We start from the raw sequence: 143,124 nt of genomic DNA on the forward strand, positions 1-143,124 counted from the left end.
GCAATTTTAAATCTTTAATGTTCTTACCAAAAAAAAAGTTGTAGTTGTGTGCATCTGAAATTTATGCAATTTTATTTAATGTTCTTATAAAGTCAGACAAACCTGAGTTCACCTTCTGATTCCTCCACTGACAGGCTTGCTCTTCTCTATAAAACAGGAATAATGCTCCCTGCCTGGCCTGGCTGTGGTGGACGTAAACAAGAAGGCACCAAGAACTCTCTAATTAAAAAGTTAGCTCCGGGGCCGGCCCCAGGGCCGAGTGGTAAGTTCACGTGCTCCGCTGCGGCAGCCCAAGGTTTCGCCGGTTTGAATCCTGGGCGCAGACATGGCACCACTCATCAAGCCACACTGAGGTGGCACCCCACATGCCACAACTAGAAGGATCCACAAATAGGAATACACAGCTATGTACCGGGGGGCTTTGGGGAGAAAAAGGAAAAAAGTAAAATCTTAAAAAGAAAAAAGTTAGCTCCTTCAATCCCTTACTAGAGAATTTAACTATCTTGAATTCCACCTAAGAATTCCAGACAGGAAAGGTTTCCAATTTCTTGCTACGCTATCCTCCAACTTTCAGGATATATAAATTTGGTGAAATCTCTTAGCAACTTTCATTAATTTAGAACAGTGCTGTCCAACAGAACTCTCTCTGATGATGGAAAGAAAAGTTCTCTATCTGCACTGTTCAACACAGTACCCCCTGGCCACAAGCGTGCGTGTGGCTACTGAGCACTTGAAACATGGCTACTGTGACTGAAGAACTAAATTTTTAATTTTATTTCACTTAATTCAAACAAAAATAGCCACATCTGGCTAACAGCTACCATATCAGACAACAGAAATTTAGAATAAGAGGCTAGAACAAGTAACTAACAACTATATATTATTAAAATATTGGACTTTAGCTATTACTTTCAAATATCAGCCCCCCCCACCAAATACACACACACCTTTGCAAAATTATGTTGTTTCACATTATTAAATGATTTAATTTTGCCTCCTAAAAATCCTTCTCATATTTTTGTAAAATGTGCTAATGAGAAGAAAGTCAGGGATAATCAACCTACTAATAATCCACCCACCAAAAATAGTCACTATTGTTAAGGGATGGCTAACATCTTTTTGTTTATAGAGTATACATATATTTGATATGATCACTGGCAATAGGGTTTATTCAGGCACACCTTACATTCTACAAATTATATTTTTCGGAAAAATTAATAGATTTCCTGAATTTATAACTCAATCATTTTATTTTATTATTTTTTTTTTAGATTTTTTTTTTAATTTTTTCCTTTTTCTCCCCAAAGCCCCCCAGTACATAGTTGTATATTCTTCGTTGTGGGTCCTTCTAGTTGTGGCATGTGGGACGCTGCCTCAGCGTGGTTTGATGAGCAGTGCCATGTTTGCGCCCAGGATTCGAACCAACGAAACACTGGGCCGCATGCAGCAGAGCGCGCGAAGTTAACCACTCGGCCACGGGGCCAGCCCCTCAATCATTTTATAAATATACCAAAGTATCCTACTATTTTAAGTAATTGTCCTTTACATATGCAAATGAAATTTTTGTGACAAAAGACATTATTTCCTGGTTTGGTGTACATATTAGAAGAATTACATTTTGGATTTTCTCCAGGTAAGCCATTGCTAGAAATCAAATATATGTGTACTATGCAAGCAAAAATATGATGGCCATCCCTGAACAATATCTACAATTTTAAAATCATCTTGCCAGAAATAACCAATTTGATTACGATTTCTCACCTACACTCTCAGTGTCTCGCATACTTCTGCTATGTGCTGGGGCTACACTGGAGAGCAGAACAAAGCGCCTGCCTTGCGGGACCTCACAGCCTAGCGGTTCGTATGGCTGGTGGGCAGGGGGCATGCAGATGGAGTGGGGTGTATTTCCCAAACTTATTTTAGTATCTCAGAAAACAGTAGTGTGCTAAGCAACAGACTGGGAAGCACTTCATCCCAGAGCACTGCCACGACACTGAGTGCTCGCTGTCCAGACCACAGTGGCATCCCCAAAGCAGTCAAGAACACTTCAGGGATTTAAGACTGTTAACGTTTTCATGGTAATAAGTTACTCGTGGCTATTACAGAAAATCAAAGTTGAAATTTTCTTACACCACCTAAGTGAAAGTCTTTAATTTTAAGCTTCTAAGAATTTCTCTTCACCCTCAAATACTTCTCATATGAACGGGGGACATTTTACTTAGGCAGAGTTCAGAAAATCAAATGAAAATATCCCTTTCCCAACAGCATAAACAAAGCTGAGTGAAAATCATGTCTGGAAAGTGGAGGGCTACACTTCCTGACCCTTCTCTTTCCTCTTTGGTTCCTTTGCTTCTCCCTTGGAGGTTCCTCTTCCTCCTTCTACCCTCAGCACTCTGTGAGCATGCCAAGAATCAGCCCTAAACTCTGTTTCTTAGCCTCCTTTTCAGTATTAAGAGAGAAAGTCTTTATCTGTTCTAACGCTGTTCAAGGCTCTGTGCTAAGCATGGGAGAAAAAACCTTCACTTCGCACATTTACATTTGCAAAGCATTTTATATCAATGATTCATTTCATTCCCTCAACAACCTATGAACTAGGCAGGAGTGGTTATTATGAGTCCCCCTTTTACCAACAAGGAAACAAGATCCAGAGACTTGTGTAAGGTCACATGGTTATTCACCTTTAGATTCGGAATTAGAACTCAGATTTTCTGACTCTTGGTCCAGTGCTCTTTCCACTGCACTATACTGCATCCCTCAATTTATCTCTAGAATTTGCAGCAATAATTAAGTTTTCTCACTTCCACAAAACCCTGTCACTATTAGGTTTTATTTATTCTTTCACTTATTCATTTAACAAATGTTAGTGCCTACTCTGTTACTAGGTACTGAAGTCAATGGAGAATACACTAGATCTGATTCCCATGCCACTACATTATAAAAATATAATCACTTGCTAAATACATTACCCAGTTCAACCACTTAGCACCCCAATGTAAGGGATTGAGCATTCCCACATGTATAATCTCATTTAAATAACTTAACAATGTGTCCTCTGAAATGGAAACCAAAAACACAAAAGGGTTAGGATAACATGAATTGGGCCCAAATGTCCATTAGTAACAACAATTAGGGACTGCAAAATTGATGAAAAATAAGAATATCAATCAGAAATATGAGGAAAGAATACGATCATACTGAAAATGAACAAAATTGAGCCCTCAGACCCAGATTTTTATAACTTTTAATACTATATTACCAATTATCTCAACAAGTAATATCAACTTTAAAACAAAAATACTATAAATTCCCCAGATATAGACTGCTAGCATTTAGTAATTTTTTCTGGGTGAATTTCAATATTTTGTCATAAAATTCAGCCAATATATTCCCAAAAAAGTTGGAAGTTAAAACAGTGATTCCTTTCATTTAAAGTTCATAAATTTCCACTGCAAGCATTAACTACCACTGGCTCAGTAAGTACCTTAAAGAGCCTTTTGCTATAGAGAATTCTATCACAAAATCATCTTGAAAACTACCACCTCGAAGCAGTGCTTCATAAACCATGCTGCACGGAATACCAGTATTCTTCAAAATCAGTGCTCTCAAAGGAAGGGCTTAATGATCAATTCAGTTTACTTTTGTTTAAAAAAACTTTCTTACGGCAGAATTTCTCAAAGTCTTTAATACATTACCATGCCTAGTAAATCTCCAAAAGGAAGATATGTAGTATTTCCCAAGACAATCTATCCACTCAACTACTTCTTTTTTTCCTATCTTGTTTATTATTATTTTATGTATTTAGTGCAACACCTCCCAAAATTTGGAAAACAGCTGAGAAATGCTTCTGCAGTGCTTGTAGTCCATCTGCCTTTGTTGATGCCAACAGCAAATTCTGAATTTAGGAAAACAAATAAGGGCTCACAGTGAAGGTAACTATCTGTTACTGTGCTAAAAAATTAACTCCCGTCCTTCATTGGCTCATCACAACAGCCCTGCCTGGTAGGATGAGCTCTCCAAGGCCCAAGAGCAGACAGTACAGACGAACACTCATCCTCATCATACACTCAGGACAGGCAGGACGGGATCTCACAACTCCCTGATTCCAAACAAAATGCTCTTTCCAGGATAGAACTAAATCGGCCCTCCAAGAGATGAAAATCCCAAGCATGCGAGTCACGTTCCCCATGCCTGTTAGGTAAACCCATTCTGTCTTTTACAAAGAAATTAAGTCAACCAAAACGTAGAAGTTGAAGCACCACTGTGGGAGAATGGAAAGAATTATGCAGGGGTTTGCATACTGGCCCTGACACTAGCCACGAACTGCTTTTTCGCCAGTTCAGTAATAAACCAAAGAAAAAGCAACCTTCAAATGAGCCCTCTTTAATGTTTAAAACAAAGACCAGATGTGGCTTGGCCTAACTCAGGCCCATAATAATCAACAGATCATACTGTCACTAGATCCTCTATATGCTTTCTAGGGAGCTGACTTGTTTTATCTACTTCTTAACGAACATTACCAAGTCTCCTTACAAGTCAAGTCAAAAGCACTCTTTTATCTAATTACTATTATAATAATGATTTGAAATTATCCTTTTGACTGAGAAGAACTGTCTTCTCTATAAGAGTAAGAGATAGTCACCAGAAAACAAAACTACAAAAATTATTCAAATCTAACTATTAGATTTCCTAAATAAAAATGATCACAAAATAACTCCCGTTAGAAACAAACAGAAATAAGTTAAACACATAGTTTAAGAAGGTATTTTTTTGACCAATTTATGTGTCGAGTCTTCTGATGGCTACTTCACTATTGGTGTTCAGCTGCTAGTTTAGGGTAATAGCAGCAGGGTTAAGAAGATAAAGTCCAAGAGTAACATAGATTTTTCAAAAATTAAATGTCAAGATACAAGTAATCAAACATGAAAAAAAAGGAAAAGAAAAGGAGGGGCAGGCCCACTCTTCATTTCTCAAAGATACGACTCTCCAAATGTAGGACGGGTACAACAGGATATACAAAAATGGAAGGCTGAGCTATACTGAACATTTCCCATCATGGGGGTTAGGTAAACCGAATGGCACATTCATCAACATAATGCATGCAATCCTGACTTTCAGACATTTGACTTTCATAAAATCTGCACTTTCGTATAAATATACTGACACCTTTAAACTGCATTTCATACACACACAAAAACAACTCTGGCAAGAAGAGCAGGTACCTCAAAGCACCCAAAGCACACGGGCAGGCGTTCCCTTACCCAGCTGAAGCTCCCTCCCACCCCATCACCTGCATCGCAGCTCCTCTCTCCCTCTTTTCCCTGCAGAGCTGCAGGTGTCACTGGCTGGCAGGAGTATTTGGGCTGGTTATCACCCACCAGCCAGGTAGTCTGGACCCGAGAGACAGCACCTGCACAAACCATAATTAGACATTTTACATTTTTTAGTTCTCTGGAGTGGAAGAACTCCAACATAAGATAGATAAGCCAATGGGAAAAATTTCAGACGTTCAACTTTCTAACAAGTTTTGACAAAAGCAGTATGTTGAAAGTAAGGAATTGCTGCTTTCTACATTATTAAAATCTGAAAGTTTCAAGAGAGAATAAAGAAACTACAACAAGTTACCTCTATGTACTCAACAAACATTTGCTTTCTCACTTAAACTTGTTTTTCTCACTTAAATTTTACCAATTATATGGTACCACTCTAAGGTAAACTATTTCCCATTCAAAGTTCAAGGAGAATCAAAATTCTCAATGTTAAAGAAAGTTTGCAATTTAACATAAAATCTTAATATCTGAGCATACAAGTTGTCAATAAACAAAAAACAGGAATTTTTAAAAATCCACTTACTAAATTTTTGGTACACAACATAGTTTTCTACTTAACAATATTAAGAATCAAAAACAAAGGGTAGAATAAAACAGACTCTGGAAAAAACTGAACAACTTGAGAGTCATGATTTTTCAAAGATTTTAAGCATAATTACATTTTACAACAAACTCATCTCCCTCTCTACCCCCATAATTACTTCATTTGCTGAAAATATCTCCAAATTAAGCCAAAACCAATATTTCTTCATGAAATCTACACAGAGCTACTGTTTTAACAACTGAACACTAATAATTCTCACTGCTTTAACACTGGGCATTTGTAATAATGAAAGAGGTTAAGGGTTTAAAATTTAGTAGGCTCTTTTATTTCTTTAAAGTAACTCAAATTATTACTTGAAATGTTTATGAATATGCATTACTTTCAAAATAAAAAGCTAACTAAACTAAAAATTAAAACATGCTGCCACCCAAATACAAAAACTCCACAGTGACTATCATACTTAAGGGTAAAAGACTAAATGCCTTTTTCCTAAGATCATGAACAAAGCAAGGGTGTCCAGTCTCACCACTTTTATGCAATATTGCACTGTAAGTCTTAGCTAGTGCAACAGGCAAGAAAAGGAAATAAAAGACATGCAGATTGGAAAGAAGAAATAAAGCTATCCCTTATGCCAGACAACATGGACTGCCTATGTAGGAAAAAATAAGGACTCTACGAAAACTCCTAGAATTAATAAGTCACTGTGGAAAGGTCACAGAATGTAAGGTCAACACAAAAATGAACCAAATCTCTTTATACTAACAATAAAAAGCTGAAAACTGAATTTTTTTAAAAAAATACTTACAATAGCTACAAAAAGATGAAATGCTGAATTTTTTTAAAAAAATACTACTTACAATAGCTACAAAAAGATGAAATGCTGAAGAATAAATCTAACAAAGCATGTACAAAATCTGTATGCTGAAAACTATAAAATGCTGATGAAAGAAATCAAAGAACACCTACATTAATGGCAAGGCAAACTATGTTCATGTATTCGAAGATTCAACATAGTAAAGATGTCAATCCTCCCCCAACTGATCTACAAATTTAACCCAATTCTAATCAAAATCCCATCAGGATTTCTTGTAGATAGAGACAAGCTGATTCTAAAATTTACATGGAAAAGCAAAGGAATTAGAATTTTCAAAACAATTTTGAAACAGGAGAATAAAGTTGGAGAAATCATACTACCTAATTTTAAGACTTAGTATAAACCTACTATAATCAAGACAATGTTATATGGAACAAAACAGACCCACACACATATGGCTAATTGATTTTTGACAGAGGTGCAAAGGCAATTCAATGAAGAAAGGCTAGTTTCTTGAACAAACGGCGTTTTGTTGCAATTGGATATCTACATGCAATTGGATATCTACATGAACCTCCACCTTGGTGGGAATGCAAACTGGTGCAGCCACTATGGAAAACAGTATGGAGATTCCTCAAAAAGTTAAGAACAGAAATATCTTATGACCCAGCCATCCCACTACTGGGTATCTATCCTAAGAACCTGAAATCAGCAATTCCAAAAGTCCCATGCACCCCTATGTTCATCGCAGCATTATTCACAATAGCCAAGACATGGAACCAACCTAAGTGCCCAGCAACTGATGATTAGATAAAGAAGATGTGGTATATATATACAATGGAATACTACTCAGCCATAAAAAAGGACAAATTCACAAGAACATGGATAGACCTTGAGGGTATTATGTTGAGTGAAATAAGCCAGACAGAGAAAGACGAACTCTGTATGACTCCACTCATAGGTGGTAGTTAACATATAGACAAAGAGAACTGATCAGTGGTTGCCAGGGGAAAGGGGGGTGGGGGGAGGGCACTAGGGGTGAAGTGGTGTACCTACAACATGACCAATAATGATGTACAACTGTAATTTCACAAGGATGTTAACCTTCATAACCTTAATAAAAAAAAAAATGAAGCTCCATCTAAACCTCACACCTCATACAAAAATAAACTCAAAATGATCATAGAGCTAAATGTAGAAGGCAAAACAATAAAACTTCCAGAAGAAAACATTGGGGAAAAATATTTGTGACATGGGGTTAGTAGAGAGTTTTTAGACATGACACTAAAAGCATACTCCATAAAAGAAAGAAAATGATAAAGTGGACTTCACCAAAACTTAAATTTTTGCTTCGTAAAAGAAACTGTTAAGAGAATGAAAAGACATGCTAAACAATGGGAGAAAATATTTGCAAATCACGTATCTGACAAAAAACTTACATATAGAACAAATAAACAACTCCCAAAACTCAACAGTAAGAAAACAAACAACCCAACGAAAAAAAACGGGCAAAAAATAATCTCAAAAGGTTAAACACCATATGATTCTATTTATATGACACTCTAAAAGAGACAAAAGTAGAGGGGTGGAGAGTAGGTGAGTGGTTGCCAGAGGGTAAGAGGTGGGGAAAAGAGTGTGAAAAAGGGAGAGCAGGAGGGAGTTTTGGGGATGATGGAACTGTTGCTGGCTGATTATGGTGAGTGGACGAACGAATTTACATGTGCCGAGGTTCACTGAATTACATAACAAAAAAAATCAATTTTACTGTATGCTAACTTACAAAAGAAAAGCATTGCCTATTTCTAGCCCTATCTCAAGTCTCTACTATAGTCCAGGCTCTGTGCGAGGCACCAAGAATCCAAAGTTAAAAAGACAGAGTCTGCCCTCAGAGGAGGGGGCAGACAAGTACACTATGATAAAGGCTTTAATGCAGGAGTATAAAAGACACACGGAGTCCTGCAGGTAAGAATGGCTTCTAGGAGAACACACTTGAGACGGACAGGGATTGCCAAGACAACAGGGAAGAGCATTCCAAACAGAGGAAACAGCATCTAACAGAGCGGTATGGGAAAACACAGTATACTAGCACACCTGGGAAACTACAAATAATTCCCTTCCCAAGCTCAAGCAGGCCACGTAAGATTACGGTCAGGAACTGAAAGCAGGTTCCCTCCAAGCAATACAAACAGAGTTTCTATTTGCATCTTTGGAAATGTCCGTTTTCAGACTTAAGTCAAGCTGAGCACTTGTTCCATTCATTCCCTTGCTCCCCTTTGTTCACGTCATCATGATCACTGTATTATCCATGTATCCATCACTCTTGCCAAATTACAGTAAGGGCCCTGAGGGGACAAACAGGAGTCCTCATATGTACACCTACAGAATCTAATGAAATGTGTTTTATAATATAGGTATTCAGCAGCACAGGACTGGGATCAAAAGCACACACTGTGACTGGGGCCAGTTTACCTGGCTTCAAATCTAGATTCTACCACTAGCTAGCTGTGTGACCCTGGGCAAGTTACTTAATCTCTCTGTGCCTCAATTTCCTCATTGACAACGTGAGGATAATCATAGCATCTACTCACTGGGCTGCCGTGAAAAATATGCTAATTTATATAAAGTACTTAGAACAGTGCTTGACTTATAGTAAGCACCATATAAGTGTTTGCAATTATTACTCAACAAATATTAGCTATGTAAAATGAGGACTTACGTATTCTCACATTTTGAAAACAAACCCAAATTACTTTAAGCATGTGCAAGACCTGCACGTTGAAACTAGAAAACATTGCTCAGACAAACTAAAGAGCTAAATAAATGGAAGATATATGTTCATGGATCAGAAGACTCAATATCGTTAAGACATCAATTCTTTTGAAATTGATCTACATTCTCAATGTAATCTCAGTCAAAATCTGGGTAGGCATGTTTGTAGAACCTACAAGCTAATTGTAAACTTTATATGAAAACGCAAACAATCTAAAATAGCCAAAACAATTTTGAGAAAGAAAGTTAGAGGACTTAGATGACCTGATTTCAAGACTTAGCATAAAGCTATAGTAAACAAGGCTGTGAGCTATCAAGGGAAATGAAAGCACATGTCTACACAAAGACTTGCATACAAATGTTCATAATAGCCAAAAACTGGAAACAACTCAAAATGTCCATCAACAGGTAAATGGACCGATGGTAGGGTAACCATACAATGGAATACTGATCAGCAATAAAAGAGAATAAAAACACACAACAACATAGATGAATCTCAAATAATCATGTTGAGTTAAAAAAAGTCAGACCCAGAAAAGTACAGACCGTATAATTCCATTTATATAAAATTCTAGAAAATACAACCTAATCTATAATGAGAGAAAGCTGACCAGTGGTTGCCTAGCAACAGGGGGTGGGGAGAAGGGACTGACTGCAAAGGAACATGAGGGAATTTCTGCAGTGATGACTGTGGTGGTGGTTACAGAGCTATATACATTTGCCAAAACTCATCGAACTGTACTCTTAAAATTGGTGAATTTTATTGTATATAAAATTATGCCTCGATATAAACAAAATAAAGTCATAAGGTGGCACTGTCTTTTAGGAATAAAAGTCTGTCTTTTGCTTCCCATTTTCATTGAAAGAATACAGGCAAGAATTACCATGCACTTAACATTGCTGGGAAATCCAGATTACAATATGAGAATTTTGTAAACTTAGCATGATGAAACAACCAAAAACACCGCTAATGGTTCTTTTATATCTATGTTTCCTTCAACTAAAGAATCAAAAGAAATCTACAGAATTTCCCAATTCTGAATAGAGGTACTTATTCTAGGTAAAAATTAAGAAGCGAAACAGAATTAAACTAAGAAATCTGTCAGCAAGTTTGCTCACTGACCACAAGGTTCTCTAAGCCTGCCAGGTTCCACAGAAGTGAAAAAAAGTACAAAGGAAATTTAAGACAAAAGAGTTGTTATGCTCCCCAAAATTTAGCATTGGTACTTCCAAGGCTTCTAATTCTCCTGCTAAAGAAAGAAGCCTGCAAGGATCAAGAATAAAGAGATTTGTTCCTTAAAGCTAGAAGTAAATCAGCAGTGGGAAACATACAGAAGACATTCCTAATTTTTATCTCATCAGTTTCTCTCAGGGGACCACTACTTACCTGGTTAATTCTCCTAAGGAAAGATGTTTTTCTCCTTAAGCCTCAAAAAACAATAAATATTTTACTTGTTTTATAATATTAAGCACAGTTATTTTTAAAGTATTTCTCAATGTTGACGCTTAAACCTCAAAATCAAAAAATAAAATCTGTAACATTAGCAATAAATGAGGACATAAACATTTACAAGGAGAAAAAAGGCAGTGTAAGCAATTTTCAAGTTCAAATAACCACAGCAATATGTGGCATGCATATTACAAGGATTTGGTTGGTTCTAGGGCAATATGCTACTTTATCTTCTAATTTATGTAGTCAGAATAGTTCTGTAAACAGTTCACAGCTTAAGAAAAGATATTTAAGACGTAAATTGGGTTAACCTTTCCTTTCGTAAAGTAAGAATACAAGTAATCATCATACTCAGTGTTTCCTATTCAATTTCCACACTCACACTGCTTTCTTTAGGCCTTTCCGGGCTCGATCCCTCCTACCCACAATGCCCTCTCCTTCTATCCACCTGTTGGATTCTTCCCATCTTTCACTCCCTGTCTTAATTGGTACATGTTCCTTGATCCCTGGAGCCAGAAGCAACCTCTCTGTCTGCTGAAATCCCATAGCTCTTTTCTGTAGTCTCTTAGGACATTTAACCCTTTCTATCTTGTACTATACTTCCTCAAGTCCAGTAGGCTCTCTTCTACTAGGAGTATCCTTGAAAGGGAGGGCCATTATTCAGCCTTGTATCCCTCACAGCACTTAGTGTCTGGAACTAAACATTTATTGGGTGTGCTGCCTAGAATGGAGAGGAAAACACTCAACCATAGTTTTTCAGGCACTATGTGCCATCCACTGCCTTAAGTGATGTAAAAGGAAACAAATAACCATGATAGAGACCTGCTCTAAATCTACTAGAGACAGACATGTAAACAGATTGATACAATATAACTGTGGTAAGTGCTATAACAAGGGATGAACAGGTGCTGTGAGGGGAACATATGTATGTTAAAATTTGTTCTAATTCCATAAACTATATTAGGAAACTAAGTCTAGATTTTTTGAAGGACCCAATGACTAGAAAGGTCTCAAGAGTAGTATTATAAGGGCCCCTTAATCTTAAGAAATTTCTTACATAACCTGAAACTAACATTCCACTTATACAACAACCTTACTGGCAAACAGGGAGTAGTGAATTTCTCTCTATTCTCAGGACAGCCCTCTGCAATGATCAGGCCTAGTCTTAGTATCTTTAAACAAACTTGCTTATCCCATTGACAAATAGAAATGACAAGCAATAGGACATATTGGAGTATATGAGGAAACCACTGGGTGTAAACCTAATTCGGCCTGACTTCTTCCAAAAGGGCCTGACCTGGCTGTGGCGCATGCATTGAAAATGCCCTTAAGATAAAGGTGCAACTTCCCCCGACACTGGCATTTCCTTAAGGATAAGCATCTTTCCCTAGGCTAGGAACTGATTGCTGCGCTCATCTGTGACCACCCAGCTGGAGACAACAGACCTGCTCCCTGCTGTGTCCATCAGTCATTGTGCCCAGTCTTGTGACTACTGTAAAAGGGACATTTCAATCATGTGAAACATGCTCTTTGGGGGTATATAACCACTCTGTGCACCCCACTTCTTTGCTGCCCTTCCTTCCTTGGGGCAGGCAGTCCTCACACGTGGGCTATGTGGTCCTGACATTTTGGCTCAGAATAAATTCACCCACATTTTCATTTATAGTCTGGTTATGGGTTATTTGCATCAACACCATCTTCTCACATATGTCTGAATTGTGTACCATTTCCATAAATTATGTGCCACTTCTATGCCCCACTGTGCTTATCTAAATCTACTTAACTTTTAAGGTTCTTCTCAAGGCCTACTTCCTGAGCTCTCTATCACATATGATTACTACATCCTCCAAATGTATATTATACTATTACTACTATCTGTACCTCTCTTTTTTTAACAATTAATGATAATGATAGAGTTAATTCTTAACTTTTTATATAACTTGGAGTTAAGGAGAACTGGGCTCAAACCCCACGTGTGCCAAGTTAACGAAACTTCCTTGAATCTCAGTTTCCTCATCATTAAAATTAGGATTGAGTGACATGTACAAAACGTCTAACATACACACCTACTCATACATACAGTACATACATACTTATTTGATTTTATTAGTCGCATTTTCTAAGAAGAGATGACAACTTTCTTTGAAAAGCGCAAGAGCAGTGAAACATAAAGTGGGTATTTAAAAATGGATCGGTCAGTTGATGCAAAGGAGGCTCGCAACTTCTAAGTGAGCCCTCAAGACAACTCACACAAGACACCTTCAGTACAATTTCTCACGTTTCCTTCTGTAAACCGTGAAAAACTCGGAGGCAAAAAGACACAGCCAGACCGAGGTCCCAGGCTGATGGCCCTAACACTGACATCCTTCCCAAGAAGTCTTGTCTGCCTCAGTGCAACCCTGACGCTGTATAAACAGTCAAGAGAAGAAATACCTTCCATTACACATACCAAATAATATAAAAATTAATGTTTTAAATTTGCATTTTCCCTGGGAAACAAGCAAAACCACTTCTGCAAATTTCAGCCTCAGAAGAGAAAGCTAAATGGAATGGGGGCTGAGTCATCAATTTAAAACCATCAACCTCTGCCCCACCCAGGAATGGGGACACGACCGCGACCTTTTCCAGCAGAGTCCTGGGCATCCCGCACTCAGCGCCTACCCCAGCCTTCCTGAAATCCCCACCTCCGACGCCTGTCTCGGCACTAGGTGCACCCAGACCCACCCTCGGCTCTGACCCGGGGTCAGGTAAACCTACACCAGGGTCCCCACCCCAGTCACGCATGTCTCAATTCAGGCTCCTACCCCCGCCCGACACTGGCACTCACCCGGGCGGTGACCTTATACACCGTGTAGCCCCTCGGGTGTCGCTGGGGATCGGTGACAGTGTAGAAACGGGCGAGGTCGGCACCCCGCTCCCGAGGAGAGGTCATCCTTCCGCCGCCTCTGCCGCCGCCGCCGCCTGCCGGGGATCATCAGGGCAACCCGGCGCCGCCGCGGTCCCGGATCCCCAAGCAGCGGCGAAGCGGCCAAGAGGCGGTGGCTCCACCGCGGCGCCTCCGCCGCACGGCTTTGCTTCCGGGTCGGCAGAGAAGCTTCCGGGCCAGGCAGCGTCCCGCTGACCCCCATCCCAGAGTGGATCTGGCAAGCGGGCGGTGACCAGGTTGCTCATGCCGCCGCTCTCGTCACTGCGGCGAGCCCAGACATCTCTACTAAGTCTCCTTGTGCCCCTGCTCCGTCCCCTCTTAGATTCTGCGAGAGCTGTGATGGCCGCGACACACTGGCGAGAGCTTGGTCCTCCGCACCCCCGCCCAGCCCGTGTACAAAATTATTTGAGGTCGTAAAGGGATGGAGGGATATCCTAGCTGAGCATCTTCTTTCCTTCCTTACTCACGGCCTATCATTTTAAATACCCACAACAACATCTGAACTCTCGCAGACATAACGCTTCCTTCTTTCTAAGACAAATCCCACGCACCTGTGCACCCGTCTTTCTACCTCCACAACAAGCCCCCAACCCTATATCAATCTTAAAATTCACCCCTCAGATTCTACAAGCTGGAGCCTGCGTCTAGCTGGGGGCGAAAAAAAATCACACCACCTCTCAAAACTACTACGAAGATAATTTCCCATTTCAATTGGTTGCTATGTACTGCTTGGCAATTCCTTTACCTTTCCTTGATCAAGATTCTTTCTCATTCCCCGTAACATTCATTCCAAGTCTTTGCCATTCTCCTCACCTCTCCTCCTCCTCGTCTTGCCTTCTTACCCTTTTCTCCCCGTCCCCGACTTCTTTACAGAGGAAAAAAAGGAGCCTTTAGTAACAATGCTTCAATCTTCTCACATTTCTATTCCCATGTGAGCTGTAGATATATCCCTTCCCCATTTTTAAGACTAATCAGTCCACCTGTGCGCTGAAACGGGTACTCTTCGCAGACCTAAAGACACTATTCCATCAGTGGCATGCCGCTTCTGCTTTTTGTATCTTTAATCTCTTTCTTACCACTGGCTCCTTCTTCTTAGCCTACATATGCCTAAATCTATCTATTACTCATTCATTAAACCTGAATTCACCTCCCTCTCTGCACCAGGAGGAAGGGGGGATGGCCTTATCTCTGGAAACTCTTAATGGGGAAGGCAAGAACTTAAGTTGTTTACTGTCTGGCAACCTCATGTAACTGACCCCCCACCCCAAAATCCTCCTTTGTCTTTAGTTGAAGATAATATTTGAGCGGTGACTTCTGCCATTTACTCAATCCGGTTTGATTCTTATCCAAAAGTTGTGGGACCGCCCAATGGCCAGACCCTACCGGCACTGGTACCATTTTAACTTTTTTCTTTGTCTCGTAAAGAGATAACTCACATACCTACGCCTTAAATTTAGCCTTACTCTCCACCCAACTTTGCAGCAGAAGTGGCAGCAGCAACAGCAACATGCTGGCAGCAGCTCTGCCTGCCCATGGGTCCTGTCCCCATGCCAGCGGGGGCAGCAGCAGGAGCTCTGACTGCCCGTTGGCCCTGTCCCCTCGCAGCAGCTCTGACTGCCCATGGGTCCTGTCCCCATGCTATTCTATACTATTCTCTAAATAAAAGAGCACTACTGCCAGACCTTGAGAGTCCAAGAAATCTTTCTTTCGACTCCTCGGCTCACTGACCCCGCATCATTCACTTTTTCAAAACTCCTCTACGTCTTTAGCATATGAATCAGCATTCTCTTTTTCTTTCTTTTACACTGTAAGTCATTCACTCCTTTTCAGTCTCCTTTGCTGATTTTTCCTCTTTCCAGGAACCCTTTACTCTTCCTGTTCCTCAGGATTTTGGCTTTGATCCTTTGTTCTTTATTCCCATTGATTTACAAATCTCTAAATTCAGGCATGTCTCTCTTCTGGAATTTGACTCAAGTTACCTACATCTTTACCTTTATATCCAATTACCACTGAAACAGGACAGATTAACATCTGAACTTTTGACTTACAACTAGGATATGCAACTATGTCCTGGAGCTTGGGGGAGAAAATATGAATATATAAATAAAAGAAAATCTGAACTTTTATTTTCCTCATAAGGCTATCCCTGCCTTCATGACTGATTTTACTCTCTTTTCCATTACGTTAGCCAGGTATCTGGGAATCATCTTTAGCAACTTTCTCTCCCACTTTCTCCAAATTTGATTTGGCAAATGCCATTGGTTAAAATTTAAAGAATAGGAAAACAATATACCCTGAAAACTGTACGCAGAAGAGTTAAGAAAGAAGATGAATCGCCAGGAATAAAGAAGGACAAAACTTAATGATAAAGCATTCAACTCATCAAGAAGGCATAACAATTTTAAATGTGCATGTGCCTAATAATAAGACTTAAAAATGTATAAAGTAAAAACCATTTGAACTAAAAGAAGAAAAAGACAACTTCACAATTTTAGTTAAGACTTTTAACACTCCTCTCTCCATAGTTGATAAAACAAGTAGAAAAATAAATCAGTAAGGATATAGAAGACCTGAAAAGCTCTATCAACCAACTCCACCTGATTGACATTTACAGAGCACTCCACTCAAGATCAGCAGAAAATATATTTGTTTCAAGTGCACACAAAGCATTCACCAAGTCAGACCATACCTTGGGCCATAAAATAAATGTCAGCAAATTTAAAAAGACTACTATAAATAGTATGTGCTCTGTGACCTCAGGGAATTAAACACAAGTTAATAACAGAAAGTTACCTGTAAAATTCATGAATACTTGGAAAGTAAATAACATAATCCTAAAAATTCATGAGTTGGGGTCAGCTCAGTGGAGTAGTAATTAAGTTTGCGAGCCCCACGTCTGCAGCCTGGGGTTTGTGGGTTCAGATCCCGGGCACAGACCTATGCAACATTCACCAAGCCATGGTGTGGTGCCATCCCACATACAAAATACAGGAAGACTGGCACAGATGTTAGTTCAGAGACAATCTTCCTCAAGCAAAAAGAGGAAGAGTGGCAACAGATGTTAGCTCAGGGTCAATCTTCACAAAAAAAAAATTGAATTAAAATTGAAACATAATGTATCAAAAATGTGTGGGACTCAGCTAAAGCAGTGCTTAGAGGGAAATTTATAGCCTTAAAGGCCTATAGTAGAAAAGAAGAAAGGGCGTGAATCAACAATCTAAGCTTCTTCCTTAAGACACTAGAGAAAGAAGATTGAATTAAACCCACAAGAAGCATAAGGAAGAAAAAAATAAAGAGAAGAGCAAGAACTTGATGAAATGGAAAAGAGAATAAGCAATAGACAAGCAATAGAGAAAATAAAAATAGAAAAAGCACTAGTGAAAAATCAATGAAACCAAAAGCTGATTCTTTGGGGAAAAGTTTACAAAATGTATAAACTTCTAGCCAAAGGGCTAAAGAAAAAAGAGAAAAAACAAACTGTAGATATCAGGAATGAAAGAAGACACATCACTACCAATCCAATAGTTATTAAAAGGAAAATAAGAGACTTATGCGAACAACTATATGTTAATAAATTTGATGACTAAGGTGAAATGGATAAATTTATTGAAAGACATAAACTACCAAAGCTCATTCAAGAATAGAGAACTTGAATAGCCCTATATCTGTTAAAGAATTTGAAATCTTCATTCAAAACAGAGAAAACTTGAAGCCAATATGACTTCAGGGGTGAATTCTGCCAAGCTTTTAAGGAAGAAAGGATACCCATTCTACAAAAATTCATCAAAAATAGAACAGGGAACACCTACCACTTATTTTGTGAAGTCAACTTTACCTTAAAACAAAGACATTTCAAGGAAAGAAAACTACAGACCAATATCCCTCATGAACATAAAAGGAAAAAGCCTTAAGAAATATTAACAAATCAAATTCAGCAAAATATAAAAAGGATTATACATCATGACCAAGTGAGTTTTACCCCAGGAATTCAAGGTTGGATCAACATTCAAATATATATATATACATACACACATATATTTATTCAAATACATACATAGTTTTTATATATTGAGATGATTTTATATATAAAAATATTTAATATGTTAAATATAATATAAATGTTATATATATAATCATCTCAATAGACACAGAAAAAGCATTTGAAAAACAATCCAGCATCCGTTCATGATTAAAATGCTTACCAAACTAGAAACAGAGGAAACTTCCTTAACCTTATGAAAGGCATCTACACCAAAAACTAAACTAACGTTATACTTAATGGTGAAAGACTGAATGCTTTCCTGCTAATATCAGAAATGAGGCCAGGATGTTTGCTCCTATGACTTCTATTCAACAGTGTGTACCAGAGAGTCTGTAGAGTGCAAAAATAATAATAATAATAATAATAATAATAATAATAATAATGTATATAGATTGGGAAAGAAGAAATAAATGTGCCTTTATTTGCAAAGGACACGATCATTTACATAGAAAATCCTGAGGAATCTACAAAAAACTAATAGAGCTAATAAGTAAATTTAGCAAAATCACAGGACTCAAAGTAAATACACAAAAAGTAATTTACTTCTATACACTAGCAACAAAAATAGAAAGCTAATTTAAAAATACCATTTACAATAAGTTTAGCAAAATGTGTGTAAGACCTGCACACAGAAAATAGAAAACATTGCTAAATGAAATTAAAGAAGAGGAAAATAAATGAAGAGATATATTATGTTCATGGATTGGAAGGTTCAGTGTTGTTCATACGTCAAACCTCCTAAAAATTGATCTAAAGCTTCACTACAATTCCAATTAAAATCCAAGCAATCTTTCTTACAGAAATTGAAAAAGCTGCTCTAAAATTTATTTGGAAAAACAAAAGACCTAGAATATCAACAATTTTGAAAAAGAAAATAGTTGGAAAACTCACACTACCTGATCTCAAGACTTACTATAAAGCTACAGTAAACAAGATAGTGTGATATTGGCATAAAGATAAACATACAGATCAGTGGAACACAACAGAGGGTTCAAAGATCCACACACAAATGACTATTTGACTTTTGATAACACGCCAACGTAATTCCATGGGGGTAAGGATAGTTTTTTCAAGAAAAGATGCTGGGACATTTGGACAACCATATGCAAAATGAGAAAAAGAGAAAAAAGGAAAGGAAGAAAGGACCTCAATCCTTAGCTTGCATCATTTACAAATAGCAACATGAAGTGGATCATAGCCATAAATGTAAAACCTAGAACTATAAAAGTTCTAGAAGGAAACATAGGAAAGAATCTTTATAATTTTGGATTAGGCAAATAATTTTTAGGAAACAAAAAGTATGAATTTAAAAAAAAAATTGATAAATTAGACTTCATCAAAATTAAATTTTTCTGCACCCTGAAAGATAGCATTAAGGAATGAAAAAGAAGCCACAGACTGGGAAAAACTATTTGTAAAACATCTAATTGATAAAGGATTTATATCCAAAATATATAAAGAGCTCTATGATTCAGTCATTAAAAAAAGACAACCAGGGGCCAGTGGTGTAGTGGTGAAGTTCACAAACTCCACTTCAGGGGCCCAGGGTTTGCAGGTTCCAATGCTGGGTGTGCACCTACACAGCGCTCATCAAGTCATGCTGTGGCAGCACCCCACATACAAAATAGGGAGAGATTGGCACAGATCTTAGCTCAGGGACAATCTTCCTCAAGCAAAAACCGAAAGATTGGTAATGGATGTTAGTTCAGGGCCAATCTTCCTCACCAAAAAACAAACAAACAAACAAACAAAAGACAACCAATCCAATTTTTTTAATATGCAAAAGAACTAAATGTACATTTCACCACTAAACAAATACAGAGGGCAAATAAGCACACAGAAAGATGTTTTACACCATTCATCTTTAAGGAAATAACTATTAAACCACAATGAGGGAAAATAGTGGAGTAGAGAACTCCAAAAGTTCACTGCTCCATGCAAGCAATGAAAAAAATCTGTCAGAATCAGCTTTTTCAGAACTGTGAAAACTAACAAAAGCTTGCAGCAACCCAGGGAGCACTTATTCAAGAAAAACAGCTGAATCTCTAAGAACAGCAAGCTTTCTAGTATCTTAACTTACCCTACTCTCATCCCCTACTCCTCAACTCAGGGGTATCCTGGAAAATAACAGCCTATATTTCTAGTACCAGTACTGGAGAGAGCACAAAAGACCTGATTCTTACAGAATAATAGTTATTTGTTTTGACCTGTCCAGCAGCTCCCTGGAAGGCTCCCTGAAAGGCTCACAAGGCTCGTCTTTATCTCATTGAACTTGGCCCATGCTAAAGCCACTAACCAAGGGACATTTGTCAAAAACTTTTAAAGGCAAATGTTTTAGTCATTGTCACCTGAGGCAACAGATAGCAGTTGAGCAAACAACAGACTGCCCAAGAAGCTTGAGAGGAAAGGATGGAGAATGACAAGCTTTGGGGAATAAGGGCCTTGAAAAGCTCCAGTATACTCCTGGGATTCTAGAAAATCATGCACATAACCAGAACAATGCATATGCTTAAGAAGATCCTGAGCTCTTGTGTCTGGCTGACTTTGACATTCTTCAAAAGCAAGAAAAGAAGGCTAAGGCAGAGTTATAAACTCCCCGAGTGTTGATGTGTCCCCAACATACAAACAGAGCCCCTTTGCAAGACTGGGAGATTTTTATATTTCCAAGCATTTAAGAAAATCTCTAGGGCCAGCCCCGTGGCTGAGTGGTTAAGTTCGCGCGCTCCGCTGCAGGCGGCCCAGTGTTTCGTCGGTTCAAATCCTGGGCGCGGACATGGCACCGCTCATCGAGCCACGCTGAGGCGGCGTCCCACATGCCACAACTAGAAGGACCCACAACTAAAATATACAACTATGTACCAGGGGGCTTTGGGGAGAAAAAGGAAAAAAATAAAATCTTGAAAAAAAAAAAGAAAATCTCTGTCCAATTGTTAGCTGACCACTAAACTAACGGAATGGCAACACACAACAAATAAGAGACTTTACAAAATTAGCTAAGAAAATTTACTAAACAAACAACCACCACAAGCAGTAACAATGAACTCTGGGGAGGGAAAAGAATCTGATTTCCAGAGTGGCCATATTATAATATTCAAAATGTCCAGTTTTCAACAAAAAATTATGAGGCATCCTAAAAAACAAGAAAGTATGGCCCATACACAGGAGGAAAGCATTCAATAAAAACCATGTCCTGAGGCAGCCCAGATGTTGGTCTTACTAGACAAAGATTTTAAATAAGCTATTTTAAATATGTTGAAAGGGCTAAAGAAAACCATGCATAAACTGACCAAAGCCAAAACCAAAACTAGCTCAAGAAGAAACAGAAAATCTGAATAGACCTATAAGGTAAAAATCTTGAATCAGTCATTTAAAAACTTCAACAAAGAAAAAGCCCCAGATCAGATGGCTTCAGTGGTGAATTCCACCAAATGTTTAAAGAAGGATTAACACCAATCTTTCTCAAATTCTTCCTAAAAATAGAAGATGAGAGAACTCATTTTATGAGCCCAGTATTATTTGGATACCAAAACCAGACAAAGATGTCAAGAAAAGAAAATTGCAGACCAAGATCCCTTATGAATAGTGCAAATATCTTCACCTAAATACTATCAAACTGAATCACACAGCATATTAAAAGGATAAAAAACCAGGGCCGGCCCCTAGCCAAGTGGTTAAGTTCGTACGCTCTGCTTCAGCAGCCTAGGGTTGGATCCTGGGCACAGACATGGCTCCGCTCATCAGGCCATGTGGAGGTAGCATCCCACATGCCACAACTAGAAGGACCCACAACTAGAATACACAACTATGTACTAGGGGACTTTAGGGAGAAAAAGGAAAAATAAAATAAATAAAATAAAAGGATTAAAAACCATGACCAAGTGGGATTTATCCCAAAAATGCAAGGTTGGTTCAACATATGGAAATAAATCATTGTAATACATCATACTAATGGACTAAAGAAGAAAAACATGTGATTATCTCAATAGATGCAGAAAAAGCATTTGACAAAATCCAACACCATTTCATGATAAAAACACAAAACAAACTAGAAATAGAAGGGAACTTCCTCAACCCAATAAAGGACATTGATGAAAAGCTCCCAGTTAACATCATACTCAGTGGTGAAAGGCTGAAAGCTTTATCCCTAAGATCAGCAACAAGACAAAGATGTACACTCTTTCCACATCTATTCAACATTGTACTGGAAGTTCTAGCCAGGGCAATTAGACCAGAACAAGAAATAAAAAGCATCCAGAGTGGAAAGGCAGAAGTAAAACTCTTATTTGCAGATGACATGATCTCATACATAGAAAACTCTAATGAATCCACACACAGACACACACACAAAACAGAGCTAATAAACAAGCTCAGCAAAATTGCAAGATAAAGATCAATATACAAAAATCAATTCTATTTCTATACACTAGCAATGAACAATCTGAAAACAAAATTAAGGAAATAATTCCTTTTACAATACCATCAAAAATAATAAAATATTTGAGAATAAATTTAACCCAAGAAATGCAAGACTATATACTGAAAACTCCAAAACATCCTTGAGAGAAATTAAAGAAGACCTAAAAAAATAGAAAGCTATCCCCTGTTCATGGATTGGAATATTGTTAACAGAGCAATACTCCCCAAATTGATCTGCAGATTCAATATAATCCCTATCAAAATTCCAACTGTTTTTTTTTTTTCCAAAAATAGACAAGCTGATCCTAAAATTCATGTCAAAATGCAAAGGACTCTGAATAGCCAACAATCTTGAAAAAGAACAAAGTTGAAGGATTCACATTTTTTTATTTCAAAACTTACTACTAAGGTACAATAATCAAGGCAGTGTGACAGTGGCATAAAGATAAATATATAGATAAATGGCATAGGGTTGAGAGTTCAGAAATACACCCATACATTTAGAGTCGAGTGATTTTCAACAAGGATCCCAAAACCATTCAATGGCTGGGAAGGGTGGAGAGGAATGGGAGATGGGGGGGCGGGATGGGGACAGATCCTCTTTTCAACAGGTGGTGCTGGAAAAGCTGGATATTCACGTGCAAAAGAATGAATTTGGACACCTAACCAACATCATATACTAAAACTAACTTGAAATGAATCAAAGGCTTAAATGCAAGAGCTAAAACTATAAAACTCTTAGAAGGAAACATAAGTGTATATCTTTGTGATCTTGGATTAGGAAATGGTTTCTTAGCCATGACGCCAAAAGCACAAGCAACCAAATTAAAAATAAATAAAGTGGATTTCATCAAAATTAAAAATTTTCGTGCAGCAAAGGACACTATAAAAAGAGTGAAAAGAGAACTCACAGAATATGGTGAAGTCCTTATCTCTATTACCTCAGAATATGACTGCATTTGACGATAGGGCCTATAGAGGGCAATTAAGGTAAAATGAGGTCATATGGGTGGGCCCTAATCCAGTGTGACAGGTGTTCTTACAAGAAGAGATTAGGACACACACACACACACACACGGAGGAAAGATCATGTGAAGACACAGAGAGAAGACAGCTATCTACAAGCCAAGGAGAGAAGTCCTTGGAAGAAACAAACCCTACCAACTCCTTGATCTTGGACTCCTGGCCTCTAGAATTGTGAGAAAATAAATTTCTGTTGTTTAAGCCACCAGTCTGTGGGACTTTGTTCTGGTAGCCCCAGCAAAATGACACAAATTGCTATTTTAAAAAATAGGCAATAACAAATGTTAATAAGGATGTGGAGAAGTTGGACCCTCATACATTGCTGGCGGGAATTTAAAATGATGCAGCTCCTGTGGAAACAGCTTGCAATTCCTCAAAATCTTAAACATAGAGTTCCAACATAGCAATTCCACTGCTAACTATATACTCGAGAGAATTGAAAACATGTCCACGCAAAATCTTGTGTGTGAATGTTTATAGCAATATTATATGTAATTGCCAAAAAGTGGAAACCACCCAAATGTCCATTCACTGATGAAAAGATAAACAAAACATGACATGTCCAAACAATGGAATATTATTCAGCCATAAAAAAGAATGAAGTACTGATACATGCTACAACATGGATGAATCTTGGAAACACAATGTTATGTGAAAGAAGCCGGACACAAAAGTCTACATATTGTATAATTTCATTAATATGAAATGTCCAGACAAGAGACTAGTGAATGGTTGACAGGGGATGGGGGGAGAGGGTGACAAGGGAATTGGGAGGTACAGAGTTTCTTTTGGGGGTGACAGAAATGTTCTGGAGTTAGATGGGGTGATGACTGCACAATTTTGTGAATATACTAACAACTATTCAATTGCATACTTTAGATTTTTTTATTTTTCCTTTTTCTCCCTAAAGCCCGCTGGTACATAGCTGTGTATTTTTAGTTGTGGGTCCTTCCAGTTGTGGCAGGTGGGATGCCACCTCAGCATGGCTTGATGAGCTGTGCCATATCTGAGCCCAGGATTCGAACTGGCAAAACCCTGTGCCGCCGAAGTGGAGTGCGCGAATTTAACCACTCGGCCACGGGGCCGGTCCCTGAAGTGTATACTTTAAAATGGTGAATTATGTTACATGAATTTTATCTCAATTTTTTGAAAAATTTACAAGAGTTGCCTTACAACTACAACAATGGCTAAAATTTATAAAACCGACACTACCCGATGTTGAAAAGGACAGGAGCAACTGGAACTTTCATAGATTGCCAGTGTGAATTCAAAATGATACAGCCATATTGACAAACAGTTCAGCAATTTCTTATAAACATACACTTACCACATATCCCATATTTTACCCAAGAGAAGTGAAAATATACATCCATATAAAGACCTATGTGTGAATATTTATAGCAGCTTTATTCATAATGACCTCAAAACGGAAATAACCCAAGTGTCCACCTATCAGACTGTGGTACCAGAATGCCTAAAGGTAAAAGTACTGACAATAATAGCAATTTCACTCCTGGATATATACCTAAGAAAAGTCTGTGGGTATATCTATTAAAAAAGACAAACATAAGAAAGTTGATAGCACTATTACTCATAATATCCAAACATTCGACGCAACCAAGTGTGAATCAGCAGTAAAATGAACAAGTTAAATTTGGTATAAAATCATACAATGGAATTTACACAGCAATTAAAAAGAATGAACTCTTGCCACATGCATCAACAACGATGAATCTTATACACATAATGTTGAGCATAAGAGCCAGATATAAGTACATACTCTATGATTCCATTTATATAAAGTTCAAGAACAATTAAAACTAACCCATGACGATACAAGTCAGAGTAGTGGCTACCCACAGAGAGCAGGGATGTGGGGTGGAAGGTACAATGGGTATTGCCTGGGAAGCATGAGAGAGACTCTTCTGGGATGCAGAAAAGTTCATAATCTGGTTAGTGGTCACATAAGTGTATACATATGAAAACACTTAAGCTAAACATTTAAGTTTTGTGCACTTTACTGTGTGTATGTTGTATCCCAATTAATAAGTTAAAACAATTTTTTTAAGGCAATAAAAACTACCCTGGTCTCCCTAGCCCCCTCCAATCCATCCTTCATTTCCCATTAAAATTATTCATTTTAAAAGCATATGTCATTATGTAACAATTCTGCAAAACTCTTTAGTGGGTCCTGTTGCCATGATTTCTCTGTCATAGTTTTTAGGATCCATCCTGTCTGGTCCTTCCTCAACTGTCACTCATTTCTCTGGGTTTCATCCAAACCCTTTGCAATTTCACACCTTCAGATCTTCAAACCATCTGTTTCCTTTGAAATCACCACCTCACACCGCCCCCCAACCAGCCTTCAGGAATCAGCTCACTCAGGGACTAATTTCTCTCTGAAACCTTCTTTCACAGCCCCCATCTTCCTTTTCAATGAAAATTAGGTGCCCCTTCCTCTCTGCTACCACATCTCTATTCCACATCTCTACTATGGGAGCCAGCTATTACAAGGCAGTGATATGTTGCATAGGCTAATTTAGGGATGACGTTTTTTTTTTTTGTTTTTTTTTTTGCTGAGGAAGATTAGCCCTGAGCTAACATCTGTGCCAATCTTCCTCTATTTTATACGTGGAACCTGTCACAGCCTGTCACAGCATGGCTGATGAGTGGCGTAGGTCCACACCAGGGTTCAGGGCCTATGAACCTCATGAACCCCGGCTGCCAAAGCAGAGCACACAGAACTTAACCACTGCGCCAGAGGGCTGGCCCCTAGGGATGCCATACTTTTATCTCACTACACTGTGAGCTCCTTAAAGGGAGGGGCTGTTCTTCCTTTGCATTTGCACCCCAGTATCTGCCACAGGGGCTGAAAGGTAAGAGGGATTTGCTGAATGCATGAACTCCATGGCTCTAAGGATTTTTTCCTGCCAACCCAACTAAATGTATTGTTATAATTATTTGTTTTATCTTCTTTGCCAAAGTCAGAGACATATAACTACTGAGCTGAGCTTCTGACCAGAATGAAATAACACATATAGCCATACTAAACTCATACAATATCAGTGAAAAGCAAAGAAACTTGAGATTTTGGTAAACATTTGCTACCTTGTTGAGGACTTTTCTTCAATTTCTACTAGATTTTTCAAAATATTATGATAGGTCAAAGATTCCCTTAAATCTTTTTTGACCTCTAGGATCCCAGACTTCCCAGGTTGAGATAAGTATTTATGACCAAAAGATTCATTAAAGAGAAGAAAGTGATGCATACCTTACACCTTAATGTTAGCCTTCACAAAGGACATATACTGCTTCTAGCTAAATGTCTAGTTTTGGCATGGGCAGAGTGAAAATACTCGGTAAAGGTACCATCAAATAGCCATTTATTTATTCATTATTTAGACAAATAGAAGACATGGTTTCTCTCTTCAAATAGGTATTAGACAACCATAAAAAGCATTTTTGCTCTTTCTTACATGCAGCTTTCTCATGCTCTCCTCTGCCATTCCATCTCTCAGCTTCTTCATTCTCCTCTCTGTCCAATGACCCCCTGCTGAGGTCTGCCCTTGCTCTTTAATACTCTCCTGGAAAGATAACTCTAGGAGCCCTAAAACAGACCAAGCAAGATCATTTGCCAGAGGGGAGCTCAATTCCATAACATCCACAAGCCTCTGCACTATAGGGATTCACAAATCTGCAAAGCCCCCATGCTGGGACTGAGAGAGGGGAATAAGAAAGGGTGAAGGGGTGGAGGGAAGACAAAGGCTTACCTGAATTTTATATCCTGACTACCAAATTCAGATCAGTGTACCTCTGTGTTAAAAGCCTGGACACCAAGAGTTCTTAATTTAATCAGCCCATACAGGTTCAGAAAGAAATGAGAAATTCTAGCAAGGGCTGGGTGCTGCAATGTTTTCATCAAGGACCACTGCAGAACATATACTCAGGGAGGATGCCATCAGCTTTCCAGACCAACTTACCGACTACTGTGAGACCATTACTTAAGTCTGCCCTGCTCCAAAATATATCTTTGATTTGCCACCACTCTAGCAGACTCAGATGTAATATTAGGCTGAAAAAAAATGAGAAACAGTATGAAAAAAAAGAAAGGAAAGATTCTCCAACAATAAGGAATCAGAAAACCACTGCACCAGACTACAAGGTTCTAGAGGGGTAAGAACCACAGTCACCATGACAACCTGGGATATTTTTAATGAGAGAGTCGGTAGGTTATACAGAAACATTTTCTGGAATTTGGAAGTTGAGAGTGAAGTATAAGAACATGTGTGGGAGTTGAGAGACACTTCAAATTTGGATTTTCATCTTTATTTTTCAGCTTTTCCTTGCAATTCACATGTTGCCAAATCCTGTTTTTTTAGAGCAAAAGGGCAAAAATAATTTTTGTACTCCATAGTTATATATAAATGTTATGTACATCTATATATGATTATATAACTTTGCTAATTGGGAGGTTTTCATTAGCAAAGGATACAAGGTTTCTTGAAGAATAGGAGAAATTTATATGAATCCATAGTTCAAAATAGGTTATTATACATTAGCATACCCATCCTTGGCTAAAAAACCTGAAAATATCAGATGGATACCTTATGTATTGAATCTATACTATATCACTTTTCATTTGATTTTATAACATTTTTGTATTCTGTTTTTAATTTCTTCAGTACTGTTTTCCAGGGTCTGCATCAAGTTCTGTTCTATGTGTATTATCTACTCAGTGTGTGCTAGTTTATTTAACCAAGTCTATGTGTTCAAGTTTGTTTTGCATAGTAAGTTGACACAAAATAGAACAAAACATTTCTGCCTCTCTGTGCCTTATAATAGATACTTCACTGCTATCAATTTATTTAATCCTCACAATATTTCATAAGTATTATTACCCCATTTTAGAGATGAAATAACTGTAATCAAAGAGGTAATATATTTGCCAATGCCACAGCTGGGAAGTGTCAGGGTCTATGTTAAAACACACGTCTATTTGACTCTTAAGAGTCTTCCCATTTCCTGTGCTACACTGAATCTCTATGTCCTCGTGATTTTTGAGGCACAGACTTTGAGCTTATAAAAAATTGTTTCTGGACATTACATAATACAATATATCTGTACTTCCAGGTAAGATACCTTATAAGTTCTTGTACTGAAGATGTCCTCTGCTCCAAACACATAGCAATGAGAGATAAAATATAAAATGAGAAATTAAGAAATAAAACAAAACAAGAAAATGCTATCAAGTTCAGAACCAATATAAACTTCTCTGAGGCCCAGAAACACCAAAGCTGGACCCCGCTGGGTTCCCCATTTAGGAATTTTGCTCCTGCTGGGTAACAGGAGCCAAAAGTCCTCCCAAGAAAGGGAAGAGATGGATTCAGGTTCACTGCTGAAACTAGGGGCTTCTTCACCCATGAAAAAAAGGCTGACAAGAGCTGCAAGGCCTGCTTCCAGAGCCATGGCCTAGGGGGGCAGGAGAAAGGTGACACAGAGTCACATCCAGGACGTGGGTCAACGTGTCCACTACCTCAGAGACTGGATCTGAAATATCTCTTAGCACAGCTAGAGAGGCCTAAGCCACCAATATAAGACCTGATTCTAGTCTGACAGCCCCTTGGGGGAAAATGGGGGCAACTAAAACAGACAGGGTTAACAGAGAGAGAGAAAAGAAAAACAAATCTCCTAGTCAGGATGTCTGCGCATCAAAATTCCAAAACACATGAGGGAATGTATACTTAGAAGAGTGACCAACAGAATCAAAAAAGAGGAGATAAATTCATTACTGACGAAATGGACGTAGCAGAATGATCTGAAAATGAGTTTTTAAATAAGCATGTTTTGTATTCTCTGAGAGAGTTAGAAAAAAAAGAACAAGGAATTATAAAAGCAAGTAGAAATAAAACAAAAAAGTTGATTAGAGGGGGCTGGCCCCCTGGCCGAGTGATTAAGTTCCCGCCTTCCGCTTCAGCGGCCCAGGCTTCCACTGGTTTGGATCCTGGGTGCAGACATGGCACCACTCATCAGGCCATGCTGAGGTGGCATCCCACATGCCACAACTAGAAGGACCCACAGCTGAAATACGCAACTATGTAGTGGGGGGATTTGGGGAGAAAAACCAGAAAAAAAAAGTTGATTAGAAAAGCACCTACTAGAAATCATAGAAATAACAAAATATAGTCAATGAAATAAACATTCAATAGACGAAATACACTCTAGACTGGTCTCACTTGAAGAAAAAAATTAGTAAACTAATAAAACTGAGGAATTCACCCAGATCTAGCATAGAGAGAGAGGGTGAGAAAAAGGAGAAGAAAGAAAAGGAGGAGGAGGAATTAAGGGTAGTCAAGAGACAAAAGAATTAAGACGCTTTAACAGTGCTCTAATAGGAATTCCAGAAAAACGTAATAGAGGAAATGGTGGAAAAACAATATTCAAAGAGATAATGGGTCAGCATTTTCTGAACTGAACAAAGAAATTCATCTTTAGAGTGAAACTGCACACTGTGTGCCAATCAGAATAAAAAAAAATTCCATATATACAATGTAGATCTTAAAAATGAGAAAAGACAGTTCGGGAGCAAAGGAATGGCATTTAGACTTATAGCAGCCTTTTAATCAGCAACAGCACAGGTTAACACACAATGAGTAACATCCCAAAAGTACTATGGAAAAGTAACTATGGCTCTCAAACTACACCAAACCCTAAACTATCACTGAAGAGAAAAACCAAAATAAAGATATTATCAGCGACACAAAAACTAAAAGATTTTATCACTCACAGATACTTCCTAAAAGGAGAAACAACAAAAAGACAAAGAAACTGCTATAAATATATTGGTGAATTTACCATTGAAAGACTAATTTTGAGGGAAGAAAAAAAAATCAAGAAATCTGGGCACCAATGATTAACGAAAAATTGAAGTCGGGTAAAGTTCCTGTCTTATTGAAGAAGAGGATAGAGATGATAAAATTGTTATTAGAAATTTTGTTAGGAATAGAAATAAAATTAGTATTTGGAGCAATAGAAATTTTTATACACACCTAGTGGAAGTGCAATGACTTTGGAGAGCAATTTGGCAACATGTAGTAAAGATAAGGATGTATTGCCTCTCACTGGCAATTCCACCCCTGGGAATATGTGAAAAAACATCACAAATGTGGACAGGGAGACATATAACAATATTCATAACAGTATTAGCAACAATAGCAAAAAACCACAAACAACATAAATGTATATCAGCAGAATAAAGGACTAATAAATCATGGCTTGTATGTGGAATACTGTACAGTGTTGAAAAACAAATGAACCAGAATTAGAGGTATAAACATGGGTAAATTTTAAAACATAATGTTGAAATAAAAAGCAAGTTGCAGAAAGATACAGAGTATGCCATTTATATATAGCTTTAAAATATGTTATATGAAATATTATATATTGTTCAGAATACATGTATAGAAAAATATAACAGCACACATGGGAATGAAAAGAACAAAAATTGGGATAGTAGTTACATCTGGGGAGTGAAGGAGTTGTGGGTGGGGTACCAAGAGGCTTCAATATATTTGTACTACTTTATTTCTTAAGCTGGGTGTTGGGATAAATGAATGAGTGAATGAATCTTAACTGCAAATGTCACTGGAGTCCACCCGGTTTAGAGATATAACTATACTAATATCTGGAAAGATTATTTACATTGTAACTTAACAAACTACAAATGTTATGCTCCTGTTATGGTATTAACGTCTTTCTTCCCTCCAGCTTTACTGAGGTATGATGGACAAAAATCCTATATATTAAGGTGTACAACATGATGTTTTGATATATGTACACATTTTGAAATGATTATCAAAATCAAGCTAATTAACATATCCATCACCTTGATATTGAACCTGAAGTGAGTTCACTCACCCGTTGCACAGCAAGCCAATCTCTGACACTGGGTGTAGTGGAGGAAAGTAGGAATTTTATTTTTGTACAATGCTGAGCAAGGAGAGAGGGCAGCTAACCCTAAAATCCCAAACTCCCAGAAAAGCTAAAAGGAAGGGTTTTTATTTGGGGTTTTAGGTAGGGGAGGGGGAGCATATGGCCTTGCTGGTTGGAGCTTTCCCACTAGCCTGTCTTTGGCCTTCAGACTACTTGCAGAGAGGAGGGAGCCCATGACCTTGCTGGTCAGCAGCTTTCCCACCAGCCTGTATCTCTTTGCGGGGAGGAGATAATGAATCCAGGTGCTTGTCTTTGGCGGTGTCTGTCTCCATGGAGGATAATGGATTCTGGAGCTAGGAAGCCAGAGAGTAAGCAGGGAATGAGTGTTTTGGTTTTAACCCCATATATGCTGGGTTTAATGTAGGGAAACTGATATCAAGGTCAGTATCAACCTCACATAGTTATCATTTTGTGTGTGTGTGTGGTGAGAACACTTAAGATCTACTCTCTTAGCAAATTTCAAGCATACAATACATTATTATTAACTATAGCCACCATGCAGTACATTAGGTCTCAGAACTTACTCATCTTATAACTGAAAGTTGGTACTCTTTGACTGATATGTATTATTTTCTCATTCCTCCTGTCATCTGGACTAGTGAAGGCCTTCTCCAGATGTATTAAATTAAAATGTTTCTGTTTCAATCTGTTCTGGATTTTTCTTCTGTCGTAATCCTGGCTCTGCCTTATTTGCTGATCCAATTTGGATGTCCCAGACCAGACAGCTGAAATGGTCACTCCCCTAGTGACTTACTCCTCAGGAGGAGAGACACTTTCTGACATCATACCACTGCAGCCCTCCATTCTCTTCTCTGCTCCATAATCAGCCCTGGCAGTTCCAGTGGAAGAGGGAGGCAATCTTACCCACTTTAACTTTTGGCAGGAAGAACAACTTCCATCAATCAAGAGTAAACACAGAAACACAAAAACTTACCAGTCCAGTTATTAAAGAGCTGTTCTCCTTCCCAGTGGGCACAGAATTCTTAAGAGTTCTCATATCACAGAAATGTGGCCTTTTTTTTCTTTTCTTCTAAACATCAGTCCCTCTGGGTGAGGTTTAACTCATACTTATTGCTGCATTGTCTACTCACACCCCAGCCCAGTTGATTCAAGTTCCTAAGCTCTTAAGCAGTCCCCTAAGTAGTAGATGAATCTCTGTATGCTTGTCCAAAATACTTGGTTTCCCTTTAGTAGAGACCTTGGACCCTGAGGTTTTCTTGACCACTCTTCTTCCCTGCCTCAATCCCTGGTTACCTTTGCAATTATGGTGGGGTGGGATTTTGAACTATCAGTCAGTGTCTCTCCCTACCCATTTCTTATTACCACTAAACTACCTCAAGAAAGAAATCACCTGTTCCCTAGAGATTGGCCTTAATTATGTGAACTTGGATTCTTAAAACATTTCTGAGTTAGTTTCTATAAAAATAATATATTTTTCTTTTAAGTTAGTCACATTGAAAGTATTTCTATTTCTTTGTTTCCAGGTAATTTTAGAAATTAAATTTATATTATATATATTTATATTACATTATAAATATATAAATTTATATTATATATGAATATATATATTATATCAATTTTTATAAGTATTTATCTCTATTGGACAATTAGAAAAGAGTTCCTTTAATAAAATAAACTTTATAATTTAATTCATTACTATCTTCCAGATGTAGGACATCTCATACTCATATAATGAGAGGTAAAGCCCTTTATGAATAACAGACACATAGACACACAGGCATATGGTGAGTTTATGGCTTCGATTCTACAATTTCTGCAGGTCAAGAAGTAATCACAGAAACATAAAACATAAAAACTCACTAGTCTAGAAATCAAAGAATTGTTCTTCCCAGGGGACACAGAATTCTTGAGTTGAGCTCAAAATAGACAAACAGACAAACAAACAAGACTGACAAACCAGATTCTCTGTTGTCTCTCACTCAGCAGAAAACAGATCTCTATAAACCATGAATCCTTTTACAGAAAGCAACAAATCCTCACACCTATATAACCAAATTCCTGATCATTGCTGCCGCAGAAGGAAATCATTTATTGGCCATATACAAACCAAAACAAAACACAAAATTGGTGGAAAAGAAAATTTAAATGAGGAAAAACAGAGACTTAAAAAATTCTATTGTGCTTCAGGTTCACCTCTGGGAACAAGAAAAATGTACCTGGATTTAGCAATCCATGAGGGGTACTTCTCTGGCAATAAAGTTCATCTGGCTGTGAGTTGAATACATTAGGCATCTTGGTGGGAACAGCAGAACCATTAAAGGATAATTCTCAAAAAAAAAAAAAGGAAAAGTAAAATCACACAAAATAGTTTTCTTTGACTAATTAAATAAGAGAATGAGAGAGATGCTACAATCTGTTCAAGGAAAATCCAAAAACCAGACACCTCACTGATCAAATGGATGCAAAACAGGCTTTTTCTACAGAGAAGGAGAGTTCTCCCTCCATCAGAGAGAATTCATTCAGATGTCCGTAGACAAGAATATTTGCATTATCATCAAGTCTCTACAAATTAATTTTAATCTCTATGGAATTCTAAAACTGTCTAATCCAAGATAAAGGTATCTTTTTTCATTATTTTTTTTGGAAGATTAGCTCTGAGCTAACATCTGGCACCAATCCTCCTCTTTTTCCTAAGGAAGACTGGCCCTGAGCTAACATCCGTGCCCATCTTCCTCTGCTTCATATGTGGGAGGCCTCTTACAGCATGGTTTGCCAAGCAGTGCCATGTCCGCACCCGGATGCCAACCGGGAACCTGGGATGCCAAAGCAGAACGTGCGCACTTGACCACTACGCCACCAGCCAGCCTGGTGAGTATCTTTTAGGATCAAATAATCCCCCCGAACTCCAGCATTCCATTGAATTCCATTAATCCCTTTTGCTTATATCAGAGTGCTACATTTCTCCCTACATATCACAAACCGGAGGTTATAGAATGTACTAGAGGGGAAAGCTTCCATTCATTCACAGATCTTCTCTAATTCTGGCCCTGTGTTAACCATCCATTCAAAAATGTTTTATCTACCATCTACTGTGTACTTAGCAGTTGGTCTGGTGAATTTTGAAAATAATGGGTCATGGTCCTTGCTCACAAAGTACTTACAATCTCATTACGGAGATAAGACATACTGATAAGAAACTACTCGTCAATAAATTTAATAAACTGCAAAATTGCGAGTACAATTAGAAAATATGGCAGTTTAAAACGGAAGTACACTCGATCCTCATTGATGTGGATTAAGGCTGCCCCAGCTAGAGAAGCCCAAGGTGACCTGGCCTACATGCCAAACTATATGACCCAGTGGACTTTTTTATGGTATGAATTAGGACCGCCCCAGGGAGAGAAGCCCAGGGCATCCTCACCTGCATGCCAATCTATATGGCCAGATTCGTATCTAAAGTTATATGACCGCACAATAACCAGACCCCATCTGCAGTGAAATCATTTAATGACTTTTTACATCATCTTTTCTTTTTTTCCAGTAAAAATAAGTCACGTACCCATGCCTTATAAAATTAGCCCTAACCCTCAACTCAGGGCAGCAGCAGGAGCTCTGACTGCCCATGGGTCCTGTCCCCATGCCAGCGAGGGCAGCAGCAGGAGCTCTGACTGCCCGTGGGTCCTGTCCCCACACACCAGCTCTGCCTGCCCATGGGTCCTGTCCCCATGCTATTCCACACTATTCTCTAAATAAAAGAGCACTACTGCCAGATCTTGAGAGTCTAAGAAATCTTTCTTTCGACTCCTCGGCTCACCGACCCCGCATCACTCATCATTGGTGCATTCCATATTTGCGAATTTGCCTACTCACTAAAATTTCTCTGGTACTCCAAAACCAATACTTGCAGTGTTTTGCAGTCATTCACGGACACGTGCAGAGGGGTGAAAAATGTAGTTGACCAAGGTGTGTGTTCTCTGCCCTCGTGTTTTCAGCTCTCACACTGAAAACGCGTCCTCTTCACTGTCTCTCCAGTACCTATTTTCACATTTTGGTGATTTTGTTGTTTAAAATGGCCTCCAAGCTTAATCCGAAGTGTTGTCTGGTGTTCCTAAACGCAAGAAGTCTGTGACGTGCCTTATGGAGAAAATACATGCGTTAGATAAGCAGCTTCACTCAGGCATGAGTTACGTGCTACTGGGCATGAATTCAATGTTAATAAATCAAAAATATATCTTAAATAAAGGGGCTTTAAACAGAAACACATATAAAACAAGGTTATGTATTGATTAGGTGACTAATATGTTGTGACCAGAGGCTCACCAGAACCTAAAACGCTGTATTCCCCCTAGGAGCAGTGGTTCCATATTCCCTCGCAGTAACTTTATAGAACATAGACTACCTCAAATAACGAGAATCAACTATGCATATTTAAACCGATAGAAAGTGTTTTTCAAATGCGTCTGATTTCCTTATTAGCACAAAAGGAAAAAGAAAACTCTTTCCAAGAAATTACTCCACTGCTCTCCGAAAGAGCCTATAAAAGCTGCAATCCTGCCTTCCATTTTCCTTTTCCACTTTATTCCTCCTCAGCTCTCCCTCTTTCTGTCTCTCGGAGGGGTCTCCATTAATAATGTTTTTCAAGAATCTAAAGTCCTAGACCAAGTTTGATAAAGGTGGACACTCAAGACACACACGTACATTTAAAAGTGAGTTCTGTGGATGTGTTCCCGCAAAATTAATTGCAAAAATCCGTGGTACCACAGTTCTGTGGGAACCCAGAGAAGGGTATTTCCCCACTTTGGCCATCCACCTTTCAAATCCCAAGGTCATTATAAAAACACGCTAAAAATTTTTTTTCTTCTTAGCTCTCAAACAGTAACTGCGCGGTACGCGCCCACCCGTAGGCCTTAACGAAGCTTTTGAGCCTTTTTAGTTTGCGTCTTTCTCCCTGTTTCTTTAAGACAGAGCTCGGGCGTCCTGCCCTAGGCCGCAATGGCTGCCCGGGCTTCACACCCTCTGCGCATGCTTCTTGAAGGCAATTCGGGGTTAAGGCAATTGGCGACTTTCGCGGCGCAAGATGGGGGCTTGGCGGCGGGCGAGGTTGAACCTCCCAGGATGCCTTGCGGCCGGGCCCGGAGTCCGGACGCCTAGGGATGGGGAGCCTCCGGCACTTTCAGCCGCCAAATCAGCTGTAGAGGCGGAGGCCGAGCGCGCGGCCTGAGAGCTGCCGCCCGCAGAGGGGAAGATGGAAGCGTGGCGCTGTGTGAGGAGGGGCTACGGCCGCTGTGTGGTGGGGAGAGGCCGGTCAGTAGTGCTGGGTGGCGGGAGGGAGGAGGAAGGGGCGGGCGCGGGCGGCCCGGGGTAACCCGGGGCGGGGCGGACGGAGGAGGAAGAGGGTCGGGGCGGTGGTGCGGCCGGACGAGCCTCCGGAGACCCCGAGGGATAGGTAAACCCGGCGCGTGGCCGGCGGGACGCTGGGCCCGTGGGCTGCGGGGCCCGGCGCGGAGCGCATCGGCCGCCGGCCGGCCTCGTGCCTTCCGGACCGGGCTTGGCCGTGGAGCCCGGCCCACTTCCCCCAATCCAGCCTCCTGGCCCGCCCGAGCCTCCCGGCCCCGGCTCCTCCCCGGGGGCTCGCCATCCGCCGGGAGGCCGCCCGTCCGCAGTCGGTCCCGGGGCGGCCTGACCCGGAGCGGAGCGCGCGCCGTGCACACGCGCCCGGGGGGTTTGTTGTTTGTTGCTGTGTTAGTGTCTCTCAAACTTTAGTCATTTGTATACCAACCTTTACGATTATTATCAAATTCTTGTTCCACCTCTGCATTATTTACTGGGTATTTTGAAATTGGCTGACTTTTTAAAAAAGCACTTCGTAGATGCTGCTTACATTAGCATCGCCCTAAGCAGTATCCGCGAGATCTTGGGTTTGATGTACTGATTATGTTTCTGTTTGCCTAATACATTTTAAGATAAATACTTTGCTATTAAAAATCAATACGTTTAGTTGTGTACCATATGAAACTGGTGTACCACACATGGAAAGCACAGCGCTGTACTAATGATTACATAAGTTATGGGGATCTGGTTTTAACTCCTGTAGTCCTGGGACTTGATGCCAGTTCAGTTCAACAATGTTTTCCTGAGTACCAGCTGTGTGCCAGGCACTGTGCTAGGCACTTGGGAAGAGACTGCGATTACACTGAATAAGAAAGCTCTGGCCTTGAAGGAGCTCATCATCTTAAGAGAAAAATCTATATAAGTAACTACAAATATAGAGAATAAGTTTTGTAGTACAAGTTTTATATTTCAGTAGGGTAGCTTATTAGGATAGAAAATGAATGAGCAAGTGCCCAAATCTCTGTGGCTTTCAGAGTTGTCATCAAGCAGGATAGGCTGCCCATGTCATGCCTTTAAATATTTACAATTAAGTTGAATTTAGAGAACAGTTTGAGAATGCATAAGCTGAAAAAAAAAGTAAAATATTTTAATGCTGTTAAAATGAAAAGAACATATAAAAGTCAAATAAGAGTAGGCACAGTTTAACCAAAATTCCTTTAGAGATAGAAGTGGACATTTTTGACACTATCTTGGAATGTACCCTTAATGAATTCTGGAAAAAAGGATAGAAGTCCTCCTCTGAATCCTCACGTTTTGCCAGAATAGTATAGTAGGAAGAAGATGATCCTTGAGTTGCATTGTTGCTTGAGAGAGCCTGAGAGCAACATATCTATTCAAATAGTGTTAGCACTACTTTGGAGATATTTTAGATGATAGGTTAAATTGGTGCTTTTGGGTTTGGAGTGTTGGTGAATTGCTAGTAAGTAATCTCTGTCCTCTTTCGTTTCCCTCAAGGAGAAGCATGGTTTTAAAAAAAATAAGAATGGAAAAATAAATTAGCCACCCACTGACTAGCAAGAAAGGTAGTTGTGAAGTTGTGTTAGGTTTTTGTTTTTTGAGCTGTACAGATGTTTGGAAAATATAACCTCTGTATAAAAATACTGTGCAGAAACCTGTTTTTACTCCAAACCCAAGTTAGATGATTCACTTGAATTATAGTCAATTTATGTGTTCCATATTTGATTTAAGTATTAGGTTTGCTGTGGATTTTATTTGCCTAGTGAGTTTTATTAGATGCTAGAAAGCTACTCTGTATATCAGTTTGATGGTTGATCCACCTCTTGGTTGACTGTGGACTTTTTGACGTATATATGGTGTTTTGGGAGTGTGGTGGATTCTATGTTAAGTGTTTAGGTACCATTCATGGTTGTTTAGGGATATTGAGAGATTGCTGCTAGTAGTTAAATACTGGCTGCTCCTCCATCCCCATCTTTCACAGATTTAGAGGTAAGATTTTGAATATTAGACATTATCTTCCCTTGAGGAAACAGATTTAGGTTTTACGTACTGTAGTGGAACAAAAAGTGGTACCTCAAGGAGTGTATTTATTTCTTTTAGATACCCCATGTTACCCCATCACCAGAAGAGTCTGGGCAGAGACTGGACTACACCGTGGGAGAATCTGCAAAGGTGTTGCTGGAACAGACATATTTCTAGTTGTATGAGGTGGCCTGGACATTACTCTCGTGCTCCTTACCCGTACTTCAGTAGTAGGCATTTTTCACTAAATTGGAGACCGCCTTGTCTGTTTGAGTCTAGAACTCAGTTTCAGTACTGGAACTGGAGACCTGAGAACCTGAGCCAGACATCTTTGATTCATCTCTCTAGTTACATCATGAACTCTGAGGGAGATGAGCCTTCATCAAAACGAAGAAAACACCAAGGTAAAGGTAACATTTATCTTGGTGCAGAAATAGACATAAGCCATAGACTAGATTGAAACTTTCATTTCTAATCCTTTAGAAAATCTCCTGCAGGGGCCGGCCCGGTGGCGCAGCGGTTCAGTTCCCACGTTCCGCTTCTTGGTGGCCCGGGGTTCGCCGGGTTTGGAATCCGGGTGCGGACATGGCACCGCTTGGCAAGCCATGCTGTGGTAGGCGTCCCACGTATAAAGTAGAGGAAGATGGGCATGGATGTTAGCTCAGGGCCAGGCTTCCTCAGCAAAAAGAGGAGGATTGGCAGAAGTTAGCTCAGGGCTAATCTTCCTCAAAAAAAATAAGATAAAAATTTAAAAAAAGAAAAGAAAATCTCCTGCAGGTTTTAGAAGTGTTTGGTGTTTATTTTTAGGTAAAGTTTTCTGGCTAAAGTTTTCCAGCGCTTTTGGTCTGGTGCTTAAGATCCAGCTACCTTGCCACCATGGCCTGGGTTCTTTTCCTGGTCAGAGAACCACACCACCCATCTGTCAGTTGTCATACTGTGGCAGCTGCGTGCTGCTGTGATGTTGAGAGCTATGCCACCAGTATTTCACATACCAGCAGGGTCACCCGTGGTGGACAGGTTTCAGCAGAGCTTCCAGACTAAGACAGAGTAGGAAGAAGGACCTGGCCACCACCTGCTTCCAAAAAATTGGCTGTGAAAACCCTATGCATAGCAATAGAGCAGTCATTGTTTGATACGATACCAGAAAGTGAGAAGATGGCGCAGAAAGACCCCCTGCTGGACACAGGGTCGCCAGGAGTCGGAATCGATTCAGACGGCACCAACAAGTGTTCTGTTAGGGAAAAATAAATTCTCTTTTTGTGAAGTCTTCATTTTTTCTTCAGTTAATTGTGTATTTCTGACAATGAAAATTGAAGTGACTCTACAGGTACAATAAGGTTGGAAAAGAATGGAGGAGTAGATTAAAACAGTAGGTTTAATTTAAGAATAGTTTTCAAATTCAGGGTTTTGGGAACAAAGGTCCTTAGACTTCTTAGAAATTGGTGGATGTATTCTTTGGAGTCCACAGATCTATTTAAAAAATTAAGTTGCTTGTTCTCATTTTTTCCCCAAAGATTGGCACCTGAGCTAACAGCTGTTGCCAATCTTTTTTTTTTCTTCTCCCAAAATTCCCCTCGTATATGGTTGTATATTCTAGTTGTGAGGGCCTCTGGCTGTGCTATGTGGGACGCTGCCTCAGCGTGGCCTGCTCAGTGTGGCCTGATGAGCGGTGCCATGTCCTCACCCAGGATCCAAACCAGCGAAACCCTGGGCCACCAAAGCAGAGTGCACAAACTCAACCACTTGGCCACAGGCCTGGCCCCTCTTGTTTTTGTTTTTAATGCTAACCTTTTTGTGTAAGGTGAAAGAGCTTTTAAATAGAAACAATCATAAATATAAGATTTTTTTATAGACTGAGATTTAGCTTATTAAATCTGTATTTCTCATATGGGGTCTATAGATGTAATTTTGAGAGTCTGTGGGAAGTTTTTTCTCTTAAAAAGGGTACACATCTTATTCAACTATGAGAAATGGCTTTTTCTAAATATGTTGATTCTTTCCATTTTTCTCATAGTCTTTTTACTCTAAACGATTTACTAGACTCCCTGTGTGCTACCAGCCCTGTCCCCCACATCCAAAGTATACATGAATAATCTAAGTAGAATTTGGAATTGTCTTTCTTACTGAGCTATAGTTTTCAGTGAAAATAATTTCTCAAGATATTTGAAAATTGGCTGTGCGGGTGTCATTGTGTAGGGAGCTGACGCAAGTTTGTCAAAGGAAGACGTTCAGAGTGAGTCTCACCTGGAAGTCAGAGCTAGAAGATTAGCCAGCGTTAGTGTGCTTTTAGGTAAAAATTCTGTACACATTTAAGTAGAAATTCTAAGCACTCAAAAATGGAGATCCATAGTACTTAACCACAGCAGGTGTTTATAAACAAATACTTGTTTGAATGAGTGAAAGGTATATTCAGAGGCATTAAAATTAGGGTCCTAAGAACAATCCATAATCTACAAATCTAGGCCTCTATGATGACATGAGATTGCGTTTCCTTCACGTACTCACAGTGTTTACCAGGTTAGCACACTCCTCTGTCTTTTAGCCTTTTGTAAATCTGATGTGCTGTCAGGAGGAGCTGTGGCATATTGTCATAAGCATGGGCTTAGGAATGCTCCCTGCTCTCATTCTGCTTCACTGCTAATTGTGTGAACTTGGACAGGTTACTGAACCTCTCTGCTCCTTGGTTTCCTGGTGTAAAATAATGTCTACTTTGAAAGCCTGTTGAGGATGAATGAGACGTATCAAAGTGCCTAACACACTGTTGGCTTCATAGTAGGTACTCAGAAAATTGTGGTGGTGGTGTTTTCCCTTTAATGGATGGGGAATTACATTTACATACTTATAAACTTTGACTGCAACCTGACTCTTTATATGTCCATTCTTCCTAGGTATTGTGAATAAGGAAAATGCTCTTCGTTAAGCCATATTTGTGACTTCCGATATTTCACTAATACTTTTCAATCAAGAGAACAGCATTGCTAACTTGCCTATCACTTTAAAGTGGTGTTTGAAGGATTTGTGTGACACAATTATGACTTTCTAATTAGGCACCCTAAAAACCCGATCAGGCCTATTGCTTACTTTCTTTGATTCATCTGTCTTCTCTGCTGTGATCACCTTGTTCCTCCTGACATGGAAGGTATATAAGCTTTTGTAGTGTGAATTTATGTTATGAAGTATATGAAGGCCAAAGATGATCCACTCCATCAGTAGATTTCAAATTGTCTTCCATGGAACCCTAGCATTCGAACACATTTTTGTATGTTTATTAAAAGCAAACGTGGTCAGGATAAATGTGTTTGCCCCATCGTCCCAGCCCCAGTCCTAACGTGCCAGAGATTGATGCTCATGACGTGAAAAGTCATGCCAAAGGGTTGTACAAGCTCTAGAAGTTTGGAAGCCACTGTATTAATTAGATAATCTGATGGTCTTGGTTATTTAAAAAAAATGGAATTGCAAAGAGTTGGCTTACAAACTCTTAGTTGCTAGAACCACAAAAATCTGAATGCATTTATATGCCTTCACATATACGTATTTTACAAGGGAATAAGAACGAGTTTTCTAGACCTTCATCTTCCATATTTTAATGTGGCGGTGACACCAGGTTAGTGCTGTAACTTTGTGGTGATAGCTCACATTTTGTTTGCATGACTAGAGCCCTTTTCATCTCGTATACATATGAAGACTTTATGATGTGTGGCTACAACCATCATAGGCAGTCCCCAATTTATGAATGAACTGTGTTCTAGATAATCAGTTCTTGAGAATCGCTGTTGATCGTTGGTTCTGTTTTCCCCGTAGAAACTATGTTATAAATCTCAAAGTCGCTCTTCGGAGCTAGTACAGTTACACTTAGTTCTGAGCCTTTGAGGGTAGGATTCTCCATATTCAATGAAGGATAGTGAAGGGGATAGTTTCCTTTCCTTTGCCTGGCATAGGACAAGATCTGGGGTAAGTTCTGTAATAGTTGAAGGCCTTTGTTTAGTTTGGTGTTCTTTCCTTCCACTTTTTTTTCTTTACCCTTCTCCTCGGGCTCCTAGTACCTTCATGGTACGGTGTCTCCAACTCCCGTGTTCCACTCAGACCTCACTATTGGTAAAAATTATCTTCCTCTTCTACCTTTGGTCACAATTTCTCTTCCCTCAGTGCAGCAGATACTGGCATTTAAATTTTGAGGAAAGCAGTCTGATTAACTCATTTACCAGCCCGTATTTTTAAATTTTTACTTCATTGGCATTTTTATAGAGTGTTGGTATTCTGCTTGTAAATATATTGTCATTGTAGAAGATTTGGAAAAATCTTCCACAATCCCACCACTCAGAGATAACTACTCTTTAAAATTCTGGTGTATTTCCTTTTAGTCTTTTTTCCCCCCTGTGTAGAAAATATTTTTCCTCAATTTAATTTTTAGTTGGCAAAATTTTAGGCATTGTAATCCAGTGAAGTGAAAACCTTCATGCGTGAAAAGGCAGAGATTCTTGGGCTGAGGTTCTTCAAGCTTGAAAGTCCATCTCCAAGTCTGTTTTCCCAAGTTCTTCCCATTTCTTGTTTTCTCCTTCGTTTGAGCTCATAGATCCTCTAAAAGTTCCGCATTTTTCTTCATGGCTTCCATGGCAGTAAGAGTATCCTCTTTAATGGTGGGGTGAGGGAGACAAAGTCAAAGGTGAATCTATACGGTGGTCATTTCTAAGTCGAGGACTGCCTATAATTGCAAAATCTCATGCTTTTCGATTCTCTTTTCATCACTTTTTCAGGGTACATGGTGTCTTTGCAGAATATAAACTATCACACATTCCTGGTTGCTGCATGCTAGGTTTGTCAACCAGCCGTTATCATTTACTAGCATTCTGTAACTGTGTCACATTTAACTTTGCTTTGGTCTGCATTAGAAAGCTTTCTTTTGTTCATTTTGTCGGCATTGTTCCACGTTAGTGTTCTAGGCAGTAAGCACTGCTTCATATATTGCCGGTATACACCCTTCATTCATGTCTACACCAGTATTCTGAGATGAGTTGTTTCTGGAACTTAATCACTTGATGTTCTTATCTTACAAATAAGGACTAAAATATGATGTGAAATCATCTTATTGAAAAGCCAACTGTGACATACAAATAGATTATCATGGTTATAAGGTTGCTAAGCATGTGTATGGCAGAGTTACTTCTTAACCATAAAGAAGTGAGAAACCACGACCCCTGCCTTGTCTTAGCTTTATTAACACACTCTCCCAGCCTCCAGAATCTCTTGCTAGATCCTTTCACACCTGTATTGTACCTTTTGGTCAGTCAGTATAGCATTTTACTTTGTAATCAATTTGATGACAGCTTCAGTTACTCAGTGCTGCATTGCCATTTCCTAGGGAAAAACATTTTGTTCATTGCCTATGGGAATTTTTAAAAGGCAAAAAAATGCTGATATACAGGAAAATATATGGTCTGTATTTTATTAATTCTTTATATTTTGTCCAAAACATTTAATAGGCACGATAAAACGGCATTGGGAATATATATGTAACCGTAATAAAGAAAAAATGAAGATCTTGGGAGACAAAAATGTTGACTCCAAATGTGAAGACAGTGAGAACAAGTTTGACTTTTCAGTGATGTCCTATAATATACTTTCACAAGATTTATTGGAAGACAATTCACACCTCTATAGACACTGCCGGCGGCCGGTATTACACTGGAGTTTTAGGTTTCCCAATATTCTGAAAGAAATTAAACACTTTGATGCAGATGTAAGTGCAAAATATCATCAAAATTCTTCACACAAGAAAAAGTTGGGTTAAGTGATTCATTTGTAAACTAAATGGTTTTATCTCTTTTGTTTGTGGGGTGAGAAGGGAAGACGTTTAAACATAGTGATGGAACAGTTTTTAACAAGGTATCATGACTTCCACAGTGTTATTTGCTGATGGTTGTCGGTGTAAATAATCATTAACTTTTCAAAAAAGATCCAAAAAGTTTTAAGTATTGGTCACTTTTGAGACAGGGACTGGCAGCATATTAAGTATTTAATAGATATTTCCTTTGATTTGAAATTTAAGTAACTCATGCAAAAATTAATCTAGATGATGGCATTCAAAGAAATCAGCTCTTAGGAAAAGACTAGAAAGATTTAGTACTAATGAACATGTAAATTCAGGAAAATATCCTGACATGGAAATTAAAATTATTCCTTTGGGAATTACCAGTTTTAGATACTAAGAGAGCTTCAAGAAAGCCCAGGGTTTTGAAGACTGCTCAGATTTGGAAATACTAATTTGATAGATCTATAAATTACAAAAGAAAAGATCATGTCTTTTATTTCGGTTTTCATCAGGTTTTTAGAATTTTAAAAGCCTGCTTTTAAAGATGAAAGCACAAGAAAATTCATATTTGTATCTCTTTGTTTTAATTCAAGCCATTTTTTTCTTCCAAGGTACTTTGTTTGCAAGAAGTTCAAGAAGATCATTATGGAACAGAGATCAGGCCAAGTTTGGAATCATTGGGTACAGTGTAACTTTTATTTTAGCCAAATTTACTTTGGAAGGTTTGTGTGTTGTTGAAGTATAACTTGATAACAGATTTATTTAGACCAAAAATCTTAATTTTGAAAAAATGTAATAGCCATCTCAAAAGTTCAGGAAAAGATTGAGATATTTCAAGTGGAAACTTGTGTTGTTATATAATTTTAATTCAAACGGAAAGGTGTGTAAGAATATCTTCGTAGCTTCCTTTCCAGGAGTTACTCTGCCCACCACCAGACCCCTAAGATTCTGAGCTCTGTGAGATCAGGGACCATTCTGTCTAGTTTATTGTTATAACACAAGTGTCTACCACTGCCTAATGGATAGAAGCTAAAAACCTTTCTGATGAATGGACACTTCTAGAAACAGGTCATCGTTTGAGAAATGCTGCCTACTTTGCATTCATTCATTCAGCAGATATTTTTTGAGTGCTTACTATACACCATGCACTTTCTAGACAATGGGAGTACAGCAGTGAACAAAACAGCTAAAATTCTCTGCCCTTGGGGAGCGTCCGTTCTAGTGGAGAAAGGCTGACAATAAACCAAATAAGTAAGTAAATAACAGGAAAGTAGAATGAGTCAGGTTTCAATTTTAAGCAAAATAATCAGAGAAGGTGACATTTGAGCAAAGACTTGAAGGAGGTGAAGGAACAAGCCGTGCCTAGAGCATTCCAGGCAGTGGAGATGGTGAAGGCAGGCCCTGAGCTTGGAGTGCCTTAGGCAGGAGAGAAGGCCAGTGTGTGTGGAGTAGGGCAAAGAGGGGAGATCTAGAGGCAAAAAGGTCAGAGAAATGGGGTGGGGGAGAGTGGGGGCAGATTATTATAAGGCCTTACTGTCTTTGTCATGACCCTGACTTTTACTAGGATGGAAGGAGAGTATGAAAATACACATTAGCATATTTAAGACTGAAGTCTGCCAGTAAAGAGACCTGTTAGACCCAGTCCCCAACTTTTTTGATTCCAACACTTATTAGCATCCTGTTTGACTAATGTTTTGCAGAATACACTTTGGTAAACATTGTTCAAAATTATTAGGAGAGCTGTGTTTTGCCATATATAAAAAAACAATCCCTTGTTTTAAATTTCTATCTTTCTTATAGGTTATCACTGTGAATACAAGATGCGGACTGGAAGGAAACCCGATGGCTGTGCCATTTGCTTCAAACATTCCAAATTTTCACTGTTATCAGTGAACCCAGTGGAGTTCTTCCGCCCTGATGTTCCGCTGTTGGACAGAGACAATGTTGGATTAGTGTTGCTCTTGCAGCCCAGAATTCCAAGCACTGCCTCTCCTGCACTCTGCGTAGCAAACACACATCTATTGTATAATCCAAGGCGAGGTGATATTAAGCTGACCCAGTTGGCAATGCTTCTGGCAGAGATTTCCAGTGTTGCCCATCAGAAAGATGGCAGTTTCTGCCCTATTGTTATGTGTGGTGACTTTAATTCTGTTCCTGGTTCTCCACTCTATAGTTTTATAAAGGAAGGAAAATTGAATTATGAAGGACTTGCCATAGGAAAGGTGGGTGCTCGCTTCATCACTATGAGGAGGCAGTCTTAGCTCACTTCATTGTAACATGAGGATAGGCATCACAGGGCTGTTTGAAAACTGTGGGTGATCCGGTACTCTCACTCTACCAAGCTATGATGAGTTTCCACAACTACTAACGAGTAATTATATTCACTTGATTGAATTTCATCTTTTCCATCTATTTGTGGCAACATTCTGCTTGGAAGAATTGGCAGGCAGCAAAAAATCCAAAATGGAGAAGAAAAAAAATGCATTGACAGACATGAATACTTCATAAATAAGGAACTGCTCTCAAGGTGGCAGAATAGAATTTTGAATTCTGGATGTATAGGCCATGCAGTTGGCAAAACAGTAATTTAGTATTTCTTTAGTATATAAGTTTTCTTTTACTAATGATAAATATTTTAATTCTCTAGCTGAGTATAATTTATCCTATGTTTTTATTTTCATTGTGCTTTCTTCTGCATTCTTTAGATCATTTCATCTTCAGTATTTTTAGCCAAAATAAGCTCTCCACCACTGAGTTTTGAGTGATGGTTTAAAATTTTATAAGAGTTCATCTTTCATAGTATTTTGTATAATAGAAACTATATTGCAGGTAGCAAAAGGGAGGGCCAGCATTAGTCCAAAGCTATAAATCGTTTAGATATCCAAATTAGAGAAAAACGTGGAGGAAAAGATTGCCATTTTCATGTAAATAAGTGCTTTCTGAACTGTATTTGAACAAGATTTTATAAGCACAAATAATCACTTAATATAATGAATAAAGGGTAATATTTACCATTCTTGGATTCCCTTTTATTTAAGACATAAACTTTTCAATACATAAACTATTTAGAATCTATTCACTTAAGATACCTGTTGAAATTTTGTTTAGGTATCTGGCCAGGAACAGTCTTCACGGGGACAAAGAATTTTATCTATTCCAATTTGGCCCCCAAACCTAGGTATCTCTCAGAACTGTGTGTATGAGGTACAGCAGGTACCAAAAGTAGAAAAGACAGGTAAGTGTTTGCAATACATTTTAGCAGACTTCTTGATAACAGTGTTCCCTTTGAAGACATACTACTAAATTTTTAGGGGAATAACACCTCAGGGATGAATATTCATATGTAAAGAAATATGGTTGTTTGCTTATTCCTTTTTTAAAGAGCTCTAAATTTAGTTTTTTAAGTTGAACTTCTAAAATTATCCTTGCATGAATTACTTGCATGTTGCTTTGAAAATGTGTCTTATTTGTGCTAATTCTGGAGACCATCAAAACATATAGATTCCAGGATGAAACATTTAGCAATGCGTCTATATAGATATGTATTAAATATTGTTCCCAGAGTAAGAGGACTATACTAAGGCAAACTAGAACAAAACAATATATTGATAGTATTTATACATTTCTCTCTCTTCCTACAGATGGTGATCCAACACAGACACAGCTGGACAAAACAGAGGTCCTAGTGACACCTGAAAAGTGAGTTCTGGAAAGCAGCAGTAGACTTCTGCTGACTTTATTGAGTAAAAAAATCATTTCTCAAAAATTACTTGGATAAAAAATGAAGATAATGATATTGCATTCTAGTGAAAAATACTGGCTCTTAAGTCAAATAGACCCGAGTTCCCATCCTGACTTTGCTACTTTTTAGCTGTATGATTTTGAGCAAGAAACTTAACATCTCTGAGGTTCACTTTCCTGATCTGTAATTTGGGTTGTTATGAGGATTAGATGAGACGAAGCATGTAAAGCTCGATGTTTGGTACATAGCTTAAGCAGTGTTATTTAAAAAGAACAACCTGTCCGTGGATGTGGACCAGCTAGCACTCTTTGAAATGTATTGCTATTACATATTTAAACAAAGGTCAAGATCACAGAAAAATATCTTTTAGATTTCAGAAGAATCCTTAGCCTCCTCTGACTTACTAGATCTCAAAACAGTCAATAGGAGAATTGATCCAAAAAAGATACGCCGGTAGAAAAGATAATTATTTATGCTTATCTCCTGAACTACAGGAAAAGGTCATCAGAGCTACGGGGCAAAGATGCCTGGATTCTGTATTATTAAAGAAGCATGAATGTTTGGGGCTATGGTTGACAAACAGAAGTCTGTTCATACAACAAGACGGAGACTGAAACCGCTTTAGCATGTTCTTGAAATGCCCTGATTCTTTCATTTTGTGGCTCTTTTATAGTTTTTATTTTTGCTTTAACATTTAAATTTAGGGACAAAATTAGAATCATCTCTCAGTCATTTCATCTGCTTTCTTCTCAATCTTATTTTATTTTGTATACCTTGTTTTGAGAAAATGTTATCTCAATATAAGAACCTAGTAAGAAAGGAAGCAATTGTTTTGAACTTTTAAAAAAGAATACTTAGGAATTTATAATTAAACCTTTCAAATATACTAAAAACTTCCCTGAGTAAGATTAATAAAAAGGCTAATATGACTAACAAATGCTTAGTTTTGAGTAATTCTCAAATCATTTTATAACAATGTGGGGTGTAAGAAAAGATATTTTTAAGTATCTATGTATAAATACAGTGTGTTTACATGCATAGCTGATATCTGTAAACTGGAAAGTTGATAGTGAGATAACAGTTTGCAGGAATCCTGCTTTACATTTAATAATGTAAATAAAACTCCTTAGACATAAAAAGTTGCTATAACTTGGAAGTAAGGGCATTTTGAAGGAATTACCTTTGTTCATCGACCTGTGAGCTCTTTAAAAGCAGGGCAACATCTCTGTCTCTGTATCCTTAGCTTCTAAGGTAGTGCCTGGAAGTTAGTAGATGTCTGGTAAATGTTTATTGCATGAATTAAAAAATTTTTTTCAATTTTGTTTTCTTTCATGACATAAAGGATACTAAACTTCATGATATGTTAATAGGAAATGAATTTTAAACCCTTTACCCATAACATCATATATGTATTTGTAGTGTGGGGTAAATGTACACCATTATAGAAGCTGGTTGTTTGTGTGGTTTTTTTTTTAAAGATTTTATTTCTCCTTTTTTTCCCAAAGCCCCCTGGTACATAGTTGTGTATTTTTAGTTGTGGGTCCTTCTAGTTGTGGCATGTGGGACGCCGCCTCAGCGTGACTTGATGAGCGGTGCCATGTCTGCACCCAGGATTCGAACTGGGGAAACCCTGGGCCGCCAAAGCAGAGCGCACGAACTTGACCACTTGGCCACGGGGCTGACCACTATAGAAGCTGTTTTAAGATGCATACAGAATTATCTCATATATCATGGCAAGAATGATCATAGAAAAATATGACCCCTCTGACATGAAAAGTCTGGTGGGTTACAGATAGCATTCCTGAAGGCTACTTTGATTTTCTTTCTTAAAAACACAATAAAAAACTTATAAATTGTTTTAGAATATGTTTGTTAGTAAGTGGAAGTCCTCAAATATGTTACAATTAATAAAAAATAACATTAGTTTGTTAATTATTGAGCTTTTTTCCCCCAAGTATCACAGCCCTGTTAATGGGTTTTATATATTGCCACGTGTTAAATTTATACATCGCCAAAGCTAAATTGTGACATGATCTATTTAAATAAAGCTTGTCATAATGTCGGACTTTGTCTGGAAATTAAATGAAAAAGTGCTTTAAATAGGAGGAATTGTAAAAATCATGAAGAACTTGATGGATGCTAAATACTTTTTCTTTTCAATTTAGATTATCTTCACATTTACAGCACCATTTCAGCTTATCATCGGTTTATTCACATTATTTTCCTGACACTGGGATTCCAGAAGTGACCACCTGTCATTCTCGAAGCGCCATAACTGTGGATTATATTTTCTATTCTGCTGAGAAGGAAGATGTTGCTGAGAAGCCAGGTGAAGAATTCATGTAATCTTAAGTTCTGCTAGAGAACACAGTAACTAAAACCTCAAGGCTGAAGTTGCAAAAAGTAGCTAAACATCTAGATGAAGTTCAAGATTTAGAAGTTTAAAAATATCTTTAAATTGGTGATACGTTTGACAGATTGGTAATAAATTGGAATAAATCTGTTAATTACCTGCAAAAGAGGGAGGCAGTGAAACACCTTCAAGCAAATTATTGTATCCTCAACTCTACCCTCCAATTCCAGTCAGCTGCTGAGTTATAAATCTTTCATATTGCCCTTTGGTTTTACTTGCCATAAATTTACTGTTTTTCTTGTGACACCAACTGGATATATTGTGCTAATGGTCATTATACGGTTTGAGCTTAAATTTTACAAAGGCGTGCTGCCTTCATCGTAGGAACATGCTTACACTGCCATCATAGACCATTTGCCAGGCTGACCCTGGAAGACAGTCACGTGTCACTTAACAACAGGGATATGTTCTGAGAAATGTGTCATTAGGCAATTTCGTCATTCTGCAAACATCACAGAGTTCACTTACACAAACCTGGATGGTATAGCCTACTATATACCTAGGCTGTATGGTGCTGATCTTATGGGACCACCGTCGTATGTGTGGTCCCTTGTTGCCTGAAACATCATTATGGCACATGACTGTATTGGATCTTTCTGAGAAAGAGAAGTCTGTAATATGACTGTGTTTTGAAAAAGCAGAGATCATAAAACATTTTCCTTTTACAATTCAGTGAAAATCAGATTTTAAACCAAGGGATTCAAAGTGAGGAAGAAAATGCAGTATAAGATAACTGAAAGTAGAATACCATTCAGAAAAATGTGGGCAGCTGTTTGATCTTTTCTGATTTCCCCATTTTTTCTCTTCCATTTTTTGTGCTATTTTTATTTTTCCCTTTTTCCATTGTTTGTTTCCTACTGAGGATAACCTTATTAGTGATACTCAGGAGATGGCTTACTCCTCCCCACTAGATCAATTCCACAAAACATGCTTGCTGCTTTGACTTTGTAATGAAGTTCTGGTAGTTGTCATGCCATAAACGTTCACTAGGTGGCAAGAGTGTGTCATGGACCAGAATCTCAAATCTTAACATCAAGAGCGTGTCATCTTTTACTCTACTTCTGTGGGTACTGAGTCTCTGGGACAAAATCGTACTAATTGATTCTCTAGTCACCTTATAAATTTCCTAATCAGCTGTGGCTGGGTCTGTCTGATTATATGCAACTACAAAATGGTTGATGGATGAATTTCTTATGTCATTGTCAATATCAAATTACTCTTAGCACTGTTGTTTATTACATTGATTTTTTTTCTAAAGATTATCTGCATAACTTGAAATATAAAAAATATCTGAAATATAAAAAAAACTGAAACTGCTGTTTGAGAATTATAATTAACTTATAACTGAATAAAACAAACTGAATCACATTCTAAAAACTGACTTCCAGAGGGGTTTCAAGTTCTATATCATCGTTTAGAAAAGAATACTTGTATGATTAATTTACAATAGGCTGTTGACACGGTTTCACTAAATATGTATGTGCTTCTTTAATGTAGGAGCTGAAGTTGCTTTGGTTGGTGGCTTGAAACTTCTAGCTAGACTGTCACTTCTTACAGAACAAGACTTATGGACCGTGAATGGACTTCCAAATGAAAATAACTCTTCAGATCATCTGCCCTTATTGGCTAAATTCAGACTTGAGCTCTGACTCTTCTTTCATTACATATATACTTTTCTTTCCAATTTATATTCTTTTTCAAAGAATGCAAGGTTCTTAAGAGTTTGCATGTTGTTTATTTTTGCGCTGTGGAGTTTCTGAAGAAGTTATGTTAAATGCTTGAAGTAGATATGGGAAGAAACAAGTTTACAACCATTTTCTTTTTTAATAATGAAAAAATATTTTCCTGACAAGTGAGATCTAAATGCTCTTTATTGTAAAAGAGTTGTAAATATTTTTTATTCTAAATCCCAGTAAAATTGACAGTGACTTGTAAATATAGTGCATCTTCTTTAGTTCTTTTAGTAAAGAATTTCTGTTCATGTTTTTGGCAAGCTTTACAGTGAATCCAAAGTACCTTTGAGTTCTTGCAAACTACAACTTGTTTCCCTCCAGAAGGTCTGATTTCACTGGGAGAACCATATGCTTGTTGCGTTCTAATTAATGCATCTCTGAAATCATTGAGTCATTCACAACCAGCCATTTTGGTTTGTTTTTGAGGGGGCTTGATAATGCTTTTTAAAATTGTACAAATTGCTTAATCCACCTTGTTACTATCCTGAGCCATGTAAAATGCCTGCATTTTGTTGGGAAACAGGTCACCATAACTAGTAGGATGAGGCGCTCTACACGAGCCCGCTCTCTCCATCCCGCAACGACAGACCCTCACAGGATGCCTTGAGAGGGAGACACTGGGCTGTGCCTCTGTTTCCCGAGCGGTTTTTCCTTTTTTCTATTCCATTTCAAGAAAAGGCCCCTGGTTTGGGAGAGAGAGTTGCTTTTACTGAACCAATTCTGTAGAAATTTATTTTGTTAGAAAACTTGTCTTTGGAACAAAGTGGCAGCTATAAGATTATTTTTGTTTTGCCTCAGAAGTTTGAGGAAGCCAGCAAAACTCTAGTGGGGAGATACCAACTTGGAGACCTAACACTCTTAAGTAGTAATTTTAACTGTTTTAGTAGTTTTATTTCTAAAATGTTTTATTTTGTAATGATGCAGCCATGTGAGATGGGGCTGACATTTTTTTATGAAGTGGTTAAGAGCAGGTCTAATAAATCCTGCAGTTGGCTCTGTATGAATGTTTGAATCAAAATTTTTAAAACATGAAGAGTGAAAATTTTCTCTTTTTTAGACTTTGGGATCAAAGAATTGCGTGCATTTTTACTAAGTAGTAATTTTATATTGAATCATACTGAATTATAAAAGTTTTTACAATGTGTTTTCTTAATAGAATGCTTCATCTTAAATTAGAAAGCAGTCGTTACTTTATAGTCTTGGAGTTTAAAAGTTTTTGTACTAAAGCATTTACTACAATTATTTTTTAAAAAATAAACCAGGTGAATACCCCAAAAACAGCATGTGGGTTATAAGGATTTGCCTAGTAAAAACTGTAGTAAGTAAGTACGTTTAAATGTTTAATTTCTCATTTTTTGGGTTTTAACTCACGGTATTAACTGTTCATACAGTTAGCAGATATAGTCATCATCAAATAATAATGACAGGATAATTATACCCTTTTAGTTTGGGGGAAAGAAAAATGAAAATCCGTTGATTAATTACTGCTTTGTGTTGTGTGACTTTATTAACAAATAACACTATATGTAGGTCATTTTTGACAAACTAACACCCCTGAAAATCTCTGTGAAAAGCTAATTTTTTATATCCTGATTAATATATTGTGATTTTAGGCCCTCTTCATGTGCTTCACTTGATAGAGTTAATCCATAAAATTGCTTTCCACTGTAGCTGATAGAATGAAGTATTATTTTGCGGACTGGAGGCCAAAGGGTCAATGGAACCTTCTCACAGGTTTTTAAAGCTCCACTAAAATTGTCTATTTGTCTTTACTTTTTTGGTCAGAAGAGTTGGTAACTCTGTTGGAGCCTTCTATTTTCCTGCCAAAAGCAATGAAATCTGGTTAATTACTAAAACCAGTTCTTCCAGTCTCAAGTGCTATACTCTCCAAGTTTGAAATGGAAAGGGATATTATGCAATAAATGAAATTTTGGTTTTACTGTATCTTTTGATATCAAGATAATGTGCTTGTTTGAAACCTTGTCCTTTTTTTGGAATTTAGCAACTGTCTGCTTTTAACCCTTTGTTTTCCTCAAAAGCTAAGTCAGAGATCTAGCGCGTTCAAGGGGTTGGGGAAACAGACATCAAGTCCTTTGCACTTTGTACCTGTAAATTACCTAATAAATTATTGTACTAGTACATCTGTGCCTGCAGGTTTGTGCTAGGTGTACTAAGCTGTGTAAGCTGGCCCGTTGCCTCTTCTGAACTATTTCATTACCCTTTTCAGTCTTTATACTTAGGGTGATGCTAAAATATAAGTGAATTAAGATGTTTAATATACAGTCTGAAAATTGTGGAAGAAGACTAGGGTGAGAGAGCAATAAATTAGTTTACTAAGACAAGTATGTAATAAGAGGGCAAGAAAAAATCACACCATCTTACATTTTTAGAAGAAAAACAATCGTTACGTTTCCAGGATGGTTTTACTAAAGTCTCATGCTGTGTATAAACATACAAGTGATGAGAAAAACATTAACTTGAAACATGCACTTATCTGGCATTCTCTAAAATACCATTATACAAGTTTTCATTTACTTAGAAAAATACCCACTAAAACAATCACAGTTTTTCTTAAAGATTTAAAAAAAATGTATCGGCCAGAACAAAGTCCAAGAGAATAAACAAGATTTGAAACTGTATGTCAAAAAAACTGTACAAGGTTGTACATAAAACTATAGCTTAGAAAAGCCTTGGGTAGAGTAAGAATACTGAATTAAGATTTCCAAAGTTCTATTTACCAATATCTATTAATAAAATCCTTATGAAATAATTGACTTAGAAAAAGTGAAATGCTCATGATTTCAGAGTGTATAGAAAATACTAAATATCACTTTCTGAAATAAAGTGTACTCAAAACAGCACAATGTGTAGTCTAAAATCAAGATTTCTGTCATTCATTTAAACTTTGCATATATTGCCTTAAAGGCCTTAAGCATAAAATTTCTCTTGGATTAATAACTTTTTTAAAAATTAGATTTCAAAGCATTTCATAGTTTTATTTTTTCTCTTTTGAATTATAGCCAGTTTTTAAATCAATTTTGGGGGTAAATCATGTCATGGGTTTTTTTTCTTGCCTTAATATTTTTAATTAAATTGCTTCACTAGAATTTAGAAGTTTGGTGCCTTTTCCATCTCTTTTAGAAATTAGCATATTTGATAGGCAATAAAAATAGAATGACAACTAAGAACATTTTAAATTAACTGTCATGTTTCTGTGGCTAACTCTTGCTTTGGGGAAATGAATCTTAAAATCAAGGAGTAAGTGTGGAAGAGATCAGGTTACTAACTGAACCATCAAGCCGGTTGGCAGTTTTAAGGCTTATTCATCAGCATATTAGAAACAGTTCGTATTCCTAATCTTTTCCCCTTTTTTGTGGGAAATGAGAGGCTATGCAACAATTGCCATTCTATATTTTAGATGGGACAGTACTTAAGTAATACTTGGAAAATCATATTTCAAGTTCTTAGAATGGCTGCAAGGTTATAAGTAGTCTACTGTTGGATATAATAAAGTTTCAGATTGATAAAGAGAAGATATAGATATATATATATCTATATATGCCTTATATCTCAGAGAGAGAGCGAGCTGAGTCAGTATTGTTTTAGAACAAGAATGAAATGATTCACTGACTACCCCAAACATCTAAACACATGTGCCCGTGAGGCTGCAGATGGCTTTACCTTGTGAAGATAAACAAAGATAACTCATTTTAAACTCTGCTAACTGACAATACTACTCTTAAAGAAAGTGATTCAGTTCAGAATTTTTAACTTACGCTGTAGTTTAGTCTACTGAGATGTTCACTTCTTGGTCCTTTTCATGTAAAGGACATCAGATCTTCTTTTTCAAGAAAACAGTACTTTCCTTTAATAACACTGATTTTTAGGGTAAAGTGAGCTCGTGGCTGAAGGATGAAGTCCTTTTGCTTTCCATGTCACCCTCAGAGGTTTTACTGGTAAAGAACCTCAAAGCACAGCACAGATTCTGATTTTTTTACCCCCTTCCTAAAATCACCTTCAAAGAAAGCCAGAGGGGAAGCACGGAGACTGAAACAGTACTTCTGTTGACTGGCAGACTTCACTTAAATATGCCTTTTGGTCTCATGAGTTGGCATGGTTGCCAAGATAAAACAAATGAAATGGAAGCTGTACTCTTGATGTTGATAACACACAGACTTGGGATGCTATTAGAGTGATTCTGTGTGGGCTGCAGCCAGAAGTTACACCGTAACTACCATATGCAGGCCAGACACTCAGACTGCTTCATGGACTAAATCCCACTGTAAGGTGTAACACTGTACCTGAAGACTTTCCCATTTAAAAAAGGTTCTGCTTCTCTAATTCATTGCATTTTCCAATACCAGTTCGTAAATGTCGTGAAGTGGTACCTAAAAGCAAGGTACTGGAAAATAACCACATCGTGCCACATTTGGTCTTAATATAAGACATCAGAACACACCTCTAACAGTGCATCCTTCAGAATCAAGGCCTGACTCGGGTTAAAAATCACAGATGAAACGTGAACAGAAAGGTTATCTGGTTCTCAAGACCTAATGATTCACTCCCGGCCTCTGCCTTTCCGAGTGTGTTTTTGTCAGAGGTAATCGCAGTACAGCTAAATTTGTGTAATAGGGCGGGACCGCTTGTGCTTTTTGCTGGAGTCTGCAAAGTTTAAATGTTAGTGACAGAACATAGACTAGCTTCCGAACGTGCTTTTTGTTTTGTTTTGTTTTGAAGGAATAAAAATTGCTGTCAGTGAGTGCTTTAAGAAAGATTAAGAAAGAAGTAACTGCAAGATCCTGAAAATGGTTTCCCATATTGCCAGAAGAATTTCAGTGCTTTTTAGTAAAAGACTTGCATATAATACCTTAAATCTCATCACATGTGTGCACCAGGAAAAAATTCCAAACTTTGTGAAGATCCCCATGGGAAATATTGGGGAAACAATACAAATAGAATATAAAAAAACAAAACACCATTAAGTTTGCATATCTGATGTCAAGATGCTGAGGTAATATTAACTGCTTAAAAAAAATCCCACCAATCTTTGCCTCTGTTATTGCTGAAAAAGACATTAATACTGATTAAATTGCCTTACCATATCAAAAGTAGGAGAGAGGATTTCATGAACATTTACTACTGGTGAGGCATAATGTTCAAAGCAAGTAAAAGAAAGTAGGTAAATGGAAAAATAGAAACTACAGTTACGGTATTCTCCTATCTGGAGGAAGGGAGACAGTCCAACCCCAGTGGGGTTTATTCCTTTAGGCTTTTCACAGTTGCCCCTTCATGAATTTTTTTAAAGTTAATTGTTACCACCACTCAGATCCTATTTCCAAGTGAATCCTTAAAAATAAAATTCACAAGCTCTTAATAAATAGTTGCGGTTCCTCCTGAAGACGCTGGGTAAAGTGCAGAGAGAAGCACCAGAGAAGCCCTCTTGCTGGCTGGTATGGCTTGCCTAAATTCGGATTTGATAGCCCACTTCATTCAGAGTGCTGAGGTCAGCCACTTTCTTTTCAGGCAGTGCCGGCCTAGGGAGAAAGACAGACAGGTGGCGGGGAGAGGGGATGAGAGAGATCAGTTAGCATTTCCTGGGCGTCTGCTCAGGCTTCCTAACCCTTCTGATGCTTGCTGCCAGCCTTAGCTCCCAACTCTGCCTCTTGTTCCTAAGTCCACCTTTATGGGTTTTAAGGAACATTTTAACAGGCTTTGCATGTAGTGTTCCAGAAAATTTATGGGCTGCCAAATGAATTTGTTCAACCTCAAGCCTGAATTTGGTCACACTGTAACTTCTGAAACCTAGTATCTGTAAAACCAGGAAAGGTCTAAAAGTCACATCTATTACAGTAGAACTAAAAATCTGAGCCAAATTCTCCTTGAAACCTTGGCTTCCTGGCGTTTGTGCCCTGGGGGAAGCCCAGCAACTACCAGACATCACAGGTGACTCAGATCCTCGTGGAGAGATTCTCTGTTATCTTTGAGAGAGGGTTACTATTCCAGGCTTGAATATATGTAACCAGGGCGAATCTTTTAGAATTCATCTGAGAAAGCATGTCAACGTGGAAAATCATCTCTCTTCCCTAAATACATTTTCTGAAGTACTTTCCAATATAAAACTACACCTAAGCATTTATGTAAAGTCAAGTAAGAAAGTACATCAAGCTGGGGAAAAAAATCATTCAGTAGCATGTCATCTGTCTCCATCAAGACATTCCTTGGGGCCGGCCCCGTGGCCCAAAGGGTAAGTTGGCGCTCCGCTTCGGCGGCCCAGGGTTTCGCCCGTTGGGATGCTGGTCACGCTGAGGCGGTGTCCCACATAGCACAACTAGAAGGACCCACAACTAAAAATACACAGCTATGTACCAGGGATCTTTGGGAGAAAAAGGAAAAAATAAAATCTTTAAAAAAAACAGGACATTTCCTACGTGATTTCCCAATATAAAACTAGGCCTAAGCATTCTCAAGATTTTTCTCACAACTTTTGCATTTCTTAATGAGCCTCTTCTCACCTTTGATAAAAAATAACCAAGACTGTAAACCAAATTTAGGATGTTCGATATGTCTAGTGAGTTCTAATTCAAAAGTTTCACATTTAGCCATTTTTGTAAGAAGATCAAAGACATTTCTAGGTTACACATGAACCTTGTTTTAACTGGTAAAAAAGAGACCGAAATGAAAATATAATTGTTTAAAAGTTTCTTGATTTATACCTTTGAAAGATTTCCTAATAGCAAATGGTTTTCTCCTGTCACGAATGTGGTCCAACTCATTCGATGTTGACAGAACCAGAAATCACAGCTAGCTTCCAATAAGGGTGCTGCTCAATGAAGGACATTAGGTTCAAAGTTTGACAACAAATTCTACCACCCTACGTAGTCTTATTCTCTCTCTCTCCGCCCCTACCCCTCCCTTTCTCCTTTTTTTTTCAGAGATGTCCCATCTCTGCATAGTCATCAACAGTCTATGATCATCCTCTGAAACTCGAAAGTGGTCAAGAAACCTGACTTGCTACCCAGCACTAAAATAACTTGTAATTTTGTCTCTGTGTTACATGGGGCGTATTTTTCAGCTTCACCACATGCCCTGCTTTACTGGTCAGGAATCATGCCTCTTATTTCTTTGCGTCTCTTCTCATGGTGCCCGGGATACACAGGTGATGCTGATAAATATGGCTGACTGGGGGTAGGAATCCCAATACTTCCTTGTGTGTAGCTCCCTGCTCGTTGCATCAAAGAGCTCAAGGCTTCTGACCTTCGATGGTGTCCTCCAGCCCATACGTGCCCTGGAGATAAACAAAAGAACCACTGCCTACAGCCTGGCAGAGTGGCCCCCAGGGGCCGCTGGGAGGACCGTTCTTAAATTGACGGCTCAACGGAGCACACTTTTGCTTGAGGATTCAAACCTAAACTTACACTTCTGACCTAGTCCTCAGCCCACGCATGCGGAGAGAACTAGGGTTCTCACAGACAAGTCAGGTTCCGAGTCCGTGTGTATCTAGTCCATTTTGTCATAAAGCCTGAAATGAAGTCTCTGTTTTGCTTCCTTGCCTGTCATCTTTACAAATACCTAATATGGGACTTTTTGCCTCAAGCAGACTCCCCGTAAGTTAGCATCGGCCTAAGGGAAATGTGGTTAGGAAAGACAAATCTGCTTCTCCCCTCCTCAGTGTGCCCCACTTTTAGAAAATTCAGTAATCAAAATTCACTTGCCAAAGGATAAGCTTGAAGTACCCATAGGCATTCCTCACTTTAGAAAAGGATCAAATGGGGGGTCGTTTCCTAGAGCAATGAAAGTATGACCTCCACACTACCTTTCCTGGCGGTCTAACTGTGTAAGCATACAGTCCTCATCCAAATATGAACTACATTTGTATTGGATGATTTTTTTAGCTGATCTTTTTAATGATCTGTGTGTGGCCCAGTCTGTTAGTGGCCCCTCAACATCCACTCTCCCCTTCTTCCTTAATAAAAGATTTTTACTGGGCACAGAGCTGCCCAGATTACAAACTACATTTCCCAGCCTCCCTGAAGCCGGGCAGGCACTGGACTCAGGTGTAGCCAAGGAGAGTGAAGTGGAAGGGTGCTGTTGGCAGTCAGTTACCAAGACACCTCTTCCAAAGACACCAGGCGTGTGCCTTTCATCCTTTTCTTTCCCTTTCTCTTCTTTCTTGTGGAAGCGATGGCTGGAGCTTGGCCCTCGAGGTGGCACACTAGAGAGGCAGAGCGCTAAGAAGCTCCCTACCACCTCCGTTGAGCTGCTCTCACATTATGGTGAATGGTGGTTAAGTCACTCTCAGACCCGATCTTAACGGGTACCACTTCCCTCCATTAACTCACTAAGCGCTGATTCAGACATGATGCTAATGACAGTGGTGGGCATGGAGTCGGCCTGCGGAAGGTTAGTATGTGGAAGAACATGTTCCTAGCAAGTTCTCTATAATTCCACTCAGGAAAAGCAGCCACACCCTAAATGAAGTCCGGAGACTCATTTCTAAGCATCAGTCTTCTTCCCTGGAGCCCTGCACACTATGTAGGACCTAAGCTGTGGTGGCCCTTTACATCCCCGTTGTCTCTGAAAATCAGGCAGTTCCCTGAGCTTAACAAGAAAATCCCTGTTCCAGGGTCCGTGCAGCACCTATCAATTAGCTCACCCGATTTCGGACCCTCGCACATGCTTTCTTCCTGGCCTGGCATCTTCCTCAACACCAAGTCACACCTCTCCTCCTCCTGAAACACTCAATGTCCTGCCCTTCATATATGAAGACAATGCTAATGAGACACGAGCTTAATATTGTTTCTCAGGTGTTGGAATAAATCTGCACTGACCTATTTTTCTCTCCCTCGGTCCTGTGACCAACAGCACCTGCTGGAAAGTCGGTGGCAGGACAGGCTACAGGGCAGATCTGGGAAAGAACCAACCCTGCCCCTCAGCCCTGTAATGTGGGCTTCCCTGGGGTCACAGCAGCCACCAGCCACAGGCCAGGCCACAGGCATGCCGCATCCTCAGAAGCCGTTTTTTGGCCACTCATCTGACTTCCTCACTTTGGAGCCCCTCAGCCCTGAGGAACAGAATTTTCATCACATTTTTTTAAGTCAGTGTGTTCTTAAGACTTCACCCTGTACCTTTAACCACGCTCTGTTATTGGCACCCTTGAAAATAGGTGCACTCGCATTGGGGGTCTTTGGCCTCCTTTTTCTAAACCTTTCCTTGGCACCTCCATCAGTTCCCCTGCGCCTTCCAGGTGCTGAGAAATCACCATCAGACATCGCTTTTATTGATCACGCACTTACTGTGCACCAGGCATTGTTCTGAGAGGTTTACATGGATTAATTCATTCTCACCATAACTTAATGGGGGCGATACTGTGGCGACCCATTTTACAGAGGAAGAAATGGAGGCACTGAAAGGGGACTTGCTCAAAGCAGAGTCACATGGTAGGCAAGTGGCAGAGCCAGGGTTTTCCCCCAGCATCCAGAGCCCATGCCCTTGATCGTGACACAAACTGCCCCCCATCCTCCCACTCCCCACGCAAAGCATCTGAGGGTGACACCACAGCCACCCCTACCTCTGCTTCTTGGCTTGTGGAATGCCCTCCCCCATGCCTTCCTGTCATCCTCTCAAGGTCCAACCCAAACGCCACTTCTCCCATGAAGTACTTTCTGACTTCCTTCCCTCACAATGCACTGCTCCTTGCTCTGTATCTTATGTCACTTCCTTTTGTACATCTGTCAAAGAATCCTGCGGGCTCATAATCTTTGTGCCTGCCTCGGAGACTGAACAACTTGAGAGCAGGGATCAAGTAAATTCATCTGTGAATCTCCACTGTTGAATATCCTGTACTTCTCCATAAACTTTGGTCGAGTTCTCACTAACGTGTAAATGGCTGATAGGGCTTCATTATGTTACCTTTATCGTGGGGTATTTTTGTTTTAACAAAGACAAAGTCCGAAGCCAGGAATTCAAGTCGCCATGACAACATTCTAAGAATTAACGAGTAGGAAGAATTTTTTTTTTCTATGTAGGAGAACCTTTACCTTATTTCTGGAAGCCACTTGAGGAAACTTCTTACTTGTAAAGCTGAATGTGGTTCTGTAATAACAGATAGCTTGAGGGCTCCCAAAGGAAAAGGCCTACGTTGTCTCCTTCCTGTGTATCCCCACCTCTCCCACCCACCCTTAGGTACCCAGAACCCAGAGGAGAAAAAAAAAACTATTATTGGCAGAAAGTAAGTTCAACTGAGATTCCCAGTGAACTGCCTGGAAGATGAAACCCTTTTCTTTTACAGCAGCACTGGCTGCAATTTCCTGGCCTGGCGAAGGGCAGAAGTGGGTTATCACAGCATGCCACCTGCCTGTGGGGCCCAGCCAGAAATACTGTTCCGTGCTTGCCAGCTCATATCAGGGCCAGAGCTGGGTGAGCTCTCGTGTGTGGAGGGCCTCTTCCGAGGGCTCCCCCAGCTATAATTAGGATGTGGCAAGGGGATTTATTTTTAACAAACACAGGCACCAGGATGATGATTCAGCCGGGTCTGCACTTGCCCAGAACTTCTCATCAGAGCCAGGGTTATTATTTTAGAGTGAACAATATATTTCTCCAAACCCCTCCCCAGTCCAAACAAGGAAAACATCAAAGGATCTCCTTCTGAAAGGCTCTCAGGCCGCCTTCTGTGTAGGGGAAGCAGGGCTGGGGACTCTGTTTCCTTTGACACACTTTCTTCTGTCTGCACACAGATGGATAATCCCAGCCTCAGCTGTCGTCACGGAAATGCATCCAGGGTGAACTAGGGTGACTGCCTGATGGCCTGGTCCCAAGTGTCCCCTCAACCCTGACCTCGGCCTGCATCCCAGGAGTCAGCTGTGGCCGAGGCCGTGCAGAGGCGGAGGCAGGTTGGGGAGGACAGGGCAGTGGCTCCACAGGGAAGGTATGCTGTGCGAAATACTACCAGTATTCGCCGCCGCTGCCTAAACCTTGACAGTTCAGGGGGCGTGAACCATCTCCCATATGGGCCAGGCAGCACGTGAGTCTTCCATCCACCCTGAGGCAGCCTCAGTGCTGAGGAAGAGCTCAGCTGGAATGGATGTTGGCGTCAGTGAAGCCACAAGAAGCCTCAGAACCAGAAAGTGATGGCAGCATGTTGCTGGAGACTGAAGTGAGGAGGACTTCCCATCCTGGCGCTGGACAAAGAAGATCGTGTATGTCTGTACGAGACTGGGTTTCAGACAAGAACCAGTAAGTGGAAGGAAAGCCTATAGGTGCCCCCAGTCCCTTTTCTGCACCTCTGACTAAGGGCCGTGTCCCGGGCATCTCCTCTCCTCACTTCTCAACACCACCCGCCTCTCTGCTCAGCTGTTGTTGGGCAGGATGGGCCACAGGACCTGAGTGGCAGCCGGGCGAGCAGGGGTCCTCAAACCTGCTTGCTACTTACTCATTCCCAAGAATGCATTAAGCAACATTTTGTGCCAGGTCGATCTTGGGGTTACCAAGACAAATAGCAGTTCCTGCTCCCAGTGGAGCCCAAATCCACTCCCTTTCTTCCAATGGAAATTTACCTCTTCCTTCTCCCCTTCGAGTGTGAGATACTTCAGGGACATAGCCCATCTATGTCCAATTCAGGGCTGCCTGATGGGGACACACAGGCCACCAATCAGTCTACTCACACTTCTTGCTCCTGTTTTTCCCTGAGGTCACAACTCCTGGGGGAGGGGGAGGTGGTGCACATGCCTGTGTGTTCACATGCACTCACCCTCACACACAAACACACTCACAAGGACTCAGGATTCTAGAAAGTGATATACAGTAGAGGTGCGACTCTAACATTAACCTCTCAGTCCCCAGTGGTAAGATTGTGGAACAGATTAAAGCAGGGGTGGTGTTGACCCAGCATTTACAAGTTTAAGCGGAGACCCCAGGCCCTCCTTTCTTGTCTAGTCTGGCAGGAATTAGGTCAAGCCAGGCCCTGATTTAGGATTTAAGCCTATTTGGGTAGGTCTCAGCTGGAAGAACACCGGGATGAGGGAGCAGTTCCTTCCCACCTGTCACCCTCGTCCAAAGCCAATCCTGCTCCTCGCTCACATTCCTTACTCCCCAGGACTGCGGGCACCACTCCTGCCAGCTGACAGGGCAGACAGCTGAAGTTGCTATGTAATCAGACCTCAGCCAAGAGAGAGTCGGTTCTGAAGAGATCCCTAGCCCTTTGCCCTTTCTTTCAAGCCCTCCTGAGGCAGGAGGCTCTGGCCAGAGACCAAGAGCCACAGGCCACTGTCTGAGATTTCAGGGCACACCTTCTGAGCTCTGATCTCACAGCTCCTTTCTGTGACAGAGAACCCCCGGGGGGACCCCAACCCTGTCTGACTACCTACAACAGTCAGCTCTGGGGGTTCTTGGCTCCCTGCCTGAGGCAGTCTTCCTAAGACCCATCACTCCAACTCGGTTTCTTCAAGCATCCCCAGGGACCCTGGACCACATGAAATCGCAGGAGAACTAAGCTGGCAGGCCTCTGAGTTGGATGCCTCCTTCTCTGGGCTTCTGGAAAGAAACTCTACATCATCTTAGAGGTTTTACTTCTCCCTCGACAGCCTTTCTAGTTGTCTCTCTCTCTTTTTTTTTTGTCCCACTCTACCTTCCATGCTAAGGAATGTTCTCCTTTCCACTCTTGGGAATATTTTTTCATTTGGGATCTAAAGAGAATAACTTCTTGGGCCCCATTCAAAATATCTTCAATGTGATTAGCCCATGGAACCAAATTGATTCTCTATGACTTCATTATGACTTCATTTTGAAATGACTTAGTGGCCTCACTCAACCAGATGCCTGGAGGCATCTTCAAGATCCTTCATGACAGAACAGAGCAGGAATCCCATTGTCTAGCTTGTGGCCCAGCAGTGAAAGGTGGGGCTTAGTAACCTCAGTGACCCTGCGGGTCTCCAGCAGGGAGAGCAAAGCCCACTAGAGCCACAACCGTCATAGAGACAGATGACTAAGAAGGGAAATCCAGAGGAAGAAAAAGGCAGGAAAAGAACCATGACTAGCAAAGAGCAGAGGAGGAACAGAGGGAAAAAAGAGCTGGATGGGGGAGAGAAGACAAAGAGTCCTCAGGGACTCTTGTCCTAATTTAGAAGAATATTCCACGTGGTCACTGCAATTGGCATGAGCTGCTTTCATGCTCACACAGGCAGCCCAGCCAGAACACCACTGTCCGCTTACCACTGCTCTCCCAGGTTCAGGTCCCAGGCAGCAGCCAAGAGCCATAAATCATCAGAGATGGAAATGACCCCAGGGGGCATTCATGGTTCTCAGTGGAGACACTGCTGGCATTTTAAGTGGACCATTCTTTATTGGGGAGGATAGTCCTGAGCTCTGCAGGACATTTACCATTCCTGGTCCCCGGCCCTAATGGGGAGTGCCCTCTATCACCATGATAAGCAAAAACTTTCCCTCCCAGGCATTTTTAGCCCTTCTCCCCCAGAGGGTGTGCTGGCCCCCCGTTGAGAACCACTGTGAACGCCCCTCAGTGAAGAGCTGCAAGGAGACTGACGTACAGAGTTGTGAAGGAGTTGGTTTCAGTTCACAAAAGTCCTTTTAAACATGGATCTCAACCTGTATCTCCCTGTCTCTTTAAGAAACACAGGAAACAACTTGACTGTTCTTTGTGGAAAGTGCTTTAAACACTCCCAGGGGAGCAGAGTAAGAGAAAGGACTCGTGGGTGGAGGGGTAGGGGAGCCCCTGTTTCCCTCTTCACACACTGTCTCAGCTGACACCAGTGCAGTCATTGCTACTTGCCTTCCACTCAGCTAACTCTTTTTGTCAACCCAATGACACCGATCCTCCTTTCCAGAAGGATTATTCAGACAAGTGCAAAAATGGAGAGGAATGCGGGGCTGGAAGGAGCTCCAGCTGCAGGGAGGAGGTGGATGGGGGTATAAAGCCACTAAAATAAAGCCACTAAAATTACCCATGCACAGGCAGGGGCTGAGCTCCCACAGCTGGTGGGCCTCTTGCCTGTTATGGTAATTTTCCACCCTTTGGGCCACTCCCAAGCTTCATTATGGCACCCAACACATTTAGAAGTGACTTGATGGCCTTAAGTAATGGTGAAATAATAACACAATGACAGAGTCACCAAACTCTTCCTAGAACTGACCATTCTACAGTAAGTAGGATGCCCAGAGCTCGGTGGAGTTATTGGGTCATAACCAAATTTGTCCCTTTCTTGTTTCCACGTCAAAAGCAAGATTCCCCAGAGAAAAGCCTGCTTGGCGAAGGCCACAGGTAGAAGCTGAAAATCTGCTTTTCTCCAGACGCACCTGCGGGAACCAGGTGTCCTGGGTTCTAGTCTGCAGCAATGGCGGAAGCTGGGATCTGGAGCAGGAGGGAGGCGTTTGTGCTTCCGTTCCTCTTGTCCACCGCTCGCAGCCCTTCCTTCTCCTCTCATCTCCTGCATCTCTCTCCTCCTACTTCCTACATAGTAGCCCCTGTAATCCCTTACCCAGCCCTGCAACTCAGAAGTCAGGACTTAGGAAGAATTGGGGAGAGTGTCTTCTCTCCTTGTGACACCCCTATCCATTTTGAAACTTCAGCCAAGATATTTGCCCTCTAGATTCCCCTCTCAACCTCTAAACACTGGGAAAAGAGAAAAGAAGTGACAAGGGCTACCACCACCAGGAATAACCATGGTCCTACTGGATTTGCTCAAACAAAATTGTCCACAGGAACCCACAAGCCACTGGGCTCCCTGGATGGTCAAGCACTTCCAAGGCTACCTGGCTCTAGTCATGAAAAAAAAAAATCCTCAAAGACTGACCCATTGGAAGGAGTTTACGAAGGAAGACTCTTGGGACTCAGTGTTCTGCCCAGGAGAAAGGGCTGTGGGGAAGGGGCACGGGTCTGGGGGATTAGGGGGCTGGTTGTGGCCACTCTTAACCATTTTTAAATAGTAAATGTTTTCACTGAACCATGAGTCATGACCTCTGCACTCCTGGGGACTGCCCTGCTGGGCTGGGATGCACTTCGGGGCAAGGAGGGAGGAGAGTGATGGAACTGAATCTCCGTCTTCCCGCAGGTCGTCCTTCCTGACCCTTCAGTGACTACTGCCCTCGCCCAGTCCTCCTCTCCACTCCCAGGCCCACTCCCACGCTTCAGGTGGGCAGGAGGGCAGAGGGCAAGTGGGCCTGACACGAGGTGGCGGCTTTGCACTCACAACCGTGGCAGTCTACCAGCTGTCTTCTGCAGGTGCAGGCTTGGTCGCTTGCCTTGGCTGTATGACAAAGTAGCCAGAGATTAGGCTACGGGCACAGGCTGGGGATGACTGAGAACCAGGTTTCTCTATCTGGCCCCCAAGAAAATGGCCAGCTGGGCTCCTCCCAGAGTGACCAGTGGGGCCCAACCTCGGGGGCCAGGCCAGGGTCACACCGTCTGACTTCACCTCAGCAACCTCATTATCCCAAGGCCCAGGCAGGACCAAGCAGGGCTGAACCCCCGAATCATGCTCAACGGCCTCCCCTGCCCCTCTCAGCAGACCCCATACCTTCATCTTGATATTCTGTTATTTTTTAAGGTCAACCCCCAAGTCAGCTCTCCCATTCTGATTGCTCAAACGGTGGATCTCCAAGTGTGGTCCCTGGACCAGCAGCATCAGCATCCCCTGGGAACTTGTTAGGACAGCACATTTTCAGGCCACACCCAGATCTGAGGAATCAGAAACCCTGGGGGAGGGCCTGGCAATCTGCTTTAACAAGCCCTCGGTGATTCTAGGCTTGCTCAAGTTTGAGGACAGGGTTTAGGATCCTTCTCTCTCTCCTCAGCTGGGCCCCCAAGCTGTGTGCAGCCCCTTTGTCACCCTGTACTGATAACCCACCTCTCTTCCTCACTCCCGTAGATGACTCAGCCCCCTTTACCGGCAGGAAAAAAGCCATTTAATGTACAGCCCGCCACCTTCTGCCTCCTCATCTGCCTCACACCCTCCCTGATTTCCCCCCTTCCTTTGCTCCCACCCTCTTAACAGCTGTCTTCTGCAGGCACAGGCTGCCCCTTCACACTCCTGATCCATTCTCTCTCTCTCTCTATTCCTTCCCCATTGCCTCTTCTGGTTCTTCTTCTGGCCTACTCAGGGCCTTGACGTCACTTCTTCTTCTCTTCTCTCTTCTTTCTTTCCTTACAAACGTATCCAGCTAATGTCTCAACTGTCACTTCTAAGTAGACGACTCTAACATCATTATCTCTACTCCCCAGCTTGCTCAAACTCCAGAGCTGCATTTTTAACAGCTTCTAGGACCCTCCCCCAGATGCCTAAAAAGCACCTCAAATTCCACAGCCCAAACTCAAGCTCGCCTTCTTCCTCCGCTCTTCTCAAACCACCACTATCACCACCACCACTTAGCTTATCATGCTGACTTTTGTCTCCACAACCAGGCTCTAAGATCTTATTGCCTTTACCCTTCCTGGGCAATCACAGTAACTTTTTCTGGTTAAAAATTTAACACGCCTTAGACTGTAAAGTTCCTGTGGATCCAGGTAAGATGGATCCAACAGGAACCGTCTTAAAAGCCAACTGCTGCCATTCCGTGCGTAAATCCATCAGGTGGAACGCTTGGGGTTTCGTGTGCTCCGGACTCCAGAGTCTAGAGGGAAGAGCAGAACTTTATGGCCTGTTCAGTGTTTGCTGAAGACTGGGAGCTCCTAAGGGAAGGACGCAGCCCTCCATGGGCAGAAAGGACAATAAATCAGATTAAAGGGCCCTCCCCACCCCTGCTTCATGAGCAATCAGATTCCTATTTCTGGGTCACTCACTCTATTCTAAATGACCCTCTGGGGAGGGTTTACATGTTCATAGTCCCCTGAGACAACTGCTACTTTGTTCAGAGAAAGCAATGAACAGATGTCTGAATCAGAGAGGACAGCTGGGATTAGGGTCAGGTCAAGGGTCAAAGGCAGTGGTCAACATCAGGGGCAGGATTAGGGTTAGAGGCCATGTGTGAAACGTTTGAAGCTGTCCTGCTCCCTAACAGGACAAACCTATGCTGAAGCCATGCTAATCTCCAGCTTCTCTTGCTCCAGGAGCACCCAGCCCTCCCCCAGCATCATCCCTCCCCTTTCAAAGCCTGGACTCCAGTCGTTTTAGCCAAGGCCTTCCTGGCTGCAGATGCTGAACCCTGGGACTGGCAATAGGAAGTGGAATGGAGACAAACAGGGAACCTCCCTTGGAACTGACAATACTTCATGCTGTCCTATTCTTCTAAAAACAGAACCAATACTCCCCCCTCTGCCACCTTCCCAGGGTCAGGGGACAGGGGTTTTAGCCCCAGGTCCATCACTGACCAGCTCTACAAGACAGCACCAGATAACACATCTTTCCTGGGTCCTTGTTTCTTCATCTGAAAAGGAAAACTGTAAAACTCTCCCTGTTTACTCTCCAGGATGGATGTGACAACAAGAATATACTGTGTAAAAGCAGTTCACGTTAGCAAATCACTCTCGTTACACTTTCTGACTCACTCCTTAGAACCACCCGGTGAGACAGGCAGGGAAAGCATCTTTGACGGAAGACGAAACTGAGGCTCTCTAAGGTTGCCCAGTCTACAAGGCTTGTGTGCAGCAGAGCTGGGGCTCATGCTGGACCTCTGCACACTGTACCACATGGTCCCCAGCATGGTAAGGACATCGTGTGACACAGCATGCTGCTGTTACTAATACAAGCATTATTTTTTTCCCAGTGTAATTATGGCCCAAATATTTGCTAGTGGATTATCACTGGTTACTCCAGGCATCCTCAGCATTTCCAGTCTGTCATTTCTTAAGTGGGTCATTTTGACCCAAGAAGTAGGTGCGGAATCACTAGCTTCAGGGCTAAAACAAGGGAGGGTAGAGTCAGCCAAGGAAGAGGATGAGACTGGGTATTTCTGATCCATCCCCAGAGGGCGATCACACTTTCTGCTGGGCACAGAGGGGTACAGGGTTTTAGGAAAGTTCATCAATTGCAACAATCCCATCATTGGGGTGAGAGAACTTAAGTGTGGAAAGGTGACATGACGTGCTTAAGGACACGTAGCTCCTAAGTAGCTGAGCTGGCTCCAGACCCAGGTTTCCTAATTCTAAGCCCGGTGCTCCTTCCATGCTGCCAGGATTTCGGGGTATTCTTCATCTCATGCTGCCTGGGGCTTATTCCTCCATCTGTGTCTACAGCTGACAGTTAGTAGCGTAAGAGCAATGGGAGTGATGCGCATGGTGGATCTCTTCCCTAAGAGAAGCCCCCTGAATAAGGGGCAGTCCTCTTGGAGATATCTGTCTGGTTCAAATGACATGCCTTAGACATACCTTTGTCCCCATGGGCCAGGAGAGCTTCATGAATGTGTACTGGGAAAGAGGAAATGCTACTCACGACTTGTCTCGCCTGCCGAGCCGTCTCGGGGGGCTTGCCTGTCTCCTTCGGGGCGACAGGGATTTCCCTCGGCTTCTCACTTGGGTTGGAGAGTGGGCACTTGCAGGTTTCAGGATCTGAAGGAGATAGGAGGAGTTACCGTACTGCTTCCTAACAGATCCTACTCTCAGGTCCTCCTACAGCACAGCATCCCAGCCCCAGCCCACTCATGATCCCATGGTTTAACAGGCGCTGAGCTGGAAGATCTGAGACACAGATGTTCCTCTCTCATTCTGCACTGGCAAGAGGCAAGGGTGCCACTTCCCAAGGGTGGCATGATCACACTGTGCCCCCATTCCTATGGCAGAGAGAGGAGTAGAGCCCAGTTGCTCAGCCTCCTGGGGCCACGTTTGGTTTCTCAGCAAGTTCCTCTCTTGTGCAGGCAGAGTCCCACATGCATTGCTCCAGAAACCAGCTTGTTCTTCCTCTGGCTCTCCCACCCCCCAACACACACACAGCATGGTTTCAATTTATCATGAATCTCCATTCCAGGTCCCAGAGTGAAGAGGACAAGTCCTCAGGTGCTAAATATAACCAAAGCTGAGGTCAGCATAATCCCTGTCCCCTGTGGTCCTCAGTGTCTGCACAGGAGTTCTCTCAGTGACTCCACAAGCCCTGAAGGAACAAGGACCAGCAGGCATCTTGTCACTTTGAAAGTGACACGGTAGAAAGAAGAAAGACTTATGAGTATAGTTCATATAAAGCCAGCACAGTGAAGGCTTTCTAATTTGCTATTGTGACACGAGGTCAGAATTTTATGTCAAGGGGCTTTGCAACTTATAAAGCAAAGCAGAGATATAATGTGACTCTGAAATAGATTATAAACAGAGTGACTCATTCATCCTGATTTGCCCAGGACTTTCCTGGTTTTAATACTGAATATCTCATGTCCTGGGAAACTGGGGTGACTGGTCACCCTATTATGAAGACAAAACAGAACAAAACTAGAACCTTAATATAAAATGACTGACATTTTAGATTTGATTTCATAGAAGGAATTGCAGGCCAAGACATAACATTTAAATTGACTTTAGCTCTGGTTTTTGAAGTAGCATGTGCAAAGAGGGACTTTATATCAAATAGAGAATGACTTCCCTTTTGTTTTAATGGAGTGGCCACTAAGCAAGATGCCCTCAAGAAACTTTGACCATCCCAGAATATGGGGCATGGGGCAAGAGGAAGAGAGAGAGAAAGGGGAAACAGCTCTCTTGCATTGTTTAATTGCCTTCCCAGTACCTACCTTCATTCTCATGTCCCTGGCATATTTTTCCAGCTCCTTCCTTATATCAGCCCTCAACATCTTTGAGACATTAAGGACCAGCTGCTTCCACTCAATGGGCTGGAAGCTATGAGGCTCATGGGGGACGTACAGCCCAATCTTGACCTTCTTGACTGTGTGCAGGTATTTCTTGTAGGAGTCTTCAAAGTCAAAGATGAGGTCACTCAGAGTCCGAAAGGTCAACGGCTTGTCCATCAGCTCAGCCCTTCGGCTCATGCCCAGCGAGCCATAGCGGCCGTTGCAATAAATCCCCAGCACAACATGGTGAAAGTAGTTTCCTGAGAAGTAGGTTTTAAAGCTGATGGGGAATCGCTCAATGGAAGGCTGTCCATTGGTTAAGTATCTGAGACAATCTGAGTCAAGGAGGAGAAAGGAGGCTTTGACAATCCACAGAGCTTGGACTCCCAGGAAGGGACAGTGGCCCACAGGGTCAGTGAGTCCATCCCTCTGCCTCTGAGCAGGCCCACCTCAAACCTTTCCAGACTGATTCCTTTCTAATGGATTCACTCGATGTCTTTGGGTACCTACTGTATGGTACATCCCAAAGCCAAAGTAACATGGGACAAAGAGGAAAAACTTGCCATCTCTAGTAATTAAATAAATGCAAAACAAAACAATAACAAAGTACTTTAACCTCCCTCAGTTTTCTACAGGGGTTGATGAGACATTAAAGTTTTTTTTATGCAGTCAAAATCATGTTCTCAGACATTAATTCTGCCAGGAGTGTGTGGAACAGACCAAGAATTGAAGGCCTCTGCCAATGGTCCAGGGGAGAAACAACAACTAGAATCAAGACAAAGGATTGGAGATGTAAGAGAGACAGGCTGGTTGACTATCTGGATGGGAAGGGAGAGAAAGGTGTCAGAATCCGTGATACCCGCACCTTGTCTGCTCCTCTCATTGGCCCGGGGCACACCCAGGCCAGCAACCTTGGCTACCACACAGAAAGCTGCCCGCAGCTCCTGCACCTCAGGCTCCCCTCAGTCCCCAACCCACTTAGTGTCACCGCTCGGCTCTCTCCACACACTGGCCCATTTGCACTGAGTAACCCAGCCTCTTACCGTTACCTCAGTTTGGGTCCAGCAGCCCCCTAGGGTGCAGCTTCAAGTAATTGCCCCGCTGACTCCACACACTAGAAGAATGGACAAGAGGCACCACATCTTCAAGTCCATCTCAAAGTCCCCAGACAGCCCTGGCAAGGCCATGGTGACCCAAGGGCGTAGCTTGTCTGGAGTGGGATATTGGGAACTCATAATAAACTCTGCTGAAAATCTTTGGTGACTCCAGTCTTTCTACCAAATAATAATCCAGGTTCTTAACATTATGCATGGAAAGTGCTCAGTAAGTGGGTACTGTTCTCCACACTCAGAATTTGTCTTCACCATGTCTTGCCCTCACTCCAATTTACTTTCCACACAGTGGCCAGAATGATCTCTGTAAGCCAAGATTTGGTACACGCCATTCTTCCGCTTAAGTTTTCAGTGTCTCACATCTTCTCCAGGACTTGGTCCAAATCCCTGAGCCAAGTCCTGCCATGATTTAGGCCCTTCTCATCTCTCCTTGTGCAGTCTCATTTCCCCACACCCTGGGCTAGCACACTGACCTCCAGTAGACCCCTGACATTTTTGCAGGAAACACCCTGAGACCACAAAGAATCCACAGATCTATGCCCATGCCCTCAGCACATATATTTCCCCATAATATGAAGTCAAATATCATTGAAAATTTTAAATGATCTTTATAAGCTATGAGACCAAAGTGATCCATGAAACTTTCAAAAATATGCTAGTAAACACACTCCACACTACATTATGTCCCTATCATAGTATAACTACTTCTTTTTTTTTTTTTTTGAGGAAGATTAGCCCTGAGCTAACACCTGCTGTCAATCCTCCTCCTTTTGCTGAGGAAGACTGGCCCTGAACTAACATCTGTGCCCATCTTCCTTCACTTTATATGTGGGATGCCTACCACAGCACGGCTTGCCAAGCGGTGCCATGTCCACACCTGCGATCCGAACCGGTGAACCCTGGGCCCACAAAGCAGAATGTGCGCACTTAACCGCTGCGCCACCGGGCTGGCCCCTCATAGTGTAACTTCTTTTATAGCTTCACTCACACATCAGACTTATAGTGCGGGGGATTCAAACCTGGCCAAGATCCTTGGGGTCTCATAAGAATCATGAGTGATAAGGATGCTATGGGCTTATTCTCTTTACACAGGCTGTACCTCGACTGGAACAGCCTCACTACTATCGCCTCCCCTTTCCTGGGGCTGATACCTTCCCTGACCTTCCTCAGTGTGGGTTAAGTATCCCCTCTTCCCCCACAAGAGCTCCCCTAGCACTTGGTGCTTAATCATCAGGCAGTGTCATTGTTTTTTTTGTATCTTGTGAGGTCAGGAGTTGTGTTTTGCATCTTGGTATCCCTGGGCACAGCACAGGCCTGGCACACAGAAGTGCTTGGTTCATGCTTGCTGAAACAGTGAACCTTAGATTGGAAGACATATTTCCTTAAAAGGACTGCACTCGGTGAGGCGGCAAACGCAGATACCCTTAAAGATACCCTTAAAAGAAAGAAGCTGGTAGAACCCAGCCCACAGCCCTGAGGTCAGCTTTGTCCTCTGCCCTCAATTTAATCACAGATGGCTCCTTTCCATAATGGTTATCTGCTTGCTCTTCACTTCATTGTGTGAGATTAACTGACAGTGAGGGAGTGAAATCACGTCCTTCTGAGTCCTCTTACCTAAATTCTTACTTGCTTTCTGGGGCGAGTTCTCTGGGGCTGGAATGAGGGCATTCCCTAGTTGTTTAAGTCAGTGTAACAAACACTTACTGAGTGAGTATCTCCTGTGCCAGACAGTCTGCTAGGAAGGGCTGTGGAGCCAAAGATGAAGAGTGCAGCCCTTCTCTGGAAGTGTGGTGGGGAGACAGACTCAAAATGACACAATATAATCAGTACGGCAGTTCCTCCAAAAAATAAACATAGAATTGCCATATGATCCAACAATTCCACTTCTGGGTATATACCCCAAAGAATTAAAATCAGGAACTCAAACAGATACTTGCATACCCATGTTCTTAGCAGCATTATTCACAATAACCAAAAGGTGGAAACGACCCAAGTGACCACCAGTGGATGAATGGATAAACAAAATGTGGTATATACATACAATGGAATATTATTCAGCCTTAAAAAGGGAGGAAATTCTGATACCCGCTACAACATGGATGAACGTTGAGGACATTATGCTAAGTGAATAAGCCAGTCACAAAAGGGCAAATACTGTATGATTCCCCTTTATGAGGTACCTGGAGTAGCCAAATTCATGGAGATAGAAAGTAGAATGGCAGCTGCCAGGGACTGGGAATCCTGTGTTTAATGGACATGGCATTTCAGTCGAGGAAGAAGTAGTTCTGGAGATGGAAGGTGGCCACAACTGCACGACAGTGTGAATGTTCTTAATGTCGCTGAACTCCACACTTAAAAATACTTAAAATGGTAAATTTAGCTACGAATATTTTACCACAATTTTTTTAAAAACCCTCATTTGCAATATATTTATGTCAAGTCATTATGCTGTACACCTTATATTGATACAGTGCTGTATGTCAACCATATCTCAATAAAACTGAAAAAAAAGTGATGTGTGCTGTAAAAGAGGCAAGCCCATGACCTCAGGGAGGGCAGAGAAGAGGCCTCAGTGCACCCACACTGGAATTAGTCTTACAGGGCAAGTCAGCCAAGTGAGAAGAGGGAGTGGGGAGAGGACCCGAGAGACCGCCAGTCCATCCTGTCACAAGTCACCAATTGCTAGGGTTTGTTCCATTATTAAGGCATTCTGCAAAGCTGTGGGACCTGAAGCATCTGGGAACAGAGAGGGAGGGATCAAGGAAGTGTGGACGAGGGCAGGGAAGTGGCCTGAGCTTTCCTAGGGAAGAGGGAGCAGCAGTATCCCAAGCTCCTGGAAGACCTGCCGAGAATCCAGCCTGCTGGGGATATGCCTAACTGCCTCTACTGTTGAACATGTTACTTGAAAAAACCATAGCACTTTAGTTTCAGGATTGAGCCCCACCAGGGTGAGTGAGGCCCCCAAAAGAGCTGCCATGATTTGGAAAATAATTTGGACGCAAAGGTCTGTCTCTCCAGCGTGCATGTGCAAATACGCACACGCACTCAAACAGGATGAAGTGGCTCTTCACAAATAAATCTTGATCTCAAACAAGACAAAACAGGGCAGGACAAGCCAATGGAGACAGGCTTCCAAGCAGCAGCCAAGCTGACCTGTTTCAAAGTTGTCAAGGCCCCACTTGTTTCTCGGGACCTGCGAAGGGGCCAATGGGAGACAGACAGACGATGCGAGTCATGTCCTTCATTCTGCCCACGAGGACAGCAGGCCACAGAGATGCTGACACAGAGCAAAGACAAAGATGCTGTAACTTTCAGAACTCAGGTCTGAGTTTCTTGTCTGCGTGCAAGAGTCAAATTTCCCTGAGTTTGGCAGTGTGAGCTGAATTTCTCCACCCTCCCCACCTTCCTGGCACTTTTCTGAAATGTCAAACCAGCAAGAACAAAGGAAAACCAAGAGCACACTATCCTCTGACTTGGACAGGCCCAGAGGCTGGCACAGGTCTATCCCCCACAATCCCGAGAGGCTTTAGGTCATTTAGGTAAAGTAGAGTAATGCTTGGATTTATAAAACAGCACAGGGACGAGACTATTGTGTACAAGACTGTCGCGTCCAGCAAGATGACCTCTGCCAGGTGCACTCAGACCTCCGTCAGCGAAGGGTCTGAAGGGAGCTGGTCCCCCAGTGAAGGGCCTGTGCTGGTGTTCGCCCACACTGATCTCCGCCAGCAAATCCCTGACAGTTGTTCACCCCCACTAAACTTGCAGGAGGCTCTCCACCAGCTGTGGCTGACTCCTGCCACGAAACGATGGGGCCCAGAGCCATCTGCCGCCCCCACCCTGTCCTGCCCTTCTGCTGGGCTCCCCAGGCACACGTTTCACCTCCTTTCTGGGGAGCAGGGAGGAGCTATGACAGGAGGGCTGGGGAAGGGCCACAATCAGACTTAAGTTTCCATTTTTCAAATGTCAGCCTGGGCACCTGTGGACAATCTTGTTTCAGATCAGGGCTGCCTGTGTCCTGCAGACTGCAGAGGGGCGGAGGCTCCCCTTCCCACGAAAATGTTCAGGAGACCAGGAAAACAGACTACACCTAGCCTACTGCCCCCGTCTGATTCTGAGCCCCTTCTCCTTCTGCTGACTTCTGCATCTTCTTTCTCTCCTGGTTTTCCCTCTACCTCTCTAACTTTCCTTCTTAGTCTCTGTCATGGCCTCTTTGTGCCCAGCTAGACCAAAAAGCAATGGGATTTCGTCCTTATCTTTTTCTCTTCTCACTCCTTGAACACCAACTACCACCTTCTAAACACTCACAGCTCCCAAATTTTTATCTCTAATGCAGAGCTCTCTCCTGAACTCCACACTCCAAATACACCACCCCGACATCCCACAGGCACCTCAGTTCAACATGACCACAATTGAACTCATCTCCCCACAAATCTGATCCTCCCCTTTAAGTCTCTCCCTTGGACTATGGCACTATTGTCCAATCACCTAGTTTGTGATTGCCAGAATGTGGGGTCATCACCTCTTTCTCCTCACATCTAATCAGTCCACAAATGGTGCTGATGACACCTCCAACTCCTTCCCTCCACCTTCATTGCCACTATGTCAGTTCAGGTCTGGGCTGAAGTGTCTCGCCCCTCTGTCACTCTCATCCCTCCAGCCCAATCCAGAAGCCTGTATTTGTTGACTCCTTCCTCATTAACTCCTGCACTCAGTTGGCCTCCAAGTCCTGCAAATTTTATCTCCTTGAGATCTCTTGAAACTGTCCCCTCAAAACTATTCCCATCACCAGGACCATGACTCAAGCATTGCTACACCCCTCATGTAACAGCTCCTAACAGGCTTTGCAGACCCAACCCCAGCCTCCTCCTGTCTGCCCTTCAATCTGCCCTGAAAGCGACCTGTCTCAAGTGCACACCTGATCATGTCATGCCTCTGTTCCAGAGCTTTCATCTGGGCTGCCCATTACCTTTTGGAAAAAGGTCACAGTTCTCAGCATAGCACTCAAAGACCTAATTGGTCTTACCTGGGACGACCTCTCAAGCTCACATCTTGCTCTGCTCCCTTGGTCACTGTTCCTTCCAGCCATCTGCCCTACAAGACTGGGAGTTTCTTTATTCTTCTATCAGATCCTGCTCGACTGTCATCACCACTAATAAGTTAGTGCCATCACAGTTTTTCTGGGCCATATTCCCTTCAGCCTGAGGAGCCATAAGTCTGGTGGAAAATGGAATAGAAAGTGTAGGAGAGACCAGACCCTTGTTTCAGCTCTATGTTCTGTAGAGTCAGGACACACCACCATAGCTTGGTCTCCTCCACAATCCACTCTTGGAATCTTCCCTGGAGATGGGTCTGGATAATCCTATTTTCCCTTGAGTGTTTTCTTGAATTTTGCTTGTGTCTAGTGAGCCCGGCCTGAGAGCTGGCCCTGATACAGGCTTCAGCCAACAGGTTCGCTGACGATGGTCCAAGTAGCCAAGCTCTGATTGGGTTCAACTCCAGATGGTGAAAGTTAAACAGAAGTTAAAGGGGAGCTTCACACTGTAAGGAGACAGCAGCCATCACCTCTATGGATCTGCAGTGTTAAAGGCACAACCAGCCCCAGAGTGAGGCCACCATGTATATCTATCTATAGCTATATCTTACAGAGTAAACTTAAGCATACATAACAGCTTAAAGGATACATGCCCAGGATGACAGCTTCAAGGCATTTGATAGGCAAGGACTCTCGAGTCATTTCTTTTGCTGTTTCCATCAACCTGTGGGATAGAACACAGCAAAGGATCTCAGGAATTACATAATTATGCAGTCGGTCTGACCATCGATCCATTAGCATGTCTCCACACTAGGCACCATGCAGAAAGAGGGAAAGGGGAGAAGTCACCTCGCAGGTGGGTGCTAGAGCACATCACACCTGGCAGAACTAAATTCCTAAATTCTCCACTCCTCTCTCCAAGAGTTAGTTCTGAGAGGTTAGTGCCCACAATTCCATTCTGTTTTCCTCCCCCACCCCGTGAAAGAGTTAGTCTCTACCACCGAGCCAGCTGTCAGAGTGGCCCAGACCTCAGCCCCACTCCAACCTGGCCCTGGGGCCGCCCCGCCCCCACCTCACCCTGTACAGACCAGGGTTTCAGAGCACTGAGATACAGGGATAGAAGGTGGGCGAGGGAGTCGGCAGCTCTCAGGTAGCAGAGAGGTCACCTGGCCCACAGATCATGCACCACTTACCCACTCAGCGGTCTCATTTTCCTAATTTCAAAGAACTGGGTCCCTGTATGATTGTATCTGTGTGAAGTATGTAAAGGGAAAGTGACAGAAAACTCCAAAGGTCCCAGTAATCCAGCAGAGGAAGCTGTGCATCGATTTCTCAAAGGGATGAGAAAGTGGGGGCTTTCCAGAAGGTGTCCAGCAGCCAATAGCCTCTTACTCTTCACTGTCTTGCCCTGTTAATCTAATTTCTAACTTAGGCCTGAAAGCACCCTGGACCTTTATAATAGCTATTTTCAATCTGCTCTGCATTCTCTTTAGTTGAATATGTGTCCTAATTCCCCTACTAGACTACAAGCTCTTTGAGGGTTGGGATCATGTATTTATCATCTTTATATCACACATAAAGCTGGCACAAGCCCAACATATTCCAGTTAGCAAATATTATTAAATGAATGAAGAATAAGTGAACAAATGAGAGGACAGATGGATGGATAAATGGGTGGATGGGTAGAAGGGTGGATGAATAGATGGATGGATAGATAGAAGGAAGGAAGGATGAATGAAACTGATGAAAGGATGGATGGAAAGCTGGATAGATGGATGGAAAGAATGGAAGGGTGGATGAATGGATGGATGGATGAATGGGTAGATGGAGGGAAGGATGAATGGAATTGATGGAATGGAAGGATGGATGAATAGATGGATGGAAAGCTGGATGGATGGATAGATAGAAGGGTAGGTGGATGGATGGATGGAAGGAATGGAAGGGTGATGGATGGAAAGGTGAATGGATGGCAGTAGGGTTTCTCAATAGTGCACAGACTGTAACAGAGCTTAGTATGGAGACATCACTTTCTTTCTTTTTTTTTTTTTTGAGGAAGATTAGCCCTGAGCTAACACCTGCTGCCAATCCTCCTCTTTTTGCTGAGGAAGGCTGGCCCTGAGCTAACATCCATGCCCATCTTACTCTACTTTATATGTGGGACGCCTACCACAGCATAGCTTGCCAAGCTGTGCCATGTCCGCACCTAGGATCTGAACCCACGAACCCCGGGCCACCGAAGCAGAACAGGCACACTTAACCGCTGCACCACTGGGCGGGCCCCAAGACATCACTTTCATTTCATGCTTGGACTGACACTTGACATTGATTACTAAATCTAAGATGACATCATTATCCACATCCTGGGATTTGCTGTTTGCCCAGGAGGTCTCAGGGACAGGCAAACTTGCACCAGGTCCTTCTGAAAGAGACCAAAGATTCCCTGATGTCATCCTCTCTGAGACTGGATCTCGATTCCTTTCTGAGCCTAAAGAAAAGTTGCTTTATACATTGCTCTTTCCTGCCTTAGACAAAATCCTACAGAAAAAGTGAATATTGGGAAGGTGCTAATGAAGCATAAACTTATAACCTAGGTGGGGTGTATGAGGTTAGACGTGTGCCCCTACAGTGGTGTAGGCAGCTACAGAGGGTGGGTGTTGAGCACCCACAGGCAACGCACACCCTCCTGAGAGGGGCTGGGATTCCTCTTCTGGTACAGACAGGCTTGGCCACTCAGACACGAGCAAGCATAACAACCACTGGGGAGCTCATTATAAGCAGATTCTGGGCTCCACCCTTGGAGGCTCTGACTTCAGGCCATGGTCCTAACTCCAGATGCCATTCAAAGTCACCCTACCTCACACTGTTGAATTGGAAGTTCCAAGGTGAGAGCTAAGGGATGATTTGAAAGAGCTCACCAATTTGGAAATTACCACAATGAGCCAAAAGAATAACCAATAACGATATAAGATTGCCTAGCTTTTTAAAAATGCAACATACAAAACCCTAGAGGTAAAAGAGAAAAATGAGAGCCTACATATTCTCACGGTGAAGTGATTTTTTTTATTTCACCAAAGATTTCATTCAAACAGTGAGATTCCCAGTATATTTAAAGTAGAATTCAATTGGAAAAAATTCTATTTGTGTGCCCAACTTTCCCCTGTTTATATATCTAGTTTATACATCTAGGGCATAAAGTGAGACAAACTTATACTAAAATAATTTAAAAAGTACCTGGCCATCCCTTCTCAGTTCCTTATACTTCTTATGCCCTGAAAGTGAGCGGGGACGGGGGGGTGGAGGAGCTGCTGGTGGCTGGGGAGAGAGCCTCCTAGAAATATTGCCTTCAGAGTGAGAGACTCACTGAGCCCAAATCTACCCTCAGAAGACTTCTCCTCACGCAGCAGAGCTCAGCTAGCACGTCTCTTCCCAGAACCCCATGCAAGTCAGCAGTCCTGTTGGCCAATGCTCTGAGGCTGTTAGAAGGGAAGGCAGGATTCGTCCTTTCATATCCCCAGCTGAGCACATCTTTAGTCAGGGCTGGCCCCAAGCAGCCCGGTCACTGCGTCCAGGACAAAGCAGTAGGAAGTCCCAAGGAACTAAATAAAAAAGTGTAGTCAGGAGGCAGAACAAAGAGGCCACACTTTTTGTGTGGTGGCTCCAATGGCCAGGTGACAGGGAGCACGGTCCCAGCTGCCTGCTGGAACTTTCCCTTCCCCAGCCCTCTCTGCAGTTGGTGATCTAGGTCAGTGACCATCATAATGGGTGAGAGAAGAGAAAAGTAAAAAAGCAGATCCTTCAGGGCAACAATGAAAACTTGGCTGAGAATGTGCTGCAGGGTTCACGGGAGACTGAGCAAATGATATGCAAAGCACATGCAAATTTGCCCCTATCAATGCATTCCCAGCCAGGCTCATTCTCTTTAATCTCTAGCTGGATGATCCTTGTGAAGACCATGTCCTAGATAGAAGTGGGAGCCATTCCAATTTCTGTCCCCTTCTGGAATGTTCTGTGAGGAGTCGGTCACATCCAAGAAGGCTCAGCTCTTGGGGTCCAGGTCCACTCTGGCAGGAGTTTATGCTTCTGGACAGGAGCAGCCCATGTGGGGTCCCAGTTTGGGGATCAGGACCAACACCAGATAGCCTTCCTAGGACTGTCTGCCTCACCCCTGGAGGCTAGTGCCACCTTCTCTCTCTAACATCGCTTCAGGGTTCCACTGGGAAGATGCCACACAGGGCAGTTCATAATCTGTGAAGTGGGAACTGAGAGGCTAATCAAGTAATCTCCTACCCAAACGAGCAGCAGTCGGTGTAGTCCCATCTGGTAGGACCCTTCCCTTCAGGGAAGACGCAAAAATCCACAGGAAAGGATCTTGCCTATAGCGCAGAGAGGAGGGGCCTCTTCCGGGGCATGTGGGACATGTGTGCAGTGCCCTGTGAAATCTTTTCTGCTAAATTCTATGTCTTTAGGGAGGAGGGAAAGAGGTCAGCAGAGGCTTGACCTCCTAGACAATGTGCTGGGGCCTATGGTGGCGGCAGATGCCTCAGTAGGGAGTCTGATGCTGGCTTAGCTCTGAGATGCTGGCTGACTTGCTTGGGCAAACAGCCTGTTCCTGTTACACACACCTCTGTCAGCCCTGCTCCCCTCCGACTCCTCTCCCTGATAAAGTACCAGCAATAGCGAGTGGACCATCTGCCTCTGCCCCCTCGTTTCTACAGCATTGCTCGAGCAGACCCTCAGAACTGATCTAACCCTGACTGCCAACAAGCTAAGACCACTGGAGGAGAAAAGGACCAGAGTCTGGCTGCTCTGAACCCAGCCTGGACTTACAGGGCCTTTCAGCCCTTCTTCAAACTCAAGTGAGGGGAGAGGGCCCCCATCCCAGAGCCCCAATCATTCATGCAGAACGGAGCAAGGTCACCAGTCCGGGGCGCCTGGGAGCCAAGGCAGCACCAGGTGGGCCTCTGTAGATTATGAGCAGTCAGGATGAGGGCAAAAAAGTGAGAGAGGAAAGAAAAGGAACAGAAGACTAGGAGGGAAGGGGGAGAAAGAAAGACAGTAGAGGAAGAGAGAGGAGGGAAATAAAGACAACTGAGGAGGAGGAGGAAAGGAAGAGAAGAGGGGCTCCAGGTCGCCCACCGCTGCCTCACTGCTCCCTTGCCATTCCGGCCCCACCCTGCTTAAAGGGAGAAGGTCTGACCATCGCAATGACATCCTCTGTTATCACTCCTTCTAGCCTCTTACATAGGCGCAGCCCTCCACGCCCGGGCCTCACCAACCTTAGAGAGCATTTGCTGACCACCTGGGGACAGACACGCCACCAGGCTTGCGATCACCACACCTGTCCCCTGGCTGGGTCTGCTCAGACCCTGGTTGGAAGGATACTGTAGTGTCTTCATGTAGTTCTGAATTGCCTGGAGCCAGTCCGGGATCGACATCGACAGCCTGTAGTTTGGAACCTGGGGTACTGAAGGCTGCAGAGAAATAGAGAGAGGTCTTTTCATCAAGGAGATGCTCTGGGGCCCAGTGCCTGGGGACAGGCACAAGGCTGAAACCACTGGAGAGCCGCTCCTGAGAGCACACGGCCACCCTGGTGTGGTCATCTGTTCAAGCTGAATTTCTCCCTCTCTGTGTTCGCTCTATACATACTCTGCCCTGGGAGACAGTGGCTCTCTACGGCCCTCCACGTGTTGTGAGTGGGAACACGGCCTGCTTCCCTACAAGAGCCTCAGCACCTCCTTGAGGCCCAAGACCATGTCCTATAGGGTCCCCCACCAAGCCTGGCCCAGGATGTTCACAGAGGCGCTCCATTAATCCTCACGTTTTACTGTACGACTGAACCTTTTGCTGCACAGCTGATGTGGATACGAGATGAATGGTGGCCTGAAGAAATGTAACATGGCGCTACAGGTACCATTACTCCTCAACACCAGCCCCTGCAACGCCCATGGAGTCCCTTTCCCGAGTCCAGCCCCAGGTGCCTTACTCTTTCCAGGTGAGTGCAGCTCCTCTGATTCGTGAGCCCTCTTACCCTTTCACCCCTCATGGTTGCCCAGTCACCTCTTCATTTCCTAGTCTGCCTCATGGTCAACACTCACCAAGTGTCCACAGTTGAGTGTTCAGAGATCTAATCCCTGCTGGCAGGAGAAAGGAGCCAGGGCAGACAAGGACTGCAAAGGGGCAGGTGGGTGCCTCCTCTCAGGAATTTAGAGATAAGACACCCCCCAGTCTGAGCAACCCTGCCAACGGGGCCAAGAGTGAGAACAACCAGGGGCTTCCAATCCAGTCACCCCTGGGAGGCAAGGGATGGCTTTGCCTTTATTGCCCCTATATGTCTCTCAGCCTCTCTGGTGGGGTGGGGTCGTTGGCGACAGAGAATCTTAGCCCACGTGGGCCTGCGGCTCTGGCAGCGCTCCTGCCAGGAAGGCAAGCGGAGGCTCCTCCAGGCTTAAGCCACTTAGGGAGGAGCAGAAGGGGTCTCAGAGCAGATTAGCTCCATCCTCTGAGAAACAAGGAGACAGAGGGCCCGGGGATTCAGCGCGTAGCTGATGGAAGGGGAAGCTGCTGGTGAACAGACTTGGGGACAGCCCCACGGTGAAGCTGGAGGGTGTGCCCCTGGGCCTGAGGCGGGAAGGTCTTCCACACTTCTGCATTTACTTCAAAGGCTACTACACATTCCTTTCCTCTCAGAGCCTCCATTCTCTCCAGGCCTGAAGCTCCCTACTTCACAGCAACTGCCCCTTCAACAGAAAGGAAACAAGTCAGCCCTGTTCCCAGCCAAGGTGCTGTGCGTGTGTGCGTGTGTGTGTGTGTGCACGCGTGCATACACAGCTGTTCTGCAAACTCCATTTTGTTTATAACATATCAACTGAAATCACATTCCTGTCTTAGAGAGTCATTTTTGGGAGCGAAATGTTCCAATCTGAACATTTGCTCACATGACCTCCCCCATAAACACACACACACACACACAGAGTCAAAATACGAAGTGTATCTTGTATTTCTGCCTAACAAACACTAGGAAGTGTGAAGCTTGCCCTTATTTTTTGCAGTAACATCCACTGATCTATCCATACCTGGGATTCAGTGTAAGAATTCACAGAGAGATGGAGAGAGAAGGGGAGATGCGAACACACGTTCTTTAGCACCCGCTGGGTTCCGAGCTCTAGGCCAGGTACATAGGGGAGGCAGAACAGGGACAAAGGAACGGAGGAGGGAAATGATACAGTTTATTAAGGCATAAGCTTATTTCTACACAGAAAAGTGCTGTTTGTACTTTTTTAATAGAAAAGCTAGTAAGCATGGAAAAACAACCCAAAGAATCACTGGCCACCTAAGGGATCCCCAGAGGGGCGTCCCTTGGCCAGAGCCCTGTGATAGCCAGAGTGACCTGGTTCACAGTCGGCTTTGGGGACTGACCACCAAAATATTTCAACTCCCCCAAGCCCAACAGAGCTCACAAGAGCCGGATGGTGGGGTGGGAGTCAGGCAGCAGCTGGTCCTCAGAATAGCAGCCTAGTGGCGCCCAAGGGCTTTTAAAAACAGCTGCCTGGTTACCTCAGCCCTGGCTGAGAGCGAGTGCAGGAGCTGTGGCCACATTCCCCAAACCCCAGCTGGGGAGCAGAGCTGTGGTGGGGAGAGGAGCCGAGACTGCGGGGGGATGATGTCATCAGGCTACAACTCACCCTGATGTCTGGGATAGCTGGCTGGGGCTCAGGCTGGGGGCAGCTCCCAACCAGCGCCTCGGGCAGCCAAGGCCCCCACAGGATGATGGACTATCAACCAGGTGGGCTCCCTGGGGTGTAATGACGAGGTTCGAGTCCCTGCTCTATCACCTACTAGCACGGACCCTGGTCAAGCTGCATGAACTCTCCAAGCCTTCAATTCCTTCCTGATAAAATAGGAGAATGTCATCTGCTTCCAACCTTCTGGGCTGGCTGTGAGGATTATGAGACCTAATGCATGAAGAGTAGGCAACTTGGGGTTTGGCACTGAGTGCTCTTTAAGTGTTAGCTGTGTTATTATTCATCAATAATGTGTTTTAGGGGCTCTAGACTGGCGAAGCCTAAATGGTCTTCGCTTTTCTGAAACTGGAAAACAGAACCAGCAGGGCCTGAGTTCCTGGACACTCAACTCAGGAGTATCATGAAGATGTCTTCTCACCCGAATGGAAGAGAATGAGAACATCCACCTGCCCCTGGGGACACATGGCGACCATGAGCTAAAATCCTTAACTCACGAAGAGTTCATGCAGGGTGATAAGGAAACTCTTTAGACCTCAGTGAGAAAAAAAATGACCCTCAAAGGTGGAAACAACCCAAGTGTCCGTGGATAGATGAATGGATAAACAAAATGTGGTACAGACATACAATGGAATATTATACAGCCTTGAAAAGGAAGGACATTCTGACACATGCCACAACGTGGATGAACCTTGAAAATATTATGCTAAGTGAAATAAGCCAGTTACAATAAGATGAATATTGTATGATTCCTCTTATATGAGGTTCCTATAGGAGTCAAATTCATAGAGACAGAAGGTAGAAGGGTGGTTGCCAGAGACTGAGGGGAGGGAGGAATAGGGAGTTAGTGTCTAATGGGTACAAAGTTTGAGTTGGGAAAGAGGTAGGTCTGGAGATGGAGGGTGGTGATGCACAACAATGTCATTGTACTTAAAGCACAGAACTGTACACTTAAAAATGGTTAAAATGGGGGCTGGCCCCGGGGCCGAGTGGTTAAGTTCATGCACTCTGCTTCAGCGGCCCAGGGTTTCGCTGGTTCAGATCCTGGGCACCGACATGGCCCCGCTTGTCAGGCCATGCTGGGGCAGTGTCCCACATGCCACAACTGGAAGGACCCAAAACTAAAAATATACAACTATGTACCAGGGGGCTTTGGGGAGAAAAAGAAAAAAATAAATTCTTTTAAAAAAAAAAGGTTAAAACAGTAAATTAAATGTTATATAAATTTTACCACAATTCAAGAAATGGCCATGAAAACACAATGCACAAAAGAAGAAAGGCAAATAACGAATAAATATTTGAAAAAATGTTCAAGCTCGCTAATAATTTAAGAAATGTAAATTAAAGCTACTGCAAAATGCATTTTTCACCTCTCCAATTAGTAGAGGTATTCTGAAATGCGGCTACTCCATGCTGGCGAGGATGCTGTCACACACCAGGATGGGAACGTAAACTGATACAACCTTTTCATGAAAAACCCACAACATGCTCCTGTTTTTCTTCTCCCTCACGGGTCCTGGGAGTCCCTCCTCAGGTTATTTTCCTGCCCTATTTCACCTGAAACTCCAGCCGAGATTTTCCATGGCCCTCTCCCTCAAGGTTCTGGCCTCCCACCACCTGCATCCTGCCCCTCCAGCCACACCCCAGCTCAGGAAGGCAGAATCCAGAGGGAACAGATCAAAACTACCCTCTCCATACAGGCGCTGTGCCTATGGCCCGGGGGTTGGGGACCTGGGAGGTCAGGGACAGGTAGGAGGAGAGAGTGGGATGGCCAAGAAGATGGCTATTCAAGAAGAATAATGAAACAAACCACAGGCAAGGCTTTCTGTGGACGGGCTCTCTCTCATTCCACCCTTGCCAAACACAATTACCCGTCACAAGAAGGCAAGGGGAAGTGATGTGGATGGACACAGGTGTGGAACTGGCATCACTTCACTGTGCTGGCACCAGGCAGAAGAACCTTCTCTGGCAACTTGGAGGAGAAGCACAGAACATCATTCAGAAGCCTAGGATGGGCCCCAGGCCCCCGCATCAGGGGCAGCCAGGAACCTGTTGATGGCACCCTGTTAGGGAGGCCCAGGGGTCACAACCTCGGGCCGAGTAGGAAGGACAGACGGATGGTTGAGCTCAGGACAGGGGCAGGAGGGAGCTGCCCGTGTGAGCCAGCAGGGGGCAGGAGTGGGGCCCTGACTGTACAAAGGCTCACCCACAGTGCTCACACTTCCTCACTCAGGCAAGGCTGAGTCCTCTACATGTGAATTATTTCCAAATTTGGAATCAACGTGAGAACAAGGCACAAAAACAAGGGATCTGTAAGATACCAACCGCTGTTTCCTGCTGAATCCATCCTGGACTGTCTGCCCCTAGGAGAGTCCGGCTCCAGCCAGTCAAGCAGCAGCAGGAGCCATTTCATAGGACACTCGGCCTCCCTTCCCATCCTCTATCATCCTCCAACTGAATCGTGTGGCTTTCTTGCACTAGCCCTGAAAAACCCTGGCTTTCACCTAGTCAATTGGTGACTTCAGACCCAGTAATCAGCAGGGGAGAAGCCTGCAGTCACACATTCAAAGGAAGATTGCAGATACCCGGGGTGGGGTACCTGGACCTCTGGGCAGGACTTCCCATGGCTGCTAGCAGAATGTCCTGCAGCGACAGGAAGCGTCATTCAGTCCTCCTCTTCGGCCTGTGACACCTTTCCCTGTCCCCTTGTTTTGCTTCTTATTCCACATTCAGTTGCCAAAAAAGGTTAATCTCCCTGAAGCTCTCCAACCCTTCCACCACCACCCCATCACCCCACCTGTTCTGCACAAATTCCTCAGCAAGACAGACACTTGGTTAAAGCAGAAAAGGACTTGGCCCCAAAGGGAAAAGTCTGCCAAGCTGAGCGCAGGAACAGCCCTTGAATCGGAGAGGAGTGGCCCCGGGAAACAGGAGCTTTTGAAGCTGTACCCATCTCAGGGCCTGTATAAGGGTCAGGAATGTTGGCACCTGGAAGAGGGGGGACACCATCATGGGGCTGGAGATTCAGAACCAGCCATGATGATGCTATGTAAGAGACAGAAATGTTAAGTTCTTTATTTTGGTTCAAAAAGCCAATGCCCACGTTCGGGCTGGGGTTGTCCTGGCTCGGCAGGAGTTCTCACGTACCTCCGGGTTACTATGAAGGTACAATACGACATGGCTGCCATATGAAAAAGGGAACACTCTTTTTTAAGAACACAATGTTCAGCTACAATAACACAGGTATCAAGTACAGGTCTTCAGGAGTAGTAATCTGTGCTCTAAACTGCTCAGACAACATTTAGGATACTGTGTTTCATACATGCTTGTTTTAGGGAACTGACTGATGACAAATTAGCAATTGCCCTAGAAAGAGGATGAGGAGAGTGCCTTGATCTGGGACGTATGGCACATAAGAAAAAGTGAAAGGAGCCACCTGCAGACAAGGAAGACTAAAGGAAGATGCCAAATGACAGATGTCACGGTTTTGAGGACTCGTAATCCAGTGCACCTCTAGTGTCCCACCGATCAGCACTGGAGACCTAGACACTCAGGGGTCCTGTCATGGAATTTAAGAGTTGGAAAGAACTTTGCATGAAATCTGGTCTACTCCCATTTTATAGATGAGAAAAGTAAGGCCAGAGATTTTAAGTGAGTGACCCAGGCCACAAAGCTAGAGGTAGCACAACCAGGACTAGAATTCAGCCCCCTGATTTTTCCTCCAAGTCCCTTCCTTACTCCAAAAGTGCAGTCTCGTAACATTCAAGGGGCTGCGAGTGGCAGAGGAAGTCGGCCTGTGCTGCCCTGATTCAAAGGGAGCACAGGAATCAGTGGTGACATGCGACTGAGCCGGGAGAAGGAGGATTGCCGTCAGTCTAAGAAAAGAGTTTCCCAACAAGCAAATCTGGCCCTGCCTGGGACCAGCCCTCCTTCCCCAGAGAGGAAAGGATTCTGCAGAGAGGTGCGAGATGGCCTCAATCAACATTAACATTCCTTGATTCCTAGAGAAAAAGGGAGTCCCCACACACAAGGTCGGGAGAAGGATGAAGCGACAATTAGACGCAGGGTGGGTGCTGAGGATGCTGAATTAGAAAGGCAGCATGGGACAGCAGAAACAGGCGTCTGTTCCCTGTGGCCACCTCTCTTCCAGGCCTAAGGGCTCCTGCTCCTTGAGAAAGAAAGGCTCAGTTAAGTAAGGACAAATTATGAAGTCGGAACTGCACGCCAGCACCAGTGCTGCTCTCACGCTCAAGGAGGACTCAGCAAAAGGTAATTACAGCTGACACTAATGCAGGCAAGACTCTCGCTGGGCATAATGAAGATCTCCTTGACCTGCTGCTAATAAAACACTGGAACTTACTGCCGCAGGAATCTTACAGACCACCCCAACCCCCTGCCCCCAAAGGGCACACATGGCTTTCTGGCCTGCAGGGTGCAGATGCTCAGGTTACCAGATGCTCAAGGTTGGGGACCAGACCAGATGGTCTTCCAAGTCTCAGGTGTGGCATTCCCAGACCTGCCCAGGAATCTTCTCAGCCATACCAGTGTCCCCAGGGTGCAGGGGAAACCATCTGCCATGCTATGATCCCCAGGGTCTGCAGCATTTCTCCCCCAGTCTGCATTTGGATGTTCATGTAGCGCCCACTGCACATCTCCCTCCCTCCATTTTACAAATGATACCCTTGGCCACCAAACCCAGTCAGCTCCCTGGCTTCTCTCCAAGGTAGAAAGAGTTTCGCTCCTGAGCCTCTCTTTCTCTATCCAGTGAGCCTAATTCATCATGCACCCTGGAAAGTCCCTTTTAAGCCATAGTCAAAACTCTTGTTTTTTTGCTTGGAGCCCAGATAAGCTGGGAAAAGAGTTCACCGCTTTGCAAGTTTCAGAGGTGAAAGTCACTGTCATAAAAAAAAAAAAAATTGGCAAAAAGTCTAGAAATGATTCACGCTCAGGAGTCTGACTGGTTGACTGCAAATTCATTCACAGCCTAATAAATCATTTGCAAGGAGGAGACAGAGGACTCCACAGAGGAAGAGCAGGGTGAGATCCTCAGGGGCCCTATGTGTTCTTGGCATCGCTGGTGCTAACTGACGGCCACAGCTTTTGCTGAAGGAGGATGTACATGGAGCGAGTAAATGAAACAGAGTTGGCTGGAGATTCAAAGAAACCTTGGCACAACCCGACCGTCCAGTCCCAGGATAACAAGCCCCCTACCTCTCTCTCTCCTTCTAAGGCTTCCAAGACAAACATCTCAATTAAGCCAAGGAGGTTGGGGGCTGGTGGGAAGAACGGGGAGAAGTTTGTACCAGCACCAGGAAAATGGAAATTGTCTCTATTTGCTATGTACAGGCTGAAATGGTCCCATCACTGCCCACCCCACCCTCTCCTTTGAAGCCACTGACCTTTGCCAAGAAGGCAGCGTTCCTGATGGCGCCCACCATTTCTCCCCCCTTGGGGTGCACCTTGGCCACGTGCATCCACATGCGCTCCCAGGTGTGGCTGTCGATGGGGAAGCCGCTCTTGTTAACGTGGAAGAGCACCCCGCCGTCTTTGTCCTCCTCCTCCGAGCCCCCACTCGTGGCGAGGCTCACCGGCCGCGCGTGGCTGCTCCGGGACCGGGTGCCTTTGGCGCCTTTCGCGTGGGGGCAGCGGTGAGTGTCGGTGGCGGAGCCGGTCATGGCGGGGCCGGGGCGGGGAAGGAAGTGCGGGGGCGGCGGGGGGCGCGTGGCGCGGGCACTGCGCGGGATCAGCGCCCCGCGGGGCCGGCCTTCTCCATGCCTCGAGCTGCCGCAGGACGCGCGAAGGGGGAGCGGCGGCTGGAGCTCCGCTTACGGGCGGTGCCTGAAATCAGTGGAGACACAGCACGCACCACGGATAAGTGGACACCCATGGAACCGAGGCGGGGGCCGTGACCGCACAGTGAGCGTCCCCACATCACTCCCCCCCGCGATGACAGACCCCCTAAGGAGCTGAATACCAGCTTCCAGCCCTGCAATTACCTAGAAAGGCGACTCGAATTTTGCCACAAAGCTTCACACACACCTAAACACCGGGAGGGAAATACAAGGAGCCTGGAGGATGCGGAGTGGACGGGGTAGGGAGAAGAAAGACAGCTCGTGCAGCGTGAAGGAACGGGAGGTCCACGCAAGGCTCCACACATTCCTTGGTCGCCAGATGTGGCCGAGCGCGGAGCCGAGCCGCGCCAAGAACGTGCCGGCACGTGAGCGCCCGGGGCTGGCGCGAGGGCGCAGCAGCAGCCGCGGCTTGCAAAGGCGGCCCCGTTTCTTCCAGAAAGCCCTCCCTGGGCCGGGCAGGCAAGGGGGCGGCCCCAGCCCCCAGGTTCCTGTGGAAATAGCTCTCCCCGCCCGCTTTCCCCGAGTTCCAGCGCCTGGCACTCGGAGGGACCGGCTGCAGGCGGGGCGCGGGCAGGGCGCGCCGCAGCTCCGGGACCCTACCTCGGGACAGTGGGCCTCATTGCTGCGGAGCCTCCCCGGGCGGCAGGGGCGGCTGCGGCTGCTGCTGCTGCTGCTGCTGCCGGTCCTGGGGCTGGGGCTGCTCGGGCTGCTGCGGCCGTCGCCTCATTCCATGTCCCATTCTCGAATGTTATTCTGTGACATATAACCGAGTCACCCGGGCAGCCGCCGATGTTCCGAATGCGTCCATTGGCCACCGCAACAAAGAGGGGCGGGTCCCGGGCTCGGGACTCTACAACCCGGAGCTCCGCGACGCTCTGATTGGCTCGGGGGTTCCCGGGCGGGAGGGGAGAAGGGAGGGGGGAGCTGGGCAGCCACACGAAATCCGATCGCTGCCGTGTCCTGGGATCCCCGCGGGGCTGGAGCGTCCATCCACGGGACTGAAGACCGAGTTTCCCCAGGAGTCGCTGCGCTGCAAGGGTTTGCAACTGTGGGAAGGAGAGGAGAAGCAAAGCCACCCAAGAAGTGACCCTGAGGTGGTGGGGGGCTTGCCGTTAGAACAGCATTCCCTGAGGAAGGCTGGCCCGGGCACCTGCAGCTCCCAGGGAGTGACCGATGGTTCAGGCAGGGTCTGTTCACATGAAAGCACAAAATTAAATCTTATTTTAAAATCCCACGTTACACATTCCCCCAAACTAACAAGGGGACACAGCTGGGTACCTGCTGACATTACTTATAGCTAATAAAGTCCCTTTAAACACAAGCTGATATGTGACACTAAAACCCTGGGGGTCAGCAAGGCCCTAACTGTTCCTCACAGCCGCTGAGTTAGAGGAAGGCGTAGAGAGATGCTTCAAAGCCATGGCGAAGTGGGAGGCCCTCTCAGTCTCCACTGAAACACCTTTTCCTTAAAGGTATCTTCTTTTCTTAAAAGGAAGGGAAGAGCAAGGTGGGTTGGGAAGAGCACCAGGCTACTGACCTGGTCCAGGTTTGTCACTTGGCTGTGTGACCAAGGACAAGCCACTTGCCTGTTCTAGGTCTTAACTTCTCTTTCTGAAAAGAGGAAAGCAGACCCCTCACTCTCCAAGGTCTGTTCTGGCTCTAAGGTTCTGTGATTCTCTGAGTTCCTCTCTCCTGGACCCTTAGGAAGCTGGCCATAATATCCTTTCTCTTTAAACTCCAGGCCAGCATGGCAGCTTTGAGAGGGTGAAACAGTTGTGATGGCCATGCTAAGTTAACCTCGAGTTAAGAATGCAGTCATCAAAGAGCCACTGATAACAGATCAGTTTCTGGATGCTTAACTCTACCAGTTGCTTGTAATGGAACTGGAACCTTTCTTCCATAGGAGGGCACGGTGAGGGGCCAGTGCTGGAGCGTAGCTGAGAGCGAGGACCTGGGTGAGGGGACCTGGATTCTGGGCCAGTCCTGTGCTACAGGCAGAGCCCATGCCTAGGACTTTAGAGATTCAGTAGTGAGAATAACAACTTGGGTCCATGTAGACAAAGGAAATGGGCCAATTCAAGAAATTATCTGAATAGTTCAAGTGGAACAAGCACACCTGAAAAAGACTAAGAAATTGAAAGAAAATTAGCCTCTCAACATACATTTGTCCCACCTTTCATTTCCTGATCAGAAGAAAACATGTCTCGGAAAGTGATCTATTTTCTCCTCTCGAACATCCTTCCTCCCTTCTTTTCTCATCTCTCAAATCCGTCCCTTTCTCCATACTTCCCCAGAGTTTCAAGTCCAGGAGACTAGGATTTCAGGATGAAGATCTGTGTGCAGAGGATGAGAATTTGGCCTAACAATCCCTCAGGAGAAAACTGAGCTCTCAGAGCTCAAGTGATCAGACCAGTTGGTGAACATCGAAGAATGTCTGGCAAGTGTCACCTTTCTTGGCATCGATTCCCAGTGTCCCCACTCAGACGGAGTCCAAACAACTACAATTACCCTGTTCAACCAGGGCCTGCATCCTGCTTTAGCTGAATCAAAATCCTAGGGACCAGAGAGGGTTATCGGTTCATCTTCCTGCCCAAGGCACCTCAGGACTCCCTGACAGTTGAGGGAGAAGCTTTTGCTGTTCACCTCCAAGATTCCAACGGTCTGTTCTGTTCTTCCCAGGGGGTGAGGTGCAGTGGGGAGCCAAGTGAGATGGTATATGAAGAGAGCTGTGAGATTTGGATATTTTTCCAGAGAGGTGGTAAGAAGACTCCTGAAGTGAACTGCGCTTGTCCCAGTGAAGGGAATGTGAGGCAGAGGGCCCTTTTGTTCAGAATTCTTTTGCATTTGAGAGTCGTGCTAGTTGGATGAACCAGCCAACCCTGTTCTTTATTTCCTTGTGTGTTTTGTGTTACATAACACTCAAATGAACCAGGCCAAACAGATAATGGGTTCTGAAAGTTCAAATAGTGAGAATGACATACCCATATATGCACAAAGTGGGACAGGGCCGACTTATGATTTGAACAGGGACATGTGGTGACTGGATGCTCAACCTTTGAAAGCGTGGTCACTTCTATTTGTTGGCGTAACAACTGATAGAGCAGAGATGTGTAGTGAAAGTTTTGGAACAAGACAAACTGGGTTTAAATAGTATGTCATTATTCAAGTGCCAGCTGCTGGGGTCTCAAAGATAAACAAGATGAAATCCTAACTGATGACCATGTTCCTAGCTCCACCACCTGTGGATATCAATAGCCTATTAATGGATGTATCATACATATCTTATGTGCCTCCTCACATTCACTAGCCCTTGCCTTTCTCCTGGCTCCGCAGCTACCCCCACAGGCAACCGAATCTGTGCGGTCCAGTCACCTGGGACTGACTAGTCAATTGCCCAACCAAGTCCCCTCAGGCTGGCCAGCCACACGTCTGGCGTCTCTGACTCCTCCACCACTTCCGGACTCAGATGAAATGCCACACTGCAGGATGTGGCTTCTAAGCAGCCATCAAAGGGGCTAGATGATGCGTCTTAGGGAATTAATTTCCTGTGGGAAGCATTTGGATCAATGAGAAGAGATGGGAGGGAGCTGGGTAGGTGAATTCTCTTTTCTTCCTCCCTCTATGGGCTGTCCCAAGCCATGATTTTCCAGCACAGCCTGTCTGGAGATGTCCTGCTTGGCTGAGCAGACCTACCTCCTGAGAAACTGGCCATGGCTCTCTGCAGTTGGCCGGGGAGCAGTTACCTGCATGATCACATATCGCCTACGTTACTTCTCATCCTAGCCTACCTCATTTCCCGTTTTGCTCACTCTTGCTGCCTTCTCAATCAGATTTAATCTGTGCTTCAGATTCTGTTTTCTAGGGAAATGGAACTAAGACAATTGATTCCACAAGTGGTTCTAGAAAGCAAATCCTCAGGATGGGTTTGGGACTTGTAATGCCTACCTGTCTGAAATCAATAGACTCCTTTGCTGGTGAGGAGAGGAAAGGTAATAACTCTGATATGCAATAGCACCACAGCTTTCCCTTGTGTTTAATTGGGGTGAATTGGGTGGAGAGCAAGACTCTGGGAGATCAGGGAGCTGTTGCACTCAATCCGTTTGGAAACAATGATAATTATAAGGTACCAGAGACCTTGGAAGCAGAAAATGACAGGCTCAGAGCAGTTAATCACCAACTTATAGAATGCTCTGAAAGACGGAGAACCTCCACGGCAGCTTTAAGAGAGAGTCTTATTTCCTGCAGCCATAGGATGGACTCTTCAGATCAAGCCCAGGACCTTATCACAGGGTAGCAGAACTGCAAAGGATATGAAATGCATGGCCTTCAAGGGCTTCCATGTCAAAGTCAGAGCTCTGATAGGGAAAGAGTGGGACCCTGAGACCTGGAACAGGGATGTCTCAGTGGATGAGCATCTCGACCCTTCAAATCCCATGTGAGTGCTCCTGCCCAACGAAGAGCCCTTTCTCCATGGCTTGTTCTCGTCAAGACCTGACCTCACCACCTACTGCCTCCACCAATACCCAGAGTCGAGCTGCAGCAGAGCCCACGCTGGGAAGCAAAAGCCCTACTCCAGGGAGAAAGAGCGTACCTGCCAAAAATATTGTAGGGCTTGGCTAATGTGTACTGGCAGGAACCTTGGAAATGTGTGTGGGAGTGGATCTGGAAGATGTTATATTTGGGGATAAGGGTGAAGCAGAAAGCTCATTGGGGAGAATTCACCGATTTGGGGATATCATATAGAACTCAGGATTTAATGTTCTAGCAAGCAGGCCTGGAGCGTGTCCCATAGTTTGCTGGGTTGGCTCTTTGAAGCTTATCTCAACCATAGCCTATAATAAGCAAAGCAGGCAAGCCAGACTTCCTTGTGTAGTGTTGAGGAAGCCGTCAGAAGACCCAGGAAGGAGGGACTATTAGAAGAGTTTATTAGTATGGCTCAAGAACCTGCCACCTGACTAATTCCCTGGCCAGCCACGAGGACACTCCCTTCCCTGAGGCAGTAAAGAATGCACTGGTGAGGAGGCTTTTGGAGCAGTTGGTAGTGGCTATCCTTGTAGTCCAGGGTTGACGGTAGGGGGAAGGGAGCTGTGTAACTGGGCTCCCTACTACTAGTGAAGATAACAAAAATCCCAGAATTGCAGGGGCCACGTGAGAGCACTTAATCACAAAGGACAGGGTGGATATACACCACAATGGGCAGCAAGGTAGAGGAGCGATCAGGGTGAATTTCTCTGCAGGGACTCGTGGCGCTGGCTAATTGATCACGTGTTCCTAGAGGAAGGGTATTCATATAATTTTTTTGTCCAAATTGAGCTACTTTTGAGAGTGCAAAGGAGTGCTAGTGATGATTACACGGGGACAACTGGTGTACACCAGGGCCACCCCAGTCAAACTGATACCTATGGTCACCCTATCAAGGGTGAGATAGATGATTAACCAATCAGGGTGTTGCTAGATTTGTATAATCAGAAAGAACAGCTGGTGAGCGGAAGGCTGACTTCAGTCACCATAGTGTAAGATCATAGGCCTTCACCTAATTTCCAAATCTAAGCCAGATCTGGCCCAAAGCTATTGCTATTGCTGAGTGAGCCCAATTGGCCAACTGCGAAGACTGATGCTGAGCCATCAATAGAGCAGCATTCCTCAGGGAAGCTGCATAGCTGCCTGGTGGCTGGTAAATTTACATCAGACCTTTGACCTCAGAGAAGGCAGTGACTTGACTTTACCACAATCAATATAAACACCATATATGAGTTTGCCTTCCCTGCCCACAGGGCTTTAGACAGTACCACCATCTAAGAACTTCCAGAATATCCTATCCATTGACATGTTACCCCATACAACATTTCCTCAGAACAAGAGACCCATTTTATGGTGAAAAAGGGGGCAAAAATGGGGTCATGACGATGGGCTACTGGTCTTACCATGTATCCCACACCCAGAAGCAGCTGACCTGATAGTATAGTGGAAAAGCCTGTTGAAACTCACTTAAGGCAAAACTAAGGGACAATGCTTTGCAGAGTTGTGGCACAGTCCTCCAGGGTGCAATAGGCTTTGAACTCATGACCAATATACTAGTCCCCGGTAGCTAGAAAGAGTGAATCCAGGAACCAAGGCATGGAAGTAGAAGTGGCACCTTTCACTATTACACCCAGTGACCCATTTGAGGAATTTGTGCTTTTTGTCCCTGAAACTTTGGACTCTGTTATGTGAGAGGTTCTGGTTTCCAGGGAGATAGCTCTGCCAGGTACACAGTAAGGTTCCACTGACCTGGAAGTGGTGACTGCTCTCTGGCTGGTTTAGCCACTTCAGGCTGGTGAGCAAAGAAAGGAGTTAAAGTATAGAAATTCTAATTACCTCAAGAAGCCTGCATTGCTCCTCCTGGATTGCAGGGAACCCAGGGGACTCACTGGGCTATCTCCTAGTATGCCTGGTAAAGCAGTAAGTTCACAATGAGAGCAATTACAACCGCATAAGGGCAGTTCACCTGAGAGTTTCAGACCCTCTCCCATATCTGAAGATCACCCAATCAGGTAACCAATCTAGATAAACCAGCTGAAGTGTTGGACAAGAGTGAGGGAAGTCTAGAATGGGGGGATGAGAAGGGAGATAATGAATATCAATTACAGCCTTAGGACCAACTATAGGAGCTTGAATCAAGCTGACCGGAGCTTGACTCATTGCCCCTCTTCCCTTAGGTCTTCTAGGAAGCTGCAACTGACCACAGCCTTGAAGGGAACTTCATAACTGAGTGGATTTGTACCTCCTCTCTTGGAAGAGGGGTGAGGGTGTTTTATTCTTAAAAAAAGAAAAAGAAAGAAAAGAAAAATGGTAAATTTACATCAGACCTTTGACCTCAGAGAAGGCAGTGACTTGACTTTACCACAATCAATATAAGCACCATAGTAGTTCCATATTCTGATATGGGAGCCATATATAATGGAAGGACATGCCTTCTATCCTGGAAGTAACAGTGATTTGTCTTTACCAGAATTAACATATATGCCATATATGGATTTGCTTTAATTGATCACAGGGCTTCAACCAGCACCACCACCTAGAATGTCTCATCCATTCACATGGTACCCTCTACAACTTTTCTGATTGGTGAATGGGTAGACCGTATGGGACATATCTTATGATGCCTTCTCAGATTCCCTTGGCCTTGACTGCTGCTGCAGCCAACCAGCTCCACACAGCTCCACTGGGTAGGCCTTTCTCTTTGGCTGCCGTTGTATAACCAGACGGGCCAGCTCTGGCTCTTCCTACTGCTTCCAGACTCGGGTGAAATGCCATACAATAGATGTGAAATCTGACTTAAGAGATGGAGTGACATAACCCAGAAGCATAGGGTTAACTCCCTGTGGGGCAACCAATGGGAAACATGAAATGGGAAGTTTATGAGGATAAATTCCCTCACCTGCCCCATTGTTGAATTTCTCTGAGGCACAGTTTCTCTATACAACCTGTCCAAAGACTTGCCACATGGTCAAGTGCTCGCATCTGCCAAGCAACCTGCTTCTTCACTTAGAGGCTCAGTTAAAGCAGAGGCCAAAGTAGAAACTCACCTCCTTGCATTGCTTCCCAGCTTTCCCTGTCTCACTTCTCTTTTTTCTTACTCTTCCTGTTGTGAGTTAGCACCCTTCAAATGAAGCATCAGCACTTAATCTTTGCATCAGGCTCTGCTTTTAGGGCAGAAGTTCTCAAATTTTAAATCTTCTAAGGGTCTCCTTAAAGTGAAGATTCTGATTCAGTGGGTCTAGGGTAAGGCCTGAGATTCCACATTTCTAACAAGCTCCCAATGATGCTGCTAGTTAAGGACCACACTTCGAGAAGCAAGTTCTAGGGAACCTAGGTAAAGACATAGCCTTAAGAAAAAAATTTCAGGTGAATTAATTATCTAGATGTAAAAAGCACATTTAAAAGTTTTAGAGGAAAATATAAGCAAATGAACCAGGATAGGGAAAGTTTATAAGGCAGAATTCTTCAAAATAAGCACCAAAGCTGATTCTGGTTGACCAAAAAGAAAAAGCATTTGTTAAAGGAATGCTGAGTAGCTCACAGAATTGTTGGGAGGACTAGATAACCAGGCTTGAGGCTAAGGTTCTGAGGTCAATACCTAAAACCAGGTTGCAGAACTGGACTGATGGGGAATTGCTGCCACCACCTTAATACTAGACCATACAACTTGCATTGCCTCCAACGTGACTTCACTAGAGTGGCTCTTGCTGCCATGTCCAATTGCCATTTCTGTGTAGAGCTCAACTTAACACCCTCAGTGAATCCTTAGGTATAGACTATTCAGCCCTCACCCACCCTCACGAGCAAAATGCATGTTTAGTACGAACCCTAATGCCTCCCCTTGTTTTGTTGTGAACCAACATGTCACATTGATTGGATGTAGTGAATGTGATGGTGGGACTCAGGTTGCTTGTTTCTGCCCTACATGCAAAGAAAATTGAAGAGATAATTTTCCAGATTTTATCTCAGGAAAAGAGATTCACATGGTGGGAATTTCCATAGATGTAACAAAAGTGTTCAAAAGAGGCTGCACAATTCTGAAACTATTTTAGATGTCTGATAGGATTAGGCAAATGCATAAATATATTGATATTGTTGGGAGAGAGTGTTTTCACTATCGAAGAAAGAACACACAAACATGGAATAAGGGAAAGCAAAAAAGAACCCTGTAGGATGAATTGGAGTTATAGGTGTTTGATGTGAACTCACTATTGCTAAAATACACATATATGCATGTATAAACGTACATACATATGCATGTGTATATTATTTTGTATGTCCATCTACTAGCACCATCTGCTGAAAGGGCCAAGAAGCAAAGCTGCCCTCTAGCAACGAGCACACCAAGAACCCATACCTTGGTGTCTAAATACCATTCCCACCAAAAGAAATCAGGGCTCTTTGGTGAAACGGCCAGATGCATGGCTAATGCAAGGTAAATACGAGATGAGCCCAGAATGTCTCGTTATGTCAAAAAGTAATTACTCAAAAAAAATGATGAGGGCACTTCACAAGGACAAAGAATCAGCTTGAAGGGGCTCCCACTGGTCAAATATGGAACAATTCAAACACAAAATAATTAACTACAGTAATAGATTACAAACTGTTGGAAAAAATAAGATCCATGAGTCCATATTGATTACAAATAGATAAATGGGGAAGAAGGGAAGGCTCTTGTTTACAGTAGAGTGTGCATGTGGAGAGAGTGCTAGGGTCAGAGCGCCGTCATTGGGCAACCATCACGTTAGAGATGATTTCAGGCAAGAGTCATAAGTGGACACCAAATCCAGGAGGACATTTTGATGAGGAGCAGGGTATCTGCGTGGTCGTAAAGTGTCTTCCTCCAGATTGTTTATTAGTTGCAAGGGAAAGAATAGTAATTATTCAGTGGAGTGATTGCACCACACCTTGACCAGGTGATCAAAATTAACATCACCAGTGCTGGGCAGACGGACATGATGTGTCTCCAGATGTCACGTCCTGAGAAGGACACAACAAGCCTATGCAATATTCTGGCTGAGAATCCATAACATGAATCTAATCGTGAGGAAACATCAGACCAATCCAAAAGAGAAGTTATATTTTAAAAACTATATTTTTAAAATTGTCAATGTAATAAAAGACAAAATCTGTGGAAATCTTCCAGATTCAAGAAGACTAAAGAAACATGAACAGTAAATGTGCTTTTTGATCATAACCTAGATCTTGACCCGCAGGAAAAAATGGTGTAAATGATATTATTAGGTCAGTTGACAAAATTGCAATGTAGATGTTCAATTAGATAAAAGTATTCTTTCTATGTTAAATTTACTGAAGTTAATAACTGTACTATAGTGTTGTAAGAGAATATCCTTATTCTTATTCTTATTCTTATTCTTATTCTTATTCTTATTCTTATTCTTAGGAAATGCACATGAGGTATAGAGGGGGAAAAGGCCATGATATATGCAGCTTAATCTCAAATGGTTCAGTGAAAAGAAACCCAGTGTGTGTGTGTGTGTGTGTGTGTGTGTGCGCGCAGAGAGAGAAAATGATGAAGAAGGTACAATGTTAACAGTGGATGAATCTGGGTAAAGAGTCTATGAACATTCTTGGCACTATTCACATTCTTGCCATTTTTCTGTAAGTTTGACATTATTTCCAAGTAAAAAGTTCAAAAAAACAAGGGAACTGAAGAACCCCTGAAAACATAATAAATGTCTACTATAATAACCCTCAGAGATAGGGAAAAAAAAAGTTTGATTTCTTCCTTTGCAAAATAGGAACAAGTTTTAAAAGGTTAGGTAACTTGCCTAAGATGATACAGTTAGTAATTGCCAGAACTGGGAATTAAATGTAGATTCTCTTAACCCAGCTCTTTTTCCTTTACTTTGTTTTCTTTTCTTGTCTTTTTGATAATAGCAGGAAGAATATGGACTTAAATGGTAATCACAGACAATTCCAAAAAGTTTTATTGTCCTGATGCTTCAAACTTTTACCTCCCAGGGAAGTCCCTTGAATTTCAGGTTCACGTCTTTTTCTAAGCTATCTCTTGGAGAGGGGATGCCAGGGAAGGGGTGGGGGGCGTGGAGAAGAATTAGAAATGAAATGACCAAGACCAGGGGACCCATCAGGGAAAGGACCACACTGGACCCTGAACAATGGTCCTTCCTGCCAGGTTTAGGGTGCTAAGGTGCTCTCAGGACATTTGGCTAGAGAGAGCAGAAATTTAAGACTCTTTTGGATTACAGCTACTTTTTGCCCACAGAAGAGGATCACCTGCTGTAAAATTACTGCCTTCTCTTACAATGGCAGCCTCCAGGGAGAAACCTGTTGTCCCCTTCCAACACTGCAGTCCAAGGCTCTGTGCCTGTCCCTTCCTGGGAAAGCAACTTTCTCCGTCAGTTCGGGCTGCCATAACAAAAATACCATAGATTGCATGGTTTACAAACAGCAAGCATTTATTTCTCACAGTTCTGAAGTCTGGGAAATCCAAGATCAAGACGCTGGCAGATTCGGTGTCTGATGAGGGCCTGCCTCCTGGTAAATAGATGGCCATCTGTTCACTGTGTCCTCACGTGGTGGAAGGGAAAAAGGAGCTCTCTGGGGCCTCTTTCATAAGGGCACTAATCACATTCATGAGGCCTCCACCCCCCTCACGACCCAATCACCTCCCAAAGGCTCCACCTTCACACACCATCGCATTGAGGGTTGGAGGGACACAAACATTCAGTCTCCAGCAACAACCATCTTGCAAATACTTAGATTTGGCCTCTGTGGAACTTTCCTGAGATTCCACGGAGAAGAGCATTTGCGCAGATACCTATGGACCACTGGGGTTAGTTGGGAAAGCTCCTCTTTGGCTCTCTGGCATGTTAGGAAGATGAAAATGAAACAAGATTAACGAGATAGTGTGTCAGTCCCAAAAGAAAACAGAAACACACCGACCTGGGCCTGCCCAGGCTGACAGATGAGACCTAAGGCTGTTGCTTCAGAGGCGCGTATGATACGCATCAGTGACGTGGAGGGCACTCCCCCTGCTCATCTTAGCTCTGCCTATAGCCTCCTGGGCAAAGCAGGGAGCCACCTCTGGGTATTTGGTGAATGTCACAGGATGTATATCATGAATATTCATGGAAATTGGAGTTGGACAATCTTCCCTGAGCAGGATGAGTGCCTGCCCCATCACGCCTGGCCACTGAGCAGTTTTTCTAGGTTCAGATCTCTCTACTGTCCCCTGAAAAGCTATGTACAGATGAGATTCTTCCTATATCAGTCAGAGGCCAAGGAGGAAACAGGTGAAACTCTCAAAAAGGTTTAAGTCAAATACATTATTTTTTTTTTTTTGAGGAAGATTAGCCCTGAGCTAACATCTGGTGACAGTTCTCCTCTTTTTGCTGAGGAAGACTGGCTCTGAGCTAACATCCATGCCCATTTTACTCTACTTTATATGTGGGATGCCTACCACAGCATGGCTTGTCAAGCAGTGCCATGTCCGCACCCGGGATCTGAACCGGCGAACCCCAGGCTGCTGAAGCAGAACATGCACACTTAACTGCTAAGCCAGCGGGCTGGCCCCCTAAGTGAAATACATTTTTAAAGAGCCTGTTCATGGAGGCATTGGCAAGATGACGGGATCCATTAACGATGGTGAGAAACCCAGGACCAGGAACCTGGAAGCTGTTACCTGCCCTAGGCCTGAAGGAGCCCAGTGAGGGCAGGAGATGGGAGCCCAGTCCACCGAGGGCAGCATCCTGGGCAGAAAGCAGAGGAGACAGTGGATCTGGGGGCAAACAGAGATGACGAGGGCACCTCAATCTTCAAGGCCAGGCCCAGGGCCCAGTGCCTTCGGGGAATTTCACACACATGGAGGTGAAAGGGAAAGACAGATAAGACGTAGCAAGGACTCAACACAAGAGGGAGGAATGGCATTTGTGTATCCAGACCATGAGCAGAGGCACATTCAGAGGCTGGACGTCTTCCAGGGTGTACTGATAGACTGAGCCCGGGGTTGTGTGGGGAGGCAGCTCGACTTTCCCTGAGGAGAGGACCAAGGGGAGTCTTGTTGACAGTCTCCCTTGACGCTGCTCCTGAGCATCCAAATTGAGGAAAGGGGCCAGCATTAGGAACAGGCCCACATGTCTTCCTTTCTTAATCGTAACACTTTCCTCGGCCTTATTTAGGACAACAGCTGTTTAAGGAGCAGGGTGGGTGCCTGTGACAAATGCATCTTTTGGCAGAAGCAGCACTGCGACAAGCTAGAGGAAGCCCACGCCCTCAGTACTATGATCACGCGTTATTGCTAACATTTACTGAGGACGTCCCTTATGCCAGACGCTGCTCCAAGTGCTTTTCCTGCATTGACTCATTCCATCCTCACACAACAACCCCAGGAAATGGACGCTACTATAGACCGAATTGTGTCCCCCCCAAAATTTGTATGTTGGGGCCCTAACTGGCCCCCGCCCCCACCACAGTCTGGCTGTTTTTGGAGTTGGGGCCTCTAAGGAAATAAAGTTTAAATGAGATCTATGGGTGGGGCTCTGATCTGATAGGATAGTGTTCTTATAAGAAGGGACACCAGAGAGCTTGCGTCCCCCCCATCCCATGTGAGGACATAGCAAGATGGTGACCATCTACAAGCCAGGAAGAGTGCTCTCCCCGGAAACCTGATGTGTTGGTACCTTGATCGTGGACTTCCAGATTCCAGCACTGTGAGAAAACAAACGTCTGTTATTTAAGCCCTGCAGTCTGTGGGGTTTTGCTATGGCAGCCGAGCAGGCTAAGACAGGCCCCATCACTATTCCCATTTTACAGAGGAGGAATTTGCAGCACAGGGAAGCTAAGTGGCTTTCCTAAGGACACCCCGTTTGCCTTTGACTCTGATCTCTTCACCTCTCAGGGTCCTGTTTTTCTGATAGGAAGAGGAAAGGTAGAAATAGATCAGGGGCCATAAACTCAAATGTCAACAGGCGGGCTGGCCCGGTGGCGCAGGGGTTAAGTTCACATGTTCCGCTTCTCAGTGGCCCGGGGTTCACTGGTTCAGATCCCAGGTGCGGACATGGCACCACTTGGCAAAAGCCATGCTGTGGTAGGAGTCCCACATATAAAGCAGAGGAAGATGGGCACGATGTTAGCTCAGGGCCAGTCTTCCTCAGCAAAAAGAGGAGGATTGGCAGTAGTTAGCTCAGAGCTGATCTTCCTCAAAAAAAAAAAAAAAAGTCAACAGGCATCAGGTAGATGACACAAATGAGTGAAGTCAGCAGAGTGGGAACCAATGGCAGACTGGAGCGGGCGGGCCCCTTCAGAGAGGACAGCCGTGAGTCAGCTGCACCCAAGGGTTGTCCAAGTGGCTAGTGTTCTCAGATCTACAGTTTTTAAAGACAAACTTGGAAGTCTGGATCTTTTTGGGAAATGTTGTGGTTTTTTAATTATTGGCAACAAATGCCATCATGGTACAGTAGGCAGGCCAATTAAGACAACTCCACGGGCCATGAGTGGCGTACCATGTCCAGTTTGCCCCCTCTGGACGAGACGATTTTTCTACACTCCTTTTTTCTCCTGCCTCTCCCCTTGGCCATGCTTCTCTGCCTTTGGCAATATTCCTGTGTGCAGACTCTAAACCCCCTGCCTTCGGGAAGATGAGTGCCATCATGATCCAGAATTGCTTCAAGGTACAGTCAGTGCAGAGAGTACTGTGAAGACTCGGCTGAGCTGAGTGACACTGAGCCCGTTTCCTTTTCTGAAAATTGATCCAATAACACCCACCTCACAGGAGTTCCAGAAGGAGCCGAGAAGATCATGCGGGAGGAAGCAACTGGCAGATAATGCCCTCGCTGTGTGTCGACCCGCTGAGAGGCTCAGAAACTCTGTGCTCGGTGCTTTCCATTCATCCTCAGGTGGCTCAATAGGGTGTTGGAGCTCCTTACCTACAGGGCACTGATGCTTCATTGGCTGTAACATGCTTGCAATACAAACGATCGGCAAAGTTCTAAAAGGCAGCAGAGAATGTTCTGGAGAGCCCAGGGGCATGGCTGGGAGGTAGAGAATTTGTCAAGGGTGAGAGCAGCAGTGATGTCACCCCTGGAAGACAGGAACAAAACAGCATCCTCTGCTCTTGGGGTGTTGGAGGCATAATTAGTAAGACTCTTTGTAACAATGCACTGAAGTTCTACCCCATGCTTAACAGCTCTGCGTAAAAATTCCAGTGGGCCCATTTTTAGTTGGGGCTAATGTGGGTTAAACACTCAGGCTGCCCAAAATACCCTCAATGAGGCTCCCCAGGAGGGGGGTTTATTTACTGCACTGCTGGTTAAAGAACACTTTATCTGCTCTGGATCCTCTTTCACCAAACCTTTATCAGTGTGGTTTTTTTGGCTGCTGGTGGTTTGTTTTTTTAATAAATGAAAGTAGATTGTGTGGGTTCCAAGGCTGTGACTCAAGTGAGCTGTGTGCCAGCTGTGAGGGAGACCGAGCTGGGTCCTCTGGGGCCAGCCCTCTCTTTGCAGAGCTGAGAGGAGTCATCATTGAGGAGAAATGCAAAAGAAGGAGGCAGCTTAAATTAAAAAGAAGGGAACAGCTCAGGGGGGAGGGATGATTGGAGGAGAACATTAGCCAGGAGAAGAAGAGGGGGTTAAGGGCAGCTGAGGTTTCCAGAAACAAACTGGCCAGGGACAGAGAGGAGAGCAGAGGACAGCTCCAGGGGGGTGCTCTGGAGAGCTCCCCAAGAAGCCCAAGACACCAACCCACGTGGTTGTGGAGGAGGACCCCACAGAGCAGAAGGGAGGATCTGAGGGAAGCTGCATTCTGGGCTGGATTGAAACTCTGGATTAAAACTAAATCCACTCTGGGCAGATCAAGGAAAGGCTTAAAAGGTGTGACCTTGGGAAGAACCTTCTGCCACAAAAGCCAGGAGATCCTAAAATGCATTTTCAGAAGAGATAATAGCAATGCATTTGGAGTAGACAAGAGCCCTCACTGGATTTGAGACTCAGCCCTGCCACAGGGTGATGGATCATTCTGGGCACACCCTCCCCTCTCGGAGGCTTGGGCTGTAAAACGAGGGGGTTGGGTTAGATCCCTAGGCTGCACAAACCTCGGCTGCACATTAAAATCGCCTGGGGACCTGTAATCCAGACCAAATAAATCAGAATCTCTAGGAGACTAAAGGGTCCAGGCGCCCACATCCCACAAACTAGAATACTGTACGCAGTGAAGTTTGAGACCCGCAGGCTAGATGGTCTCTGGAGGTCTCAGGCAGCCCTGCGGTTCATTAAGCCTTTAGGGAAAGGAGAGGGGATGATTGGCAGGCAGTCCTCCGGAGAAGCAAGCCATGGACCAGATGGCCCTTGAGAGCTCTGCTGCCCCTGAGATTCAGTGATCTGAGACTCCAAGTGGACAGGCTCTCGCTGTCAAGTTCCAGCACGCAGTTCCAGCTGTTTCTCCCCATTAATTATTTCCTCAAGCCTTTACTGAGCACTGACTATGTGCCTGACTCTGTTCTAGATGCTGGGGACACAGCAGGGACCGAGACAGACCCTCAGGACAGACCTGAAACCATGAGGTTTACGAGCAGGTGCAGAGTGGTGCAGAGAGCGGGAAGGGAGGGGAAGTTCGGGAGTCTGTTGATCCGGACAGAGTAGCCCACACTCACACATTATTTCATCAAACCCCAAAGCTTCCCAGGGATCTGTCCTTGCTGCATTAACCCCATCTTCGTTTCCTCCTCCCTCCTCCTTCAGCTGTGAGGTCATCATACCTGCATTTAGCAAGCAAACCTAGGGTCAGAAAAATTCTGCCCCCTGATCCCAAATCCATACTCCCAAGTGCACACCACGTCATCTCAACTCAGCCTCAGCTCCTCAAGCCAAGGGCTGGCCCTTGCGTCCTCGGGGAGCAGATGGTGTCGTTCAGAGTGTGCAGGCTACAAACAGCCCGGACCCAGACTTTGCCTCCGCCTCCTACTGGAGGCCATCACCGTGTGACCTTGGGCACGATACTCAACAGCACCCACCTCGGATCTGCATCTTCAAAATGGGGATTATAATAGTACTACCTTTCACATCGTTGTGAAGAGTAAGTGAAGCAATGAAGGCAAAGCGGTGTCTGGCACAGGATACCTCTCAGTAGGTGGTGACTCTTATCGTCCTAGAGCAGGAGAAGTTAAATGTCCTGTTCTGATTAAGCTAATGGAGAGCCCAGCAAGGTCATATGTTGTGGTGGCATCTGCTCTTTCTCATTTCCCATTAGGGCAGGAGTCTGATACGTTGGTTAGGAGAATGCCAGATGCTCTAACAGGTAGATGTGGAGTCTCAGTGGTTTAATTCAACAGTTTATTCTTTTCTCCAGGTCTAATGGGCCTGGGAGGGGTGATCTGCTCCATGCAATCATTTAGGGTCCCAGGGGCTCCATCGTTCTCAAGGCAGCCCAGGGCTTTGACATCCAAGTGGCCCACAAGCCGAGACAGTGGAGGATCACATGGGAGCCTTTTGTGGGCCATGTAGTGAATGGCATCACCTCCACCCACATTCCACTGACCAGAACTCACAGGCCACAAAGAGCCTGGGAAAGGTGCCAGGGGGAAGTGCAGGGGGTGTCTCCAGGGCCTGGCGCCTAGGGGTCTTCGTAGCTGGCAAGGCTACTGTCTCCCCATCTCACACTCCCAGCACGGATGGTGGTCATGCTGTCTGGGACGGGCATTGGGACCACTGCGCATGCGCAGGGCTCGCTCTTCGCGCCTCCCTCTCTGACCTTCTCCAGTTACTTTCCTCCGATTCCTGTTCTCTCTCTGATGGCGCCTACTTTCTATTTAGCTCCTGTGATTGGAGAAAGGTTAGTTGTTCGGCCACGGAGGGCTTTCGTGGAGAGTCGTGGAGAGATGCTCTAGGGATTCAGTGAAAAAGGATGTTGGGGGAGGGCGAGGAGAGCCGGCAGAAGAGCCTTCCAGGAAGGAGAGCTGTGGCCACCTCCCTCCAACCGCTTCCTGTGAGATCAGGGAGTTTGACCCCAGGCCGCTGGGCAACCTGGAGCCTGGGAGGGGCTCTTAGCGCCTGACACACTGTCTCCTGATCAGCAGAAGCCCTATCGCCTAGGAACTTGTTAGAAATGCAAATTCTCAGTACCCCGGCAGACATGCTGAATCAGAAAATCAGCTCAGAAAGATTAGTAACCTGCCCAAAGTCACACAGCTCGGAAGAGGCAGGACAGAAGTGTTCGAACAAGCTCTGGGTGATTGTGGTGCACACAACAAGTCTGAGAATTTCTGCGGCAGGGATGGAGCACGAGGGTGCAAGGAAAGTGCTTCACACTGCCATCCAGTGGCTGCAGACGGAACAACAGCCCAGCCTCGGCTTTGGACGAACCCCGGCCAAGGAAGCAGTGCTGCTAAGGGTATGTAGAATACCAGGAAGGACGTTCTGAAAAGCGCTGGGGAGCCCACAGGCCCAGCAGGGGGCTCACCCAAGTCTGCCTCCCGGACAGTTCTTAAGACTTAGACCAGAGTGCAGCCCAGAGCCAAACCCGAAGTGTGTTTTCAGAAGGGCAAACCCATGTGGGTTTACATTTCATGGGGACCAGGCACAGCTGGCTGGACCGTGCCTCCGTGATCAGACCCATGACCCCATTAGGGGTCAGGCTCCAAAAGCTGCCGTCATCCTCATGGGGTACCAGGAGAAGCAGATCCCTCCTTCCCTTGGAGAGCACACAACTCTAGCTGCGATCCTGCCAGCTGGGCCCCAAGACCCCAGGGTTCACCTGGTTTGGCCCTCCCTGGGCTTCTGTCGGGAGCTTGGGAACCCTGGGGCCAGGGAGCATAGGGAAAAGAGAAAATGAGATGATCCGTCGGGGCAGGGCCCTCTCAGCCTGTGTGTGGGGAAACTGCAGGGATGGGGGTGGCATCTGAGCTCCACAAGGAGGAAATGCTGGGAGACCAAGGCCACTTGCTTTCTCTCTTGCCCCCTGACCTCAGACACAGCAGGGCCGGAAGCTCAGCGCTCTGGGGACTGGCTCTGGTTTTTCATTTTTATGGAAGAATGTGGCAGCTGTGGGGTTCCCAAGGGGATGCACCCAGCTTGCTGAGTAGGCTGTTCCATCCTGACCTCTGGCTTGTCCTGGCCGTGCACTGGAGACGCAGACTCTGGGGGAGGAGGCCAGGCAAGGGAACAAGCGTCTGTAGGGCATCCTGTGCTGTGGGGGGAACTCACAGTCTCCATCTCATTTAAGACACACACACCATCGCGAGGACTCAGCTCAGAGAGGTTAGTAACTTGCCCAAAGTTGCACAACTATTAAGGAGCAGGGCAAACTTTGACTCTAAGATCTAACACCAAAGCCTACATACGCTCTGGCCAGTGCTCTCTACTGCCCACTGCCCCACCGCAGAGCCCCCTGGGCTGACTGTCACGCCAGGCGGTTCTCACGCCCAGAACCCCCCTGGATCCACAAGCAGAGAGAGCCTCGTTGCTCAGCTGCCCTGCCCTCTGCTCCCTGGTCCCTTGTTGGTGGCTCAATGGCGGCTCTGATAAGAGAGGAAGCTCCAGCCAACTTAGGGACCAAGGACACTGGTTGGAGGGAGAGCCTCTCCCCACTGTCCCCAGGTCGGAGGGAAAGTGTCTCCATCCTGAGGCGAGGCTAACGTCTGGAGGATGCCTGTCACCACCCTTAGGGCTCCCAGCCAGGGGGTGAGGGCAGAGCCTGAGGTGGGGAGCAGGGAGGAGGGAGCCATGCAGCAGCTCAGCTCTCCCACAGGAGGGACAGATGGGGACCCTGGAGCACCACGGAGCAGCCTGGCCACCATGAGCCCCAGGTGGACGAGGCAGCCAAGCCTGGGATAGTGGTCCCCAGACACCCCACTGTTCTCCTAGGTTCATCAGGTGGGCCACAGCCACATCCCAGTACAGATCACCCAAAACCAAGGTAGCTTTTTAAGATACATTTTCTGCTGCAGACTCAAAACTGCATGCCCGTCACTAAAATAAACACGAGAAAAGCATGCATGGATTTATGCTTTAAACTTTATTCAATATACAATCGTCATCAAAGAGCCTGACATATGTGAACCTCAAGTTCTCTCTGGGTGTCTGATTCAGGAGTGTGTGGGTGGCTCGTTGGACTTTTTGCCTTACAGAAAGCTCCCAAGGATCCCCAGATTTGGGACTCACGATGCAGCTCACAATCATCACCATAATTAGAAGCCCAGAGCATCCACCTCTGTATGCCTGGAATTTCTTCCCTGACTGCCCCTGCGGTCATTGACCCACATCTTCAGTGCAAGGCCCCGAGGATGGGATGGGCATAGAAAGGGGGCTGGCTTGATGGCCCCGGGGACAGCTGCCCCAGACAGACCGGGTTTGGGAGACCTTCTTTCTTGCATAGGGTCTGCAGAGGGCTCAGTGCCACAGAGCAATCCAGGCCACTGTCTCGTGGGTGTTGGGAGGCAGAAGCGCCAGCAGCAGGTTCGTGCCAGAGCTCAGAGAGACAGCACCTGACTCCCTCAAGGTTGGTAACCAGCTCTGACTCCTCCTTGGAGACGTACATCCTTCTGGGTCACAGGTTGGACTGGCGCCTGCCTGCTCACGTTAACTGCCTGAGGCTGGGGCTGCTGCCAGCCACTCCCAGCTTGGGTTTTCTGACCTTCCTTTTCCCAAGGAGGCAGCATGAACAGGAGCGAGGCCGGCCCTGGGAATCTGCACTGGTCCCAGCTCTGTTCTTTTCTAGCTCTGTGCCTTTCAGCAAGGCTGGGTCTGAGTTTACTCTTCTGCAGAATGGTTGTAACCAGTGAGCCTCCAGAATTTTTACAGGAGGCACTTAGGGGTCCCCAGGAAGGAGGTGGGGGTGCTGGGGAGTTGTCTACAAGCACATATACACCATTTTAGTTAGACGACAGGCTTGTTGGGAATGAGTTGGGGGCTGAGAGTCAGGGCGATGCTGAAGCCCCTCCCAGCCGTCTTTGTGCTGCCGTGCGTGGTTTATATGAATCAAAACCCGCCTCCTTCTGGGGTGATTGTGATGGTCAAACGAGATCATGGAGAGGAAGCCCTGTGGGAATTGTAATGCTCTCAACAGATGGAGCTTATTATTATCCCCTCCTAAAGCAGGACTCTAACTCTTGAGTCAGGAGCCTATAATGGATCAGTGATGTCGCCTGTGGACTCTTCTGCAGAGGGGCCACCAATGAGCACTTTCCCCAGCCCTGGACGATGCTCCAGGTGGTTTTCTTGGGGCTCCTTTCTAAGCCAGGGACGTGGTTGGATCTTCCAAGCCCCCCAAAACTTTGTTTTCGGCAGGAATCTCCATACTCATCCATGGCCCAGGTAGTCCTCCAAATAGGCGGTAAGAGCTTCAGAGGAGAAGGCGACCACTGCCCAGCTGCTCCCGGAGCGTGTGGGATGCTTGGGAAACATCCCTCCCCCCTTTCTGGGTCTGCGGAATCACCTTCTGAGAGCGGGCTTGGACAGTGTGGGGGGGATTGCATTGTTTTGTTTTGTTAATTACAAGCATCCTGGTTATTGTTGTGCAAACTGAATTGGAGTTTTGCACCAGGTTTATCCGGGATCTGGTCCCAGATAGAGTTCCTGCAAACTATTCACATTTGGGAGACTCTTTCCCATTTCTAAAGGGCCCACCTGTCCCTGGAGGGTGATGAAGTGACAGGAACACACAAAATATACCACCCTCATGTCCTTTTGGGACCGTCAGCTGAGACAGTGCAGAGGAAACTTGAGATTAAAAAGAGGACTGGGGAGGTCGGGTTTTAAATGCATTTGGACCTTGCTAAGGGCAGGAACTCCCCACTCTGAGGGGAAAAGCGGAAAACCAGAGGAGGCCTCACAGGGCGCAGGTGGATGCTGATGTCAGACTCAGCTCAAACATCGGCTCTGCCACCCACTTCCCTCACCCACTCCCTGCCCACCACACCCCCACCCACGAGTTTATCCTAACGTGCCACAGCACGTGGCACAGACCCCTCCTTAGTGCTTCCTCACCATTACAATTCCCCATATATCTGTCCTCACCTGACTATGAGAACTGGCATCAGGTCATGCTTGACTCTGCCACCCCAACCCCTGGCCCAAAGTGCTGATGATGTTTGTTGAGTGAATAAACAAACAAATCCCATAATTAATCTGCTGGACAGAAACCCAGAGGAGACCTTAAATCTTAAGAGATAATTTAAAGAAGAAGAAAAAAGAAGTCCTTATCATACAACTCATCCTTACAAATAATACGGGGAAAACATAAGCAGGCAGAGGAAGGGTGAGGCAAAACCATACTTGACAGTTCTAGAAGTGAATAATTCAGGGAAGTGGTGTCCTGTATGAGTCCGACCCAGCGTGGCCATCCCGGGAGTCACTAGGTGATTCCTAGAGCATAAAAATCAAGACTACAAGCATCTCTCTTTCCCTCCTCTATGCTCTCTCAGAAGCAGGAGGCTCCAGCGTCAAGCCTAGGAGTTTTCCCTGTGGGAAGTGGTAGGAACCCGGTTTCGAGGGCAGAGCCTCATCTCTCCTTAGCTACCTTTTCTCCAAACCAGGTAAAGGTGTCACTTGCTTTCCTCGCTTAGTGGCAATCAAGGGGCTGCAGGAACAGTGTATTCATGCTGTCTTCACCAAGGAAGAAACTGCTTTCCTAGAAGCTGGTTTTTCCTACCCTCCTTTCCTCACAGCAGAGTCCTCTGCTCCCATCTTAAATCCACCCCATTTTCAGAATCAGTCCAAAAGAAAGGGGAAGGAGGAGGATAAACATCTGAGAGGGAAGAGCGACAGCTGACACTCTCTAGGAATCAGCCTGGCCCTCCCCAGGGCTCCCGTGGGTGGCTGAGTTTGTTTCTGCACAGAAGCAGGTGTCCAGTGGCGCGTGGTCCCGCGCAGGCTGGAGACGCGCCAGCTGTGCCGTCTGCGTTCTTTCTCCACGACTGTCGCAGGTGCACCCGCCGGGCTCGGAACTGTCGGGGTGTCTCAGAAACCAAATCTCTACCTTGTTCCTCTTCACAGGGGAAAAACAAAGGCCTCCCATCTGGGTGGTGAAAAGAAGAGCCAGGTCATGTTTCCCTGAGGCCAGAGGAAGCGTTTCTGGGGCATCCGGGCGAGCATCCGCGGGGAGGGATGCTGAGCTCAGGTGGACCCACCTGAAGAGGCAGTGTGTGCGCTCAGCCCCCTGGAGAAGCAAGGCTAGCAGGCAGCTGCTGCAGGCAGGGAGTTCTCAAAGTGTGGTCCTGGACCAGCAGCATCAACGTCACCTGGGAACTTGTTAGAAGTACAAATTCTTGGGCCCCACCTGTGTTAACGAGCCCTCCAGGTGATTCTGGGATACCCTCATGTTGGAGAGCTGTTTGAGGTATGTCTTGATAGTGAGCCCTGAGCCCTGGGGTAGGAGGCAGGCCTGGGGTATGGGGGTCATGCCAGAGGGCCTCCAGTTGGAGCAGCCGCATCCATTTGTGTGGTGCAAATAGTGTCCTCTGCTAGGTGTGCCACAGGTTAAGGTTTGGGAGCCTACCTGAGAAGCACGTGACAGGGAGAAACACTGAGGAATGATGTCACCTACTGAAAGGTGCTTTCACTCTTCCAGGCACGGATAAGCATTTATCACAACTTGGAGAGCGTATTTCCACAGATTCCCAAGGAGTCTGGCTTGGAGACCAACATGGTGTTCAAATCCTTTTGTTCGACATGAACCTGTCGTTTTTGAGCACAGACCCACCGCTTGGGTCAGCAGGGATGAGGAATGGAGACAGCACACGGCTGAGCTGAGGGGTGCCTCTGGAAGGACGCCCACCCTTGTACCATCTCTGGAGCAGCGTGGCCAGAGGGCACCCCGAGGGCCCCAGGAGGGGTTCACAGATTCCACAGAGGGGCAGCCTCCAGTGAAAAAACACCGTGTTCTTTCCCATTTTACAGAAATTGTGCAGAACAGTTAAGCTGTCAGCACGTTCACCAACCATCCCATTATTTGGGTTGGAAATGGCACCAGAAATGTGAAAGGCTGTTGATGGCTAATGTTTCACCACTCGTTTAACGTGTATGTGTGCATGTGTGTGTGTGTGTGAGTTTGAGTGTGTTTGGGGCAAGTGACTCCTACTGGTTTGGAGATATGGCTGAAATGAACTGGCACACCCCTGTCTCTCACACGCACGCACGCACGCACGGACGCACACACACATGCACGCACTCAGCAATCCAGCGAAATTTCAGTGAGTCTGAAACAGTTTGTGAAAAGACCACTAGAGGGAGTGCTCTCCCCGTTTTTGGAGTGGAAACGGCTCTACCGGCCCAGAGCCAGGCGTGGGTCCAGCTGCCAGGTTTTCGGGGCTAAGGAAAAGCCCGACTTACTCGTAGGTCAAGGAGGTATCAGCCTAAAGCAGAGTGATTTCAGGGGCACAAGGAGGTACAAAGCCTCCATAGTCTGTCTCAGTGGAGCTCACTGAGCTTTACCCAGATAGACCAGACCGATTTAAAATGCAAATACAATCAGTGATGACACTTCAGGACTTCCCTCTCTGAGATGGAGGGAGCTGAGAGGTTTTGACAAACTGTAATGGAGGGTGAGTGCTGGGTTGGGCAGAGGCATAAGGGGTTTACAACAATGAAACTGGGGCTTCTCAAGCATCTCAATCGTCCTCTATTCAAAAGAAGAGAAAAGCCTTGCCTGAGTCCGTGAGTGAGAGCTGAGTCCTGCGTGTCCCTGTGAGCAGGCGGGGGCGCCGCCTCCTGTTTCCTTTGCACCTGGACAGCGTCTGAGCAAGTGCTGTGGACTCTGATAACCGGTGTTCTGGTCTTTGAGCATTTTGAGAGGGGAACACTGTTTTGAATTTCTAGCTCCTAGCATAAACCCTAACAAAATTGTAAAGGCTCAATAAATGTCGGATAAGTGAATGAATGAATGTCCATGAGTAGGGAAGCATTAAGTAAATTATGCTGTATCAGTCTCATTGGAATATTATGCAGTTATTTAAAATAATAGTTATTTGAAAGTTGCTAAGAGACTAGATCTTAAAGGTTCTCATCACACAAAAAAAATTTGTAACTATGTGAGGTGATGGGAGTTAATTAAACGTGGCAATCATTTCACACACTATATATACATTAAATATTATGTTCTACTCTTCAAACCAATACAATGTTGTATGTCAATTATATCTCAATAAAACTGGAAAAAATAAAATAATGGTTATAAAGGCCGTGTAGCAACATGGGAAATGAGTATATTACATTAAATATACAAATTGCATTGTACCAATGTAAGATTATGCATGCATGTGAACGAAAAGGGAAGAAGGAGGAAGGAAGAGTTGCATGTGGGTGGTGCTGTGGGTGGCTTCCCTCCTAGCTTGTTGTTTCATCTCCTTTGCTGTGGGTTGTGCAATAAACATAGAAGTCATTTTTTCCTGCCCACAAGAGTGACTCAGTTTGGTTCTTTGGTGACCAGGTACCTTGACCTCCATCCCGTTTGCCCAGATCTCACCGTCTCTCCAGAGTTCATGTTTGTTTCATTTTCTTTGCACGGTGCCCAGCACTGCACCCCCATGAACACGGAAGTGGCTAAGACTTTGGGTATTAATGATCTTAGTGGCAGCTGCTATAAATGACGTCAAGTTCAAAGACTTAAACACCATGTTCTCCCACATCGGTCAACTTTCTCTGAAGTGTGATCAGCAGCGAGTCCCTGTTGATACCGTTTCTCACAGTGAGAATAATAATGGATCTGATTTGTTAAGCATCTACTATGTGGCTTCTACTTAAATTTAATCCTCACCACAAACCTGCAAGGTAGGAAATATTATCCTATTTAGTAGAGGAAGAAATAGAAATCCAGAGGGTTTAAATTATTTTCCCAAGATCATGGACAGTCATGTTTTACACCTAAGACTTTAGGCTCCCAAGGGCCATGTTTTTACCCTCCATACCATGATGGATGCTTTCAAAGGGCTCCTGATGCAGTAGAGGCAATAAAATAATGCACGTAAATAGCATAATTCAACCATACAAGGAAACTGTCTTATGAATAATAGTACCAAAGTGTTGCATAGATCCACAAGTCATGAATCTATGCCCATGTGTGACCTCTCCAGGGACATCTTTTTTTAGTACTAATCTCCTGATTGTGCAGTGCGAAGCTCTATCCACTCATAAATCCTGCCCTAGCCAGAATGACCTAGAACTTATTGTCTTTGTTTTGGGTCAAAATATGTTTTGAAGGATTCAGGCTTTTCATTGAAAAAGAAATCACTGTTACTACTTTTTTTTTTTTTAAGATTGGCACCTGAGCTAACATCTGTTGGCAATCTTCTTTTTTTTTTGCCTCTTCTCCCCAAAGCCCCCCAGTCCGCAGTTGTATATTCTAGTTGTAAGTCCTTCTGGCTCTGCTGTGTGGGACCCCGCCTCGGCATGGTTTGATGAGCAGTGCTAGGTCCATGCCCAGGATCCAAACTGGTGAAACTCTATGCCACTGAAGTGGAGTGCGCGAACTTAACCACTTGGCCATTGGGCCGGCTCCCACTGTCACTCTTATTTCAGCCTCACTTTCATGTGTTGTGAAACTCCATGACGGGCTGGCCTGGTGGTACAGCGGTTAGGTTCGCACATTCTGCTTTGGCAGCCCAGGGTTTGCTGGTTTGGATCCTGGGTGCGGATATGGCACCGCTTGGCAAGCCATGCTGTGGCAGGCACCCCACATATAAAGTAGAGGAAGATGGGCATGGATGTTAGCTAAGGGCCAGTCTTCCTCAGCAAAAAAGAGGAGGATTGGCAGCAGATGTTAGCTCAGGGCTAATCTTCCTCAAAAAAAAAAAAAGAAAGAAAGAAAAACAAACTCCATGAACATTATTCTATCAATTAACCTCGGGGGTTAGGGGCCATTTCAGTGCCTGAAGGAATCAGATGTTCCCTGAGAAAGACAGGTGGGCCCAAGCAGCATTCATTGCTCAAAACCTAGACACTCTGACCAGAAATCAAATTTCTACTGGTTTCTGACAGTTCATTCTCTTTACAGTCACCACTTCATCATGGGCTTAAAATAAGAGAAATGAAGGGAAAACGCAAATGAATATAAATGACAAGAAAGGCAGAGGCCGGATCCACCATCTGTCTAAATGGAAAATGAAGCTCCTCTGCCTTAATGAATCTTTTTCTTCCTCTGCTGATCCCATTTCCTCCTCCCTCCTATTCAACCTGCTCGCAGGACATCTACAGATGTTAGCACAGATTTAAGATAAGGTGTTCCCTCTCGGTGGCCAGTGTGCTTTGAAACTTTACCTCTCTTTAGGGAACCAAAGATATTTTATCTCCTATGAGATGTCATAAAGGCATTTTCCAGGCACTAGGATTGTGTCAAAGCACTTGAAGTCACTTCAGGGCAGGTTGTCACTTATGTCAATAACCAGCTCCACTTGCAGAGCGGGAGGGGCAGTGTGGCAGGGGCTGGCGTCTTGGTCCAGGAAGCTGAGACTGGGGAAGTGGGTTACAAAACAGAGTTGACTTCAGAAATGTGTTACTCACCCATATATCTGTGTCTGCTGTGGAAAATAAGAATGGTATTTTTTTCTGGACAGAAGTAGTTTTTTCCACTGACAATCTAAATGTAATTTTAATGATTCTCAATGGGATCTGAGAAAGGTCTTAGATTTTAAAGTCTATTTAATATATACTGGTAACATAAAATGCTATGTATTATTTTACATTTCTAACAGTTTGAGGACCAAACATTTAGCTATTTGTAAAATTAAATAAAGCTGGAAACTTCATCTTGAAATATCACACTGTTATCTAAATTAAAATAGTATGACAAGAGGTAGCGGTAGCATTTTTTTATGGCTTCCAGCTTACATAGGAGGTAGCATCTTCATTTGCAGCTACCAATTCTCTTCTCTTTGGCCTCATTAACAAAGCTACCCAGTTTTGCGTTTCTTCCCCACAGGTTCCTTCTGGGTCTCCAGTGACTCTTCTTCCACATGTCTCCTCATTAGAGGTCTTGGATCCTTAACCCTCTTCTTACCCACTCTCCCTTTTTCCTCACACTGTCAATCATCGATCCGCGTCCATGACAGCCAAACTCTTTTCTAGAAGAGTGGTTCTCGCAGTGCACCCCAGACCCTTGGGAGTCCCCAAGAACCTTTTCAGAGAATCCATGTCAAAACTCTTCACTAATAAATTAAAGAAGTTCCTTGATGTTTTCACTGTGCTGACATTTGCTCTGATGGTACAAAGGTGGTGATAGATAAACTGCTGGCGCCTTAGCCCAAATCAAGGCCAAGGCAGAAACTGTACCATCGGCGGCCATTGGATTCTTCACCACCACACATTTGCAGTTTTAAAAAAGACAGTTCCCCGAGATTATCCTCAATGAAGGAGTAAGAGCGATTGAATCCTTGGGTACATGACTTTTTCATATTCTGCAACGAAATGAGAAGTGTGCAATGACACACCTCTGCCACACGAAGTACGACAGTTGTTTAGAGGAAAAGCACTTGTACAATTATTTGAGTTGCAAGCTGCACTAGAGGCTTATTTTCATATAACAATTTGTACTTGAGAGAATGATTGACAGATAAATTACGGTTATTCAGATGCGTATTTGGCAGGTATTTCTTTTTTTTTTTAACTTTAATAATATATTTTATTTAGCCCAATATATCCAAACATTATCATTTCAACACATAATCAAGATAAAAAAAATTAGGATTTTAAATCTTTTTTTTTGAACTAAGTCTTTGAAATCCAGTGTGTATTTCAGACTTACAGCACATTTCAAGCTAGATACTAAATTTTCACCAGAAATACTTGATCTGTATGGAGAGTTCATAAAATTAGAGTTGAAAATGTAGATTCCACATACTGAAGTTCTTCTAAACACTCCTAAAAGTTTTCTAATAACTGAAATGTCTGCTTTTATTTTTATTGAGTTAATGATAGGTGACAATCTTGTGAAATTTCAGTTGTACATTAATGTTTGTCATTCGTGTTGTAGGTGCGCCACTTCACCCTTTGTGCCCACCCCCCACCCCACCTTTCCCCTGGTAGCCACTAATCTGTTCTTTGTCCACATTTTTAAATTCCTCATATGAGTGGAGTCATACACAGATTATCCTTCTCTAACTGGCTCATTTCACTTAACATAATCCCCTCAAGGTCCATCCATGTTATTGCAAATGGAATGATTTTGTTCTGTTTTACAGCTGAGTAGTATTCCATTGTATATATATATATATATCACATCTTCTTTATCCAGTCATCTGTTGATGGGCACTTAGGTTGCTTCCATGTCTTGGCTATTGTAAATAATGCTACAATGAACATTGGGGTGCATAGGACTTTTGGAATTGCTGACTTTAAGCTCTTTGGATAGATACCCAGTAGTGGAATGGCTGGATAGTATGGTAGTTCTATTTTTAATTTTTTGAGGAATCTCCATACTGTTTTCCATAGTGGCTGCACCAGTTTGCATTCCCAACAGCAGTGTATGAGGGTTCCTTTTTCTCCACAACCTCTCCAACATTTGTTACTATTAGTTTTAGCTATTTTTGTCATTCTAATGGGTGTAAGGTGATATCTTAGTGTAGTTTTGATTTGCATTTCCCTGATGATCAGCGATGATGAGCATCTTTTCATGTGCCTATTGGCCATCTGTATATCTTCTTTGGAGAAATGCCTGTTCATGTCTCCAGCCCATTTTTTGATCGGGTTGTTTGATTTTTTGTTGTTGAGTTGTGAGAGTTCTTTATATATTATGGATATTAAGCCTTTGTCAGATATATGACTTGCAAATATTTTTTCCCAGTTAGTGGGTTGTTTTTTTGTTTCAATCCTGTTTTCATTTGCCTTGAAGAAGCTCTTTAGTCTGATGAAGTCCCATTTGTTTATTCTTTCTATTGTTTCCCTTCTCTGAGAAAACATGGTGTCCGAAAAGATCCTTTTAATATTGATGTCAAAGAGTGTACTGCCTACGTTTTCTTCTAGAAGCCTTATGGTTTCAGGTCTCACCTTTAGGTCTTTGATCCATTTTGAGTTTATTTTGGTGAATGGTGAAAAAGAATGGTCAATTTTAATTCTTTTGCATATGGCTTTCCAGTTTTCCCAGCACCAATTGTTGAAAAGACTTTCTTTTCTCCATTGTATGCCCTCAGCTCCTTTGTTGAAGATAAGCTGTCCATAGATGTGTGGTTTTATTTCTGGGTTTTCAATTCTGTTTTTGGCAGATATTTCTAAAAAGCAATGAAGTGAGTCTGTCACTTCAAGAAACAACTGACAGAATTTTTTCCCAATGATACGAAAAGTTTTCCAACTAAAATTAGCATTTCGGAAAACCTGCATCTGCCAAGACAAGTTTTAGAGAACTTGTATGAGCTTGACTCCTTCCCAATACTTGAAAGACTTTCTGATGAGATCAGAGGTATAAACGAATGCAATTGGTCTGGCATTATATAAGGAAAAATATTTTGTAAGAGCAGCATAATTCAGTGAAATAATATTTTCCAAATACTAATGCATAATAAGACAAAACCATGCATGATTAAAGATGTATTTAAAGTATAAGACAGATCGTTAGATTTTAATGTAACAAAGCATGGAAAGTTTATTGATACAGTTTCAGATTCCACATAGCACTAAACTTTAAGACACTACCAGTTCAAATTTTGGCACAGGATTAAAAAATATCTGCAGTTATCTGAACAGGCTATTAAAATAACTCTCCTTTTCCAACTCCACATGTGTGCAAGACTTTTCTTCAAACATTTCAAAACAGCGTATCTCCACAGTTTGAACGCAGACTCTGACATGAGAATCCAGCTGTATTCTAGAAAGCTCGACATTCCAGCGTTTTGCACTCTTTAAACATTAAAAAATATTGCTCTTCTCACATCTGTTTTGTTTTTGAAAAGTCATTTTTCATAAAAATGTAATTTATGTTAATATGTAATGAAGTTACTTTTAAATGAATTTTTTTTTTAGTTTCTAATAGGATAAATAATGACATCGATAACTCACAAAAACAAACATTATTCGGGCTTCTCAATGATTTTTAAGTGTAAGAATTCTGAGACTAAAACTTTTAGGAGCCACAGCCCTAGATGAACGGTTCATCCAGCCTCCGGTCCCTGTCAGAGTTTCCTTCAGTTGCCCACCAGTTTATTAGGATACAGGATGCTCTTCGGGAGATTCTGAGGTGCGCTGTCCCCCACCGTCCGACCCCAGTCTGATCTGAATCATCTGGGCAGCACTCCTGTCCTCCTCAAATGTCTTCTCTACTGACTCCCACAGGACCTCGATTTTCCTCATTCTTATTCTGTTGATATACCTCACTTAACTTTTCTCTTCAAATCTAAATACATCTAAGCGGTAATATGCATAGTGCTAGGTACCAGTGATCAATGCATAAAAATAGAGCCATCTTTTGAGCATTATGTCAAGCTTTATGCTAAACACTTTTCACGTATTATCTCATTTAACATTACGAAGAATGAATGTTCATCATACCCTATTTTTCAATGAAGACACTTACAGATTGGTTTTATTATATTAATCAGAAAGGCCTTGAGGAAAAGTGACGCATACTCCAGGAATAAGGTACAATACAGGCTCACGCTACCAGGAGAGAAAGAGAGAGAAAAGTCGGAAGCTTAGGTGTTGTGGCCATGATGGCTCACTCAAGGCGGCCCATCTGCCTGAAGGCAGGGTGGGCACCAGAGTAAGAAGAGGAGACACAGCCCTCGCTACCTTGCTGTTTTAGCCCTGACCTTGGTTTGACTTTGTTTCCCTGTGTTCCACAAACCACCTCTCTCCTTCACTCGTCCATTCTGAAATCACATAACCCCTTTCCATTTCCCATGTGTGCCTAAGAATCAGAACTTAAAATTAAAAAAAAAAAAAAAGCCATACAAAATTACATTAAAAAAATAAATTTATTTCAAATCTGAAATACTGAAGAACAAGCATACAGATAAATAATACAAAAAGCAAAAATTAGAACATTAAAAAAGACTTAGGCATTCTTCCAGCAATACTCTGGGTTAACACCTAAACATATTTTTAAAGACATTTCTCCAACATTCACAAAAGGCAAAAGCAATATTTGCCGGGGCCGGCCCCATGGCCTAGTGGTTAAGTTCAGCACACTCGGCTTCAGCAGCCCAGGTTCAGTTCCTGGGTGGGACCTACACCACTCGTCAGCAGCCACACTGTGGCAGCAACCCACATTCGAAATAGAGGAAGATCAGCACAGATGTTAGCTCAGGGCCAATCTTCCTCACCCCCCCCAAAAAAAAGAAGAAGAAAAAGAAGGAAAAGCTATATTTGCAACATTTATAAAGGCGACAGTTTTTGAAAATATCTAGTTTCTTTCTAAAATCATTTGATTAAAAGTTACACAGGTTATGGTTACCCAACAACATTTTCCAAAGATACAACATAGAATTATAAGACATTTTTGTTTGACATATTACAGTCAACTTTAATTCAAAATACAGAAAAATTCTCAGTTCATTTTATGTTTTGTCACATATTTCATCCTTTTCCTAATCAACAAGGAAAAATACACATGACATATATGTATATGCTTTTCAGAAATAAAGCATTCCAACTTTTATCTGTAATGTGTTCAAAACCTCAGGAACTCAACAAATACATGATTTTTTTAAACAACATTCACAGTTTAAAAATAAAAACAGTTACTTAGAGAAGGGGCCTTAAAATGTATTTTCGGCCATAAAACCAGTGAAGTAAATAAATAAGGAAGTTAATGATTCAGCATATTCTGCCTGAGTGATCACCAACTGAATAAAAAGCCTAAAAAATCAGATTTTAAATTCCCTGTATCTAGAAAGAAACAATCACTGTTGTGTATCCAGTTGTCCAGGGAATTTTTCTCTAGCTAGATTTAAGTTCTTATGCTACAATGATCTGATCTACCCTACGATGAAAGCATTTAAGATTCACAAAAGACCTTTGAGATTAAATTGATCACATTCATTATATGGATGAGGAAATGCTGCCCGGAGAGTTACAGGGACAGTGAGAAACAGACCCAGGACATGGCCCTGGAGGTCCTGTGTCCCAGCTAACTTCTGGTAACACATTCTCCAGGGTGAGACTCTACAAAATTTACCGTTGTTTGATCATAGAGAATGTTATAGCTTGAATATAAAGCAAGACATAGGCTATGCCCAAATCAGAATTGCTAATTCACTTCAAGGGTATGCAAGAATATACCTGACAGCTTTTTTTTCGTTTACTTGGACATAATACAAGTATTATGGGTGCTTAAATGTCATTACTCATAAGATATTCTCTATCAGCTTAGAGAGTCAGGACATGAACATTTAAATTCTCACTGTAAATGAAACGCAGTGGTAGGCACTGTGGAAACACATTTGGTCCTACTCTCCTTACCCTGAGCATGTGAAAGAGCAGACTGTTCCAACAGTACAGAGACTGTGTACACTCTATGGTGAAGATACACTCCCCCGACGCTGAGGGAGCACGTACCTGGGCACAGTATTCCTCAGAAGAGAATGGTCACAAAAAATGATACTGAGAACTAGAATAGAGAGCATTTCAAGAGGTTTCCATTAAATGGAAACCTAGGCTATCTGAAGTTATTATAGATTTCCTTATCTCGGAAACTTCAAGGCAAAAGGATAAGGTGTAATACAAAAAATCAAGAAAAAGCCAGTAACATATAAGATGGCATTTTCTTACTAGAAAGTTCTATATTGAAAAAAATGAGAGAGTAAAAAAGGCAATGGGTACAAAACTACTCTATTTCAAGTTGGAGTGAAAAAATAGAGTGGTAGCATTTATACCACGATAGGAAGGCAGCACAGAGAAAAATTCAAGATAAGCCTGTGCCCGGGCTCCTTAGCTTAAATAGAACGTAAGTCTAAGAGCAAAGCCATGGGTTCAGCCTGTACACAGCTTTTATAGCCATTGACACTATCTGTTACAAAGCACTTTGTAACAAGAATATAAGAAATGGGAAAAATCTCAGAGGTCATCTGGAGGTCTCACCCCAACACCGTCCTCTGGGGGGTTAGGTGTCATGCCGGCACGCTGAGGGGCTGGGACAGCTGGCAGGAATGACGGAGAGAGGGCCAATCAGGAGCATATCGTATACTTCGTTCCACTGGATATTTTCATAGAGAAACCACACATACTCTTACGTGACTTACAGGGATTAAACCTCAATATTATTTTAAAGCCTCCTAAGCCTCCATTTTCTACAAAAAAGAAAAATATTTACTTTTGAAAAATAAATGTCAAGAAGCTTACTTACAGATTGACAATTTAAGACTAAAAATGGGATCTTCATTAGAAAAACGGTAGTGTTAAAATGATGTAAGCAAAAGTATTTTTAGCAAAATATTGCTTAAATTAACAATTAAGCAAAACAGTAATAAAGTTTAGGAGTCATGTGATAATTTTCAACTAAGTGTCCATACCCCATAATCTATAAACCAAGCCTTACTGCTCAATTATCACACGACATCAACTTTTCCTTTCACCTCAAATTGCTGATTCTGCCTGCTTGGACATTATAATAGTTTTTGCTTCTTGATCTGCAGGACTATCAACTGGTACCTGTAGAAAGAATCAGAAGATAAAAAATGTATAGTATCTGGCATACGTCATTATGACAGATCAACAGTTGGCTCAAGAATATAAAACAACTGACTAGGTAGATTTGTTTCATACTTATTCTATGCACACATTTCTAAGCAGTATAATAAAAATTTTCATTACTTACAGCTTTAATATCACCATTTGTAATTCCTATATTTATATTGTGTCTTCTCAAATCAGACTTGATTAATGCTGAAACAGAGAAGTATCAATGTGGTTACCATAGAGTACATATGAATATACTTTTCTCTAAGCAGTGCAGTCTTTTTTGATATCGTCAAATTTAGCACACTATAGCACCATAATATTCAACAGCAATCTCATAGCCTGAAAAAATAATAGTACTTCTCTGAGCCATTAACTTAATTAGCAAGTCATTCATTAGTGAACACATACGGGATGCTAGGAACCAAAGACACTAAGATGGAAAGTGCAATTCTTTCCCTAAATGACCCTCCAATCTAGAGAAATACTGACATGCAAGAATTATAACATTTTAGTCTAACTGCAATAAATGCAGGTATGTACAAGGTGCAGTGGGAGCATGGGAGAAAAAATGCCTGTGTCAGCCAAAAGCCATCAGAGAAGGCTTGCCAGAGGGGACACGTGAACTGCAACTTGAAAACTGAGGAAGAACTCCTTCAGCAGTGAAGAGGAGAGAGGAAGGCATTCCAGGCAGGCAGAAAAAAGTATATGCAAAAAATCAGGACAGAAAGAGTATGGCCTGTTCTTGGCACTGGAGGTAGTTTGAGATCATTGGAGCATTAAGTACAGGGCGGAGGTGGCAGGAAATGAGGCTGGGTTTGAGGTATGGTGTCCACTGTGTTAAGGAGTTTCCATCTGAGTAGGAAAGGATGCGACCAGGCCCACGTATTAAGGAGGTCAGCCTGGCAGCTCCGTGGAGGATGACTAGCAGCAACAAGACCAGAGGCAGGAAGGTCAGACGGGGGCTTCGATCCTGCTGAAAGAGAGTAATCCTCAATGTGAGACATGGGGATACAGGGACAGATTTCAGAGATATTTTAGAATAGAACCAATGAGCTTTGGTGACTTGATAGAATACAAAAAATGGAGGGAAGGGAGAAAGAAAAAAGTGAGTGACTTGAGAGTTTTCTTGGGCAATGAACAGATGGTGGTCCTAGTTAACGAAAAGGAAAATGTGAGAGGAAGAGGTGTGGTGGGAAGATGGTAAGTTGAGTTCTGGACAGGCTGAGGATCAGACTTCCACGGGACATCCAGGTCAGGGACAGACACGTAATTGGATATATTGGTCTGAAATGTAAAAGAGATCTGGGTCTGGACATAAAGATTTGGAAGTTACTGTGTTAAAGTGGTAAAGCCATAGACTGCTCAAGGAGAGTGTAAAATAAGAAAAGAAGATATAAGTTTGGGGGTAATTAAGTAATCTAATCAGTCATAAAGCAAAATAAAAGATGAAAGTAAAACCAATGTACTAAAAGTCTAAAGCTTCCTTTGAAATTCACACTGCCTCTTATAATTCTGCTCCATTACTGATACCAACATTTCAGAAATTCAAATATTTATGCTGAGCTAATTGGATATATATATATATGGCCTTTCTGATGCATTTAAATGATTTTAAAGAAACCGGTGATGAGGTGGCCTGGTGGCATAGTGGTTAAGTTCACGTGCTCCGCTTCAGCCGCCTGGAGTTTGCAGGTTCAGATCCCAGGTGTGGACCTACACACCCTGCTCACCAAGCCAAGTTGTGGTGGTATCCCACATACGAAAATAGAGGAAGACTTGCACAGACGTTAGCTCAGAGACAATCTTCCTCAAACAAAAAGAATGGCAACAGATGTTAGCTCAGGTCCCATCTTCCTCACCAAAAAGAAAAAAGAAGAAGAAGAAGAGGAAGAAGAAGAAACTGGTGATGTTGTGGAATGAGACCATATTTAAAAGCAGTTTAGATATTAGAACAACTATGTTGCTTTAAATCACAGCAATGATTGCCATTGACTGATCAGCTCTACAATGTTGTACAATTTGCCAAATCAAAGAGGCTACTCACTCATTTTTCTAACAGGGAGAAAATGTATTTCTTTACCATTAATACTAATTATGGAATTTAGAAACACTATGAATGGCATTATCATCCATTTTTTTCAATGGACACACAGATGAGCTAGGGACAAATAATATGCGGTACAGAGAGCTGTCAGTCCTGGAAAAGCAAAATGCACTGCATTCAAATGCTAATTTCTATGTCAAAACAAGAACTCCCAGCACTTCTAGGAAAGAAAATGTAAAGAGAAAAGGTACCACCTTTATCATACCTCATGAATTTCTCAGTCCCCTTTCCTGTCGATACAATATACAAACACTGGATAGAAAACCCATCACACTTGGTCCAGTAAAATACTCAACAGTTGAGGGAAATTAATTAGCATTTTTCGATGGTGAACGTAGCAAAGTGAAACAATTTTAAAGATCATTTTTCACATCTTAGTTTTCTAGGCTTGATTTCTTTGAATTAACATTTATGAATCTTATTACAAAAATGATGTGAAAAAGTACAAAACTCCTCCCTTTTTTGGTCCAACAGTAACAGTCTATTTGACAGACGTGTTACTTCCTTGGAAATTAAGAACCAAGACGGAATTATTTATGACAGATCAGTAGTTAAAGCAGTCAATGTATCACGTTTTTCACAGTTTTGTATGCTTCATTTTACTAACTGAAAAGAATGAGGGAAAAACCTCCCCCATCATAAGATGTTTTCCTTTGAGGACACAGGTTACATTTACTCTCTTTGAACATAATGAATGAACATAGTGACCTTAGGTGCTTGTGTATTTCGAAAATAAATGTTTACCACTGGTAAGATTTCATATTGGGGGTTTCAAAAAGAATGATCAGGTATTCAATGAACACAAAAAGCAGCCTTGATTCACCTCTTTCTGATAGATCTGTCTCTTATATTGGTAAAGGGATGCAGAAAGAAATCAACAAACTGAAATAACAGTAGAAGCCAACATGGGCTGGAAGCACTGCTGGACAGATGTCTTACTTCCAAATTCAAACACTTATGTGCCTGGAAAACTACGGATAAAAGTTCTTTTACACGCTCGTTCTTGGGCGACGGGGCACTATTCTCTTTCCTGCCCGTGTCTGTTCTGATTACAATCATGCACTCCCCAGGTGTGTAGCAGTCTATACCATCTAGGTTTGTGTAAGTATATTCTATGGTGTTCACCCAATGACAAAAGCGCCTAACAATGCATTTCTCACAACGTATCCTTCTCAATACCTGAGAAGTCTAAGAATGGGCTAACCATTCCACATGCTATTTCCACTACCACCATTTGACTTCTTACTGCCACTATCACGTTATAATAATAGCTAACGTGGTTGGGCATGTCCTAGGTGCCAGACGCTACACTACGAGCTTTCCATGAACCGCCTCAATTAATCCTCATAGCAACCCCGTAACGCAGGCTTTTTAATACTTTATTATATAAATGAGGAAAGGAGGATTTGAGAGGTTAAGAAACTTGTCTAAAGTCAAACAGCTAGTGAGCAGCAGAATCAGAACTTGAACCCGGGTCTGCTCACTCCAGGTCTTCACTGACTCTCGATATAAAAGTTTTGTTTTCAATGCATAGTAATGGCACTGAATTTGAAACCTGAAAAATGAATTAATAGGTTCATATCCTTGGAAGAAAACAAATAACATCCTGCTTTTTACTTCATTTTTTTTTATGAGTTCTGCCACGTCACTGAGAATCAATATACATGAAAATATAAAGACAACATGACACAAGTCTTTTTGCCAAGAACATACCCTAATTTACCTGTTAAAACGATGCCTACAAACATCCAAACACAGAGGAAAATGTTCCCTGCCTTAGGACTATAGTTTGATGTGAGCATTCCTTGAGCCAATGTGAACAAAATTCCAAATATCTAAAATAAAATAAGAGAAATAATTTTTATTGTTTACTTCTTTAAAATAAGTGTAATGTTCTTCCCAGATCTTAACTATTTTATTCATATGATTTGGCTTCCAGAAACATTGATTGAAAGGTATAATTTTTAAAACAAAAACTATGGTCAAATTCATTACCCATTAGAACATTCGGTAAACTAATCATCTCAGGTTTCAGAGAAATCAGAGGCTTACCTGCGCGGCAGCATTAAGGAGACCAGAGGAAGTACCTTCAGATTCAGGGTAAGTGATTTCAACTGCAAATTCAAAACCCAAGGGAAGGTAACCAGTCATGAAGAAACTAGGAAAATAAATCCAGAATTACAGAAAGAATTAACAGAAGGACATTATCACATATTGAGGCAATCATTCTACTTCTCAGGCTTATTCTAATGATCAAATAAGTAAATATTTTGAAGTTAATACGTGAAAGTAAGGCACTAGTATTATTCACCAGTCAGCCCAAGGTCACGAGAACTGAGAAGCAAAACAATTCCTAATTTTTTTCAGAGACAAACTTACCTCTAGTTTTCTAAGTTGTCTTTCTAACTAAATAAAATTACTTGGATTAAGTGAAGCTTATCCATTTTTCACCTATATATCAAATTTTAAACTATTTTTAATATTTCTAAAGAATTACACATTTATATGCACAGGATAGATTCTTTAAAGTTTAAAATATTAAAGAAACTTTGGATAAACTTTAAAAATTAAAAACCACGGTAATAACACTTCAGAATTGTAAGGGCATGCTGTCATTCCTCCTAAACACATTTGATGCTTACCCAAGCACCCCTCCAGTAATAAACACGATGATAATGTATCCAAGGTCCAATGTGAAAGTAAATATAACCATTCCAACAAAAGACAAAATGTAAACTAGCAGAGTGGTCTGTCTAAAACAAAAATAACAAAATTGTTAGTATTTTGTCTGATTTTCCTAGGCACATAAAAATCATACGGCTAGCCACTGCTCTGTCTATACAGTAATAATTCTGTGGTTTCCAAGATTAGGTTTTCCTTATCTGTGGAAAATGTTTCTACCAGAGTGTGGACTTCAAAGCTTAAGACTTAAGATTCAATAGCATCAGACAATAAAACCCACACCATATCCAATGCTCAGACAGGAAGGCATATTCATTTGGATAAAATCATTTTTATGCCACCAAATGGGATAGTTCCCTATTTATATTTCAAGATTCAAATTCCACCTCTTCCAAAATGCCTTTCCTAACCACTGCAGCTTCCAAGTTTCTTTCTTCCAAACTTCCTTATCATTATACCGTCTACATAACTGGCACTTGACTGCTATTGGAAGAACTTATGATTATCTATGTTAGTCTGTTATATTATTATTTAACTTTTCATATGTGAATGCCCTATCTTCCCCATTTACACCACAAGGGTCTTAAGGACACGGATCATACTTCCTTGCCACAATTCCTAGCTAAGAGCGATGCACACAGCAGGAGTTTGGTGTATGAATGGGAGTTAGCCTGAGAAGAGAGCCAGGGCAACAAAGAACCAATTTCTATGCCTATCAAGTTTTCTAATTACATAATGGACTAAAGACTATTAATAAATTTAATCCTTTACATACGCTTGTAAGCATGGACCCTCTGGGACCAGTTCAGCTGACTCCATCTTATCAACAGAGTAATTAAGAGTGGTTTTTCAGGAATGGAGACCCCTTGTCCAGTTCAGGCCAGTTGAGACTACCAACCCATCAACTGGGCCTGCACAAATGCCCAATAAGTGATCTTTTTGATGTCAAAGGGCTGAAAACTCCACCCTCAGATCAGGCTAACTCCATCCTCAGATGATGCTAACACCACCCTTTTGTGAACATGTGTCCTATGAAGAGCCATGAAGCTTGCCTATGCTTGCATATAGGTCATCCATTACCTCACTTCTCTTTACCTCCATTCATCTATCTCCACACTTCAGATGGCCCTGCCCTTCATCCCATAAATTCTGCCCCAAGCCCTGGATTGGGGAGACAGATCTGAAAGCATATGCCTCCCATTTCCTTGAAGATCAATCTCGCAAATAAAGCTATTTTTCTTTTCCCAAAACCTGATGCCTGTAATATTTGGCTCTTTATGCGTATCAGGTGGGAGCCCTTGCTGGGTAAGGTGCCCTTCATCTACACATTAATGGGTTTCACTCTAAGCCACCACTTCATAATAACGAAGCTGCACCAAGTGTTGTCTTAAAGCATGGGAGAATGATCTTTGAGAATTTCAAGATCAAAGGTATTCTGGAAGGGTTTATTTAGATAATGGTATCAAACATATCTTGGGCCTTGAAAGGTGTGTAGGAGGACATAGTTCCACACTTCATTCATTCACCGTTCCACTCATTCATTTCTCCCAAGCAGATGAGAAGTCTATGCCTGTTAAAAAAAATGTAGCTATTCTTTTAAGGCTTGGTGCAAAACATGCGGCCTCTGACACCCCCTTCTCAGTCTCCCAGTTGGGATTACTCTCTTTCTCTTCTGTATGAGCATCTCGCCGGTTCTGTATAGATGGGCGATTAATAAGCAGGAAAATATTATGTATCATCTTATAGTTAAGTGGTGCTATAGTTTGGGGGCATTTTAGCCAAAAACTTTTTACCAAAAAAAGGCCTATACTCAATAATAATTTTTTGGTAGAAAAGAACAACTTTTTGTTTGTTTTATGCTCACATGAGAAAAGAACAGTACACAGTTTCTGTCAAAAGTCAAATGTTTCTCAGAAAGGGCTTATTTTAGAATAGAAATGATCCCTTCTGAAGTGGTACATATGAGTATTATTAGAGGGGAAGAAGATTCATTAGGAATCCAGCTTCTCAAATTTGAAATAAATACGACTGATAAAATAAGACAATATTTAGCCTATGGAAACATTTGGAAGTGAAGGGAACCTCAGAGTGTCTAGAATCCAAGTCTTTTAGTACTAATACTTCTAAAAATTTCTTAAAATAAAAAGCAATGTTTTCTTTAAAACCAAAAAATCTTAGGTTGTACACCATACATTTTATCTACTTTCACTTACTTGTATGTTTTGGTATAATCCAGCCATAAGCCACAAAGAATAGAGCCCACCATTCCAGCCACTACCAGTGTTAGCCCAATCCTTCCAGCATTCACTTCTTCTCCCTTAAAAGAATTTTCATAAGAAGTTAATCAGATACTTCTAACTCAAACAGATCCGTCACATTCCCATACCCTTTCATAGTCATTGGAAGTAATCAGACAAAATTAAGCAAACAATAGGAAGATTCAGCATGTGTGTCAGGGTGATGTGGGTGGGGACAGGTAACGCATATATAAAGTACATTCTATTTTAAAACCAAAAAAAAAAAAAAACCACCGCTAAAATACAGGAGAAATCAAAAAGGAAATTTTTCCTGATCCTCCATGAGGTTAGAAGTACAAGCATGTTGTTAGAATTCTTAACTAATTCATAGATGTCTGAAAAGAAGGTTAATCTGATAGCTTTTACATATTACAACTGTTTTCTCCTTTCAAAAACAAAAAGAGGTTCATCACTTGATATTTACTCCTGTATACTTGTGTTGGATTCCCTTAAAGTTTTTTCTTTGTCTTTTTCCATATAACCTGTCACACTTTCTTTAAAAAAAGAATAACAAAAAGATTTAGGTATTGTCAAAGCAACAATAACTTCTGCTTTCCATCTCATACGTTTTATAAATTGTATTAAATGTATTCTCAATTAAAACAAACATAAATCTTTCACAGCAACAAGGTCATAAATCTTTAATCTTATGATCATGCTAACAGGAATTATATTGCTAAAGAAAATTTCTGGGCCAGACATTCAACAAATGTAGGTAAAAGCTTACCTTATAATATGTCAGTATCATTTGATTTAATAATGTTGAGACTGAATAAAATGCTCCAGTCATGATACCTACAACAATAACGGAAAACTATAAATGTACCGTTAACTAGTTCATGACAGTTGTGAAAATATAAAGTATTTCTCAGACAGCTGATAGAGAAAATGAAGAACTCTTGCTATTCCCCCTTAGCATGTGGACTGATCAATATAACACCTCAACTTACCAGAGATTATGTCCTTACACCATTTCTTATTATTTAGATTCAGATATACCGACCATAAATCATCCCCACACAAAACACTCTATATGGCAATCAAGCAATGGATTGCTTCCTGGGCACCTACAATGTACTCAAGCTAATGAATGCTAAAGCATAAGAGAAAATCTCTGCTTCAGAGATCTCATCCCTGCATCAAAGACTTACAAGGCAATCAGTAATACAATATTAATGAAAGAGTACTTAAAAAGAGAAAATAAAAACAGCCAGTTATCGGGAAGCATGACTTGTTTGAATCATGGTGTTCCCGTGCACACACTGCACGACTTCAGTTAAGTCTATTAACCTAGCTGAGACTTAAGCTTATTATTTCCCTCTCTCTTTATTATTAAATATTTTGAGCATACAAAATAGTACAAAGAATAATTTAAAAAATACCATTACTCATCACCCAGCTTTGTCAAGCATTAACATTTTGCCAACTTTGCTTCAGATGCATTTTTCAGACCTTCCCTAATCCTATTCCTCTCTCATATGCTTTCTCAGAGGTAACCCCCATCCAGATCTTGCTACTCATTATTTTAGATATTACAATATATGTGAATCCATAAACAACGATTAGAATGATTCAGCATGTATTTAAACTTTATGTAAATAATATACTATTTGTATCCATGTGCAACTTGCTCTTATCATTCAATACTATGGTTTTGAGATTTATCCATTTTGATACTTTCAGTTCTAGCTCATTAGTTTTCTCTGCTGTATAATAGTCCATTGTGTGAATATACTTCAATTTAATTATCATCCTGTCAATAAGGCTTTTTCCAATTTTTCACTATTTAAAACAATATTGCAATGAATATTACATTTTTGTTCTTATGTATAAGCGTTCTTCTGAATATATATCTAGGAGTAGAACTTCTACTTTCTGCGTATAACCAAATTGCTCTTCAAAACAGTTGTATCAGTTTATACTACCAGCAGAGTTCCTTTACTCCACATGCTTGCCAAATCTGTTTTCATCAGATTAAAAACTTTTTTTTTGCCAATTTGAATGTATGTGATATTGTATCTTGCTCTGGTTTTGATTTGCATTTCCTTGATTACTAGTAAGGCTGAGCATCATATAGAAGCAATACACCCATACACAAAGACATAAATGTCCTTTAGTTTCCTTGGATTGTTTGTTCTTTTCTCATTCATTAGTAGGAGCTATTTTTGTATTGTAGGTACTAAGCCTTTGTTGGCTATATATGACTTCCAGACATTTTCTCATAGTCTATGTCTTGTCTTTTCACGTTAAATGGTGTCTTTTTAGAAAAGACCATTATTTTAACGTAATCATATTTATCAATCTTTTTCTTTAGGGTTTATGTTTTTTGTATTAAGAAATTCTTTTAAAAATACTAAAGACGACTTCCAATAGTCACTTCTAAAACTTTAACATTCTAATTTTTACCCTTTCATCTTTAATCCACTATGATTCATTTTTGTGCATGGTATGATGTAGAGACCTAATTTTTACTTTATTTTTCCTGTATGGATAATCAATTATCCCACAACAATTTAGTATATAGTTTCTCTTGTGCCAAACATCAAGTTTTCATATATACATAATGATCTAAGTCATTAGAGCTGTTCACAAATATTCTAGTTTTCCTCTCTTCAGGTACTTAGTGTCATGCCCATATGACTTTGTGAGCCAAAGTGACATTTCCCATTTTCTGCCTTCGTAATCATGGAAGCAGGTACTGAGATGTCAGCCTAGATCCCTGAGTAACTGTGATGAGCAGAACATTGCTGCCAATTCACAGTGAACATGTAGCATTGCTAAGAAATAAACTTTTGATGCGTTAGGCCACTAAGATTTTTTGGCGGGGTTTCATTGTTATAATACCACCTAGCCTATGCCAACTGATACCCAGGGATAGGTCCCTGGGCTCTCTGTTCTGTTCCAGTGATGTAATTGTCTGTCCCTTGATCATATATGGCATCTTAATTACCATTGCTTTATAAATCTTGATGTCCGAGAATGAGTCCCTCACTTTGTTCTTCATCAAAATTATCTTTGTTGTTCTTGGCCCTTACTTCTCTCACAGGAATTTTGGAATTAGTCAAGTTCCATTACAAACTCTTTAAAATGGAGATTGCAGGATGAGGCCTATAGGTGGTCTAAAGATCTCATCAAAAACTCCTAGGTGGAGAACGGATAGTCTCTTCAATAAATGATGGTGGGAAAACTGGCAAATGCCACATGCAAAAGAATGAAAGCAGACCATTATCTTTCACCATACACAAAAATTAACTCACAATGGATTAAAGACTTGAATGCACATAAAACTCCCAGAAGAAAACATCCGCAATATACTCTTTGACATCAGTCTTAGCGATATCTTTTTGAATATCATTTCTCCTCAGGCAAGAGAAACAGAAAAAATAAACAAATGGGACTACATCAAACCAAAAAGCTTCTTCATGGCAAAAGAAACCATGAACAAAATGAAAAGACAACCTAATAACTGGAAGAAGATATTTGCAAATCATATATCTGATAAGATATGAAATATCTGATAAAATATATGAACAACTCATACAACAACAAAAAACCCGATTAAAAAATGGGCAGAGGATCTGAACAGATATTTTCCCAAAGAAGATATACATATAGCCAATAGGCACCAGAAAAGATGTTCAATATCCCTAATTATTAGGGAAATGCAAATCAAAAGCACAGTGAGCTATCACCTCACGCCCATGAGAACGGCTATTAAAAAGGCAAGAAATAACAAGTGCCAAAGATGATGTGGAGGAAAGGGAACCCTCATACACTGCTGGTGGGAGTGCAAACTGGTGCAGCCACTATGCAAAACAGTATGGAGATTCCTCAAAAAATTAAAAATACAACTATCACATGATCTAGCTATTCCACTTCTCAGTATTTATCCAAAGAACACAAAAACACTAATTTGAAAAGACATACACATCACTACGTTCATTGCAGCAATATTCACAATAGCCAAGACTTGGAAACAACCTGTGTCCATCAACAAATGACTGAACAAAGAAGATGTGGTTTATATAGAATGGAATACTACTCAGCTATGGAAAAGATGAAATCTTGCCATTTGCAACAACATGGATGGACCTTAAGTGTATTGTGCTAAGCAAAATAAGTGAGATGAAGAAAGCCAAATACCATATGATTTCATTCATATGTGGAAGATAAAACAACAACGACAAACAAACACATAGATACAGAGAATAGAATGGTGGTTACCAGAGGGAAAGAGGGGGGAGGGCAAAAGGAGTAAAACAGATTTGCATGGTGACGGATGACAACTAGGCTTTTGGCAGTGAACACAATTAGCCCTATACAGAAATCGAAATATAATGATGTACACCCGAAATTTACATAATGTTGTAAACTAATGTTACTTCAATAAAAAAAAGGTTTTTTTAAAAAAACAACCCTGGATAACTGCATTGAGTTCAGGAAAGCACAGGTTATCCTGGAGAGGCCAAGGGAAACAAAGGAGGCCTGTGCTCAGTGTACTCTACCGCACTGTATCCTATTGAGATCATGAATCTATTCCAGACCCGAGTAAGGACAACAGAATAAAGAATTATAATAGCAAGGAATACTGTTACCCTAATCTGGAGTATGGTATTTGTCTGAGTTTCAGAAAGCAAGTAGCAATAGTGGGGATAGTGAGGGATCATGGTTTCTCCAAATAGCCTTACCTCAAAAAAATTTATCTTAGTCTATTTGGTTCCTAAGTTTTGGACACTGTATATAATCCTAAAAACTTGTCCTAGGAGTGTAGTCTCTATCCAGGCTATCCCATGTGCAAGTCTGCTCCAACCTTAAGTATATAATACTAGGTATGGAGGAGGACAGGTGTCCTTCCAAAAGGTGTGATATGACTCTCATTCATTCAAACATTATGATCCCGAACTATCCACCCCTTTGGTGAAGACTATGAAGCTGAGAAACTTCTCCAACTGTCCTGGGGAATAGTATCAAACTCTCTGCAGTGGTACCCAACTCCTCCTTTCTAATTCCTTCAACAAGTAAACTCCGTTTAATTTCCTAGACATCACTCATACCTGGCCTTTCCATTAATCCAAATCTACAACTGGCATTTATTACTACAATGGTCCTGTAAGGTTAACCGACATCATTAAAATCTTGAGTCTTCCATAAACATGGTATAGGCCCCCATTTAATTTATGTCTTCTCTTACATCTTTTAATGTTTTATAATTTTATAATTTATAAAGTTCTTTTGGCAGATTCCTAGGCATCTTATAGTTTTATTTGCTATTATAAAAGTTATCTTTTTACAGCAATGCAATTCTTAAAATACATAGGAATGCAACTGATCTTTTCACATTGTCAGATGTTTAGTAATCTTGTTGAACTTATTAGTTCTAATAGTTGTCTGTAGGTTCTCTTGCATAATTTTTATACAGCACATGGTCAGTAAACATTTCTGTAAATGGTCAGTAAACATTTCTGTAAATGGCCAGAGAGTAAATACTGTTAACTTTGCAGGTCATACGGTCTCTGATGCAACTACACCAAGCTGCCTTTGTAGTTCACAAGCAGCCATAGACAATATGGAAACAAGCAACACTTGATTTATAAAAACAGACAACAGCCAGATTTGGCTCATAGGCCATAGTTTGCTGATCTCTGCTATACATAATCACATTATCTGTGAATAATAGCATCTTTTTTCTTTCCAATTCATATACTTTTCTTTTTTCTTGTGTTACTGGGCCAGCCAGGACCTTCAGTTGAATGCTGAATAGGAGTGGTGACAGCAGGCATCCTTGTTTTAAGGGCTACTTCTTTTTTTTCATTTTTTCTTTTTGAGGAAGATTAGCCCTGAGCTAACATCTGCCACCAATCCCCCTCCTTTTCCTGAGGAAAATTGGCCCTGAGCTAATATTCATGCCCATCTTCCTCTACTCTATATGTGGGACGCCTGCCACAGCATGGCTTGACAAGCGGTGGTAGGTCCACACCCAGGATCCAAACTGGCAAACCCCAGGCCACCTAAGTGGAACATGTGAACTTAACTGCTGAGCCACTAGGCAGGACCCTGAGGACTACTTCCTATTGATTCTTAAGAGGATTGTTTCTAAGGTTCTGCCTTTAGAATGCGTTTGCTATAGGATTTTTGTAAATAAACTTTATCAGGTTCAGAAAGTTCATTTTTCTTCATGGTTTGCTAAGAGTCTTTAATCTATGGGTACTGAATTCTATCAAATACTTTCTCCTCAGCTATTGGGTAAACTTTCCTCCCTGATCTATTACTGTGGTAAATTATATTCATAAATTTCTAGTACTAAATCATTTCTCACCCCTCACATAAACCAAACTTGATCAGGATATGTAGTAACATTTTTAAAAACTGCTGGATTACATTTGCTGATATTTTATTTTGGATTTTTACATCTGGGTTCGTTAAGTGAAACTGGCCTGTAATTGTTCTCTTACACTGTACTTGTCTGACTTTGATTTCAAGGTTATCCTAGCCTCACAAATAAGTTGTAGATGATAACAGCGATTGCCTGTGGGGAGGGGAACTGGGTGACCTGGGGATAGAGATAGAGGAAGACTAACTTTTCATTGTACGTCCTTTGTACCTTCTGAATTTTGTACAAATAAACAAAATTTAGAATTAAGAAAAGAGAACTCAGATTCTTCATTTATAAAAATAGGTATGATAATCTTTCATTCTCAAAAGGTTAAATGAAATAGTATATATGGAAGTCCTTTACAAATCTCAAACACTAAAAAAATTTTAACCTCATCATTTACGTATAATCAAGTAAGTACTAAATGACGCGATATAAAAACGCCGCAGAAATCAGAGTAGTCAGAGAAGGCACCATCTAAGACGCTTGCTCATGCCACTTCCATCTTCTCCTTTTTCTATCCAAATCTAAGCCATCATTCAAGGCCAGGCTCAACCACCAACTCTGCCGTGATGCTCTGCCTGTCATCCACACCACTTCTCTTCATTTATCCTGTCTCAATTACATATTCTGAAAGCCTTTAGCATGCATTTGCCATACAACTTCTCTTGTGTTGTTACCTTTTTCATAAATAACTCTTAAATTGCTGTTTACTTTTCAGATGTTTGTATTATTATATTATCTCACCAATCTGGATTATAACCACTTCAGGGTGGAAATCATATATCGTCTTTCTCTCTAGCCCACACAGCATCTAGGGCACTATTATCCATTTAGTTGATATTTGATAATCATTGATGGAATAAATGAATGAATAACAAAATGAACGTTAACTATGATAAACGTTAGGCTAGCTCTTGTAGGATTACTGAAGGGAAAAAAGGAGCACATTTAAGGTAAAAGAAACAATGGCACAAAATTACACAGACTAGAATTAACAGTGTACAGGCATCTGAAGGCATGTCTATGTGCGTGAGTATACATGTCTGTGACAAGGAGTTAGTTATAAATATGGATGAAAGAGAATTTTACAGTGGGACACAGTGAAAGAAGTCACCTTAAATGACAATCTAAGAAATAAATTTGTTCCAACAGATAATAGTGAGCCACTGTATTTTCTCTACTTCCTAGTTATCAATTTTAAGTTTAAGCTAACCAGTGGAGGTAAACAGCAAAATTAAGAAAAAGAACTATGGCATGGTGAAATATTTAATGCTGAGATGATATACATCTGGGACTTGCTTTAAAATATTCCAGAAAAAAGTACAGCAAATAGATAAATAAGAAGGGTGAAATGCTGCTAACTGTTGAAGCTGGGTGATGGTGGGTACATAGGAATTCATTATATTAAATGTTTCACTTTTTTTTTCTTCCCCTTTTTCTCCCCAAAGCCCCCTGGTACACAGTTGTATATTCTTCATTGTGGGTCCTAGTTGTGGCATGTGGGACGCTGCCTCAGCGTGGCTTGATGAGCAGTGCCATGTCCGCACCCAGGATTCAAACCAACAAAACACTGGGCTGCCTGCAGTTGAGCGCGCGAATTTAACCACTCGGCCATGGGGCCAGCCCCTCACTTTTGTGTTTAACAATTTCCACTAAATAAAAAGGGAGGGGGTGGAAGTAATCCTGGCAAAAGGGTAAGAGTTAAGGTCAGGGCATGATCTGTTACAATTTGTAAAACAATTATGTACCAGGGCGTGTACTCCCCAAAAAATGTAAAGAAGAAAACAGCAGTGAATGACTTCTGAATGCAAGTAAGACAGAAACAGGTGGTGTTGGTGGTTCAAATAAACAGTGTTACTATAAGAAACAAAGAATAAACTGTCAGAAAACTCTGAAGGGAACCAAATGTGTTGGCGGCTGTACTCAAAGCTACAGTGTTAGGATGAATATCTGTCAGCTATCCTAAAAGATCTAGAAAGATGAGAATTGTTTCTGAAGGTTAGAAATGGTTAAGGTGACCTTAAAATCAAGTTTTGATTGAACAGTCAAAATAGATGCTAATTTGCACAGGGTCAAAGAAAGGAACTGTTGATGATATTTCCCAAATGCTTATAATGGTCACAACTATAGTTCATAAAGGATCTAAAATATTCCGTGGGAACTCATGAAAGACAACAGTGCTTCTCAATTTGAGATCTACTATTTATTTATTTTAAAAACATGTAAGAAAATCCATCCTAAAGTTTTTGCTTTTAGTCCAGAATTGAAGTTTATGACTATGCTATAATTATTTTTATAGAGTTAAACATATCTCATTAATTAAAGCTAAAACCATCAGATTAAAGGGAGTGATGTCAGCATCATGGCCGAGTGAGTTGTTCCCTTTGTCTCTTCCCTCTAAGTTACAACTAAACGGACATTCATTAACCAACAGAGGATTCCCTACAGAGCACAACAGGACGTCTGAGAAATACACGCAGGCATACATCTGAAGGTGCGTGGACCAGGTCCTGCGAAGCAGTGGGACTGGGTGAGTGGACCTCTCTCCCTCCCTGGAATCAGTGAGCCAGGTTTCAGAGCCTCACACAACAGCTGGCATGACTATAGTAGGAGGTGGAGGCAGCCAGACCATGAGTACAAACACTTCTGGAGTGTCAGCCCAGCTGTGGGAGTGCCCACCGCGCCACAGCAGTCTCGGCTGTGGGAACACACTCCACTGAGTAGCGATAGTTCAGCCCCCATGTAGACACCATGACCACCAAGAGCAGGAGCTCAGCCAAACCACCCGTGAATGCAGTGCCAGCCTGCACACGCAAACCTGCTCACTAAGCCCAGAGGCCCCACCTGCACAAGAGCAACCCACTGAGTAGCAAGAGCCAGCCTGCACAAACACAGAGCAGCCCTACCTGCACAACTTCCAGTAGAGGGGGCAGGATTCAGAAACACAGCTCCTGCTCCCCCACAGCAGTGGCAGGTGGAATCTGTGACCTGATACTACCACAAATGTGCTTGCAAAGGGTCAACTTATCAAACAACATGAAGAGCTACAGTAACACTTCAGAGCAGGAGGCAAATAACAGTTCTCCAGACCAATCTTGACTCTCAGAAATTTGCAATCTAAATGACAGAGAATTCAAAGTATTTATCATAAAGACACTCAACAAGTTACAAGAAAACTCAGAAAGATAGTTCAATGAGCACAGAATTAAAATTAATGAGCAGAGGGTATACTTCACCAAAAAGATTTAAGCCCTTAAAAAAACTATACAGAAATTCTGGATATGAAGGACAGAATTAATGGGATAAAAAATAATTTAGAAACCATAAAAAATAGAGCTGATGTTATGGAGGACAGAATTACTGAATTAGAGGACAGAAATCTAGAAATGCTTCAGATGGAGGGGGAGAGAGAACTAAGATTTTTAAAAAATGAAGAAATTCTTCGAGAAATATCTGACTCAATTAGGAAAAGCAAAATAAGGATTATGGGTATTCCAGAGGGAGAAGTGAGGGGGAAAGGCGCAGAGAGCTTGTTCAAAGAAATAATAGCTGAGAAGCTCCCAAACCTGGGGAAAGAATGGGACTTACAAGTACATGAAGCCAACAGAACTCCTAATTACATCAATGCAAAAAAGACCTTGTCCGAGGCATATAACATTAAAACTGGCAAAAAGTCAATGAGAAAGAAAAAATACTAAGGGCAGCAAGGCAGAAGAAAATAACCTACAATGGCAAAAAGTCAATGAGAAAGAAAAAATACTAAGGGCAGCAAGGCAGAAGAAAATAACCTACAA

The 143,124-nt window shown here is 42.8% G+C and overlaps 4 protein-coding genes across 17 annotated transcripts in view; 1 reads left to right on the plus strand and 3 right to left on the minus strand.

The window, feature by feature from the left end:
- Nucleotides 1-13,961, minus strand: part of RPS6KC1 (ribosomal protein S6 kinase C1) — a 170,003-nt gene extending 156,042 nt beyond the window's left edge. For 3 of the 4 annotated variants that reach the window (XM_046682331.1, XM_046682329.1, XM_046682328.1), the window contains exon 1: nt 13,732-13,961. In XM_046682331.1, the coding sequence (XP_046538287.1) occupies nt 13,732-13,836 (105 nt within the window). In that variant the 5' untranslated portion in view covers nt 13,837-13,961. Of the gene's footprint in view, nt 1-5,287; nt 5,408-13,731 lie in introns of all 4 variants that reach the window. The other variant, XM_046682330.1, reaches the window with a different exon arrangement.
- A 22,395-nt stretch (nt 13,962-36,356) lies between these two features.
- Nucleotides 36,357-54,468, plus strand: ANGEL2 (angel homolog 2). Of its 7 annotated transcripts, none has more exons than XM_046682257.1 (9): nt 36,357-36,565; nt 38,711-39,036; nt 44,113-44,369; nt 45,053-45,122; nt 46,242-46,663; nt 47,550-47,676; nt 48,083-48,140; nt 50,349-50,512; nt 52,094-54,468. In XM_046682257.1, the coding sequence occupies exons 1-9, from the start codon at nt 36,507-36,509 to the stop codon at nt 52,243-52,245; spliced, it is 1,635 nt and encodes a 544-aa protein (XP_046538213.1). In that variant the 5' UTR covers nt 36,357-36,506; the 3' UTR covers nt 52,246-54,468. The 7 variants fall into 7 exon arrangements, with proteins under 7 accessions (XP_046538213.1, XP_046538216.1, XP_046538220.1 ...); XM_046682260.1 differs by having other exon boundaries at nt 36,357-36,524; XM_046682259.1 differs by lacking the exon at nt 36,357-36,565 and adding an exon at nt 36,610-37,002.
- Nucleotides 54,469-54,733: 265 nt separating this feature from the next.
- On the minus strand, nt 54,734-92,528 carry VASH2 (vasohibin 2). 4 transcript variants are annotated; one of them, XM_046682266.1, is made up of 9 exons: nt 92,378-92,528; nt 91,922-91,964; nt 91,325-91,763; nt 83,569-83,657; nt 79,380-79,436; nt 78,836-78,910; nt 71,986-72,367; nt 70,707-70,822; nt 54,734-57,863 (listed from the first exon to the last, which is right to left on the minus strand). In XM_046682266.1, the coding sequence occupies exons 3-9, from the start codon at nt 91,598-91,600 to the stop codon at nt 57,791-57,793; spliced, it is 1,068 nt and encodes a 355-aa protein (XP_046538222.1). In that variant the 5' UTR covers nt 91,601-91,763; nt 91,922-91,964; nt 92,378-92,528; the 3' UTR covers nt 54,734-57,790. The 4 variants fall into 4 exon arrangements, with proteins under 4 accessions (XP_046538222.1, XP_046538221.1, XP_046538223.1 ...); XM_046682265.1 differs by lacking the exon at nt 91,922-91,964; XM_046682267.1 differs by lacking the exons at nt 91,922-91,964; nt 92,378-92,528 and adding an exon at nt 91,965-92,324.
- Nucleotides 92,529-123,471: 30,943 nt separating this feature from the next.
- FLVCR1 (FLVCR heme transporter 1) overlaps nt 123,472-143,124 on the minus strand; it is a 36,442-nt gene continuing 16,789 nt past the window's right edge. The window contains exons 5-12 of one of the 2 annotated variants that reach the window (XM_046683908.1): nt 133,682-133,749; nt 132,871-132,974; nt 130,618-130,728; nt 130,028-130,133; nt 129,699-129,810; nt 126,008-126,075; nt 125,766-125,841; nt 123,472-125,330 (exon numbers count right to left, since the gene is read on the minus strand). In XM_046683908.1, the coding sequence (XP_046539864.1) occupies nt 125,767-125,841; nt 126,008-126,075; nt 129,699-129,810; nt 130,028-130,133; nt 130,618-130,728; nt 132,871-132,974; nt 133,682-133,749 (644 nt within the window). In that variant the 3' untranslated portion in view covers nt 123,472-125,330; nt 125,766. Of the gene's footprint in view, nt 125,842-126,007; nt 126,076-129,698; nt 129,811-130,027; nt 130,134-130,617; nt 130,729-132,870; nt 132,975-133,681; nt 133,750-143,124 lie in introns of both variants that reach the window. The other variant, XM_046683909.1, reaches the window with a different exon arrangement.

Source organism: Equus quagga, chromosome 13 (assembly GCF_021613505.1).
Source record: "Equus quagga isolate Etosha38 chromosome 13, UCLA_HA_Equagga_1.0, whole genome shotgun sequence".
Taxonomy (NCBI): Eukaryota; Metazoa; Chordata; class Mammalia; order Perissodactyla; family Equidae; genus Equus; species Equus quagga.

Excerpts from the sequence above, each read along its gene's own strand:
- VASH2 (XM_046682265.1), bottom strand. The coding sequence starts at position 91,600 with ATGACCGGCTCCGCCACCGACACTCACCGCTGCCCCCACGCGAAAGGC. Across the intron at positions 78,911-79,379 it reads AAAATGAGACCGCTGAGTGG|GTTGATGGAAACAGCAAAAG; the intron begins GTAAGTGGTGCA and ends TCTATCCCACAG. Across the intron at positions 72,368-78,835 it reads GAAGCTGTCATCCTGGGCAT|ATACTTAACCAATGGACAGC; the intron begins GTATCCTTTAAG and ends AGATTGTCTCAG.
- ANGEL2 (XM_046682257.1), top strand. The coding sequence starts at position 36,507 with ATGGAAGCGTGGCGCTGTGTGAGGAGGGGCTACGGCCGCTGTGTGGTG. Across the intron at positions 39,037-44,112 it reads AAAACGAAGAAAACACCAAG|GCACGATAAAACGGCATTGG; the intron begins GTAAAGGTAACA and ends AACATTTAATAG. Across the intron at positions 45,123-46,241 it reads GCCAAGTTTGGAATCATTGG|GTTATCACTGTGAATACAAG; the intron begins GTACAGTGTAAC and ends TCTTTCTTATAG.